General features: G+C 38.8%; 2 protein-coding genes and 1 long non-coding RNA gene across 11 annotated transcripts; 2 read left to right on the forward strand and 1 right to left on the reverse strand.

Moving 5' to 3' along the window:
• Nucleotides 1-1,236: 1,236 nt before the first annotated feature.
• On the forward strand, nucleotides 1,237-74,367 carry LOC109562931 (putative COBW domain-containing protein 7). Of its 9 annotated transcripts, none has more exons than XM_070794614.1 (16): nucleotides 22,060-22,342; nucleotides 26,251-26,337; nucleotides 28,354-28,450; nucleotides 29,935-30,026; nucleotides 36,298-36,357; nucleotides 37,521-37,558; nucleotides 43,309-43,355; nucleotides 45,605-45,691; nucleotides 46,918-46,962; nucleotides 55,565-55,621; nucleotides 58,389-58,440; nucleotides 64,208-64,276; nucleotides 64,379-64,444; nucleotides 66,551-66,680; nucleotides 67,807-67,949; nucleotides 73,781-74,367. In XM_070794614.1, the coding sequence occupies exons 1-15, from the start codon at nucleotides 22,180-22,182 to the stop codon at nucleotides 67,911-67,913; spliced, it is 1,197 nt and encodes a 398-aa protein (XP_070650715.1). In that variant the 5' UTR covers nucleotides 22,060-22,179; the 3' UTR covers nucleotides 67,914-67,949; nucleotides 73,781-74,367. The 9 variants fall into 9 exon arrangements, 8 of the variants coding, with proteins under 8 accessions (XP_070650717.1, XP_070650715.1, XP_070650716.1 ...); XM_070794615.1 differs by lacking the exon at nucleotides 73,781-74,367 and adding an exon at nucleotides 72,183-73,731; XM_070794616.1 differs by lacking the exons at nucleotides 22,060-22,342; nucleotides 73,781-74,367 and adding an exon at nucleotides 1,237-1,383 and having other exon boundaries at nucleotides 67,807-68,128.
• Nucleotides 74,368-80,165: 5,798 nt separating this feature from the next.
• Nucleotides 80,166-81,724, reverse strand: LOC139184544 (uncharacterized). The gene is made up of 2 exons (XR_011568050.1): nucleotides 81,593-81,724; nucleotides 80,166-80,869 (listed from the first exon to the last, which is right to left on the reverse strand). It is a non-coding gene; the product is annotated as an uncharacterized lncRNA (long non-coding RNA).
• On the forward strand, nucleotides 80,783-82,553 carry LOC109562685 (forkhead box protein D4-like 1). Its single transcript, XM_019965705.2, has 2 exons — nucleotides 80,783-81,869; nucleotides 81,935-82,553. The coding sequence occupies exons 1-2, from the start codon at nucleotides 80,783-80,785 to the stop codon at nucleotides 82,063-82,065; spliced, it is 1,218 nt and encodes a 405-aa protein (XP_019821264.2). The 3' UTR covers nucleotides 82,066-82,553.
• The last annotated feature ends 20,748 nt before the right edge of the window (nucleotides 82,554-103,301 follow it).

Raw genomic sequence — 103,301 nt, forward strand, 5'->3', positions numbered from 1 at the left:
TCTGAACTAAATGCTACTAAGGGCAAAACCATTAACATACTTGCTCTGTGACTTCCCAGAACTCATGATCTAGCAGCAAGATCCATGTTACCAAGGAAAGAAGAGGCTTGAGTTCCGTGGGACAATCAGGAATGTTTTGCTGCACAAAACTCTGTGAGAGCGAGGAAGCACAAACAGGAAATGATTTATTCTGGTGGAGAGGGTGTTGGCAGAGAAATCAATGCTGAGGAAGAATGACTTTACTGACCCAGTGACATGGGAACTGGTCTTAAATGACAAGTAAGCATTCACCACGCAGAGAAGAGCGCATTCAGGATATTCCAAGCAGAAGAAACATGGCATGCAAAGGCAGGGAGCCAGGAGACACCACTGCCCACCCTGGGAATTAAAAGTATAATGGAGCCCAGACAGTGCAGACTGAAGAGGCAAGAAATGAAACTTGGAAGGTGGGCAGGACCTGAGTGTGAGGGTCCTGGCAAAGAATTCAGACTTTATCCCAAAGCCCATGAAACCAGCTACCATGTGACTGCCATTTCTATAAATGCCATTGTCTCTTAGGGGATACCTCGTGCCTCCTGGCAATCCATGGTAAGGACTATCCAGTAGAACATAGACAAAAGGTGGTAAGGATTCCAGCTCCCAGGTCTGGCACTGCCATCCCCATCTTCCTCAACCTGAGCAAAAGCACACTGGACACTAAGGAAGAAATAAATATTTCTTTACAGCAAGTTTTAGGCAATTTTCCCAAAGTCATCTTACCTGGAGAGAGGAAGGATTTATGGGGGAGGGAGATTAAATAAGATGAAGCACATAAACAACAGAACATACTGCTGGTTGTTCAGTACATGCTCTCAGAACATGTGGATGGTAATTTTATTATTATTTGACATTTGTGCTGCTTTGGAGCCATATAAATTGGGCTTTTCCACCAGTTTTATTGTAAGAAAACTGACATACAGTACTGTATACTTTTAAGGTATACAACATAATGATTTGACTTATATCATAAAATGCTTATCAGAATAGGTTTAGTGGATATTCCTCATCTCATATAAATACAACATTAAAACTGTTTTTTACTTACTATTATTTCTTCAAGTAGATTCCCAAAAGTGGAAATTATTAGGTCAAAAGTCAGAAACTCATGCCAAAAGAGCCTGCGTGTAATCATGAGGAACCAGTAGACACACTTACGTTGAAGGACATTCTACTAAACAACTGCCAATCTTTTTTCAGAAATGTCAGTGCCACAAAAGACAAAAGCGGAGGAACTGGTACAGCTTACAAGAGACTAAACAGACAGAGCAATTCAAAGCAGTGAGGGACACGGAAGTGGATCACGGATGAAGAAAAGGATACATAAAGAAAACTACTCAGCAACTGGTAAGATCTGCCAACTGACTCTGTATTTGGTAATATTGTATCAAAATTACATTTTCTAAATTTGATACTTACACCATGGTTGTATAAGAGAATAAAGAAAATATTCTTATTCTTAGGAGATATATACTGAAGTATTTATGGTAAAGGGGCAGAATGGTGTGACATCTGGAACTTATTCTTAGATGGTCATCAATAATGATAATGATAATGTTTATAATACCAAAATAAAACTGAAAATAACAAAATAAATAGTCAATCTAGATGCAGAGTAGAAGTTTCTGCTTTGTAAATCTAAAAAGTTTTCAAAATAAACAGTTAAAAATACAAATAAAAATTACAGCCATAATTTTGGCTTTAAGTTTATGCCAAATTATCAGCAATGTGTGAGACTCTTTAAATATACCTTCACTAATACTGGTATTCACTTTTAATTTTCACAAGTTTACTCAACTAAAAATAAATTTTAAAATACTTTATGTGTTTATTAAGTGAGCTGCATATTTTCCCATATTATTTCATTATATAGTTGTATTTTTCTTGTGTGTCTATTTGTATTTTGTCCCACTTGCCTATGAAAAACCCTTAGAGTTTTTCTTGCTGATTTGTATCCCCATGGAAAAGAAATGCAAAAAAGCAAAATGACTGTCTGGGGAGGCCTTACAAATAGCTGTAAAAAGAAGAGAAGCGAAAAGCAAAGGAGAAAAGAAAAGATATAAGCATCTGAATGCAGAGTTCCAAAGAGTAGCAAGAAGAGATAAGAAAACCTTCTCAGAATGGGAAAGACTAGAGATCTCTTCAAGAAAATCAGAGATACCAAAGGAACATTTCATGCAAAGATGGGCTGGATAAAGGACAGAAATGGTATGGACCTAACAGAAGCAGAAGATATTAAGAAGAGATGGCAAGAATACACAGAAGAACTGTACAAAAAAGATCTTCACGACCCAGATAATCATGATGGTGTGATCACTGACCTAGAGCCATACATCCTGGAATGTGAAGTCAAGTGGGCCTTGGAAAGCATCACTACGAACAAAGCTAGTGGAGGTGATGGAATTCCAGTTGAGCTCTTTCAAATCCTGAAAGATGATGCTGTGAAAGTGGTGCACTCAATATGCCAGCAAATTTGGAAAACTCAGCAGTGGCCACAGGACTGGAAAAGGTCAGTTTTCATCCCAATCCCAAAGAAAGGCAATGCCAAAGAATGCTCAAACTACCGCACAATTGAACTCATCTCACATGCTAGTAAAGTAATGCTTAAAATTCTCCAAGCCAGGCTTCAGCAATATGTGAACTGTGAACTTCCAGATGTTCAAGCTGGTTTTAGAAAAGGCAGAGGTACCAGAGATCAAATTGCCAACATCCACTGGATCAGGGAAAAAGCAAGAGAGTTCCAGAAAAACATCTATTTCTGCTTTATTGACTATGCCAAAGCCTTTGACTGTGTGGATCACAATAAACTGTGGAAAATTCTTCAAGAGATGGGAATACCAGACCACCTGATCTGCCTCTTGAGAAATTTGTATGCAGGTCAGGAAGCAACAGTTAGAACTGGACATGGAACAACAGACTGGTTCAAAATAGGAAAAGGAGTACGTCAAGGCTGTATATTGTCAACCTGCTTATTTAACTTATATGCAGAGTACATCATGAGAAACGCTGGACTGGAAGAAACACAAGCTGGAATCAAGATTGCCGGGAGAACTATCAATAACCTCAGATATGCAGATGACACCATCCTTATGGCAGAAAGTGAAGACGAACTAAAAAGCCTCTTGATGAAAGTGACAGAGGAGAGAGAAAAAATTGGCTTAAAGCTCCACATTCAGAAAATGAAGATCATGGCATCTGGTCCCATCACTTCATCGGAAATAGATGGGGAAATAGTGGAAACAGTGTCAGACTTTATTTTTCTGGGCCCCCAAATCACTGCAGATGGTGACTGCAGCCATGAAATTAAAAGACGCTTACTCCTTGAAAGGAAAGTTATGACCAACCTAGATAGCATATTCAAAAGCAGAGACATTACTTTGCCAACTAAGGTTCGTCTAGTCAAGGCTATGGTTTTTCCAGTGGTCATGTATGGATGTGAGAGTTGGACTGTGAAGAAGGCTGAGCACCGAAGAATTGATGCTTTTGAACTGTGGTGTTGGAGAAGACTCTTAAGAGTCCCTTGGACTGCAAGGAGATCCAACCAGTCCATTCTGAAGGAGATCAGTCCTGGGTGTTCATTGGAAGGAATGATGCTAAAGCTGAAACTCCAATACTTTGGCCATCTCATGCGAAGAGTTGACTCATTGGAAAAGACTCTGATGCTGGGAGGGATTGGGGGCAGGAGGAGAAGGAGATGACAGAGGATGAGATGGCTGGATGGCATCAGTGACTCGATGAACATAAGTCTGAGTGAACTCCGAGAGTTGGTGATAGACAGGGAGGCCTGGTGTGCTGCGATTCATGGGGTCGCAAAGAGTCGGACATGACTGAGTGACTGATCTTATCTGATCTGATCTACCCTTTTGAGTAATCTCTACCCTTTTGGAAGGTATCTCCAATAGGAGGGTATCTCTCTTTAAGTAACTGTGATCTCCCTAAACACCTTGAGTCATTTGGAGAAAAACAGAAACCACACAAGTTTATAGATTTTCAGAAAATTTGTTGCCCATTGATGCCTGTCAGCACCAGACCAAAGTTTGTATGCACTTTTGAAATACTTGTTTCCCATTTCAGTGTTTAGAATCCTGACATGGTTCTCTTTCCAGGACCAGATCATTGTTCAGCAATAAACTTTTAAAAAACTCAGTGCTTTAAAAAAAATCATGAAATCACTGTGTTGTATACTAATGCTGCTAAGTCACTTCAGTCGTGTCCGACTCTGTGTGATCCCATAGATGGCAGCCCACCAGACTCCCCCGTCCCTGGGATTCTCCAGGCAAGAACACTGGAGTGGGTTGCCATTTCCTTCTCCAATGCATGAAAGTGAAAAGTGAAAGGAAAGTCGCTCAGTTGTGTCCAACTCTTCGTGACCCCATGGACTGCAGCCCACCAGGCTCCTCCGTCCATGGGATTTTCCAGGCAAGAGTACTGGAGTGGGGTGCCATTGCCTTCTCCACTATGTTGTATACTTGACATTTATATGATAGTGTACATCAACTATACATCAATAACAAAATAAAGAAAAATAAATCCTGAGTATACAAATGTAAATGTCCTAGTAACCCATTTAGTGAATGTATGACTGGTAAATGGAATCAAAACACATCTCTATTATGGTTCCCCACTGCCTCTCAAAGTGCATTCAGTGAGGATAATTCTTGCCAATCACATATGGGAACATGGGTAGGTTCCATGACTTTTCCTCTTAGGTCAATGTTCTTAGGTGCAAACATAGTTTCAGTCTGAAGCCAAAATGTCTAGCCCAAGATTCTGATCAAAATTCCACCTTTTCTTTAATGGCAAATATTCCCCCAGCTGGGCAGGGCTTGAGCCTAGCAGCCTGCAGCAGCAAAGGTGGGGAAGGATGCATGGCTAGTTTCTTCTCTCCACTTTAATACCCTTTTTCTTTTCTTCTCCTACTCCAGCTGGCTCGCCAGTTTCTGACCTCTTGGGGTTGGAGGAATGATAAATAAGAAAATTTTTAGTATTCAAAGCTGACTCTTTTCTGGGGACTTTCTTAGGTCCTTTGGAAAATTGCTTTCCTGGAGGCCTCTCTTCTATAGGTCATGTTACCTGTTTTGCACATTTCTATGCCTGTTGTTCACTTGTGACTCCTTTGCAGCTCCCCTCCAATATCCTGCTAGGGTTCTTCACTCTCTAAGTGATCCTACTTGACAGCACCCCAAATGACTCTTGGTTGGATCTTTTCCATGTGGCCCACATCTGATCCATTGAAACTGCTTTCATCCACTGAAATGACTTACCTGGTGGTCCAATGGTTAAGAATCTGCTTTCCAGTGCAGGACGTGAGTTCCATCCCTGGTCAGGGAACTAAGGCCCTGCATGCTGCGGGGCACATAGAGAAAGCCTCTCTGCCACAGTGAAAGGCCATGTACCACAACAAAGACCCAGTGCAGCTCCCCATGCCCCGCCAACACACCAACAATGTGAAAAGATAACCCACAGAATGGGAGGAAATTAAATGTTTTTTAAAGAAATAAAAGAAGCTGCTTATAAACTCTTGGTTTGACTATCCTGGATGATCCCAACACAACCTCTATCTTTGTTCCCCAGGCCACTTTAATGTCCTTGGGCAGGAATCAGGCAGTGTTACTTGTGTCTCCCAGCCACAATAAAATTGTCATTTCAAGCTCTGAAATGTGTCTTGGAAGCCCTGGAAGGGAGTGGCAGTCCTTCATTTATGTCTCCTGTCCCCACAGGCAGAAATAGGAACTCTCTTTGGCAAAATAGTCTCAAATTTAAAAAAAAAAAAAAATCCTGTGGGATCCAAGAATTACTGAAATGGTTCTCAGAATTTCCTTGGTAAATTCTGCATGTGGTGTTCTGGCTGTGGAATATCTTATTTGTTGTATTTGTTTATCCCAGTAGAACTTGTATTTCAACATCGTGTTTTAGATATTCTGCCACATTTAGGAAGGCCATAGGTCAGGGCGCTCTCTCCCCTAGATTATAAGCTCTTGGATACTGGGGTAGGTTATTGAAAAATGCCACAGTTGATGCTTTATTTTACCGGTAATTATCTCAATGTATAATAGACCGTTTATTCTCATTATTGTGTGGCAATGCTATGAATATATCTGGGAAATTAGTATCTGGTCAATGACACTAGTCATGTCACCTGGAAAGATGACTACTGCCACTGTTCTCAGGAGCCTATAGTTTAGTGTAGTTGAGAGATAAGTAAATAAATAATTTCTAGAAAGGGTTCTCACTGGTTTAATAAGGCAAGCAGGATTCTATATATGTTACAAGAGCACACAAAAGACACCAAATTGATCCTTGGAAAGTCATAGAATCTTCTCCAAGGAAGTGATGTGTAAGGTGGATAAGAAGGGTGGAAAGGCTGAAGCAACTGGATGCCATTCACTCCCATACAGCATATAGTATGGGAATGCATCAGAAATGGAGAAGAGAACATCATTAAATGACCCAGGGACATGTAAATGAACATTCAAGAAGTCCAGAAATAAATCATCATCAAGATAGTATAGTGGGGTGAAAGGGGGTCAGGACACAGGCTGACTCAGATTTAAACCCTGGCTTTACCACTTAATAGGTATGTGAAGCTGAACAAACCCTTTAACTTTTCAGAGCCTCAATTTTCCACTGTGCAAAATGGGAACAGTAATGTGGGCATTGTAAGGTTGCAGGGAGGATTAAATGGGATAATGCATGTAAAAGTGCCTAGCTCAGGGCCTAGCACATACTGAGCACTCAAAATTCAGAGGCTGTGTTATTTTGGAAGAAAATCAGGGATTGGGGGAGGATCATTACTCCCAACCAAAGCCAGGAAGATAGAAAGTTTTTTCAGATTCCTTTGGTTAGAATTAAAGCTAGTAGAATTAGTTTCCTTTTCAGTTGACAAATGAACCAAAAATGTGAATAAACTTGTGGTTGCTCAGATAAAAGCATGACTCAGAGCTCTAATTTCTGTTCCATGGACACGTTTGTCAACCAAGTGGATGTGGGGATGGCCAGTAGCAAAATTTAAAGCAGACCTGTTTGTCTTCAAACACTCCTGAGCCAGCTTTTAATTCCCTTGTGAAAATGTAAAACTGACTTCTAATTTGGGGTAATCAATGAAATATACACATTTACTTTGGCTTTTTCTTGAAACCCAGTAAAATGACAGCAAAGGAATTGCTTTTTAAGGCAGAAACCTACAATGATAATGAGATTAGGAGGCACAACAGGAACAATGAGATTTGGGATTTAGAAGCCATAAAAACAAGAGGTATCCAGTTTAAGAGACCCAAGAAAGATGACCCCTTAACTTGCCTCGGAAAGAGCTAGAAAGTACCTGATTACATCAAAGAGCTCCCAAAAGACTGGGAATACCTGGTACTTCCATAAATGTGGATAAAGTTGGGATTAAAAACAGGAGGATTGGTTTGTAAATGAGTTTAAGATGTGGTTAGATCCGTAGATCCTCTGTTCAGCTAGATAACTGTCCCTCTCCAGCCAGGCAGGGGCTGGATAAGATAAAATAGGATTACTTTTTAGGGAAGACGTGGCACATTTGGGGATGAGATTCAATACCATAAACAGAAACATTTATTAAACATTTATAGCCCAGTAAAGCCCCAAGTATTTTACCTCTGTTCTAATTTCAGAGCACCACGGTAATTTCTCTGGGTCATCTGACCACCTTGAGAGAAAGACATCAAGTCTTATGGCCCAGCCAGAGAACTTGAAGCTGAAGCTGACAGTCTACAAGGCTCACCCATGGGGTCAGAACTCCTAAGAAGCCTTTTTAGTACCTCACTCCTAAATGTGAATAGACCACCACCGATTGTCAGACATCCAAGGAAAACCAACTTGAAAGGTAGAGACCAAAACAAACAAACAAAAAGCAATGTGGAAGAAACCAAGCCTGTGAACAGGTCAAAAAACTTATAAATATCCATAGAGGGATAAGAGGTGATACTGACCCCATGAAACAAGAGCATTATATTATTTTTTAAAGGAACATTAAGGGAATAAAAAAGGGGACCCAAGGACTAGCAGAATAAAAAATTCAAAAAAACCTTTGAATAATTAAGTTGAGCAAATCTCAATATAGATAGTAGAGCAAAAAGACAGAATTAGAAAATGAGTGTAAAAAAATAAAAAGAAAGAAAGAAAGTTATAGGACCATAAGATCAACAGCTGTATGAGAGGAATCCCACAAAGAGAGACAGGGAAAAATATAGGGAAGGAAATCAACAATAAAATAATCCTAGAAAATTCAAGGAAAGGACATGAGTTTGCAGATTGTAGGAACCACTGAGTGCCCAGATAATAAATGGAATTAGACCCACTTGAAAGCATATTATCATGCAGTTTTAAAACACTGATGTATTCATTTGCCAGGTCTGTCATAACAAGATACCACAAACTGAGTAGCTTAGATAAAAGAATTTTATTCTCACACTTCTAGAGGTTGGAAGTCCAAGAACAAAGTGTCACAAGACCCAGAATAGTTTTTGTGAAAATATGAAGGTAAAGGAATACCTGATTCTTTTGAAGATATCAAAAGACTATTTAGACAAGTGTTTAAGAGTTGAGATAAAACAGTGATAGGTACACAATAGTAAGCAAACAAAACTATAAGAACAACAACCAAAAAAAGTATTAATTTCAGGGAAAATGAAAAGTTGAAAGAAAGAAAAGCATATTCATAGGATTCCCTGAGAGTTTTCTGTAAATATCATGTATACAGTCATAATAATATTTAAATAAATATTAATCTAGCCAATGTTGGAAAAGACCCTGATGTTGGCAAAGATTGAAGGCAAAAGAAGAGAGTGTCAGAGGATGAGATTGTTGGGTAGCATCACTGACTTAACAGACAACAAACTCCGGGAGACAGCGAAGGACAGGGAAGTCTGGTGTGCTGCAGTCCATGGAGTTGCAAGGAGTCGGACACGACTTAGCAACTGAACAACAGTCAACATAAACACATTGAAAGAGTGGGGAGATAGAAATAGTGTCTGTATAAGGTGTAGGTGAAGGAAGAAAAAAAGTTAAAATTTCCTATATAAAAATCTGTGGTTATGTGAAAAAAATCAATCTGTACACTCAAGATTAGTGAGCTTTATTCTGTTAGTTCTGGCTCAACTAAAAAAAAATCCAACAATCTTGTTCAAATTTCAATTTAGGAGAGCAAACTTAAATGCCCAATGGGGCTGGGCAAGGAGCTTAAATGAGAGAAGCAGTCTTGGTAAGTTTGAGTAAGAAATTGGTGGGATGTGCCAGACTGAAGTGCCTTGCTCTCACAGGGCTCTGTTCCTCAAGTGGACTGCCACTACTTAGCTCTAGCTATGGAAACGTGAGCCTTGTATCACAAGATTTAAGGATTTTTCAAGAAAAGCCAGATACGTAAATTTTACAAATGGAAACGTCCAGGTTTTTAAAACATTACTTAACACAGAACACATGGGCTTCTCTTGTGGCTGAGTGGTAAAGAATTCCCTGCCAAGCAGGAGAGACGGGTTTGATCCCAGGGTCGAGAAGATCCTCTGGAGAAGGAAATGGCAACTCACTCTAGTATTCTTGTCCAGGAAATCTCATGGACAGAGCCTAGCAGGCTATAGTCTATGGGGTCACAAAGAGTTAGACATGACTGAGGGATTAAACAGCAACAACACAAAAAACATAACTGTGAGCTATATCTGGTCTATATACTGCCAGCTGGCATCTCAAAACGGATGGAGCTTTTTCATACTCACTTGGAGGGTGTGTGAAAGACATAACAACCCTGAAATTATATTGCACTGAGTTAATTAAGTTGGCTCTGATGAAAACACTTTTAAACAGTAAACCAAGGAAGGAAGACCTATAACACCAACAAAACCTCTGGACCTTAACATTTTTCCAAGTCATGTTGATGTGATAGGATCAAAATTCCTGAACACTTGTAAGATACCAAATATTGTACCTTTGACTTATTCAGAGAGGAATTTAATTGGGAAGAATTTTATGAATTAATAGAAGATCTAAGGCATCTAGATCTTTTAACTCCTACTAAAACACAAAGTTTCCAAAGGCTATTTTTGATTTGGTGTCAATGAATGACTCATCATTTCTCTTGATTCTCAGGCTGATCAGTGGTCCTGTGTCAAATACCAAATAATGTGTTAGACTTAAGATTTCTCCTTCCTCAACTGCCCTTGTGCAGACAAGGATTCAAGCAAATAAATGATGAGAAAATGATTAGTATATTATATAAACAAAGATAGAAAACAGATCAATGGCTATTTGAAGCACAAGGTGGAGAGAAGATTGATTATAGACAGACACAAAGGAATTTTGGGGGATGATGGAAGTGTTCTAAAACTAGATTTTGGTGATTGTTGTACAACTGGAAAAATGCATCAAAACTATTGAATTGTACACTTAAAATGAGTGAATTTTATGCTAGGTAAATTATACCCTAATAAAGCTGTAATTTAAAAAGAGAATAATGGATGATAAAATTGGTGGTAAAGTACAAGTATGATGAAAAGCATGGTCTTTTACATAGTCTCAAAGTATCACCCTCTAGGTACTTATCAACCACAACGGGGAAAATAGTAACTTTATGGTGGAGAAATCTGGCAGACACTACTTTTAATAAATGATCAGAGTTAATTAACATCACCAGTAAAGGGACAAGTGGATATCACGTGCCTTCTGAAGTGATACACAGAAAAGGATACAACATGGGGTGTTGCCAAACCAAAACGCATAACCTGAATTTAATCCTGACAGGGTATATGACAAACCCAAGTTGCTGCTGCTGCTAAGTCACTTCATTCGTGTCCAACTCTGTGCGACCTCATAGACGGCAGCCCACCAGGCTCCTCTGTCCCTGGGATTCTCCAGGCAAGAACACTGGAGTGGGTTGCCATTTCCTTCTCCAATGCACGCATGTATGCTAAGTCACTTCAGTCGTGTCCGACTCTGTGCGACCCTATGGACAGCAGCCCACCAGGCTCCTCCATCCACAGGGTTCTCTAGGCAAGAATACTGGAGTGGGTTGCCATTTCCTTCTCCAATCCAAGTTGAGGGTCATTCTTAAAAAAACTGACAAGCACTCTTCCAGAGTTTCAAGTTCATAAACGACAGACTAAGCAATACCCCTGATTACAGTAGGAGATGTGACAGCAAAGTGCTATGTGAGAGCCTGTGCTGGATCCTGGTCAGCAAACAGATGTTAGTGGGACAGCTAGTAATATTTGAATAAGGTCTGTAGATTAGTTAATAGCATTGTGTCAGTGTTAATTTCCTGCTTTTGATAATTGCAATGGGATTGTGTGAGATATTAAAATTAGGGAAAATAGGATGAAGGGTGTATGTGTAAATCTCTGTACTATTTTTGTAACTTTTAAAGTTATTTTGAAGTAGTTTCAAAATCAAAAGTTTAAAGGTTTGGTTCAGTTCAGTTCAGTCGCTCAGTCGTGTCCAACTCTTTGTGACCCCATGAATTGCAGCACTCCAGGCCTCCCTGTTCATCACCAACTCCATGAGTTCACTCAAACTCACGTCCATAGAGTCGGTGATGCCATCTAGCCATCTCATCCTCCATCGTCCCTTTCTCCTCCTGCCCCCAATCCCTCCCAGCATCAGAGTCTTTTCCAATGAGTCAACTCTTCGCATGAGGTGGCCAAAGTACTGGAGTTTCAGCTTTAGCATCATTCCTTCCAAAGAACACCCCGGACTGATCTCCTTTAGAATGGACTGGTTGGATCTCCTTGCAGTCCAAGGGACTCTCAAGAGTCTTCTCCAACACCACAGTTCAAAAGCATCAATTCTTCGGCACTCAGCCTTCTTCACAGAAGGTTAAAATGATATTTTTACCTTTCAGCTGGGAAAATGGCAATGGGTTGATGAGAAATTCATGGTGAAGTAGTGACGAAAGTTTTACCCATTGCTCAGAAAGTGCTAAGGATGAAAACAAGTTGATGTAGAGATGTTTTTAAATGAAGAACTACAACTGAATATTATTATATTAACCGTTTTCTTTCCTGATCCTTCATTCCTAGTGAAACAATGCTAATTCTGTACTTTTCTTTTTCTACTTAAGAATATATCTTTTTAGTGACTCCTGTGTTAGTGAAATAAAACATTTTAAAACCTAAAAACTTGATTCTTCTTTGCTTACTATTAAAAGAGAAATTATGGGTCACAATGATATTTGAAGCGAAACTTGGAAAGGCAGAATCTTATTGACCCAAGAGTTTTTAGAACTCAGAGTACTCTTCTGGTTACTATTCTGTTCAGTTAAGAAAATAAAGAGAATGCTTTACATTCTGCTGACCATGGAAGCACAATGAACAAGCAGTTAGTGCCAGGTAAGGCAAAGGTCTATGTGGGCACTGTAGCTGTTATGATATATCATTATGTATGTTCCATTTCTGCTACATGCATTATAAAATTACATATACATGTATGTGTGTGTTTGTGATTAAGAGTATGGTCTTTATTTTTAATTTTAAATTTTATTTAATTTTTTGTTGAAGTATAGTTAATTTATACTTTGTGTTAGTTTCAAGTGTACACCAAAGTGATTCAGTTATATATATTCTTTTTCAGACTCTTTTCCTCTATAGGTTATTACAAAATATTGAGTATAGTTCTTTGTGCTATACAATAGGTCCTTGTCGGTTATCTACTTTATATATGAAAGTGAAAGGAAGAAAGAAAGTGAAAGTCGCTTAGTCGTGTCTGACTCTTTGCGACTCCATGGACTATACAGTCCATGGAATTCTCCGGGCCACAATACTGGAGTGGATAGCCTTATATATATATAGTAGTGTGTATATGTTAATCCCTGTTATATTAAATAACTTCTCTTCAATGTTCACTTAAAAAGAGCAAGTAGCTCTCCAGGTGAATCAATTGTTAACTTCAATGCTTTTATCTCCCAGGAATGTTACCTTCAACTTTAAAGCATGCAAAGACCATAAAGTTATAAACATGTTTGTTAAAGAAAATCATAATTGGTTATTTAATCTATAGAATATAAGTGTTATGGGAGATTGTTGTTGTTTAGTCACTACGTGTCTGATTCTCTGCTACTCCAGGGACTGCAGCATGCCAGGCTCCTCTGTCCTCCACTATCTCCTGGAATTTGCTCAAATTCATGTTCATTCATTCAGTGATCTAATCCTCTGTCATCCCCTTCTCCTCCTGCCTTCAATCATTCCCAGACTTAGGGTCTTTTCCAATGAACTGGCTCTTCAAATCAGGTGGCCAAAGTCTTGGAGTTTCAGCTTCAGCATCAGTCCTTCCAATGAATATTCAGGGTCGATTTCCTATAGGATTGACTGGTTTGATCTTCTTTCTGGCTCCAGGACTCTCAAGAGTCTTCTCCAGCATCACAGTTTGAAAGCATCAGTTCTTTGGTGCTCAGTCTTCTTTATGGACCAACTCTCACATCCATACATGACCACTAGAAAAACCATGGTTTTGAATACATGGACCTTTGTTGGCAAAGAGATGCCTCTGCTTTTTAATGCTGTATAGGATTATCATAACTTTCCTTCCAAGGAGCAGGTGTCTTTTAATTTCATGGTTGCAGTTGCCATCTGCTATGATTTTGGAGCCCAAGAAAATAAAATGTCACTGTTTCCACTTTGTCCCCATCTACTTGACATGATGTGATGGGACCAGATACCATGATCTAAGTTTTTTGAATGCTGAGTTTCAAGCCAGCTTTTTCACTCTCCTCTTTCAGTTTCATCAAGAGGCTCTTTATTTCCTCTTAACTTGTTCCCAACTTTATTTCCTCTTAACTTTAGAGTGGTATCACCTGCACATCTGAAGTTCTTGGTTCTCCCAGCAAACTTGATTCCAGCTTGATTCCAAACTTGATTCATCCAGCCCAGAATTTTGCATGATGTATTTTGCATATAAATTAAATCAGCAGGGTGACAATATCCAGCCTTGTCATACTCCTTTCTCAATTTTGAATCAGTCTGTCCCATGTCTGGTTCTAACTGTTGCTTCTTGACCCGCATACAGGTTTCTCGGGTCATAAGTAAGGTGGTCTGGTACTCCCATCTCTTTAAGAATTTTTCAGTTTGTTGTGATCCTGAGAGTCAAAGGCTTTGGTGTAGTCAATGAAGCAGTAGTAGATGTTTTTTCTAGAATTCCCTTGCTTCCTCTAAGATACAATGAATGTTGGCAATTTGATCTCTGGTTTCTCTGCCTCTTCAAAACCCAGCTTGTACATCTGGAATTTCTTGGTTCACATATTGCTGGAGCCTAGGTTGAAGGATTTTGTGCACAACCTTGCTAGCATGTGAACTGAGTACACTTGTATGGTAGTTTGAACATTCTTTGGCATTGCCCATATGAGAGATTAAATTTGTTCAATTCAGCTATACATGAATTTACTACACTTATGATCAGAAATCCATCATTTATAGAATAGATTCTCCTGTTAATCAGAATGCTTCATTCGGACTTTTTTTTCTCTTGGGGGCTTTTCAAAATAAAGGTGATTCTAACAGTTTCATACATAAATATGGTGCAAAACGTTATAGTATTCCAATGTATGAATGACCCAAATTTGTTTAGCTACTTCCTTACTGGTGGATAGTTAGGATTTTTCCAACATTTTACCTACAACACACTTGCCATAAATGTCATAAATGTCTGTATATATGTAGGACAAATTTCTATCCATAGAATTTCTAGGTCAAAAAGCATATAAAATTAATATTTTGATAGATATTTTACATTTTGCCTGTCATAAAAACACTGTTGATATTTATCTTATTTAAAAATGTCTAGTTTCTGTGTTAAAAATTATAGATGCTTTTTGTCTTTTGTAACCAGCAATATGATACAAAGATGTATTTACAAATAAAATGTAACCATTTATCTCTTTCCCCATTGGCCTGTTACCTGTCCCATGCTCTTACAGTGATATGTATTCTTCCAAACATATTGCATAGACGTCAGCATACACATACATATATACATAAGTACAGTCTCATATATACATGCACTATCTGAATTTTTTCTAATTAGAATACATTCACATGTTATTTATATTACTTTAAAGACAATTAAACAAAACTCTCTATTGGTTAGAATTTGTTTCAGTGGCGGGAAGAGAAATTTAAACACCACATAAGTTCATTTTCCTCTCCTGCAGCTCCACACCAGGGCGTGGATGCTTCAAGGTCCCTGCTCCTGCACATCTCTGGGGTGTGGCTCCCATTCTCTGTAACCAAGAAGCACTCCAGTCACCCCTGCTGTCTCCCAAACAGCAAGAGAAAGAAGAAATGAAAGACACAAAGTTTCACAAAACTGCCACACACCACTTCTCATCCAGTCCATGAGCCAGAACTTCATCACAGGATTATAATTAGCCACAAGGTAGGCCAGGAAGGGTAGTCTTTATCCTAGGAGATTATGTACCTAGCTTAAAAGTCAGGCATTCTGATATTATTACAGAAGAAGAGGAGTCATACAGTAATAATTCAGAAAATTTCAAATTATTATACACATAAGTTTGGAAGGACCACTGAAATAAAGGTAGCCTGCAGAAGGAGTAAGTGTGCTGAAGAATGCTGATGTGAAGGAGGTTCCTAAAGAAAGATGATGTGACTGAGACAGAAATATGGAAGTGGCTGGGTGGCTTGAAAATATTTGCTGCTACATATTTGGAGCAGCCTACAGTCTCCTTGGAAGGAAAGTTATGGCCAAACTAGATAGCATATTCAAAAGCAGAGACATTACTTTGCCAACAAAGGTCCGTCTAGTTAAGGCTATGGTTTTTCCAGTGGTCATGTATGGATGTGAGAGTTGGACTGTGAAGAAAGCTGAGCACCGAAGAATTGATGCTTTTGAACTGTGGTGTTGGAGAAGACTCTTGAGAGTCCCTTGGACTGCAACAAGATCCAAACAGTCCATTCTAAAGAGATCAGCCCTGGGTGTTTATTGGAAGGACTAATGCTAAAGCTGAAACTCCAATACTTTGGCCACCTCATACGAAGAGTTGACTCATTGGAAAAGACTCTGATGCTGGGAGGGATTGGGGGCAGGAGGAGAAGGGGACAATGGAGGATGAGATGGCTGGATGGCATCACCGACTCGATGGACATGAGTTTGAGTGAACTCCGGGAGCTGGTGATGGACAGGGAGGCCTGGTGTGCTGCGATTCATGGGGTCGCAAAGAGTTGGACACGACTGAGCGACTGAACTGAACTGAACAGTGAGATTCAAGGGAAGAGCAAAAACATTAAAATAACAAGAGGAAAGTGAGTAAGTCAGTCTAAAGAAAGTTCATGAATCTTCCTCCACAAATGAAATCGTAGTGCCTAACTGAGAGAAAGAACTGTGGGACTCAAAATACATTGATCCTGAAACCAGGAAGCCCTGGCTTTGCTGAGAGCACAGTATTTCAGTTAAGAGCAAGTAAACACTCTTTGAGGAAATTTGGAGAAGTAAGAGAGGAAGAATGGGAATCTTCCACTTTTGTTTCTGTGTCTTTTATTTACATTTAAGCAGTCATGAGCAGGTGCCTGTGGCTTTTGGCATATACTTTTTTAAAACCATAAAAGTTAGAAAGTGAAACTTAAAGCCACAACTGTCACTTTTAAATTTCTATTGAGAAGAGATGAGGATATTATTTAAACTGTCTCCTAAACCATTACAATATAAATCACTGTTCATTTTTTAAAGTATTTCTCAATGCCCACTCCTTACCTGATAGTATATTTTGGAAAGAACTGTGCACCAATCAAGTTGGGCAACTTGTAGGCTTTGAATAGTGTTTTTTTCTTTTTTTAAATTTTGTGGGAACCTAATTTACAAGTGACTGGACTATAAATAGACTATAAACTAAGCCTTAAAAGTAGCCTAGTTTAACAGACTAAGCTAACGAATTCAAATAATATTACTGACAGCCTTTGAAATGAAAATCACACTCCCTTAAAACACAGAAATTATCCTGTATCACCTGCCAGTCACCTTCAATATTTTGTGGAAGGAATATTATTTCATGTCCTTAAAGTGGTTTTATGTCATAACAGGACTACATGATACTTGAATATTGTTATTCTGTCCTAACTCGGGCAGTCACAAGAATAAAAACCACAGGTGTCTGGCCTTTCAGAGATATTCCCAAGTTGCTAATGAAAAATAGCAAATAAATCAATACATATAAGAATTTAAGAAATATTTTGTTTATTTATTTACTAACCACAACTAGATAAGAGGAACTGGGCTAATTTTGAAATTCTCCTCAGTTTCCTTTTCTCTGAGCTGCTCACTGCTGTGTTCTTTCCTTTGCAGGAAGTTGCAAAATTGAGAGGGAAAAAAAATACCAAGTTGGCATTATTTTTAGCTGTCCTCTGATTTGGACGTAGCTACAGTCCTTACTTTTTTCGTGGCAACTGTCATAACTATTCAAAAGAAGAAAAATAAGGTAAAACGGAGAAGTATGGAATTATGACAAAAGACACATGGTACAAAACTGAGCTGCTGCAATCCAGACAGTGTGAGAGCTTGTCTACTTGCTGTGTGCCAACAGAGGGCTCCTACCACAATGCAGAGACTCAGGTGCTGCCTGCATTGGGTCTCCTGAAGGCCAGGTATTGGCGCCCCTAGAGAAACAGTTTAAGCTTCTCGACTTCAGACCTTTCTCTGAATATAAGTATGGTACTATACTATGGTGGGCTTCCCTGGTGGCTCAGACAGTAATCAATCTGCCTGCAATGCAGGAGACTAGGGTTTGACCCCTGGATCAGGAAGATCCCCAGGAAAAGGGAATGGTGATCCACTCCAGTATTCTTGCCTGAAGAACCCCATAAACAAAGGAGTCTGGTGGGCTACAGTCCATGGGGTTGCAAAGAGTCAGACACGACTGAGCAACTAAGGACACACACACACACACACTCACTATACAATGGTACCTAACCCTTTGGGGACAGGGGTGGTTGCAATGGGGAATGATTTACAAGTTGAGTTTAAAATAGCAGGGGTGATCTGTTTTTGCAAAATTTCATTTAATTCAGCTTAACAAGGCAGTGCATATTAAATTGTTTTTGTTGCTATTGTTTAGTCACCCAGTCGTGTCAGACACTTTGCATATTAGATTAGCAGTTGGCAAACTATGGCTTGCTGCCGCTTTTTGTGCAGACTGCAAGCTCAGAGTGATTTTTATATTTTTTGTAGATTGAAAAATTAAAGGAATGCTATTTCATGACATGAAAATTATATGAGTTTCAGATTTTAAAATTCGTGGACATTTGTTTTCTCTCTTATACGTATCTGTATAACATGCTTGAATTCCTCCGTTGACTGTAAAGCCTTAAATACTTACTGCCTGGCCCTTTATAGAAAAAGTTTGCAGATCCCTGGTTTAGAAGAGCACAGAACTTAGTGTCAGGAAGGTCTGACTGTGCAGTAGGACTGCCATTTACTGAAGGTAGACTGAGCAAGATATCTAACTTTTCTAAGCCTCAGTTTCCTTGCTTATAAGGGTATAGAAATTATATTTAACTTGCTGAGTTAAATGAGATAATACATTTGATATATTTAACATAATGCCTACCACTCAGTAAGGGATCCACACATTATCATTGCTGTTGTTTTACCATAACAACTGTGATTAAATAAAATTGCAAAAATGAGGAATTTTAAAGTTAACATTAGAATAGACTGTAATAGATTGCAGAATAGAAGAGATTGTATTGAAGATTCTACAATATTATACTTAGGACATTTTAAAAGCTTACTTTAAAAGGTATTTTGAATTAAATAACAACATCTCACTCAAAATAGAATGGATAAAATTGGTAGGTCCTGTTAAAATAGAAGGAAATGCCAACCCACTTCAGTATTCTTGCCTGGGAAATCCCATAGGCAGAGGAGCCCATAGTGTCCCTAAATAGTCGGACACGGCTTAGCAACTGAAAAACAACAAATAGCAGTCAAACTCAGATACGCAAGAAGAGCTGAAATCAAAAGCCTTATAACTAAGTCAAAACCCTTACCTCTTCAGGCACACGCTTCCTAACATCTGGCCAGGTACTAGAGTCAGAAAAGAAAGTGGTAGAACTCCATAGAATTCTTGAAGAGACATCTTGCTGAAGAGTGTTATGGAGAAAGACTAAAGGAAAACTTTCCAGCTCTGATCTTTATACTCATACCAAAGTATGTCTCAATTGTGAAATCACAACAAATGATAACTCTACTCAGAAGGCCAGGACTGAAACTGCTGGAGGCAAGACTGCAGGCAGTGCTTCTACACAAACACACACTTGCCCCACCACATTTTGATACATGTAGGAGTCTTTCAATTCATTTAAAAAATATTTTTATTTATTTATCATAGCTCTATGACCAGGGATTGAATCTAGACCCACCTGCATTGGAAGTTCAGAGTCCTAACCACAGGACAGCCAGGGAATTCCCAGAAGCCTTTTTAAAACAGCAGCTCTACTAGGGTAAAATCCATATACAGAACAAAGCATCTATTTAATGGGTACAACCCAGTGGTTTATAGTGTATTCAGAGAATTGTGCTACCATGTCCAACAAGCAATTTTAGATCATTTTCATCACCTCCAAAATGTGCCCATTAGCAGTCACAGCCTTCAGTCCCCTGGTGTCTGGTAACAACTAATTAATTTTGTTTCTATAGGTGTGCCTATCTGGACATTTCAAGTACAGGGAGTGAAACAATGTGTGGTGTTTTGTGAATGCCTTCTTTCACTCAGCATAATGCTTCTGAGGTTCATTCATCTTGCAGCAGGGTGTGCATGCTAAGTCCCTTCAGTCATGTCCGACTCTTTTTAACCCTATGGACTGTAGCCCACCAGGCTCCTCTCTCTGTGGGATTCTCCAGGCAAGAATACTGGAGTGGGTTGCCATGCCCTCCTCCAGGGGATCTTCCCAACCCAGGGATCAAACTTGTGTCTCTTATGTCTTCTGCCTTGGCAGGCAGGTTCTTTACCACTAGAGCCAATTGGGAAGTCCCTTGTAGCAGGTATCAGTACTTTATTTCTGTTCATTGTGAGATAATTTTCTATTATATGGGTATATCATTTTGTTTATTCATTCATCAGCTGATGGACATTTTGAGCTGTATAAAACTCTTTTTGCTATGACTGAAGCTACAGACTGTTACATCATACTTGTCCATCATCTTACTGAGTTGCTATAGGGCACAGGTTCCTCCTGGTGAGAGATAAGAGATGTTAGTGTAACATTCAGCCAGAGTCATAGAAGGGAATCTGCAAGAACTTGCCTGAGGAGTACTTAAGAGAAGATGATCAGGGTTGTAACAGTTTTTTTCTGTTCAGGAAGCAATGCTGAAGGGTCACTCAATGCAGTTCATAAGGGCAAAACCTGAAAATGACTGATAGGAAATGCATAAATAAATTGCTGACGAGTCATGTAACAATATAATACAACAGTGGAGTTGAAAAATCAGCTAACCCTAGAATATCATATGAAATTCAAAGACAAGAAAAAATTAAACAACATATTGTTTAAGTACATATTTATATAAGTGATAGAACCAAAAAGAAAAGAGGAAAAAAGTCAGCCATGATCAATTCATAGTAGTGATTACTATCTCAGAGGAGAAGCAGAGCATTAGACTAGGAGACAGTCACATGAATAGATGTCCTTCTTGGTACTGTTCTGGGGTTAGAAGTGATGTCAAAGGCGTTCATTGCAAATATACATAAATATATATGTAAATATAAAGGAGGGCTGTTGCAGACTTTAAAAGATGCACAACCTAAAAGTAGAGAATTATGTTTTATTCATGAGGACTTAAGCTTGGGAGCACCAGGAAGATCCCCTGGAGTAGGAAATGGCAGCCCACTACAGTATTCTTGCCTGGAGAATCCCATGGACAGAGGAGCCTGGCAAGTTGAGGTCCATAGGGTCTCAAAGAGTTGGACACAACTGAAGCAACTTAGCATACAAAAAAATTTAGTGATTTTTCTTTGTGTGTGAAGTTGCAAGAGTCTGGGCTTAATTAAATTGTTCCTTTGATATATACCTTAACTAACTAGGGCCAGTATCCTGTTTTCCTCCTTGAATCCCCTTAGGGTGCACTGCTGGGGTAGGTACAGAGGTTAATGACTTGATGTCTGCAAAAACCTTTGTTTACTGATAGGGCAGGTGGCATTCTTCATCCAGACTATCTATGCATTATTGATGACAGTGCCAGGCACTGAAGAATGTATGAATAAATGAATTCAGGGTGTGTTAGTTGCTCAGTCCTGTCTGGCTCTTTTGAACTCCACAGACTACAGCCCGCCAGATTTGTCTGTCCATGGAATTCTCCAGGCAAGAATACTGGAATGGGTAGCCATTCCCTTCTCCAGGGTATCTTCCTGACCCAGGGATTGAACTCAAGTCTCCTGCATTGCAGGCAGATTTTTTATGGTCTGAGACACCAAGGAAGCTTGAACTCAGGGTAATTGAGACCAAATTTTAAAAAATGAGATGATAAATAAAAGTAATGCACGTACACAGTAAAAAATTGGATAAAGATAAAACCTGCAATTATAAAATAGAAAAAAGTTTCACTGGTTCAGGTAGAAAAATTGCAATTACCTTTGTGCTGTTATAGCTTCCCATTCTCCTAACACATGTATACCTGTGGCGGATTCATTTTGATATTTGGCAAAACTAATACAATTATGTAAAGTTTAAAAAAAAAAAAGAATCCAACAACAACAACAACAACAACAAATTTTTTAATGATACTAAGAAATGTCAAGTTGATGTAGCCTATTCCCTGTGGGAGCTGTTTAGGACGGGCTACTCTTCAGATTCCAACTGCCCTGGTCTCAAGGCCTCAGCCCTGCCACTGACCGTCCATTAGCTATGAAGGCTGCAGTCTCACACAGACACGATGTCAGGTACGGCCCTGACAATTCCGCCCACGTTCATAGAACACGCCCGAGGGGCGTGCCCAGTGCCCGTAGGGGCGTGTCTAAAAGGCGTGGCGGTCCTGAGCCCGAGCCCAGGTAACTGGGGGCGGTTTCGGGAGGCGCCACGCGTCGCGAAGTGATGACGTCAAACGCGCGCCTCGCGTTTTGCGTGCGCAGCTGCGGGTTGTGGGGGTCTTGATCCCAGGTCCTGTGTGTGGTGGGGAGAGGTGAGCTGTGGTGTTTGCAACATGTCTCGTGCTGTTGACTCGGCGGATGAGGAAGAGGAGCAGGCGGAAGAGGATTGTCCTGAATTGGTCCCCATTGAGGCGAAGCAAAGAGAGGTGAAGGAGGAGGAGGAAAAGTCTGGCCCCGGCGCTAAGATCCCAGTCACAATTATCACCGGGTATTTAGGTAACTAACCATCCCGGTCAGAAAGTTCAGTGAGCGCTATTCTGGGATTTGGGGGCTGATGGCGCCTCTTCTCCTTAGGCATCCGGGCCTTCTGGCCGAAGGCCAGTGTCTCTGAGGTAGGGGCTGGGTCAGTTGCTCCCCGTACGGGATTCTTCTCACCTGAAGGGTTAATGATGCTCAGACCCCTCCGCGTTAGGGTCACATTTATCAACTGAGGTTGAAAATTAGCCTCGCATTTTTAAAACTAGTTCTAGCTTAGCAGTGTGAAGCACGGACCCGCCCCTCATTATGCATGTGACCCCTAACAAGTTGCATTTCTGAAGTTCACTGCCTCACTTGAAAATGGAAATACCAGTCACCTGTCTCAGTTTGCTTTTCTCTTATGCTTAGTGGGGCAAGAAACACATGTTTTGTAAGTAGGTTCCCATTAAAGATGTCCTTTCTGAAAACGCCCAAGGGCCCTTCCTCAGTATATTCCCTTCTCCACCAGCCAGTTTCTTCTTGCCTTTCGTGTAAAATACTCTTTATCGCAGCCTTTTTTTTTTTTTTTTTTTTGTCTGTTTGTAACGTACTGTCGGAGAAAGGGTAAGAATAAAATTACTGTGCCCTCCGAGACTATATTTCTCAAACTTAAGGGCTTTTCAGGAGTTCATGGGGTCACTTAATTCATAACTTTGTAAATAGAGTAGTTTCCTGAAGGACGGGATATGTGCTTACACTAGGAGTACTTTATTGGAAAAGTTTGAGAAGTATCATTTTAAAACTACAGTTAAATAGAAGGGCTAGAATAAATACCATATTAAAAGTGTAGGGAAAGGAAGTGAAATGAAATATTTAAAGTGAAATGATCTGGGGAAAAGAGTATCATTTCTAGATGCTACTGCTGCTGCTAAGTCGCTTCAGTCGTGTCCGACTCTGTGTGACCCCATAGACCGCAGCCCACCAGGCGTCCCCGGGATTCTCCAGGCAAGAACACTGGAGTGGGTTGCCATTTCCTTTTCCAATGCATGAAAGTGAAAAGTGAAAGTGAAGTCGCTCAGTCGTGTCCGACTCTTAGCGACCCCAAGAGACAAGTATAAACTTGGTGCACCTGAGGGCCTTTTACATAAAAACGGGAATTAAATCACTGGCATGACTCGGTCTCTCTCTTTTGCTTTGCAGACTTAAGTTTATTTTCATTTTTACTCAGGGTTAATTTTATAAAGGAGTTTATTTATTAGTAAAGGAATTTCCCCAGTGTTATTCAGATGCAGCTTCACTGTGAAGTTGAGCAGATTTTTGTTCTGAAACAATATAGTTTAGACTTGTTTTCCCCACCTTCCCCATTTTGCTCACTGGTAGATCAGAAGAGCATTGCAGATAATCGTCTGAAGCTTAGTTGTGAGGCCTCACGCCACCAACTTCGTTGCTGAATCTAGTAGATGGTTTCCCTGCTTATTGTTGAGCATTTTTGTTCCCTTGGTTTCTACCACATTTTACTTCTGATTTTCCCTCTACTTTTCTGGCTTCCCCTTAAAAATTTTTTTAATCCCTCCTCTGTCCTCTCTATTAACTTCATACCCAGGTGATTTCTATTTTGATGTTTCATAGACATGTCAAACTCTGCATGTCCAAAACTTCATGTTAGCATCCCGTCATGAATGATGGTTGCTTCTGTGATCCTAACCATTTGGAATATTATAAAAGCTTCCTAACTAGTGTTAAGTCACATTGCCTTTTAATATGTTCTCTGTATTTTACCCTTAATGATCTTTATATATGTCAATCTGATTTTGTCAGACCCTTCAGCAGTTTATATTTGGGTTAAAGTTCAAATTCCTTGACATGAGTTTATAATCTTGCTCTTGACAACCTCTTTAGCCTGAGAAACTGTGGCCCAGAACTACTTTTACTTCTAAAAAGAGCAAGTGTTTTGGCCCCAGGAAGACATTCTTCTTACTGTTAGTTCTCTGGCTAGATGTCCCTCTTAGGTGCTCCATGACATCTTGTACATCTATTGACTATATGATCCTGTGGCATGGTTGCCTCTTTACTGATCTGAATTCCCCCTCTTTCTCCCACTTCCCTTAATGTTTCTAAACTTCATGAAGATACAGACAGTTTGTTATGTCTTGTGCATGTTTCACTAAGGCTCAGTATAAAATCTGGTCCATAGCGGACTTGAGTGCTTGAACTGTGTCTTAGTATCTTTTGCTTCCTGATAAGATGGCTCAGCAGTAAAGAACCCTCAATGAAGGAGATGCAGGTTCGATCCCTGGGTCAGGAATATCCCCTGGAGTAGGAAATGGCAACCCACTCCAGTATTCTTGCCTGGAAAAGTCCATGAACAGAGTTGGATGTGACTGAGCACAAACACATAGTTATTTATAAAGCACTAGTAATTCTACAGGGAGAAGGCAATGGCACCCCACTCCAGTACTCTTGCCTGGAAACTCCCATGGACGGAGGTGCCTGGTGGGCTGCAGTCCATGGGGTCGCTAAGAGTCAGATATAACTGAGCGACCTTACTTTCACTTTTCACTTTCATGCATTGGAGAAGGAAATGGCAACCCACTCCAGTGTTCTTGCCTGAAGAATCCCAGGGGCGGGGAAGTCTGGTGGGCTGCCGTCTATGGGGTCGCACAGAGTTGGACACGACTGAAGTGACTTGGCAGCAGCAGCAGTAATTCTACAAAGCCCTCCATGGCCACCCCATCCTTTCCATTTTCCCTGCCACTGCTTAGTGCAGTGCTCATGCTCAGGGCCCTTGTCTCACATTTGGATTGGTTTTAAGAATATCCTTATTGCTCTGTGTCCTTAAGATCTGTTCCTTCCATTATGAATATTAACCTTTAGTGATATTGAGCTTCCTAAATCCCTCTGAACACAAGCCTTCCATCCCTTCAACAGCTTTTATACAAATATGGCCCCCAAAGGTTGAAGATATTAATATCCTACTACTCAGTAAATCCCTCCCAATTATACCCTAGAAATCTTGTAAAGTTACTGCAGAAGATGTGTACAACCTGTATGCATGTATACAAGTTCTTTTTAGCAACACTGTAATAGCAAAACACTAGAAACAACCCATATGCCCACCAACAGAAAAATATGTAAATAAATTACATGTTTATATAATTGACTACACTACTATCTATATGCAGTTAGGGTTGGTTATTTATCTTTTTTTTTTTTACCCTTCTATGGACGTTCACAAGACCAATGTTTTTTCCTTCTGCTTGAGCTGAATGTACTTAGGTGTATTATGCCACCTACTGGATAGAGTTAGTGTAGCTATATGAACTTTTCTAATACTGATTATTGTGTCTTTCGTTAATATTTCCTAGGTCCATTTGCCATTGTGTGTGTGTAAAATTAATTTTATAGATTGCTTTAAGCATACTAAAGACAGCCATCTAGACATTCTGAATTTATGTGTGGTTAATATAAAAGGTAGGTCTTTATGTGTACATTTTGGGGAAGTAAACTATCTATTCTTGGCTAAGAAACACTGTCATCCTGTAAAGGGATTTAAATACTTTATGTTTTATAAACTACATGACTATTTTATTCCCCAGGAACCATTATTTCAATAATTCCTTATTTAATAGAAAATTTAGATAACCTTACATTAATTGTTTAAGTTATATAGAAGACTTCTTTTTTTTGTTGTATGAGGTCAAAGAAAGATATGTAAGCCACCTTATTGGAGTGTTTATAAATATTTGTAAAATTTTATAAGACATAAAGCATTTTTAATAGTTTTCAAAGCGTACTTTAATCTTTCCCTCTAGAATCTTATATTACCATCGTTAAATAATATTTGAATAACATGCAAATTTTAAAGAGCGTTAGGACTCTTTAAACTTTTTTGTCCATTTAAAATCAGTCTTTTGACTTTTGTTATTTAAAACAAACGTGTTTTATAGGTGCTGGGAAGACAACACTTCTTAACTATATTTTGACAGAGCAACATAGTAAAAGAATAGCAGTGATTTTAAATGAATTTGGGGAAGGTAAGTAAAGTTCAGTAAATGCTGTGCTATAAGAATGTATTGAACAGTTAATTCAGCTGGTGAATTGATACTCCATATGCAGAAATGAAAATGCAAGGTATTATCACTTGAACACATTGCTATGGATAGTTTTGGAAAAATTAGGTTCATTTATGTCAAGTTTTGACTTCCCTGGTTGCTCAGATGGTAAAGCGTCTGTCTACAATGCGGGAGACCTGGGTTCAATCCCTGGGTCGGGAAGATCTCCTGGAGAAGGAAATGGCAATCCACTCCAGTACTTTTGCCTGGAAAATCCCATGGACAGAGGAGCCTGGTAGGCTACAGTCCATTGGGTCTCAAAGAGTCGGACACGACTGAGCGACTTCACTTCATGTCAAGTTTTATTTTGTATGGAGTTGAGATACTGAAATCAGATTGTTTCTATAAAATTTTATTTTGTATGACTTTAGAATTCATACCAGAATTAATTAAATTTTTACATAAATACTCCAGAAGTAAAAATCTAAGGAGATGAAAGAAAATCATTCAGGAAGATTTTTGTACCAATTAGGAAGACCCTTTTGTGCTGACTGTATTGTTTAATTGCAGGTTTTGAAAATATTTGAAAATACGTCTGTCTTATTGAATGTTTATTATTCTGCAAAGCAGTTAAAATAGAAGGCTTAGAAAATAAATATGTGGTCTCCATCCTCAAGCAACTTCACTTATCTGTGAAAATATGTGTATTTAATTTCCAGTTTTTTGTCTTCACTGAACTGTGTTTTAAGAAATTTATACAGCAGTGTTAGACATACTTCTCTGATTACTTTTATAAGTTTTTCTTCTCAGGTCTGAATTTCAATAAAAGTTCACATTTAGCTAAAAAAATATAACTTCATTTGAATTTTTCTTAAATTTTATTTTTTTCAGTTGCAAATTAGTAAAGGAACTAAGTTTATGAAAAGGATGAAGGCTGTTAGTTGAACTTGATTTCTGGTTTTAATAAACTGAAGAGGATTTCAATAAACTAAAGAGTCCTGCCAGACAAAAATAAAAATCATAGTTTTTATTCTAACTTCTTATGAATTGATCTTCTGTTGGACACTGATTACATTTATTATCATTTGTTACTATTTTTCTTCAGTCTTTCTGGATCTTTTTTTTTTTTTTTTTAACAGCTTTGTCCTTTACAGCATTTACAATACTTTCCTTTTCATTTTGTAAATGTTCTCTACACCCTGAGTTCTATAGCAACCCCTTGCCTAACTAAAACATAAACATAAAATATATATCAGTAAAAAATTATTTAGTTTTTTTTCCTTATCATTTGCTTTAATGGATATTTAGAACTTTCCTGGCTTGGGCATGTTTCTTTGTTGGAGGAAAAGTACGATTTTTTAAATCATTCTTATTTGATAACAAACATCTCAGACTGTCATATATACTTTATTTTTTTCTCAAGTAAGCATTGCTAAGAAACATGTGTGTATTTGATTAAAATTTAATTTGTAATTGAGCACATTGGTACCCTGGCCAAGCAAACTTCCTTAAAATGAACTAAGGGTATTTCTCATACAGGGAATGCTGAACAGTCTGTCTAGTAGACACTGAAACAATTTAGAGAAAGAATGAAAAGAAAAAATACGCAAGAGACTGAAAGGCATATGTTAAAAACCAATATATAAACATACTGGTCTATCTAGAGAATTGGCCATGGACAAGAAAGAATGCCTTTAAAATAGCTTTTTTATTTTATTAGGAAATGGGAGCAGTCTAGTAAGAGGCCTAGAGAGGAAGTAGGTAACTTTCATTAATTTTGCAGTTGTCTCTTTAGGGGCTTAAATCTTCTTAAAGAAATAAAAAATAAAATAATCTAGAGTAGTATAGTTTAAAATATTGAGATAGCCTGAACAGAATGAAAGAATACAAATTATGAAATACATTTTTCTGCTTCGAAATCTGCTGTACTATTGAGTATCCTCATCTTTGTTTTTGGTTGACGAGTGGACATAATCTAAAGAGTGCTTCCTTTACCAGGAAGTGCAGTGGAGAAATCCTTAGCTGTCAGCCAAGATGGAGAACTCTACGAAGAATGGCTGGAACTTAGAAACGGTTGCCTCTGCTGTTCTGTAAAGTGAGAAATGGATATACTCTGTGCTTGTTGGCTTCTATAAATGTTTATTGCTTATATTCCAGCTTTGATTTTCTTACATAAATTAACAGAATCTTCATAATCTTCTTCATTGTATTTTCAAATAGAAGATACACCTATTAGGATGCATTTTCTTTTTCTAACAGATGGAAATTGATTAATTTTAATGCTGTTTGGTACATTATGGCAGTGTGGTCACTGTGGACTTCTCATGAAGTCCTTTCTAAATTTCTCAATTATTCACATTAATTCAGTTATAAGAGAGAAATAGCAGGCTTTTGTTTTTCGTTTTTAAAATGATCTTATTCCTTAAATGTTAAGGATTAAGGAGAAATGTTGTCTCAATTTTAGGTACTTGGAGATTTGTTAGTTGTTTTTGATAATCTTGTTAATTCACAATATAGATCTTCCAGGTGGATATTATTTTGCCTGCTGAACATATAAGGGAATTAAGACTAAAAGACATTATAAGTCTGCATATCTAGTTATTTGAACCAAGGTTAGGATACATTTTCTTAAAGTGTTTCTCATTGTCTTAGCTCTAATACTGTGGTCATTTTATTGAATTTTATTTTTGTTGTTGTTTTTGACATCAAGTTTTAATTAATGATCCCTGTGGTGCACAAAAGTCTCATTTCATGTTTTAAAAATGATTGTTCTGAATTTAGTAAGTTATTGGTCTTATTTCCAAGATTTCAATCTCTAAAAACAATATAAATGACCACAAAAAAGAAAAAACCTCACTTCATGTTCCACCAGTGATAGTTGTTTCAAGGACAGTGAATGTTTTATTCACCAATATAACCACTCTTAGAAAAGGAATGACACATAGTAGTCACTCAAAAGTTTGTTGAGCAAATTATGAAAATTAATACCTGTATTGTTGATTTTGTATAGTCCAGTGAATTAAATTTCTTCTAAATCATTTACTATCTTAGATGTTTTGACTGAGTCAAGTGTATATGAAGGCTAAAGCACAACAGGTTTTCTTAGCCACTTAAAATTAAATGTTTTCTTGTGTTTTTAATATTATTAAGAAAAAAGGGAAATTAAAGCCTACCACCCTTATTCAGAACAGAAATAAAAGGTATTTAATTGTAGATATCCCTTTAGCTGTTCTATTAAGCTACTGTAATTCATACATTTTGTCATTGTCTGTATTGATCTTTTTCTTTCATAATGCTATAAAAATAACAGGTTCTGACTTATTTTAGTCCAGTAAATTAAAATTCCCTCTGCTTTTATCTAATATATTAATACTTGTCAGCATATGTGCATCCATTCCTCTCTGCTCCCCCAAACTGGTGAAACTGGATAGACATGTTAGAAGCTTAGGAGTGAAGTAAATTTTTGCATGCCTAAAGATATGTTTATTCCTGGTTGCTAAATATATTTTTAAATGTTTGTGATGATCACTTTAAAATATTCAGGCAATCAACTGTATGTCATGTTTTGCTATTCCCCAGGGACAATGGCCTTAGAGCTATTGAGAATTTGATGAAGAAGAAAGGGAAATTTGATTACATACTGTTAGAGACCACTGGATTAGCAGATCCTGGTAAGAAATGTCATTATTAAAAACCAAAACATAGTTCTTAAACATTTTAAAATAAATAAATATACTAGAGAAATATATAAAATGAATATTAAAGCTTTACTCTAGATTAATTTTTTTTTTTTATTTAAAGGAGAAAAAATACTGAGTCATGTTTCTTTGGCAGATGAATGACAATCAAAGTATCTGATAATTTTAACATGTTAATAGCATTTCAATTTCTATCAGTTGATTTAGGATTATTGGTAGGAAGAAGAGTTGTTAAAACTTTCAGAAAAATCTAATAAAACATAGAAAAAAAGGAGACATTCTACTTCAGGTATATGTTTAAGGACTTTTGGAGTTAAATCCCAGAAATACTTATTCTCTTAAATTAATTGTTAGCATTTGGTTTTCTACTACTAAGCTTGAAATCATTTTAATTGTAAATATTATTATAAGGTATGGAGTTAAATCAAGCCTGAAAGTGAAAATTGCTCAGTCATGTCCGGCTCTTTGCGACCCCATGGACTATACAGTCCATGGAATTCTCTAGGCCAGAGTACTGGAGTGGGTAGCCTTTCCCTTCTCCAGGGGATCTTCCCAACCCAGGGATCGAACCCAGGTCTTGCACATTGTAGGCAGATTCTTTACCAGCTGAGCCACAAGGGAAGCCCAAGAATACTGGAGTGGGTAGCCTATCCCTTCTCCAGCAGATCTTTGCGATCCAGGAAGGGAACTGGGGTTTCCTGCATTGCAGGCAGATTCTTGACCAACTGAACTATCAGGGAAACCCTACTGGGCCTTTTTTCTAGTGTGGAATTAGTAATGATTATCTATGAAGTTTTAACTATGAATGGAATTACATCTAAACTTCCCCGTTGAAAGCTACACAAAGTCTACCTGTTCCTAACCATGGGTTTCTGTTGCTTCTTACCCAAATAACATTTAGGTAACATTTTATTCCTAGTTTGCAGAACATTTAGTTTTGTAAGTCTGACCCATTTCTTTTTTCATCTAAGTCTATGACACTGCACCATAAAATCATATTAAAGAACTAAGGGGTCATAATTGTTTAAAAGGAATACTGGAGTGCACTGAAGGTTCACCATAATCAATTGTTAATTTATTTTGAACTATTACATAATACTATTGTACCTGTGTTTTCAAATTAGGATTGAGTTGGGCTCTTTGGGTCCTTATATTGATACTAGGCATGGATTTTTCATACATTTTCATACATTTCCAAGAGGTCTGACTGATGATAGGACTTGAACCATTACATTGATGTTAAAAATTAATTTAAGTCTGGTAAGATAGGGAAATATACTGTGTGCCTTTTTTTGAAATATCAATGTCTTTTGTTATAGCCACTGTATAGAGAAAAGTTCTTGTGATTTTGAGAGTAGGTGAATTTACTAAAACACAGTTTGGCTTTTCAGAGGAAGTAAAAGTTAAATAAAAATCTCAGAGAAAGCTTTTGCACAGATTGTAGGTATAAACAGATGAATGTTTCTTCTTTCTTTAGAGTAATGACTTTTATTGTTTGGTTAAAAATGAAACATTGATTATTAAAAAAAAATGCAGTAGTACCTAAGAAAATACAAAGAAGAAAGTTAAAAAGAAAAATGTTGCCCTGTGTCTCATTACTGTAAAATACAAACAGGGAAATTTTATTCCAGGATTTCTCTGTGCCAGGGCTACTTGCTGTGGTATGTTGAATGACAGCATCAGCCTTAGCTGAGAGCTTTGGAAAAATACAGATTCTTGGGTTTCATCTCAGCTCTGTGGAATCAGAATCTCTGAGGGCAGGACCCAGAAATCTGTTTCAATAGGCCCCCTATGTGATTCTCACACATGCGTAAGTTTGGGAGAGCCTGCTCTCTGAGTAAATATGCTGAGGTAATTTTATAAAATAGGATCACATTCTGGGTGCTATTCTTAATAATTATTAATTCACTTTCACTTGAACTTAGAACTTGAAAGAAGTGAAAGAATTGTTGAATGTCAGATAAATACTTCTTCACTGCTAGAGATGTGAGTTAAAAAAATAAAAGATTATAAAGGACATAAATTGGACAAGTTATTTTTTTTAACTACACATTTAAAGTTTCAGGTTAGTATCTATTGACTGTCTGGCATAAAGGATGAGAGAATGAACACATTCCAGGTTCTCCTATCTGGTTTTGGTTCATTGTTTCCTTTGCTATGTTGTCAAGTTTCTAACATTTATATTCTGTTATACTTTGTTTAGTTCTGTGTTTAAACTATTTCAGTTGTCATTACCAGCACAGTAACTTCTGAGTTCCTGAGTTGATCAGTCTCTTGATTGACTGAACTTCATGATCATGGCTTCCCAGGTGGCACTAGTAGTAAAGAACCCGCCTGCCAATGCAGGTAACATAAGAAACTGCAGTTCGATCCCTGGGTTGAGAAGATCCCCTGGGGAAGGGCATGACAACCCACTCCAGTATTCATGCCTGGAAAATCCGACGCACAGAGGATCCTGGCAGAGATCCTGGCACAGAGGATCCATAGAGTCACAAAGAGTCAGACACGACTGAATCAACTTAGCACACATGTGTGCATACACACATGGTCTGGTAATCTTTTCAAGCTTTCAGTCTTGTATTCCTGGAGATCTTGCATACTTCATTGCTTGAAAATGGTTTTCTTTCTTTCTTTTTTTTTTTTTTTAATATTTGAGGGATGACTTGGCTAGGTATAAAATTTTTCTATCACAATTTATTTCCCTCAGAACTTTGAAAATGTTGTTCTATGATTTCTTAATATTTTGATTGGCTGAGTTTCCTCATCTAATATTTTCATTTCACCTGGAAGGATTTGTGAGTGCTGTGTTTGTTGAGTTTCAGTGTTGTTTTCTTTTATGTTTGAGAGTCTGCCTGTTGTTTTCATTCTTGAACCACAAGCTAGCAGGAGATAATATCATTAGAGAACACTTTTCTTCGAACTTTGTGGTCATTATTTTATTATATTGGAGCAATGAATTTTACTGTAGAAAAGTCTGATAATTTTTTTAACTGCCTCCCTGAAAGTGACTTGTTTTTTCATTTAAAATGCCTGAAAAAATTTTAATTTGTTTTTTAAATGCAGTAATATAGCCAAGATACATCTCAGGGTCATTCATAATCATATTTTCCTGGAATTACAATATACTCTTTTGTCTGTAGGTTTAGTGCTTCATTTAGGTACTTTTTCCTTTATTACCATGAAGAACTTTTCTGTCAAATTATTGAGTTCTCTTCTTTATGACACCAGTTTTTCTTACATTGAATTTTCATTTGTTCTCCATATTTATTATCTTCTAATTGTCTTGGTTTGCCTTTTGCCTCTGCATTTACTGTAATCATCTCAAATCTTCCTTTTTGTCAGTAATTCTGTTCCCATCAATGTCTGTTGATGTTTTAAATGAATTAATTCATTAAATAATGGTATATTGGCCTTAAGTTTATTTCTTTAGCATTCCAAACTACTTTTTCATATTATTCTGCTTTTTGCTTTAGAGCTTGTTTTTTTTTTTTTTTTTTTTTTTACCTCTTGCCTTTAAAAAAAAAAAATTAGTTGTTTCTTTTTGCCCTTTTAAAAAAATTTTTATTGGCCATGCCATGCAGCTTGGGGGATCTCAGTTCCCTCACCAGGATTGAACCTAGGTTATGGCTAGCAGTGAAAGTGCTAAGTCTTAACCACTGGGCTGCCAGGTAATTCCCTAGCACTTGTTTTTAATTAAGATTATATTGTTTTTATCTTCCTTATTATAAAAAAAACTCTTGGAAATTTTCTTTTGTTTCTTCAATTATGTTTCCATTCAGAACAGGTTCTTTGCCATTGGTATTCCTCGTTTATTTGTTCATTTTTTCCCGTTCCTCCTTTTATCTTCTTTTTGCTTCTCCTAAGCTGTAATACATACGCATAATTTTTTCACTGTGTTTATGCTTCATGTGGGAGACTCAGAGAACTTCCCTCTACTTAGATGTGGTGTTCATGAATTTTTTAAATACCCTACTCATGTTACCTAAACTTGCTGGTCTCTTGGGCCTCAGTTTGAAAGCTGAGTATTGCTGAGGGATGGGGAAGCAGAGAGAAAAGAAGTGGTTGAGAGAGACAGATGGGCAGCGTGATATTTTAGGCTCTGCTCTCTCACAATACCAAGTGTTCTGCTCTTGTATTAGCTCAAACTACTTGTGGATAGATTTCCCATACCTTTTGTAGGGGCATCCTTGAGCTTCAGACCTCTCTCTCCATTTCGCTTTGAGCCCTGGAAAATGACCTTCTCCCCTGAAAATGTGGAGGCAGAAAATTTTACTCTTGAATTTCTTTGTTTACCTTTTCCTGTATTGCTTATTTCTCCCTTGGTTCTACTTCTCATGATTTTGGAATAAAATGATAAATATAGGATTTTGTAAACTATTTCTGTATAACTCTTGTTGAGGTTTGGGGTAGGTATAAGAACTATCATAAATCACATAGAACTTTCTATTTCTTATTTTTACTATCATCCAAAAATTATGGCAGGGGATTGTTTATTTGGTTGCTGCTGATAAAAATTGACTTTCAAATTTTTATTTAGTTTATGTTTTATGAGATTTTGAAGAATGGAGATTCTGTAATTTAGCTCAGAGTTTCTTAACTTGGTATAAATGACATTTTGGGTTGGATAATTCTTTATTAGAGGGGACTATCTTGTGCACTGTATGATGTTTACTAGAGTCCCTGGCATCTACCTACTACATGCCAGCAGCATTCCCATGGTTGAGATGACCAAAAATTTGCCCAGGCATTGCCAAATAATTCCTAAGGAGAAAAATCACCCTGGATTTAGAATCACTGATTAACTGCATTCCCTCATCTTTATTTCTCCTGTTAAACACCTGCATCCAAATTTTAAGTAGTTCTTTCATGTGTAGTCTGGTAAGTATTAAACCAAAGATACACATTAGGTTTCGAATAAAAGCTCTAATAGTCTTACAGCTCAAATTAATACTATGCAAATGTGAACTATTGGACTTATAAGCTATCTGAATAGAAATCAGTGAATTAAAAAATATTTGTGTACAATGTTAGGAATTTTACTGAGTGGAAAAATGAATACTTTTAAAAATAATTCACAGTAGATTTACTTTTTCTCCTTCATTAATTAAAATCATGTTGTTAGTCAAGTAAGTGAAGAAAATTTTTATTGGCAATTCAGTTGTTTCCTGTTGAAAAGACTGACACCCTCCGGTTCTAAGCTAAATAATTGTCATGGTAAAGTAATTTCCTTGAAAGGACAGGCATTGATTCAGCCCCTGTTACTCACAAATCCTATTTCAGTCAAATTGGAAAACTATTAAGTTTTTAGGAAAAAATCAATAGGTATCAGGAAACCATTAGATCTTGTGGCCCTTGCTATATCCTGCATGAGTAATCACTGTAAACAGTTGACAGGTATTTCATTGTTGACACAGAGTGATGCTTGGGAGACCACATCTCATCAGGGTAGGTGGACAGCTTTAGACATTGGAATGAGTTCAGTTATCCTTGTTTTTCCCCATACTCATTCTTTTCGACAGCTCTGTCACTAATAGGGCTCTGATGCTTTGAAAAATCAAATTCTTTCTTTCCTGTCAGTTTTCTTTTTTGTGTGTTGTGGCATACTAATCAGGGTGTGTGGTTTGGTGCTGAACCAGTTTCTATCAAAAACAAGTTTTAATTTCTTATTTAGAAATTATTTTTCCTCAAAACATTCTCTAAATTTTATATACCATACTAATAAATAGTGTAAGGATTTATTAGTAAGACCTTAATTAATTTTGTCATACTTTTATTCTGTAAAACTTAAATTTTTGAAAATTTACAAAAAAATTTGAACAACTGATTTTGGATTTATCTGTATTTGCTTTGTTTTCCTTTAGGGAGATAATTATTTGTGAACTGTATGATTATTTTATTCAGGAGAGAGAAAATAAAAATTAGACCTATGTACATACAGCCATTCTGCTCAAATTATTTGATAATATTTATTGGTAAATTATTATGGCATTGGTAAAAGCTTGATATTGTATTTGTCTGTAATAATACCTGTTCTTTTTTAAATTGAAGTAAAAGAGAGGGCAAGAAATGGATATAAAATAATAAATGGTTCTATATTCCCTTAAGAAGATTGAAAACCCATATTTTATTCATATATGTATTTGCCTGCTATCCATTGGGGCAGATTAAATAATTATGGATAGAATTTTGTTTCCTAGTTTGAAGAAATGTTTTTTATTTGATGAGTATTATTATATATTTTCAGGTGCTGTAGCTTCTATGTTTTGGGTTGATGCTGAATTAGGGGTTGATATTTATCTTGATGGTAAGTTTAGAAATGAATTTTTCTTTAAATTTTCAAGTAAAATGTAATGTTAAGATTGTTTTTGTTTATTCATATTATACTTCTAATTCCTTGTATTGATACTCTTTTTAAGCTTGTTCAGTGATGATGATGTCTTTGAACAGATTCTAAAGTCCCAAACAGTATTAGAACTAGATGTCCATTGTAATCTCATCTCCCAGTTTAGTGTTTCCATTAAGGTTTTCCTTTAAAAATACTATGTAGCTTTACTATATTCCCTGATGTTTAATTTATGCAGTTAGTATATAACTTTTTATTTTAAAAAACATATATAGTATGAGGATCAAATTTCTACTTTCCTTTTCTCTTGAAGGTAACAGTTAAACAAAGTTCCCTATCCATTACCCACTAACACTTTTGGGCAGTCTTGTTCATAGGCTTCATTTAAGGCATATTAGAAACTTTCTGAATTAGGCACATATGTCCCCTGAAACATCCCCCACCTTTCTAGAAACCATATTTTCCTAGACTAAGGGGTGAACTTTAAGAATTACTGAAACTGGGCCTCATCATTTGGCCCTAATGTATATGAAATGTAGCTGATTAAATTCCTTAGGCATCATCAAACTCATTCTGTTGTTATCCTTCCAAAGATTATTTAGTATATAAATTCAGAGATTGCCCAACTAATTGATCATTTGGAAATTTAGGTACATATTAGATAAAAGAACTGTGTGAGTTAGATTGGTAAGAGATGTTAGGAATAAGATATTCTAAGATGCCTCAGATTTGTTAAGCAATATTTTAAATAAGAAAAGTTTCAATTTTGATTATGTGAAAGTTAACTGAAGATAAGCTATCTTGTGTGATTTATCACTTTCCGCTTTACATTATGAAATTCATCTCATCATATTTTGGATTGTAAGCTTTTTAAAGGCCAGAGAAATCTTATTTTCTTTTTTATTTAATTTTAAACATTTATTTTTATTATATCCTATCTTGTGCCTTAGAATAGTGCTAAGGACATGTTTGAAATGCATCTACTTACTAATGGAATGGAGTTAAATTGCAATGCTGGCAAGAGAAAAAAAAACAATGTTTTATTGAGTGACATTTGTGAATGGAAATGCATTAAATTTTCATTCTTAAGAGCAAAAATGATTAAAAGATTTATTCCTTTGTAGGTATCATAACTGTTGTAGATTCAAAATATGGATTAAAAGTAAGTTGAAAAATTTCTGTGAGTTACTCATTATTTGTTAAGAGCTAGGTATATGAGGATTGATTATATTGTTTTTTCTATGTTTGTGTCTGTTTGAAATATCCTTAACAAAAATAATTTTCCACTGTAAATATGAAAGATATTGCTTTTTAAAATGGCAGTAATATTATCAGAGAACTGTATATTAAGCCAGTGATTTACATTTTTAATTTAATAGATCATGTTTTGGAAACTTAGCATGAAGAGGAATAAAACAAATATGGTAAAAAAAAAAAATAGTTTTTTTTACGTATCTTGAACAATAGATGAAATTTGTGTTTCATTTAATTATTATTTTGTATTTTTAAGTTAACTGTTTATTTTCTCCTTCTCTGACTTGATGTGATTTAAGTTGAAAGTGTAATATTTATAATAAGAAAAATTTATAGGATCCCTAGAGAAGGAGATTGTACACCACTTCAGTATTCTTGCTTGGAAAATCCTGTGGCCAGAGGAGCCTGGAGGACTTACGGTTGCAAAGAGTCGGACACGACTGAGCGACTTCTCTCTTTCTTTCTTTACAGCACAAAGTTTGGGTGTGTGTAACCCCTCCCTAGGACTCAGCCCCAATATTGATAAGTCTTTCTGTTTGATAGAGGAAATTGAGCTTGATACGAGCATATGAGAGCTTATTTTTCTTGTTAAACTGTTGTCAGACACAAGCTGGAGATGATTGAGTTTTTAAAAAATATAGTGCTTTGCCGTATTTTGAAGAAATCAGGATTTATGCTTAAATCAACTTCAGTTTACAAAATGAAAAATAGTCAGATTTTAAAATGCATATTGCTGTATAAAGTAGTGTTTCTCAACTTTCCAAGTGAGTTATTACTAAAGGCAGAAGAGAATGAAATTATCCTCCATCTCTTGATCTGGTCTGGGAATATGGATAATGCTCAGAGTAATCATTTCTTAGAAGTTTAAATGTAATGTTTTAAAATTCACATCCATTTTGTGTTCTATCCCACATTATAACTGAATTTCTTAATTTGAACAAGTTTGTTTTTCTTCCAAACCTTCAATAACATTATGATGGCAGGCTTGTTAAATGGGTTACCAGTACCCCTTCATCGGCCCTTCAGTTCCCTCAGGAATGGAGAGACCCTAATTTGTGAAGTTTGGGAAATAATTCCTTTTTAGATGTTAAGTCAAATTTTACTAATAGTCTTAAGAACCAAAGAAAGATCCCAAATATTATAGTTTTACTCTGAAATATTCCAGCTATCCTGAAATCATATTTCTAGTAAAATGTTTACAGAAGAAGCAAAACAAAATGAAAAAAGTCAAAATTCTTCACTGAATGTTTATTAAAGAGCATGTTTGAATCCATCCCCTATATGTTTATTACCAAATTTGGAATATTTACAGGATGGATAGTAGGATTTTTGTTTGTTTGTTTGTTTTGATGGACTTAAAAGTGCTTTGCGCCAAATCAAACTTTTTATGTATTTATGTATATTTGGGTCTGGAAAAGAGTTAAATAGAATCTATTATGAGTGTGATAGAAGCCAAAAAAAGCAAAGCAACATTCTGAATAATGCAAACACAATAAACGTTTAACCCCCTGCCACCTTGATAAAACCTCTTAAATTATTAAATCAATATACCTACACAAAACTGACATACTGTCAGGATAATGGAAACTTCAGATTTTCTAAGTCAGGTGCCAAATAAATAACTTTTCCTTTATATAAAGAATTTGCCAACTTGTCCAATTCCTTTGGTTGCAAAGCTTGACCTTAGGAGCTGCTTGTGATTCTGAGAATTCTGAGGCAGTACAAGGAATGACACTTGGATAATGGGCAGCAATTTAAGGGTGTCATGCTTCACAGAGCCAGCCCATCACAAGTAAACCTGAGAAATGGTACCCTGTGGCCAGCCAGCCAAATTGAAACTGAAGTGGTAATTGATATCATGGGCTATCACTCTAATGGGATTGTCACCCATTGATTTGAAATATTCATTTTTTAATCATGGGCAAAGAATTGGACAACTTCAAATGACAGGTCTCTATTCTTAGGACTTGACACCCAGGCTAGTGACATTGTCCTTTTCAGTTCTACGAATGTGACAGCATTTAATGCAATAGAATCAAAGAATGAAGTTACACAGAAAAGGTCAAGTCAGAGGTTTCTTTTTGGTTCTTCTGTTATATTGCTCAAGCTGTTGAAACAATTCAGTCAGTAAACAGTGGCTTAGAAAAGACCAGAAAAATAAATAGACTGACATTATGCAATAATCTTTTTTTAAAAGCTAAAATAGTGTTAGCTATAACCAATCCATTGGAAAGAAATGCTGCTGCTTTTTTTTTTTTTATAGTGTCATCTGACATCTTTGACACTAGATTTCTTTCTACTTTGGTCAAAACAGTGTTTTTTACTTTCTTTCTTTCCTACCAGCCTGTTTCTATTTCTGTAGAAAAGGACACCCTCTAAACCCTTCCTGAAGTTGTATCATACAGTGGTGTTATTTCAAAGGATTTATTTTTATGCTATGCTAAGTTAGAGGGTGGAACCTTAACCTTTGTGATATGTTGGATTACTGCTGCTGCTACTGCTAAGTTGCTTCAGTCGTGTCCGGCTCTGTGCGACCCCATAGACGGCAGCCCAGCAGGCTCCCCTGTCCCTGGGATTCTCCAGGCAAGAACACTGGAGTGGGTTGCCATTTCCTTCTCCAATGCATGAAAGTGAAAAGTGAAAGGGAAGTCGCTCAGTTGTGTCCGACTCTTAGCAACTCCATGGACTACAGCCCACCAGGCTCCTGCATTCATGGGATTTTTCCAGGCAAAAGTACTGGAGTGGGTTGCCATTGCCTTCTCTGTATGTTGGATTAAGTACTGCCAAATATTTTTTAATCTTTTCTGATATGTAAGCAAAAGCCAGTCTCTAAGCAGCAATGAGGCATCTGTTGGGGATATACACACATAAAATATTTTGAAAAAAACATTGCAAAAATGTTTTCTTCCTTACCTGTACAGGTAGAGTAGAATGTCACAGTCTCTGTTTTTTAACTTTGTGAATGGGAGTCATCGGACTTAATGACTAATGGTGTAAGTCACTGGAAAATGTCCTTTTGAATTGCAGACACTGGTTTTAGTCTTTTTGCAGTTTGACTTTCGAAGACAAGAAGTTGCATAAAGGACATGTTGAGCTGATAGCCAGAGAAAATAAATGTTAATGTGCATTTATTATTTGTTTATGTTTGTATAGCCTTCATATTTACATAGAATAGGGACATTTATCTCTTCTGCTTTTTTATATGTTTATTACATATCATTATTAATAGAATTGTACTTATTGGTAGGTTTTTATTTGGGGCAATTTTAATATGTTTGTGCATTTGATGCTTCTTGACTTCCTAGAGATCATAAAACGTTAGTCCAGTCCATGTTAGCTTTGAGTGAAAATTTCTAATCTTTTGAAGATAGATTAGATGCCCCATTAACTTCGAGTGAAAATTTCTGATTTTCTAGAGACTGGATGTATTAAAAACCTGAGTTACTTTGTGAAAATACTATATTATTAGTTATGTTTAGGCACAGAAATTAAAAAAACTCTGATTTTCTTGCTATATCTTTTTCACACTCCTCCGGCTCACAGCTGAAAAGCCCCAAATTCATATGTAAATAAATCTTCCAAAAGATCAAAATATAATATTTTGAAACTATTTCAAAATTTTAAAAGAATTCAATATTATAGGATCATTCAGAGACAGATGCATTGGTAAAAATGCATCTTTATTAAATAGATTTCCTGCTGACTAGAAAGGGGTTTGTTGCTGCATGTTATGTAGTATTCTTCAGATAACAACATCCACTTATCTATTCAGCATGCATGCTCAGTTTCTTCAGTCATGTCTGACTCTTTGCAACCCTATGGACTGTAGCCTGCCAGTTGAATTTATAGGATTGTACCTAAAGTGGTATCATTTTGCACCTAAAGTGGAATCAGTGCATAATTACTCTAGTTTTAGTTTATACTGGTTTCCCTAAAAATAGAATTTGGCAAACTTTTAGGAGAAAAAAAGTTTTTCTCTATAGATTTTACCAAGACTAGTAAATAAAATGATTACCAGTTTGCTCTTAGGTTCCAAACTATCCAAATACCTTAATGCTCTACCTCTTCATGAATTGTAAAACTGACTTGATGAAATAATGTTGAATGTAATTTTAGGTGATCATTATGCATATAATTTTATGCAGTTATTAATGACACTGAGTCGGACACGACTGAGCGACTTCGCTTTCACTTTTCACTTTCATGCATTGGAGAAACAAATGGCATCCCACTCCAGTATTCTTGCCTGGAGAATCCCGGGGATGGAGGAGCCTGGTGGGCTGCCGTCTGTGGGGTCGCAAAGAGTCGGATACGACTGAAGCAACTTAGCAGCAGCATACAAGAATGATTTTATATGACATAAAAAGCTTTCACAAAGGTTTTTAAATTATGTTCATTTTACTTCTATTGAGCCCTCTTGCAATTTTTGAAAAATCACCCTATGAAAAGGTATCCTGTGACGGTGACAGTGTTAGATTTAGTTTTCTCTTTTATGAAATAAGAATAGTCATTCCCCATAATTGTTATTAGGGATAAATGAGACCATGTTTATAAAAGGACTTAATAATTTGTGGGGTTCAATTCAAATACAAAAAATGTTATATAATCAAATTGCCTCTGACATTAGTAGGCAACTTTTTCTTGTGACAGAGAACATCTATTGAAGGTTAAGGTAATGAAGGTGAAACATTTTTTAGAAAACTTTATGACACTGATGACTTTAGGAATATAAATAGGATTTTGGAAAAATAATATGTACTCCCAGAGAGATCAAAACTATCCTGTGGACTTCTCTGTCAAAGTATTTTTTGGTGCTAGCTTGACTTTGGCAAGGTGCAAAATAAAGTTAACTGGAGAGGCCAGATCATTCAAGTGTAGGTTTCAAAATGTTAACCAACTTTTTGCTAAATATAAGACTGTCCTTCTCACAGATCATTTGTTTCTAGGGAATTGGAAGGGCCCAGTACAAGTTCATAATGTGCCTGGTTCTGGGGTAGGGCTAGGAATGGAGGGAAGTTTACTAAAGTAAAATTTTGGTGGTTATCTCTTTTAAAAAAAATAAGTAATAATGAATATTTAGAACAAGGACAGTTTTGTAAAAAGGAAAATGCCTAATTTCTGAACTATAATGTTGTGTGTTTTTATGACATTATTTAAATCTGGAGGGTTTTCCATTTAAGAAAAAGAAGAGGTCAGAGGACAAAATTTAAGCCCTTATACCTCACTTTACCCTCAAAAAACCCCATAAGTTCACTGTAGGAAAAAATTTACAGGTGAGGAAGAAAGTGGTTTCAGATAGAAAAGTTAATCCTGAATTTGGATATTCAGTAATAGAACTTAATGGACCTTCCTGGTAGCTCAGTTGGTAAAGAATCCACCTGCAGTACAAGAGACTTGTGTTTGATCCCTGGATTGGGAAGATCCCTTGGAGAAGGAAATGGCAACCCACTCCAGTATTCTTGCCTGGGAAATTCTGTGGACAGAGGAGCCTGGTGGGCTACAGTCCATGAGGTCGAAAGAGTCGGACCCAACTTGGCGACTAAACCACCAATAGAATTTGAAGTTTTTATTAGAGGTAAGAAGTAAAAATCCTTTGTGTTGACTTTAGGTTGTGTGTTACACCACAGTAACTTTTGTTCAAATTTTGTTTTTGTTTAGCATTTAGCAGAAGAAAAACCTGATGGACTTATCAATGAAGCTTCTAGGTATTCATTTGTTTAAAGTATTTACTGATTACTGGCTAAATGGAAAAAGGAAATTATTGGTAGGAAAAACAAAACAAACAGAAACAAAAACATAATCAAGGAAAATCTTTTTCCTGTGTTTGAATTATTGCTATTTATAATGATCTGATAACTAAAATTTTATTTAAAACTATATTACAGCATAAACTGAGTGCTGAGCCCAGTTGTACTTTGTGAGGAACTTTTAATATGTGAACATTTAAAAATATTTTGTTGTTCTCATATGATTTCTTTGGGATTGAAAATGATTGTTAAACAGAGTTGATTCACTTCCTGCCTTCTTTCACAGTAATTCATTTGACTCAAATGTTCATTGTTATTCAACACAACAGAGGAACAATACAGAAACAGTTGCAGTTTGACGTTTAGAACATTTTTTGTTTAAATACCTTTATGCTTCTAATTGGGTTCTCTTTAGTCTTAGTCTACAGTGCTTGCTCAGTTGTGTCCTACTCTTTCTGACCCCACGGACTGCAGCCTGCCAGGCTCCTCTGTCCATGAGATTGTCCTGGCGAGAATACTAGAGTGGGTTGCCGTTTCCTCCTCCAGCTGATCTTCCTGACCCAGGAATGGAACCCATGTCTCCTGTGTGTCCTGCATTGGCAGGCTGGTTCTTTACCACTAGCGCCACCTGAGAAGCATTCTCTTTAGACTTATGAATATTTAAATTATTTTGCTGACCCTAAGCATATTCTTGTTAATGGGGAAAGAGTTTGGGAATAGGAATAGTCCCAGGGAAGATCCCCTGGAGAAGGGAAAGGCTACCCACTTGAGTATTCTGGCCTAGAGAATTCCATGAACTATACAGTCCATGGGGTTGCAAAGAGTTGGACATGACTGAGCAACTTTCACTTTCACTTTCAATAGTCCCTGAATATGCTATTGGATTTAAAAGGGAGGTCTCCCTTCCCCAAACCAAGATTTGCTGCAGATGATGCAAGCAGGTGGTTGATTGCCTGTCATTTTGGAATATGGTACTCTGTTGTTTTATAATCCTGGCTAAACACTTCATTTGGTATTTAGCTATGATTCACATTAGACTAAACTTAAATATTTTTGTGGCTTTTTCCTTGTTAAAATGCATTTGTTATAGACAATATAAGTAAACCAAATAGAAAGTAGCAAAATGGGAATGGCAACCCACTCCAGTATCCTTGCCTGGAGAATTCATGGACAGAGGAGCCTGGCAGGCTACACAGTCTGTTGGGTCTCAAAGAGTTGGACATGACTGAGCAACTAACACACACATAGAAACCAAAATAAAGTTAAATACAGAAGCCCTTCAATTTGAAGTTCCGGTTGTCTGTATTTTGACATGTGCACATTCAGTCTTTATTCATATGAAATTTACTTAAATAAAAATGGGATTGTGATGTACCTACTGTTGAAACCTGCTTTTCAGTGAATTAAAGTTGATTTATTTTTGAGAATCTGGTTGTTCTTTAAAAATAATCAGCTATACCATTAGGTAGTGTAAAACCAGTACTGGAAACAGCCTAGTGATTAAACTTTCCTGAAGAATTGAGGAAATTTTAAAGAATCATAGAAAATAGAATTTCTAATCATAGTAAGCTATTTTGTTATCCAGCATCCTGTCAACTGGATTCTTTAACTTAATTTCTGTAGTGTGTCTATCTTATAGAGAAAATACATATTTGTAATGGTGAAGGTAATTATTCAAGATCCTTATATATCTTCTTTAGTGTAGATTTTTTAAAAATGTTAATTAAGAGTCAGACATGACTGAGCAACTGAACTGAATGTTAAGTGAACTTGTTCTTTGTAATTTCTTTGAAAATTATGGTAACTATTACATGGAATACTTTAATAAGTAGACTGTCCTTGTTCCTACCATATTGGATATCAGAATTATGCATTTCTTTACAGAGAAAATCATGAGTTGAAAATCATCCTAATTGTAAACCATCCTTGATTGTAAACTTTTTGAGGCTTATCTTTGTAGTTTTAGAGTAGCCAGTAAGAACACTTAATAAATATTTTTTGAATGAATAATGTGAAATCTTAATTTATATAGTGATGAATGCAATTCATCCTTATTATTTGAAGAATGATAAATAGTTTAGGGGTAAATCAAATTATTACATAGAGTACTGTATACTTTTAAATTGCTAATTGATCTGGAGGAGGTGTTTTCTATTTTTCATTTCTTAGCTTTTCTCTTGACATCTGTTCTTTGTTTGCTAATTTAGGCAAGTTGCTTTGGCAGATATCATCATCATCAATAAAACAGACTTGGTTTCAGAAGAGGATTTAAACAAGTTAAGAACAACTGTTAGGTACAAAATTAGAAATGTGTATTAAGTACCTGCATATTAAAAATGTACTGTACAGAATATTTTTACTGTAACTGTTGTATAAATTTAAGATTCAAGATTGACTTGCTTCAGTTGTCACTGAATCACATATTCAGGGAATCACATATTTTGTTGTTGCGTAATAGACTGTTATGTAAATAGTAATAAGTAAAATTGTTTCCCATTGCTTGTAGAATATGCAGTTGAACGTTGTTGCCAGCCTGTACTGTATAGCAATACGAGAAAAGACTTTGACAAAACACTTTGATAAATTATACACTCTTTGGGTTTCTTACCCTCCATTGAACCTCAGACTTGTGACTGACTCAGAATTAGACTTGAACAGTTGGAAGAAAGTAAACATATTTGAGAGGTAATAGCCATCAGATTATAGTAAACATATTTGAGAGGTAATAGCCATCAGATTATAGAGTATATTCAAAAGAGAAGATTAAGACTTTTGTGAATTAGTAGAGTCTTGCCTCACTATCATTGTTTGGGAATTTTTACCCACGAGAACAATAGCAAATGTTGTCAGCAAATAACCCTAAAGGTAATGAAATTGATTGTTTAAATAGATATTATACAGTATACTGAAAAGGATTTAACAAGTATTTTTGGCACCATACAAAGGGAAACATATTTCATTATCTTTGTACCAGAAAGGGAAGGGCTGGCAGAGTAGATAGAGATCTTAGCTAGGGAATAACTGAAGAGGTTATTCTATTTAAAAAAACAGATGTGTGACTGAAACTGAGGACAGGCTGGGGTCAAAGCCACTTGTAACTAGGTTTTTATTTCTAGCGTGTGTACAGCCATTTCCACCAATGTGTGTTGAGGAAAATTAGGTGTCAGTTTAAAAGTTTGATGTATTTACTCATTTCAAGAACTTTAGAATTACTGGCTATTTATGAATCATTTTTTCTAAAGTGAAGGGTCTTTATATAAATACAGAGTAGTCCCTAGTCTGTCAGTTGTGCGGTAGAGTTTTACATACCATCATTGATTGTATAAGTGGAATATACCTGATTTATGATTAGAAGGAAAAAACTAAACTATAAAAAAGGAAGTTTTCTTATTGTTTATTTTTCTCTAGCTGTATGATATACTTATATATGCTCACTTCATGTTTCATAAATAATGTGAAGTGGTTTTTTAAAAAGTTAACATTTACTTTTTTACCCTCCTCATTTTTATATTTATTTCAGATCAATAAATGGACTGGGAAAAATTTTAGAAACACAGAGATCAAGGTACTTTTAAAAGCTATTACTAATATTAACAATAAATAATTTTAGTTAAGTAATTGATAACTATGTTTGATTCTAATATAAGAAAGACATGTACATTTAAAAAAAAATGAGACCCAAAATTTTGTTTTAAATGTTCTTTATATATTACTTCAGCATATTTAGTTAATGTGTTCACTTCTCGTTATAACTAACACCTCAGAGCCATGATTATAGTTTGTAACTGTGCCTTTGCTTTAACGAGGAAGAAAGCGTAGGATTTTGAACCACTCAGGGAAGTAATTAGTACAGAAATCTGAAAAAGTATACTATTAGGAATCTTACCTTAATTTGAGATGTTTAGATGACTTTTTAATATTTTAAAAACTTTCTTAGTGTTTCATAGTTGCAAAGTAAAACTGTCATGTAAAAATATGAGGAAGCTTTAAGTTCCTGATGCATTCTTTGTAAATATTTTGATTTTGATTTCCTATAGGTTCTTCTTTTTAATTCTTTTCATGCAGATGTGCCTTACTTTATAAAATAGATGTGTTCTTAAAACATCTGTGAAATGGATTTCTGTAGATTGAACTCTTATTTTGCATTGAGTGCTATCATGATTTCAGAAAATTTCTGTGCAGGAGTATTTTTGTTAAGCTTATTTTTTTTTAGCAAGAATATCTCAGCAGCTGTTAGACCAGCAACATGCAGCCAGCAGCTCTGAGGCTCAGAGCTGGCAGTCTAGTGCCACCTGGTTCTTAATTCAGAGATTCTGTCTTTGGAAGTACTGCAGCAACCTTAGTTGAGTGGCTTGTCTGCTGTGGTAGAGATTAGAGGTGCTGACAGACTACCATAAGTGTTAGGCAGTAACAGCAGCAGCTGCTTCTATGCATATGAACAGCTGGGGAATTAATTTGGTATGCATTCTCAGAAGCCGCTCATCTGTTGGCAGAAGTAGCAGAAGAATGCCCTTAGTGTTAAGTCCTCTACAAGCATATACCACATGTGCTCCCTGCATTTCAGATTACAGTGCAGAATGTCTCTGATAACCTAACTCACACCATAAGCCATTCCTTAGTATCTGTCTTCTTCCTGTTGCATTTTACCATTTTCTTTCTTCTTAAATTTTCTCCTTCCTATAAATAGATGTGATTATGTTGTAATAGATTTATTTGGTTTGTTTTTACAAATGTTGTAAACCAATTTTTTTTAAAGGCCCCTGGATTTATCTAGCTTAATTTTTCTTTTTATTGACTTTAATTTTCAACCTTTATGTCCTGCATAAACATTTCATCTTGAATGGTTTATTTTTTAACAGTTTTGTTGTTTATATAATATTCCTAACATTTGCTCTCTCATTTTTTCAATAAACATGCAGTGATTAAATTTTATTTCAAATGTTTGAATGAACAAGTGAATAACATCTCCTTTTTTCTTCTGTTTCTTCAGTTGGTGTTTGCCAGTGCATCTGAGATATCAGGGGCTTTCTGAAATAGTACTTAAAATTTTTTTAATCCCTTAAGCATTTTGTGGTTGGCAAATGCTTATAATAGTAAAAATAGTAAAACTTTTAATAGTATAGCAATTGTAAAACTTATAAACATGTATAGAAAAGGCTTACCTTGAATATTTAGTTAAGGAGTAAGAATGGTATAGTATGTTTTATTGTTGAGACTTAAATTGATTTTGAGGCAAATGAAAATTCTAATGGACTTCAGAAGTATGCGTGGAAGATTACAAGAAGTACCATTCTTTAACAGACTTTTTTTTAATCTTGGAAATTTAAGTGGACTGAACAGAGGAAAACCAAAGTTTAATTGATCGATAATAAGTTAATCACTTCAACGATTTATTGAGCCTTCCACTAGTTGCTATACATTTCGTGGCATATTGACAATTTGAACAGTGTATATGTAAGGTAAAAACTCTGCCTTTAAGAAGATCAGAATATATTAAAAACAAATATATTAAATACTATTTTACAACAGGAATATTAAATACACAGGATTCTATAAGAGTAGGAAGATAGAGGAACAACTTTTCAACTTTCCTTGGTGAAGAGTCAGAAACTTTTGACTCAGCAGGTGATCATTGATCTCAATCTTGAAGAACGAATAGGAGTTTTCCAGATGGACCAGAGTTGTTGTTGTTCAGTCACTCAGTCATGTCTGACTCCTTGTGACTCCATGGACTGTGCCAGGCTTCCCTGTTCTTTACCATCTCCCAGAGCCTGTTCACACCCAAGTCCATTGATTGAGTCGGTGACACCGTCCAACCATCTTGTCCTTTGTCATCCCCTTCTCCTCCTGCCTTCAATCTTTCCCAGCATCACGGTCTTTTCCAGCGAGTCAGCTCTTCGCATCGGGTTGCCAAAGTACTGAAGCTTCAGCTTCAGCATCAGTCCTTCCAATGAATATTCAGGGTTGATTTGTGTAGGATTGACTGGTTTGATCTCCTTGCAATCCAGTGGACTCTCAAGAGTCTTCTCCAGCACTACAGTTCAAAAACATCAATTCTTCCGTGCTCAGTCTTCTTTATGGTCCAATTCTCACATTCAAGTATGACTACGGGAAAAACAATAGCTTTGACTATACGGACCTTTGTTGGCAAAGAGATGTCTCTGCTTCTTAATGTCATAGATTTGTTATAGCTTTCCTTCCAAAGAGCAAGTGCCTTTTAATTTCATGGCTGCAATCACCATCTGCAGTCATTTTGGAGCCCAAGAAAATAAAATCTGTCACTGTTTCCATTGTTTCCCCATCTATTTGCCATGAAGTGATGGGACTGGATGCCATGATCTTGATTTTTTGGATGTTGAGTTTTAAGCCAGCTTTTTCACTTTCCTCTTTCACTCTCATCAAGAGGCTCTTTTGTTCCTCTTCACGTTCTGCCATAAGAGTAGTAACATATGCATATCTGAGGGTATTGATATTTCTCCTGGAAATCTTGATTCCAGCTTGTGCCTCATCCAGCCTGGCATTTTGCATGATGTACTCTGCATATAAGGTAAATTAGCCGGGTGACAATATACAGCCTTGATGTACTTCTTTTCCCAATTTTGAACCAGTCCATTGTTCCATGTCCAGTTCTAACTGTTGCTTCTTGACTTGCATTCGTATTTCTTGGAATAAAGGTAAGGTGGTCTGGTATTCCCATCTCTTGAAGAATTTTCCACAGTTTGTTGTGATCTTCACAGTTAAATGCTTTAGCATAGTTAATGAAGCAGAAGTAGATGTTTTTTTGAAATTCTGTTGCTTTTCCTATGACCCAACAGATATTGGCAATTTAATCTCTGGTTCCTCTACCTTTTATAAATCCAGCTTGTACATCTGGAAGTTCTCAGTTCATGTACTGTTGAAGCCTAGCTTGGAGGATTTTGATCATGATCTCGCTAGCATGTGAAATGAGTGCAATTTTGTGGTAGTTTGAACGTTCTTTGGCATTGCCTTTCTTTGGGATTGGAATGAAAACTGACCTTTTCCAGTCCTGTGGCCACTGCTGAATTTTCCAAATTTGCTGGCATATTGAGTGCAGCACTTTCACAGTCTCATCTTCTAGGATTTAAAATAGCTCAGATGGAATTCCATCACCTCCACTAGCTTTGTTTGTAGTGATGTTTCCTAAGGCCAACTTGACTTCGCATTCCAGAATGTCTGGCTCTATCTGGGTCATTGAGATCTTTTTTACATAGTTCTTCTGTGTATTCTTGCCACCTCTTCTTAATATCTTCTGCTTCTGTTGCTGCTGCTAAGTCGCTTCAGTCGTGTCTGACTCTGTGTGACCCCATAGACGGCAGCCCACCAGGCTCCCCCGTCCCTGGGATTCTCCAGGCAAGAACACTGAAGTGGGTTGCCATTGCCTTCTCCTTCTGCTTCTGTTAGGTCTATACAATTTCTGTCCTTTATTGTGCCCATCTTTGCATGAAATATTCCCTTGGTATCTCTGATTTTCTTAAAGAGATCTCTAGTCTTTCCCATTCTATTGTTTTCCTCTGTTTATTTGCATTGTTCACTTAGAAAGTCTTTCTTATCTCTCCTTGCTATTCTTTGGAATTCTGCTTTAAATGGGTATATCTTTCCTTTTATCCTTTGCCTTTTGCTTCTCTTATTTCCTCAGCTATTTGTAAGGCCTCTTAAATCATTTTGCTTTTATACATTTCTTTTTGGGGGGCATGGTTTTGGTCACTGCCTCCTGTACAATGTTACGAACCTCTGTCCATAGTTCTTCAGGCACTCTGTATATCAGATATAATCCCTTGAATCTACTTGTCACTTCTACTGCATAACTGTAAGAGATTTGATTTAGGTCATACCTGAATGGCGTAGTGGTTTTCCTTACTTTCTTCAATTTAAGTCTGAATTTGGCAAAAAGGAGTTCATGATTTGAGCCACAGTCAGCTCCCCATCTTGTTTTACTGACTGTATAGAGCTTCTCCATCTTCGACTGCAAAGAATATAATCAGTCTGATTTCGGTATTGACCATCTGGTGATGTCCATGTTTAGAGTCATCTATTGTGTTGTTGGAAGAGGGTGTTTGCCAAGAGTGAGTTCTCTTGGCAAAACTCTGTTCGTGGTCCACTGGAGAAGGGAATGGCAAACCACTTTAGCATTCTTGCCTTGAGAATCCCATGAACACTTTGAAATGGACCAGAGTAGTAGTGTCTTTCTCGGCATAAGAAAGATTTTGTATTCCAGGAAGCTGTGAATATTTTAGAATGGACAAAACACATTGTGTTAATATTATGTTGCAGGAGGAAAAGACATATGACTATGGAGATGAAGAAATTACCTCAAAGAGTATTGAATGCCATGACTCATGGTTTGGATTTTCTACTGTAGGCAGCAAGTTATTCATGAAGGATTTTAAAGGCAGTATGACTCTTGTGATATGGTGCTATTCTTGAATATGGTGCTATTCTCCAAGTTAGGAGATTCAGGAAGGAGGAGCAACTTTGGAGTGGGGTTTCCCAGGTGGTTCTAGTGGTAAAGAATCTACCTGCCAGTGCAGGAGACACAAGAGACGTGGGTTTGATTCCTGGGTCAGAAAGATCCCCTAGAGGAGGGCATGGCATCCCAACTTGCCTGGAGAATCTAATGGATAAAAGAGCCTGGCAGGCTACAGTCCATGCAGTGGTAAAGAGTCGGACAGAACGGAAGCAACTTAGGACACACAGCACAGTGAGAGCACTGGGTTTGGTAAAGGGGATTAGTTCCATTCTGTAAACACTGAGTTTGAGATGCCACTTGGGAAGGCATTTGGAAATTTAGCTCTAGAAGTTAAGACTTACTATTAGATGTTATCAACTACTCGTAGATCTGGGATGGTCTGGTGGCTCGTGTGTCTGACTACTCACTGGACTTTGAAAAGACGATGATACTTCTGCAGTAGGAGCGGAATTCCCCTCCCCTGAGAGAGCCAGAGCCCTCTTCCTTTTCCATTCTCTTGCTGCTAGTCTTAGGCTACATAAAGCAGTCTATAGACATAGGGATAATTGAAAGCTCCTCATAGGGAAAAGATTAGGTACTTCTGGCATGATAGCTCAAGAAATTAGGAGAAATTATGAGCTTTGAAACTTTTTTCTTCTTTGTTTGCTTCATTCTGCCATTCAGTTTTTACATGGCAGTAATAGTCTTTTTATTTTTTATTTATTTTTTCTATATTAATGTTTTGGAAAACATCTGCTGTTTTTATCTCTGAAGGGAGAAATTAAATAAAATTTGATGCCATGAAAATTAGTTTTCTAGTTACATGCCTTGGATGAGTGAAGAAATTTGTTTTTTGATGGTGGTACTAAATTTGGGGAAAGTCCATGATAACTTTCATCTGGAACCTCAGGCTTTTCTCTTTTCCTCTCCTTTGAGAATCTGGTGAGATACAGTGAAGGACTTTGGTACTTTTTGTTCTCTGTACAATTTATCCTGTCTAGATCTTTTATTGATACCATCTTGTTTGGAAATATCAAAAGAATCTGGGTATAAAGCAGAATTATATATGTATTCTCAAAAACACTGTTGTGGTGAAAACTATAGATTGTTTAGAAGCTTGTGTTTAGTTTGCCTGAATTTTTATATTCACACAGTTAGCATGTGTAAACTTTTAAAACTTTAAGCTATTTCCTAAGTTAAAGATGACAAACTTGGTGAAAAACTTCATTCACTTGTCACCTGTCAGTATAAATATTTGCTTAACTGTGATGGTATGAAAGGAAATATGTTTAATATTAGGCTTTGGTCTCTTATGTAAATTGATATTCAGAAATTTTTTCATGGAACATTTACTTCTTTGCTTGATTATTTTCCTAATTCTGCTCATCTAGAATGTCAAGAATTTGAAATATTACAGTCTGTTAACATAGAACTCTGGAGTATCCTTCTTTTAATAAGATGGGAATTTGTCTGCCTTGTTTCAGGATAAGGTTCATAATTTAACAGACGCTTGTTGCTACAAGTATGAATATATGACACAATATTGAGAATGAACAAAGCAGACACAGCTCTAAGTTAAAGGAGATGGTTTTTACATGTTTTTATATTTGAAAAAATTTTGACAAAATTTTTCTCAAATGAAGTTTTATTTTCCTTGTCAGAAAATTTAATAAATGTTCAGCATATCCCTGGAGTCTAATTTTGAAACCTGATCTTACTGTTGTCATTTTTCTTCAAACATGTCTTCCTTGTAGCTTTGATTGTGGAGAAATCACTGTCCTTTACTGTTTCATGTTGTTGTTTAGTTGCTCACTCGTGTCCGACTCTTTTGTGACCCCCTGGACTGTGGCCCTCCAGGCTCCTCTGTCCGCTTTTCAGGCAAGAATACTGGAAAGGGTTGCCATTCCCTTCTCCAGAGGATCTTCCCAACCCAGAGATGGAGCTCCCGTCTCTTGCACTGCAGGCAGATTCCTTACTGCTGGGCCACCAGGGAAGCCCTTACTGTTTCATAGGCTGGTATAAAAATTAGAACTCAATCACTATTCTTTATAAATAGGAAAAGGAGTACGTCAAGGCTGTATATTGTCACCATGCTTATTTAACTTATATGCAGAGTACATCATGAGAAACACTAGGCTGGATGAAGCACAAGCTGGAATCAAGATTGCCGGGAGAAATATCAATAACCTCAGATATGCACATGACACCACCCTTATGGCAGAAAGTGAAAAGGAACTAAAGAGCCTCTTGATGAAAGTGAAAGAGGAGAGTGAAAAAGTTGGCTTAAAGCTCAACATTCAGAAAAAAAATATCATGGCATCTGGACCCATCACTTCATGGCAAATAGATGGAGAAACAGTGGAAACAGTGGCAGACTTTATTTTGGGGGGCTCCAAATCACTGCAGATGGTGACTGCAACCTTGAAATAAAAAGACGCTTACTCCTTGGAAGAAAAGTTATGACCAACCTGGACAGCATATTAAAAATCAGAGATGTTACTTTGCCAACAGAGGTCCGTCTAGTCAAGGCTATGGTTTTTCCAGTGGTCAGGTATGGTTGTGAGAGTTGGACTGTGAAGAAAGCTGAGCAACAAAGAATTGATGCTTTTGAACTGTGGTGTGGGAGAAGACTCTTGAGAGTCCCTTGGACTGCAAGGAGATCCAACCAGTCCATCCTAAAGGATCAGTCCTGAATATTCATTGAAAGGGCTGATGTTGAAGCTGAAACTGCAATACTTTGGCCACCTGATACGAAGAGCTGACTCATTTGAAAAGACCCTGATGCTGGGAAAGATTGAAAGTGAGAGGAGAAGGGGATGACAGAGAATGAGATGGTTGGATGGCATCACCGACTCAATGGACATGAGTTTGCGATGGACAGGGAGGCCTGGCATGCTGCAGTCCATGGGATCGCAAAGAGTCAGACACGACTGAGTGACTTAACTGAACTGAATGCTGATTGTGATATGATAACCTCTTCTGACTTCAATCTCTGCTTTCCTAACAAGGCTTAATTACCACTAAATAATTTTAACAGAAATAATGTTTAGGCAAATAGAGCACTAACAGGAAGTTTCAGTCTATATGCAACCCCGTCTGAAGGAAATAAAATCAAACCACTTCTTTGGATGTAGATAAGGGTCCTAGAATAAATATTTATGTCTTGATTATTTGACTGCTTATATTCTTACGCTACTACTCGTTGTATCATGAAAGATGGAGTAAAAGAAATACAGTAATTCCAAAGATAATGTTCCTATACTACTTTGTTCTTTACATTTGTTCAGTTTTGCTCATTTCATCTTTTGAGTAGTAAACTGCTACTTTTGAAAAGTTTAAGCTTTTTACCAGTTTTTTTTTTGCTATAAAAATCTAGTTTGAAAAGCTCAAGTTTTTAGAACTGAAAAGACAATTTAAGTAAAAACAAACTAAAAAACCCACAACAGTTTATTGAAGCAATAATCAAAGTAATTTTCTGCCTTGGTCTAAAACCATTGATTCTGTTTTTAAATTTTTATGCATAAATCCCATGGAAATTTTTTACAAAAGCTTTTTTGTTCCTTGCCTGTCATATTATGTGTTTCCCAAAATAGTATATATTAATTTTTATGTCTACATTTCTGGCAAAATAGAGATTGCTTTTCTTTATTAATTATATTTTACAGAATTTAACACTTCACGTTGGTGTTCTTACTTTTAGAGTTGACCTTGCAAAAGTATTAGATCTTCATGCCTTTGACAGTCTCTCTGGAATAAGGTATGTTTCCTGTCCCGTTTTGGTCACTTTTACTTTAATGTATTTTTTTTCCCCTACAGTTATAGGTGTTAAAAGAATGATTTATACATATGCACATTTGATTTATGCTTCCTGTCACATCTTTGATGTTCTAGATCATTCCTAATGATTATGTTCTTGAAAGTTTTGCTAACTGGATGTTTGGAAATCACATGTATTTTCCTACAGAAGTTACAGTGTAAGTGGTACTTAACTTTAGAGATTTGATGTTAATATTTCTTTCCCAACCACTGTGTGTAATTCTCCCTATGAGAAAACACATGAAATACATAGAAAGCTTTAGTTTGGGGTATTCCCTCAAGCACTCCTTTTCCTGTAGCAATGGATCAGTTTCCTATCTCTTTCCCCAGGGAATCATTTTGCTAAGGGAAAGAACAAATAGTTCTTCCCTGGTCATTGATATCTTTTTTTTTTTAACCATCTTTAACCAGTTTTAACTGTACAGTTCATTCAGTAGTGTTAAGTATATTCACATTGTTTGCAATGGATCTACTTTTTCATCTTGCAAAACTGAAACCAGTCTGATGACAACTCCTCATTTTCTTCTCCCTGTAGCCCCTGGTAACTACCACTCTGTCATCTGTTTCTAAGAATTTGATAACTTCAGATACCTCAAATAAGTGAAATCATACAGTATATGTCTTATTGTGATTAACTTATTTCACTTAGTTTTCAAGGTTCATCTGTTTTGTAGCATGTGACAATAGTGTCTTCCTTTTTAAGACTAAATAATATTCCATTGTATATGTCATTTTTTATTTATCCATTTATTCATTGATAATGACATTTAGGTTGCTTTCACCTCTATTGGCTATTGTGAATAATTCTGCAGTGATCATGGGTTGGGTGTGCAAATACCTTTTCAAGACCCTGCCTTAAATTCTTTGGATATATGCCCAGAACTGAGATTGCTGGATCATATGGTAATTCTATTTTTAATATTTTGAGGAACTATCATATTGTTTTCCATAGCAGCTGCACCATTTTACATTCCCACAAACAGTGCATAAGTGTTCTGATTTTTCCACATCTTTGCCAACACTTGCTATTTTCTGTTGGTTTTGGTAGTAGCTGTCCCAGTGGGCATGAGATACGTTGTGGTTTTGATTTGCATTCTATAACAATTAGATATTGAGCATCTTTTCATTTACTTGTTGGCCATTTGTATATTATCTTTGGAGAAATGTCTGTTCAGATACTTTGCCCATTTTTTATTTGGATTATTATTTTTTGTGTGTGTGTGTGGTTGTGTGTGGCTGAAATGTAGGTGTTCTTAAATAATTTAGGTATTAACCCCTTATCAGATGCATGGTTTGCAAATATTTTCTCCCATTTCCTCTGAAGTAGATGAGTCATAGTGAGAGGTATGACTTATGTGAGCGGTAACCTCTCTATACCCAAAGGAAAGGAGCATCCTTATCTCTGAAGATGGAGGGAATCGCAAGGCACAGACCTTGTTGAGTTTCCCATAGTTTACCTCACTTGGCTCATCCTCTGTCCTGTCATATCTCCATGGCTTTCCACTCTTCATCAAACCTAGCACAGAAACACCCAGGTTTACCCTTTCTTCAGGTCTTCATTTCACTGTGAAGTTTCCTTTGTCAACCAAAACCCTTATTAAATGAATGTATATGCTTTTCTCTTCTTAATCTTTGTCTAATTTTCAGACCCACCCAGGGACTTGTAGAGGAAAACTTTTTCTTGCCTGTGGAAGTTGTAGGCAGTCATTGTCCAATATTAAATATTAAACACAGGGAAAGAACATAGAATTTTTTCAAAGTTTCCAAGGTAATTTCATTCTACACTTACTGCGTTAGTGATGCTTAAAAGAAATAACTACTTAACATGAAGGCCCTGCTCTAGATAAGGTCTTTGCATAACTTTTCTTTGTGCTTAGATGCTTAACAAGAGAATCCTTTCCTGAGCAACCAGCTGGGAAGGATTTAATTTGACACTGTCCCTACTGAGACCCCCCAAGGAGACTCATTCCCTTCAACAGTTCCTACAAGCCTTTTCTCTTTCCTAAACTTGGTGTTACTAATTTACCCCTCACTGTTCTCCAAGGCAAAACATCTGCAAGGTTTTAAGTCCTTTTCCTCCTTCCAACCTACCCCCATCAGTCTCTGAAGGTATGCTGCAGTTGTTAGGGTTGTAATTTGTTATAGCATATTGATCTTTAGCTCCTTTTATATCAGAACAATGTATTTTTAGGAGTCTTTTAGTATTCTCTCAGCCACTGGTAACTGACTGAATAGAAGGCTTACATTTATGGATACTGTTAATTTTTTTAAAGTAGATACATTCAAGGGAAAACATTGATATGGAAAAAACTTATTCTTCTAATTTTCTTTAGGTTCAAGCATTATTTTCAAGGGGAGAGTAGATGAAATGTTCAGCAGTTGTAAAATGTTTAGATATATTTTCCTAGGCCTATATTAGGTCTTTTGGAAATAAGAAACCTATTTAACCACACAAAATAGTTAAGATTAGTTTTTCTCTATATTGTGTGTATATGTATGTATGTCAATGAATGTACATTTTTATGAGAGGTTTGTAAGCAGTCTACTAGCATTTGTCTATTAGAATATGTAAACAGCATGTAAAATTGGAACTATGTAACAGATTTAGCTGTGGAAGTTCTCTCTTATTTTGCTTTGTGTCTCTAAGTAATATATAAGGTAAAATGAGAAATATGTTTAGCTCTGAATTTATAATCAGTTATTCTTAGTTTGCAGAAAAAACTTCAACATGTGCCAACAACACAACCTCATCTTGATCAGGTAAAAAAAAAAAAATTTTTTTAAATCATCTTTAACTACCTTGTTCTGTTTAGAATTATTAGAACTTTTTTTAAAAAGCATTTTTAAACTGTTTTGATAGTTTTCATAATTTAAATGTTCTTGAGGTCATCTATATCTAGCTTCTTAATAAGTAATAAGAATTCATCAAACCAGAGTTATTTAAAATCTTAAAATCATGCTTTCTGGCTTCTCCATTCTACATGTCAGTCAACATATTTTGATTAGTTCTTTTGATGAGAATTACTATATAAAAGTGGCCTAGAAGTTCTTTATGCAGCCTATTTTCAAGTATATTTAACTAACTGATTAAGGAAAAGTCTGGAATAGACATCCATGGCTTATTTAAATAAAAACTGACTTTGGAAAGGCAGGAAAGATGCTAGAAACAAAATGTATTTTCACTGTACCCACCTTTTTTGAAAGCAACTTGTGTGTGGTGGAGCTAGGATAACTTCTTTCTTCCATTTAAACACCGTGAGAAGGGGGCCTGTGAGTGAGTAGTGCGTCTTGCATTCTCTCCTTTTGCTTGAGATTGTCACTAATTTTTTGAATCAATTTTAATAGGGCCATGATAACAGCATACTTACCTGTCTCCACTTTGGCTCATATTTATGGGGAGCTATACTACCACATTTGTGTCATTTTTCTCTGAGAAACTTTTCTTAATAGAATATTCATGACTCACTTATTTTACAACTGAAAGAAAGTTCTTATCTTTTAGTCCTCTTCACCTGTTTTGCCTATCCCCCGACCCTTCCCTTTGGCAACCACCAGTCTGTTCTCCGGAGAAGGCAGTGGCACCCCACTGCAGTACTCTTGCCTGGAAAATCCCATGGATGGAGGAGCCTGGTAGGCTGCAGTCCATGGGGTCGCTAAGAGTCGGACATGACTAAGTAACTTCCCTTTCAGTTTTCACTTTCATGCATTGGAGAAGGAAATGGCAGCCCACTCCAGTGTTCTTCCCTGGAGAATCCCAGGGACGGGGGAGCCTGGTGGCTGCCCCGTGGGCTGCCGTCTCTGGGGTCGCACAGAGTCGGACATGACTGAAGTGACTTAGCAGTAGCAGTCTGTTCTCTGTTATCTATGAGTCTGCTTCTGTTTTGTTATGCATGTTTGTTTGTTTTGCTTTTTGGGTTTCTACATATAAGTGAATTCATGGTATTTATCTTTTTCTGTGTGATTTATTTTACTTAACGTAATACTTGTAGGCCCATCCGTACTGTCACAAATGGCAACATTTCAGTCTTTTTATAGTTTTGTAGTATTCTGTTGTGTGTATACACATACATATGTGCATGTGTACACGCATACACACCCACACACACCACATCTTTATGCATTCATTTCTTGGTGAACACTTCTGTTTCCATATCTTAGCTATTGTAAATATATAATATTTCAATGAACATTAGGGGGCATATATCTTTTTGAATTACTGTTTTCATTTTCTTAGAAGTGGAAGTGTTGGACATGACTGGGCTACTGAACAGCAACAAATGGTAGTCCTATTTTTTTGAAGAAGCTTCATTACTGTTTTCCCTAGTGGCTGTGCTAATTTTCATTTCTGCCAATAGTGTGCATGAGAGTTCTGTTTTCCCCACATCTTCACTAACACTTATTATTTGTTGTCCTTTTGAGAATAGCCATTCTGAAAGATGTGAGGTCATATCTTATTGTGATTGATTTGCTTTTCCCTGATGCTTAGTAATGTTGAGTATCTTTTCACATGTCTGTTGGCCATCTGTGTTGTGTGTCTTCCTTGCAAAAATGTGTGTTCAGGTCTTCTGCTCATTTTTGAATCAGATTGTTTGGGTTTTTTGTGATACTGAGTTGTATGATTCTTTATGTATTTTGGATATTAATCATGTATTAGACAAATCAATTGCAAATTGCCTTTTCATTTTATTGAAGGTTTCTTTTGCTGTGCAAAAATGTTTTAGTTCGATGTAGTTCCATTCTTTATTTTTGTTTTGGTTGCTTTTGTCTAAGGAAATAGATCCAAAAAAATATTGCCAAGACTTATGTCAAAGAGTATAGTGACTCTGTTTTCCTTTAGGAGTTTTTTGGTTTCAGCTCTTAAATTTAATCTTCTATCCATTTCAAGTTTGTGTTATAAGAAAGTGGGCTAGTTTTATTCTTTTGCCTGTAGCTGCTCTGTTTTTCCATTGCCATTTACTGAAGAGACTATCTTTTCCATGTTGTATATTCTTGCCTCCTTTGTTGTAAATTGATTGGCCGTATGAGTGTGAATTTATTTCTGGGCTCTCTGTTCTATTCCCTTGATCTGTGTGTCTCTTTTTGTACCAGTTCCGTAGAGCTTACTGTAGCTTTGTAGTATAGTTTATAATCAAGAAATGGGATAGCCCAATCTTTGTCCTTCTTTCTTTTTTTAAAAAGCTCTACAGAAGATTCTGATGTACTTTCCTACTTTAGGTATATCAACATAGGGCAAAGTATAATATAATATTGCAGACCAAGGACTGTGAGATTCAGTAACATGAACAGTCTCATTTGATTTAATGGATCTGAGGCTTCATGAAAGACAGATCTTTGTTTGTTTTTTTTTAACGTATAGTAAAGCACACATGTTTTTAGTTTGCAAGTCAGTGCATCTTTATTTGTATTTGTGCATGTGTATTTGTATGTACACACGAACAGATATCTCTGTAATTCTTACTGAGATCAAGATAAAGATTTCCAAAAGTGTTAAGAGAATTTCTTTCTGCCCCTTCCCAGTCGTTAACCCTTCTTCTTCCAGAGTTATAACTGCTATTCTGATTTATACGCCAACAAGAAACCTTAAACTAGGAGGCTTTTTGGTTTTTGTGTGGTTTTGTTTTTTTTTTTTTTCCTTTTGGACTGGAAGATATAAGGAAAAGAGCAGTCCAGATCTTTAAAGGTGGGAAAGTAACAGTGCTCCAGAAGAGCAGAAGTCCTGATGAATGCTTGGTATTAGAATTTGAGCTAAGGTATTAATTAGGCTTTGATTTGCTAGGCAAAGAGAATTCATTCTGTACTATTGGACAGTGTCCAGTAAGCTAGATTGGAGTGTGGAGTCAGGAGACCAAGCAGGAAGATACTGCAGAAGTCCAAATACCCTGTGATGAGGGCCTGATCTCTGTTATTTACAGGGAGAACAGAAATGGTAGACAGTGAGTACTGTGAAACAGGTTGGCTTGCTTGGATAGCCTTACTAACCGATGGTGAGCAGTACAGAAAGACAGTAGTGATGGGAAACAAGCCTAAATGGACAAAAGGGACCTATTACTAATAATAGAAATAGGGAAATCTAGAAGGCAGATGGATTTGGATCAAAACACCAAATGTTTAGCTGTGTGGCTGGTGGCAGGATATCACAGCAGAGGAGTCACAGGAAAGAAGCTAGAGGAGTAGAAAGTGGAGAGAGAGGTTTTGCATTTTAGCACATTAGGGGGCTTAGTTTTCCAGATAAAAAAGATACGGAAGTTACCGCATGTTCAGTCAGTTCAGTCAGTTCAGTCGCTCAGTCGTGTCCGACTCTTTGCGACCCCATGAATCGCAGCACACCAGGCCTCCCTGTCCATCACCATCTCCCGGAGTTCACTCAAGCTCACGTCCATCGAGTCAGTGATGCCATCCAGCCATCTCATCCTCTGTTGTTCCCTTCTCCTCCTGCCCCCGATCCCTCCCAGCATCAGGGTCTTTTCCAATGAGTCAACTCTTCGCATGAGGTGGCCAAAGTACTAGAGTTTCAGCGTGTTACTACATGTTAGATATTGTTTGCAAAAGAGTGGGAAACTGAGGGAGATAACCCAGTAGGTTAAAGAACAAACAGACCAAAATCCTAATATTTAAGAGTTATTCCTATTTTTTATTTTAGGGACAGTACCTTATTTTGCTTTAGTCTTCTGAATTACTGCTTCAGTTTTCTCCTTCTTTCTGTGTACAGGAAAAGGAGAGTTAATTTTAGATTCAAAATAAACTGGAAAAAGTCTGAAATGGGTAATACCTAGAACATATTATGTATGTCATTAAAGTTTTATCCCTGAATGATGTTTAATGCATTCGTTTTTCATGGATTTCTTGTTCATTCTGATAAAGAGGAACTGGGTTTGAACAGGGAAAGGTAGATGAGAAAACCCAGGTGTCAATCTATGTATACTTATTAATAGAGCCAGGGGTGAACTCTTGAGTTGTGACCCTCATCTTCTGCACTGCACATTTATGGGTTTCATCTTCTTTATTGTTGTTTAATTGCTATGTCTATCTGACTCTTTTGCGACCCATGAACTGTAGCCCACCAGGCTCCTCTGTCCAGTATTCTTTCCAGGCAAGAATACTGGAGTGAATTGCTGTTTGCTTCTCCAGGGAATCTTCATGAGCCAGGGATTGAACCTGTATTGGCAGGTGGATTCTTTACCACTGAGCCACCTCATCTTCTTAGGATTTGTCTAATATGAGAAGAGTTTATTGGTACAGAAAAACATCTGGTTCTAAAATGTCTCTCTCCCTCAAGTCCCATGATGCATTGTCATAGTTTTTAAAACCTTTTTTAGAAATTTCACATTGGAGTTAATTGTATTCTTTAGAAATACCATCATGTCTCTAACTTGCCAAAAGCAAAAATCATTCCTGATACAGTATTGAGTCCTATATTGAGACATTCCCAACATTAAAAGCCAAGTTATCCAACTTGAATAAGATGCATATTAAGCATTTTTAAAGGTTAAATTACTGCTGTCTTTTGAAATTAACAAATTATGTTTCATTTGGCAATCTTTTGCTGTGTATTTTGATATGCTTTATGATTTGCTGTACATTTCTGTATGGATTTTTAGGTGTGATTTGTAATGTTAAGATATGTGTTTCTAGGCAGTTATGCAGTGCTGTATATTGGTGTATTCTTTCTGTCTGTTTTAAAGCTTGGCTTGAGCATCTTATTCTCCAAGATGGGGTTTGTGCTTTTGTTGTGTTATGCTTAGCTCTTGTGTATTTTTATCATTAATTTTAGAATTTTGGGTTACTGTGGCAAATGGAGGTTTGGATTTTAATTATGTGCTCAGTTAGAGGAAATCTTAAGCTTCTGATTGCTTAGAGTGGTCAGTGAGAGATTTATCAAGATCAGGAGAAAAAATAAATCTCAAAGTTAACATTCTATAAATGTTAATGTCAACCTTCTAAAACTCATTCTCATCTCTTGGAACTCTTCTTCTTTTGGAACATGTTCAGTCAGAGATAAACTGAATCTTTCAATTTGTGTTTATATTTCCCAGAGAACCTTTGCATTTGAGTTTTATTCCTGGCTCTGGGTAGTTTATTTTTTCTGAGCCTCATCCTTCCCAATTTATAAAATGGAAATCATTCTCTTTAATCCACAGTTTGTTGTCATGAGTAAATGATGAGATGAAATAAAATGACTCAGACAAACGTGCCTTATTTAGTGCATAGCTGATACACTCTTTATATTAACCTTCCCTGTAGTGCTGAGAATCTTGTAAAGAATGCATTAAACAATGAGTATCTTTTCATAAGAGTTTCTCTGTGTAAATACTAAACCATTGACTAGCTACAGAATATAGAATGTGGAGTTGCTGATATCAGAAATCAACAATTATGGTGAAAAAGTTATACCTAATACAATTGTTAAGGCAACACATATGTCCATGAATGTTTCCTTACTTTTCATCTTGAAACTTGTGATTTAAAAAAAAAAATAGATTGACATTATTATTTTAAAAATCATTATTGACTGTCTCTTGATTTACAGAGTATTATTACAGTCACATTTGAAGTACCAGGAAATGCAGAGGAAGAAAGTCTAAATGTTTATATTCAGGTGAATGCACTTTTAACTTATTAATGATTTATCAATTGTTTTGCCATGTAGCTGTTCTTCTGAGCAGTGGTTGATCTTATTAAAATATGTCACTTGATACAGAATCTTCTGTGGGAAAAGAATGTGAGGAACAGGGATGACGCCTGCATGGAGGTCATACGACTGAAGGTGTGGTACACAGTTTACGGTTTCATACTTTCGGGTAAAGTCACTGTCTTGGCTGCTACAAAAGAGCCCCATAGTTAGTCAAAAACATAAGCGCTAGGTTTAGTTCAAATAACCTTTGTGTGTTTTCATTTTTCCTTATTTCCATTTCTGAAAAGAAGCCTTGAAAGTCATTGCATAGTTGCGTAAGAGCATGGTTTATTTGCACAGCTTCACCGGGTGCTGAGCTAAACAGGCTGCATGCCTTGGAACATCCCCCCTTGCTCTCTACTCCAGGCGCTCTGAGCAGTTATCTGGCTAATGAGCTTGACTTGTTGAAATTTCCCTCCCTTTGGCATACAACTTGTGGTCAGTCAGAGAAAATGGAATGTTTTCTTGTGTTACTGTTTCTGAGAGAGCTTCATTAACAGAGGAAAGCTTGCCACAGCCGAACCTTATGCTTCGTGGTGCATTTAGCAGACACTAAACATCTGATATACTGTGCAACAAAGTTATGAAGGACTAAAAGAATTCTTGCTCTATGTTTGGAAATCCATTCATGTTTATCTGACTTTATTATGTCACACAGGTGTTTTTTCCAGGGAGCTGTGTGTTCTAGGCTGTGTGCTTAACCAATGAGCAGTCTTCTGTTTTCAGAAATGTGCTTAGGGTTTTATTAATGCTATTTATTATCATTACTGTTAGTAACTAGATTCTCTGGTTAGCAGCCAACTTCCTGGGGTCACTAGAGTGACAGGGAAAGTATTTAGATTTCTTTACCTCCTGTGCAGGCTCTACCTGGGTTTGGCACTGCAAAGGAACACAGGTGAATCCCAGTGTACTCCCAGATCATTCCCACGCAGAGGAACTAAGCCAGGTCTGCTGCTTCTCCGTGATTCTGTCCCAATCTGCATTCTATGATCCTAATTGAAAGATCATATTTCATTCTGTAACTGCTTTTATCCCTAGTGAGTATAGGGTGGTTACCTAGAATTAAGCAGTCATGTATACCACTCTGTAGAGAGTTCAGTGGCTCATTCTGCACCATCCCAGTTTAGATCTTGTTCTTAGATATGTGACATTTTCTCTAGTTCTTCCTTTCTTTGGTTCTCCTTTTGGCCTTCCTCTCATCACAGCAACACTGGGGCATCTGAGACAACACAGCCTTTCTCTTCATAGAGTTCCTTCTCTTTGCTCTTACAAAGTATTAGTCTTGTAATAATCAGTATGTTTAAAATGTGAACTCTAGTAACAGCTGATACTTCAAAGACTTTATATAAGATTAATGCTTAGGTAATTATTTTCAAAATGTTTATTCTTACGTATTGAAACTCAACTTTAAAAAGTAGAAAACGAAAAAAAAATAATAATAAAAATAAAAAGTAGAAAACGAAACGGCACAAGTAAAGGAAACTGGAAGAACATACACCTAAAATACATGAATATTACCAAAAATACACAGGAATTGTGAGGTGGTAATGACAGTGGTTTGTCTCTTATTATTTTTCAGTATTGTATTATTTTATAATAAATATGTATAACTAATAAATATTATTTCAGAGAAATTGTATCATTCCCATAGGAGCCAGTTTATTAGATAATTTGCTCTTTATTTCTACAAATCAATATAAAGTGGATTTTATTCAGATAAGTAACAATAGTTTTTCTTTTCCTTTATTTCATCATTATCTACTTCATTTAATGCAACTCATTCAAAAACATATTATCATCAAAATCCTTTAATGTCTCAAATTTTCCTACTAAAATGGAAATAAGTATAAAGTCCTTAAAAGTAGAATAATAGGTAGAATTTGATACCTAACATGTTTTATCATTTAGTTGTTTCAGTTTTTCATTGTGATAACACTGAATACACATCTTAATACATATATTAACTTTATCAGTAGAAATAGGGGTTTTTAAAAAAAATTATGTGGAAACATGTTTTAAAAATTGGAGGCCTTAGGAAACTTTAATGCACAAATAACTGGAATTAAGGAATTTTAACAATATGTTCTTTATGATTATGTATTTTAAAAAGAAATAGGGATAATTAATGCATTAACATTGGTGCTCAATTTCTGCTTTTAAATTCAAACTGTGGCTGATTGGCTGTTCTCCTCTGAGCAGGGGCTAGTGTCAATCAAAGACAAACCGCAACAAGTGATTGTCCAGGGTGTCCATGAGCTATATGATCTGGAGGAGACACCAGTGAACTGGGAAGACGACAGTGAGAGAACAAACCGATTGGTCCTTATTGGTAAGTAACAGTTAACTTTTTTTAATTGAAATATAGTTGATTTACAATGTTGTGTTATTTTTAGGCATACGACAAAGTAATTCAGCAAAGTAATGTGTGTGTGTATATATATATATATATATATATGTACATACATATCTTTTTTTTTTTCAAATAGTTTTCCCTTATAGACAGTTAAATTTCTAAAGCAAAAAAAAAAAAAAATTAGGGACTTCCCTGGTGGTCCAGTGGTTAAGACTCTGCACTCTCAAACCGTGATCAGAAAACTAGATCCCATGTGCCACAGCTAAGAGTTCCTGCACGCCACAACTAAGACCTAGTACAGCCAAATAAATGAACAAATAAATATTTTTTTAAAAAATGGAGAGAGGGATATAATGCGCTACCTAAGCAGTGTTAGCCAATCTTAACTTCTTTTGTAAATTCAGATAAGCTTGTGGTTAACGTATTTGTGCTAATTATGTGATATCATCATAAGAACTTATTAATTCCTTTGCTTTTTTTTTTAGTAGAAAGCAGAGCTGATTTACTTATTTATTTTTGATTGCACTGAGTCTTTGTTGCTGCATGTGGTCTTTCTCTAGTTGTGGCAAGTAGGGGCTGCTCTGTAGTTGCGGTGAGTGGACTTCTCACTGTGGTGGCTTTTCTTGTTTTGGAATATGGGCTCTAGACGAGTGGGCTTCAGTCACTGTGGCTCACAGACTGTAGAGCACTGGCTCAGTAGTTGTGACTTGTAGGCTTAGTTGCTTTGCAGCATGTGGGATCTTGTGAAGGAGGATTGAATCTGTGTGCCCTGCATTGGCAGGCGGATTCTTAACCAGTGGATCATCAGAGAAGTCCTGCCCTTTACTCTTCAGGATCGAACCCAGGTCTACCTGCATTGCAGGCAAACACTTTACCCTCTGAGCCACCAGGGAAGCTCAAATATTTTTAGAAAAGTGATTAATCCAAATGTCAGCTTGGTTTTCAGGGACTTAATTAGAAAGTTAAGGAAGGACTCACTAATTACTATTGTTTTCATAAATTTCTCAAGATTATCAAGCATTTAATGGTCTAGACTTGATATGTGAACTGTGTCATTTTAATAAGCATAATATAATCATACCATATTTTGTTCTGTTTACAGGCAGGAATTTAGATAAGGATATTCTTAAACAACTATTTATAGCTACTGTGACTGAAACAGAAAAGCGATGGACAACACATTTCCAAGAAGATCAAGTTTGTCCATAACACTAGAAGTATCGCCAAAAGGACTGGATGATAAAAGTGAGAATAAGTTTCTTGTTGGATGTACTTCAAGCATCTATTTTTTGCATTACTTTTCTTATGAATTACAGTGTATCCTTTAAAATAGTATTTATTTTATAGAGTCACATAAATACAGTAAATCAGTAATATAAAACCCTTGGCATTCATTCAATAAAATGTAATTTCCTATGACTGTTTTTTTGTAGACAGATGATTTGCAAACTTATTTTGGAGTTTACATATGCTGAAATTCTCATCCATGAAAATTTTAATAATAATAGTGGTATCATGTTGATATATGCCAGCAACCAACACAATACTGTAATGCAATCATCCTCCAATTAAAAATAATTTTTTTAATGGTAAAACTTATTTCAACATTATCATTTTCCCTTAGAACTTCAGCTGATTGCTTGGATGTAATTTTATTGATAATAGCAAAAATTTTTAAAAACAAATATGTCACTGTTTTATTAAGGGAAATAAGAGCTTTATTATGGTAGAGACTTGTAAGAAATTACTTGTAATTTCTGAGTCAAAGAAATTATTTGAGACTCTCTCTTATTCTTAGAGTCAGATTCTAAGCCTTACTGGTAGTCACTGTAATGGAAATTCAGCCATTCACTTTGAAATATATTTCAAAGATTTCAATTATAGAACTTTTAATTTTAGAGTTGATTTTACTGCTGGTATTAAATCCATCTTGGGTTTTTTGAACTTCTTTATTTTTCAATGTAAACTAAAAAGTGACAGGGTACTTTAAATATAATTACAGAAAACTTCTGATAATTTAACAGTCTTTATATAAATAGTAGGTGTGTAAGTAAGTATATATTGGATTACTTTTCTCCTATTCCTTCTGAAGGCCAGGTCAGCATAACTATATTCAGATAGTAAGAGAAAGGCATGAGATGAGATTTAAAGAAGAGTTAATGGTTGTTAAATATTAGAAGACTGTCAAAATGACTGAGCATATGCATACCTGTTTCAGAACTTTTTGATAATCTTAGGATCACAAAGATCTTTCCTATGTTTTCTTTTAGGAACTTAATAATTTTAGCTCTTCACATTTAGTACCACAATCCATCTCAAGTTAATTATTCTATTGTTATGTCTTGAAAACTCTTTTCCCCTTTGAATAAGCTTTTTGCACCTTTGCTAAAAATCACCTGTGTGTACGTGTGTGTGTGTGTTTCCGTGGACATTATTTTGATTCATTGTCTTTTTTTTCCCCATTGCACCAAAGGGATATAGAATTTATTTAAGTTAATACTTGAGTTCAAACATGTTATGAATTAACAAATTCATTGAGAGGAGGAACAAAGAGAAACATTTTAGGAAACATTCAAAGGAGAAAGAAGATGAAACTGAGTTATTCCATAACTACTACCATATATGACATGAAGGTTCAGGAAACGTACAATGAAGTTCTCAAAATGTAAAGCAATTATGTTCTAATTAAAAATAAATTTTAAAAATCACAATGAGACTTCCATGGTGCTCCAGTGGTTAGGAATCTGCCTGCCCATGCAGGGAACCTGGGTTCAGTTCCTGGTCTAGGAAGATTCTACATGCCATGGGCAGCTGGGCCCATGCACCATAGCTACTGAGCCCATGTGCCACTGCTGAAGCCTGTGGGCTCTAAGAGCCTGTGCTCCGCAACAAGAGAAGCCACCACAATAAGCCACCCCAACTCACTGCAACTAGAGAAAGCCTGCATACATCAATGAAGACCCAGCATAGCCAAAAATAAATAAATAAAAAAATTTTTTAAATCAGAATGATGTTCTGAAATGCTGAAGAATAAAAATTAAAAAAATTATTAAGCTTGTTAGAAAATATGAGAAAAAGAAGGTATGTTATTTTATTGAGAATATATTTCAAACAGCTTGAATCATTGTCTTTTTTTTTTTTTTTATGGTACACTGTCCTGGTAACTTTAGCCTTAGAGTAAGTCTATTTCTGCTTTATTGACTATGCCAAAGCCTTTCACTCTGTGCATCACAATAAACTGTGGAAAATTCTAAAAGAGATGGGAATACCAGACTACCTGACCTGCCTCTTGAGAAACCTGTATGCAGGTCAAGAAGCAACAGTTAGAACTGGACATAGAACAACAGACTGGTTCCAAATAGGAAAAGGAGCACATCAAGGCTGTATATTGTCACCCTGCTTATTGTCAACCCACTCCAGTACTCTTGCCTGGCAAATCCCATGGACGGAGGAGCCTGGTAGGCTGCAGTCCATGGGGTCGCTAGGAGTCGGACACGACTGGGCGACTTCACTTCCACTTTTCACTTTCATACATTGGAGAAGGAAATGGCAACCCACTCCAGTGTTCTTGCCTGGAGAATCCCAGGGACAGGGGAGCCTGGTGGGCTGCCGTCTATGGGGTCGCACAGAGTCGGACACGACTGAAGCGACTTAGCAGCAGCAGCAGCAGCAGCAGCAGCAGAAGAGTACATCATGAGAAATGCTGGGCTGGAAGAAGCACAAGCTGGAATCAAGATTGCCAGGAGAAATATGAATAACCTCAGATATGCAGATGACACCACCCTTATGGCAGAAAGTGAAGAGGAACTAAAAAACTTCTTGATGAAGGTGAAAGAGGAGAGTGAAAAAAATGGCTTAAAGCTCAACATTCAGAAAACGAAGATCATGGCATCTGGTCCCATCACTTCATGGGAAGTAGATGGGGAAACAGTGTCAGACTTTATTTTTTGGGGCTCCAAAATTACTGTAGATGGTGATTGCAGCCATGAAATTAAAAGATGCTTACTCCTTGGAAGGAAAGTTATGACCAACCTAGATAGCATATTCAAAAGCAGAGATATTACTTTGCCAACAAAGGTCCATCTAGTCAAGGTATGGTTTTTCCAGTAGTCATGTATGGATGTGAGAGTTGGACTTTGAAGAAAGCTGAGCACCGAAGAATTGATGCTTTTGAATTGTGGTGTTGGAGAAGACTCTTGAGAGTCCCTTGGACTGCAAGGAGGTCCAACCAGTCCATCCTAAAGGAGATCAGTCCTGGGTGTTCATTGGAAGGACTAATGCTGAAGCTGAAACTCCAGTACTTAGGCCACCTCATGCGAAGAATTGACTCATTGGAAAAGACCTTGATGCTGGGAGGGATTGGGGGCAGGAGTAGAAGGGGAGGACAGAGGATGATATAGCTGGATGGCATCACCGACTCGATGGACATCAGTTTGGGTAAACTCCGGGAGTTGGACAGGGAGGCCTGGTGGTGCTGTGATTCATGGGGTTGCAAAGAGTCAGACACGACTGAGCAACTGAACTGAAATTGTGAAATTAGGTAGTGTAAATAATCTAAGCTTGTTCTTTTTTTTTCTTTTTTCAGAGTTGTTATAGCTATTTTAGATATTTTTGTTTTCAATATAAATTTTGTCATTAACTTGTCAGTTTCTTCAAAAAGCCTGGTAGGATTTTAACTGGGATTGCGTTTCTATAGTATAATTCGGGAGAATTGTCATATTTTTAAAAAAAATTATTTCTTAAATTGAGGTGAAATTCGCCTTTCACATTGTATTAGGTTCGTGCATACATTGTATTTTCACTTCTGTATACACTGCAGTGTGCTCACCACCAGAAATTTGATTTCCATCTTTCCCCATACAGCTGATCCCCTTCGCCTCTGGTACCATTGCTCTGCTGTTTGCATCCATGTGTTCATTTTGTTTGGTTTGTTTCGCTCGTTTATTTATTATGTCTGTTTTTTATATTCCACATATGAGTGAAATCCTACAGTGTTTGTCTTTCTGTAACTTATTTCACTTAGCATAGTACCCTCAAGATTCATCCAGGTTGCCAGAGGTGGCTTTTAAGTTGAGAATAGAGTTAAAAGGAGTCATTCATGCAAAGTCAGGGAGCAGTTTCTACACAGAGGGAGCAAGTAGTAGAGACAGCCTTTATGTGGGAACCAGTGTAGCATGCTGGAAAACCATGAAGAAGTTGAGGGTGGTGAAAGGTTAGAAAGCCAGGTATGAGATAGGTATGGGATGGGATTGGAGTTGTAAGCCAGGGCCAGGCCTTTTGCTTCTGCGAAAAAGATTTGGTGTAAAGAGGAAAACATTTGGATTATTCTGAAAGCCCTGGGAAGTGGCTGATGGGTTTTGAGCTGGACAAGTGATGTGGTTGATTGCTGTGGTAAATGAACTAATTGTTTCCTGTTTTTGACATTGAAAACAGTGCCGCAGTGAACATTATGTGTGCCTCTTTGTTTTTATGTGACAGTGTTTCTCCAGAAGAGATGCGTAAGAGTGGAATCACTGGCTTCCAGGATATGCACATTTAAAGTTCTTAATAGATACTGATAGATAAATTGCCTTCCCAACTGGCTATACCTTTCTGCTGTGATACAGGTGTATATGAAAGTACCCATTTTTCCAAACCTACCTAACACATTTTAACCTTTGCCTTTCTGGATGGACTGACATCTGTTTTAATTTAATTTTTTTTTACTGTATTTTTATGTTATTTATATGTTATTTTAAATACATTGTTCTGTTCTTTGTTCTTATTTTTCCCAAAGTGAAATTTTTCATTCATCAGAGACATTACCAGTTTAACCTGTGCTTCAGAGGGCTTTGGAGCCGTCAGTCTATATCTTCAAGAGGTTTTATTTTTATAATGGAAATCTAACTAACAAATTAATAACATGGGCCGCTATTCTGCTACCCATAGAAAATGTTCAGGGTATTATGATTTCAGGGTAATGATAATCATGATTTAGGCATAGCTCATTTGTAACTTTATAGTTTACTGAGTAATATAGGATAAATTACCAAATCTCTCAGAGCCCTTGCTCCCTTATTCATAAAATGAAGATAAAATGCAAATCTCTCTGAATTGTTCCAGGGATTATATTTAAAGCACTCTGAATATAGAGTTTCAGTAAATGTGAATTCTCCTTTTCCAGCAAGATTTGATAAATATTCAAGGTTCTGCACAACTTCTTAAAACAAATGGTTCTTTCCTAGGCCTTTTCCAGCTTTTAGTGAAAGGGCAAGAACATGGGTACTGAATTTAAGATAGCTGGAGGAAGAGTCATTCCAGAGGTGAGGGAAGACCAGGGATTGAAAGGGTCTCTAATTCCTAGATTATGAAGTTTGAAGGGAATTACCAGCAAAATAAAGCTAAAAGGCTTTTAAACATCTGTGGGCTTGGTTGCTGGCTACAAATTGAATAAATATCTCCTTTGGATTAGTAGTATAGGTGGAAACCTGTACTTTTAGATTGCTTTGAAAGGCCTTTCCCAGTTCTAGGAATGCCATACAATGTGGAGGTGATGTTGAAAGAAGTGAATTCTGTCTTTGAATGTCTAGCAGCTTGGCCTACTGTGATGAGAAAGGAGAACAAGATTTGTTTTTTCTCAGAATGTCCTAATATTAGAATCAACCGTAACTTTCAATAACCAAATTGCCTTTAATTTTCATAGTGAAATAGAGAGAAATTAGATATCTGTCTTTTCTGTATTGTAGTTTAGAAAGGTTGGTTTTTCAAAGTAGGATGGATGGTGTTTGTGAAGCCCTGATAGATTTGTTCAGGAAAAAAGCCTATTCAGTGTTAAGAAAAAAGCCTATTCAGTGTTAGGAAAGAAGTAATCTGCCACTATGCAATGGGTCCCGTGTTAAATGTTGCAGTGTTTCATGAGCACAAAGTGAGGCAACACTAAAGAATCGGATGGGACAAAGAGTCACCTCGCCCATGTTTTTTTTTTCCCTTCAAGAATTACTTGCCATAATAAACTTGATTTCTGTTTCCAAAGAACTCAGTTATTTTCCTTTCATTGATACAGCTCTTTATTTTTTACATTGATGTATTTTGTATAGGCTTCCTAGGTGGTTCAGTGGTAAAGAATCCACCTGTGGAGGAGACATGGAGGTGATATTGAAAGAAGTGAATCCGCAATGCAGGAGACATGGGTTCAGTCTCTGGGTTAAGAAGATCCCCGAAGGAGGAAATGGCTTCCCCACTCTAGTGGGATTGCCTGAGAAATCCCGTGGACAGAGGAATCTGGCGGGCTACAATCCACTGGGTCACAAAGAGCCACTGACACAACTGAACAACTAAACAACATTATTTTGTACATCAATTTTATTTAGATATAATTCACAGAAAACTTACCCTTTGAAGTATACAATTCTTGGCTTTAGTATATCCCCAGGTAAAGGAGAAACCATTACAACTATCTAGTTCCAGAACATTTTCATAGCTCTCAGACTCTGTATCTGTTACCAGTTACTCTCCATTTCCCCTGCCCCTATTTCCCAGCAACCACTCATCTACTTTCTGTCCCAATAGGTTTGCCCATTCAGACTCCTTTCACTTACCATAATGTTTTCAAGGTTCATCCATGTTGTAGCATGGATCAACATTTTGTTTCTTTTTATTGCTGAATAAAATTCTATAGACCACATTTTGTTCTACTCATCAGTTGATGGACATTTGAGTTTCTGTTTTTTTGGCTGCTAGTCCTCTTTCCTCGTGTTTACTTTTTTAATAAACTATAATTTTCTGAACAACTTTAGATTTACAGAAAAATTGAGCAGAGCAAAGAGTAGAAGGGAATGCCCATATCTACCCCCCACCCCTTATACTCACACAATTAACAGCTGGCAGTAGTATGGTACATTTCTTACAATTAGTGAACCAATATTGTTACATTATTATTAACCAAAGTCCAAAAAAAAAAAAATGACAGAATGATCTCTGTTCGTTTCCAAGGCTAACCATTCAATATCGCAGTAATCCGTCTATGCTCCAACCAGTAATGCTGAAGAAGCTGAATTTGAACAGTTCTGTGAAGACCTACAAGACCTTCTAAAACTAACACCCAAAAAAGATGTCCTTTTCATTATAGGGGACTGGAATGCAAAAGTAGGAAGTCCAGAGATACCTGGAGTAACAGGCAAATTTGGCCTTGGAGTACAAAATGAAGCAGGGCAAAGGTTAACAGAGTTTTGCCAAGAGAACACACTGGTCATAGCAAACTCTCAGCAACACAAGAGAAGACTCTACACATGGACATCACCAGATGGTCAATACCGAAATCAGATTAATTCTATTCTTTGCAGCCACAGACGGAGAGGCTCTATACAGTCAGCAAAAATAAGACCAGATGCTGACTGTGGCTCAGATCATGAACTCCTTATTGCCAAGTTCAAACTTAAATTGAAGAAAGTAGGGAAAACCACTAGACCATTTAGGTATGACCTAAATCAAGTCCTTTATGTCTATACAGTGGAAGTGACAGACTCAAGGGATTAGATCTGATAGAGTGCCTGAAGAACTATGGACAGAGGTTCGTGACATTGTACAGGAAGCAATGATCAAGACCATCACCACGAAAAATGCAAAAAGGAAAAATGATTGTCTGAAGAAGCCTTAGAAATAGCTGAGAAAAGAAGAGAAGCTAAAGGCAAAGGAGAAAAGGAAAGACCCATTTGAATGCAGAGTTCCAAAGAATGGCAAGGAGAGATAAGAAAGCCTTCCTCAGTGATCAAGGCAAAGAAATTGAGGAAAATAATAGAATGGGAAAGACTAGAGATCTCTTCAAGAAGATTAGAGATACCAAGGGAACATTTCATGCAAAGATGGGCACACTAAAGGACAGAAATTGTATGGACCTAACAGAAGCAGAAGATATTAAGAAGAGGTGGCAAAAATACATAGAAGAACTATACAAAAAAATCTTCATGACCCAGATAACCAGGATGGTGTGATCACTCACCTAGAGCCAGACATCCTGGAATGTGAAATCAAGTGGGCCTTAGGAAGCATCACTATGAACAAAGATAGTGGAGGTAATGGAATTCCAGATGACCTATTTCAAATTCTAAAAGGTGATGCTGTGAAAGTGGTGCACTCGATATGCCAGCAAATTTGGAAAACTCAGCAGTGGCCACAGGACTGGAAAAGGTCAGTTTTCATTCCAATCCCAAAGAAAGGCAATGCCAAAGAATGTTCAGACTACCACACAATTACATTCATCTCACATGCTAGCAAAGTAATGCTCACAATTCTCCAAGCCAGACTTCAACAGTATGTGAGCTGTGAACTTCCAGATGTACAAGCTGGATTTAGAAAAGGCAGAGGAATCAGAGATCAGATTGCCAACATCTGTTGGCACATAGAAAAAGCAAGAGAATTCCAGAAAAAGCATCTACTTCTGCTTTATTGATTATACCAAAGCCTTTGTGTAGATCACAAGAAACTGTGGAAATTTCTTAAAGAGAAGGGAATACCAGACCACCTTACCTGCCTCCTGATAAATCTGTATGTAGGGCAACAGGCAACAGTTAGAACTGGACATGGAACAACAGATTGGTTCCAAATTGGGAAAGGAGTAGGTCAAGGCTGTATATTGTCACCCCTGCTTATTTAACTTATATGCAGAGTACATCCTGCGAAATTCCAGGCTGGATGAAGCAGAAGCTGTAATCAAGATTGCTGGAAGAAATATCAATAACCTCGGATATGCAGATGACACCACCCCATGTCAGAAAGTGAAGAGGAACTAAAGAGCCTCTGGATGAAAGTGAAAGAGGAGAGTGAAAAAGTTGGCTTAAAATTCAACATGCAAAAAACTAAGATCATGGCAAATAGATGGGGGAACAGTGGAAACAGAGACTTTATTTTGGGGGGCTCCAAAATCACTGCAGATGGTGACTGCAGCCATGAAATTAAAAGACGCTCCTTGGAAGAAAAGCTATGACTAACCTAGACAGCATATTAAAAAGCAGAGACATTACTTTACCAGCAAAAGTTGGTCTAGTCAAACTCATTTTTTTTTCCAGTAGTCATGTATGGATGTGAGAGTTGGACTATAAAGAAAGCTGAGCAACAAAGAATTGATGCTTTTGAACTGTAGTGCTGGGGAAGATTCTTAAGAGTCCCTTGGATTGCAAGGAGATCCAACCAGTCCATCCTAAAAGAAATCAGTCCTGAATGTTCATTGGAAGGACTGATGCTGAAGCTGACACTCCAATACTTTGGTCACTTGATGTGAAGAACTGACTCATTGGAAAAGATCCTGATGCTGGGAAATTTGAAGGCAGGAGGAGAAGAGAATGACAGAGGATGAGATGGTTGGATGGTATCACTTACTTGATAGCCATGAGTTTGAGCAAGCTCCAGGAGTTGGTGATGGATAGGGAAGCCTGGCATGCTGCAGTCATGGGATCGCAGAGTCAGGCACACCCGAGAGACTGAACTGAAGTGATAGTTTATTTGGATATCCTTAGTTTGTACTTAGGAGCTTCCTTGTGTGGCCTTGTGGGTGTGGTGTGCCTGCCTTTCAGGAACACACCATATACAATAGCCAGGATATGGAAGGAACCTAGATATCTGTTGACAGAATAATGGATAAAAAGTTGTGGTACAAGATATACAAGCTAGATTTAGAAAAGGCAGAGGAACCAGAGATCAAATTGCCAACATACACTGGATCCTAGAAAAAGCAAGAGAATTCCAAAAAAAAAACTGCTTCTGCTAAAGCCTTTGCCTGTTGGGCATGGCGCAGCGGACTAGTTCAAAATTGGGAATGGAGTACGTTAATGCTGTATATTGTCACCCTGCATATTTAACTTACATGCAGAGTAAATCATGCAAAATGCCAGGCTGGGTAAATCACAAGCTGGAATCAAGATTGCCAGGAGAAATATCAACAACCTCAGATATACAGATGATAGCAGTTTAATGGCAGAAAGTGAAGAGGAACTAAAGAGCCTCTTGATGAAGGTGAAAGAGGAGAGTGAAAAAGCTGGCTTAAAACTCAACTTTCAAAAATGAATATCATGGCTTCAGGTCGCACCACTTCATGGCAAATAGATGGGGGAAATGTGGAAACTGACAAATTTCATTTTCTTGGTCTCCAAAATCAATGCAGATGGTGACTGCAGCCACAAAATTATAAGATTCACGCTCCTTGGAAGTATAACTATGACAAACCTAGATAGTGTATTCGGAGAAGGCAATGGCAACCCACTCCAGTGTTCTTGCCTGGAGAATCCCAGGGACGGGGGAGCCTGATGGGCTGCCATCTGTGGGGTCGCACAGAGTCGGACACGCCTGAAGTGACTTAGCAGCAGTTTGTACTTAATGTCCTTTTTCTGTTCCAGGATCTTACTCAGGATACCACATTACAGTTACTGTTACCTGATATCAAGGGTACATACTATCAGTGTGATTTGTGATTGTTGATGTTGACATTTTTACCTAACACCTGGGTGAAACCTCTGTTAGGTTTCTCCAAGGTAACTTATTCTCTCCCCACCCCACCCCCACTTCATGAGGTTCTGTTTGACAGGAAGTCATTGTGCACTGCCTACAGTAAAAGATTGGGGGGGGGGGGTGGTTATGCCCCATCTCCTAAAGGGTGGAATATCTACATAGTTTATCTGGAATTTTTTCTGCAAGGGAGATTTGCGTTTTTACTCACATGTACTAGATAAAGAATTTGCCTGCAATGCAGGAGACACCAGAGACATAGGTTCAGTCCCTGGGTTAAGAAGATCCCCTGGAGGAGGAAATGGCAACCTACTCTAGTACTCTTGCCTGGAAAATCCCATGGACAGAGGAGCCTGGCAGACTACAGTCCATAGGGTCACAAAGAATCAGACACAATTGAACATGCACACATTCTTTCTTCCTTCTGCCCATGTATTACTTTACTCAATCTATTTTTTATACTTTGGTTAACAAGCTTGTGCTACTTTATTTTGTTGCTCAGATTGTCCTGGTTCTGGCCATTGGGAGCTCTTTCTCCTTTCCCAGTGCCCCCTTTAACATACTTTCATCAGTGGGGATAGTTTTTTTTTTTTTTTTTTTAAGGGTGTCCTTATTTTTCTCCTTTCATTTTTAAATAACCCCAATCCCCATAGAAGTTGACTCTAGGAAAACTAACAATGCTCCCTTTCCCAGGTAATCGGATTCCTGTGCTGATGGAGAAAAGTGCCTTACCTGCAGGGGGCTGAGGGGGAGGCATCAGGGAATCAAAGGTTGAATAAGACACCTGTCCCAGCCCTCCTGAAGCTTAGCTGAGTAGGTCACACACGTAGTAATTGGTTAATTTGGGATTCAAGCACAAATCTGTTAGCTTGAAAACTTCTGTTATTTGTTCTAGTTTAGACTGCATACAACTGAGAAGACTTAGAGGATAAAACTTTAAAAAGACTAGTAAGAAAGCTGTTTTCAAAATTTTATCCTAAAGAAACTAACTCCTTTAAGCTATTTTTGGTTATATTAGCCGACTTCTGATTTCTCGCTGAAAATCGTCATTTTTCAAATTCTAATAGAAGATTTACTATCTATCAGTAACAGTGGCATAGCACAATATTTTCATTCTGCATTTTTATTAGATGCCACCTCAAATTTTTGAAGGTGAGGGGGGTATTAAATTATGAATATATACTATTGCTTGGTATTTTACCATAATGCACATTAAATTTAGTTGCACTGAGCACTGCTACTTTATTCTCTGGGATGATTTAAATGATGCCAATCTAAAAATCATGTTACTCCCAGGGATGGCAAGTGACTGAAACAGAGCATCTCTGTCATCTCGTTTCTCCAGTGTGAGTAGGGAATGATGACCTGGTGATTTAGTTAAAGACACCAAAACTGCTGCCCTCTTTTGCCTCATTTAAGTTTCAAGATTATCATTTATTATTACAGTAAAAAGTGCTTAATGTTGGTTCTTGTTTTAAAGAAGAGAAAGACTGAGTCTCAGACTGGGTGTATCCTTTGAAATTGTCAAGCCATTTTGGTAAAAGATATTTCCAACTGGGTTTGTACTAGTTAGTTGGTACAATTTAGTTGGTCATGGCCATTAAAAACAAATCAATGATCACCTGTTTTATGAAACTTATCACAGTTGTATAAGTCTGTATGCAAGATCATGGTATAAAATATATTTCATACTGAGGTTAAATGTTCAAAGAAGTTGAGAATCACTGCTGGAAGGGGACTTCTCTCTAGCCCTTCTGCTTTCTCTCCACCGATAACTTCCACAGCTTCATGGCAGGATATTTCAGTCTTCTGAAAACTGGAGTCATGGAGAACATTTTGGGAAGCTGAGATAGGAGGTAGTAGGGACAAGGCAACACTCTCACACTTCACTCTTGAGCTGGGGAGTGTGGTTAGAACATTAAAAATATTTCAACTCCTTATTTCAGCTCTTATGGAGGACAGAACCCACCAATGAAAATGGGTGACTAACCATGAAGCAAAAACATTTATTGTTACACATTCTTTTACAGTTAAACACCGTATACATTTCAGTGTCTTCTCCCGCTTATTTTTAATCCTTCAAGGGACAGGTTTGAATATGGATGTGGCCTTAGATTGTTGGGTACATATTTTCCTACACCCCCCGCCCCTGCTTTTTCATTTGAGAGGTTTTCAAAGCGCGTTAACAGAGTCTATGCAACTCCCGGCCCGATTGGCCGGTTGATCTTGAGTGAAGCACCTTCCATGTTGGCGGGTGGGTGCAAGGAGGAGGAGGCTGAAGGCTCTTGTGTCGGGTAATGCTCAAAGGACCCTCATCACTGCACTGCGTTGGGAGGAGGGAAGGGCGCTCTGAAGTAGGGTGAGAAAGGCTCTGAAGAGGGGCGGCAGAGTCCATCACACAAGGACCCAGAAACTTCAATAAAAGGCAAAGTGCATCTTTGCCGGACGGTGTGGGAAAGGACAAATCGGCAGAAGTAAAAGACCACTATCTACAAGGGGGACCTCGAGCGCCTCCGCTTCTTGGAACACTCAACACAGGCTTCCAGCCCGGAGCCAGGTGGAGCGGCCGCTGCCTCCCCAGCATCTGCAGAACCTGCTCCTCCATGAACTTGCCTAGAGCTGAGCGCCTTCGCCCCACACCTCCGCGCCGTCTCCGGGGCTCCGATGGGGAAGACGGTGAGATCGATATCCTGGGAGAAGGGGAAGATGAAGAGGAGGAGGAAGATGAGGAACCCGAGGGAAGTCAGCGGTTCCCAGAGCCTCTGCACGAGCCGCAGCCGCAGGAGGCGCGGAGGGGCGCTGGCGCGCTTCCCGGAGAGGGCACCGAGAGCAGCGGCAGCCCAAGCAACTCTTCCGAATTCTGCCCCAAGTTCGGGGTTTCGACGGGGTCTGCAGCAGCCTCTCGAGACGCCCCGCAGCCGGCGAAGCCCCCCTACTCTTACATCGCGCTCATCACCATGGCCATTCTGCAGAGCCCGCACAAGCGCCTCACGCTCAGCGGCATCTGTGCCTTCATCAGTGGCCGCTTCCCTTATTACCGCCGCAAGTTCCCCGCCTGGCAGAATAGCATCCGCCACAACCTCTCCCTCAATGACTGCTTCGTCAAGATCCCCCGCGAGCCAGGACACCCCGGCAAGGGCAACTACTGGAGCCTGGACCCCGCCTCCCAGGACATGTTCGACAACGGCAGCTTCCTTCGGCGCAGGAAGCGCTTCAAGCGCCATCACCCACCTCCCGGAGACCACCTGCACCACCCTTTCCCCCCGCCCGCTGCGCCCGCTGCCCTGCACGGCCCCTACCCGGGCATGCTGCTCGGGCCCGCGGCCCCGCCACAGCCTGTCACTGGGGCCTATCCCGCCTCCACCCCCGGGAGCCGCCCGTGCGCGCTGCTTCATCCTCACCCCCTCCACTACCTGCTGCTCTCCGCCCCGGCCTACGCTGAGGTTCCCAGGAAAGAGCAAGGCGCGGATCTGGGGACCCCTGGCGCCCTTCCGGCGCTGCAGCCCACGTTAGACTCCCAGCCTTGGGAAGAGAGCAAGGGGCCGGCGTCGCGGCCAGCTGGCGGATGCACCTCCTTCAGCATCGAGAGTATCATGCAAGGGGTCTCGGGAGCGGGTGCAGGCGCCGCGCAGAGTCTGCCCTCGACCCCGTGGGGTTACTGCCACCTGCTGCAGCGTTCGTCGTGCCTGTTGCATCCTCAGGCCGCTGCCCCCTTGCTCCACGTATCCGCTGCCGCCGCCGCTGCATCCGCTGCCCGGACAATTTTGAAGCAGCAGCATCAGGATTGTACCAGCGGCTGCGCTCCCAGCAAGGGCGCTCTGCTGGGCCGTCACCTGTCCGCCACCGCGGCGCTGCTGGGGTGTCAGTCCGGAGCAGAGGGCTCTAGGCTGACGTCGCTGGTCGCCCTTTCGGGCGGAGAGGGGACCTCGCCGGCCTTTCGAATAGTACCTACACCTGTCCCGGAGCTGACTCAGTGAGGCGGACTGGGAGCCAACCCGGAGGGCGGAGCCATCCGAGGTCGTCCTGTCCTCGCCATGGCGCACTTCACTTTGCACAGCCGGGAGTAGGCTTGTGTGTATCAGAATCCTGCAGCCAGGCAACCACAAATTTCGGTTCGCATGGCGTCAGCGTCACCTCGCCATTTCTTTTGCAGCCTCCAGTCCTGATTTCCAAGGCTTTTCCGATTTGCACATTTCCAGAGGAACTATGAACGTGAGTGGGGCGTTTTGTTCTGGTGTTAAAAGCAGAAAGTAAATCGTCCAATGCACTACATGTTTCCCCCGTCTTCACTCCCTAGGAACTGCAATTATTATTCCCAAGTCCAGTGCAGAATGCTTGTGCCCTTTATGTCTTCCTGAAATTGATGTGTAATGAGTAGAATTTTAATTTCAGAGGATTTATTTCCTATCAGTGTGTCTGATGTGCCATCTTCCGTGGAACAGTGTTAAAATTAAACCTAACTGTACAGACTAAATAAAGTGCTGAATCACTACACGACATAGTTTATTTTATGTTATTTCGCCTTCCAAGTGGAATTTAGAACTTTTTAAAAAACTTAGTTCTTTCCTCTCAATGAAACAATTTAGTTTTATAATCCATATTCATTATGGACATAAGAAACAAATCTATTTTCAAAATGGTTTGTAAAACTTGCGAATATTTGAAGTTGAAAAAATCCTGGCTTTTAAAATGTGGAATTTAGTATTTATGAAATCTATAAATAAAAAATAATTGGAGTCATCTAATTATATATTCTCCATTTATTTTCCATCTTTCTAAAGCATTGATTTTTCTCCCAAATAAACTGAAGGATGATATGAGGTGAATCTTAAATATAGTGGTCAAAGTTTATTCAGGAAAAATAAGAGGCAATTTAAAAATAGAAATTTAAAAACTAGAGCCCAGAGAAAAGGTAAATATCAAACGAAGCATTCGGATCCTGGATATTTGCAGTTTTGAAAACTCTCTGTACAAACTTCTAACTCGTCTACAAACTTCTATTCCCTTTCTTTAGAATAGAAAGAAGTTAAAAAAAAAAAATCTGAAAGGACTTTGCTACCAGGAAGGTTTCACTGTGTTCGGTTTCAGGGAGGGAGGCAAACAAAACGAAGATGTCCATCAAGAAATACTCCCGCCAGAAAAAGCGAATTTCTAGAGACCCTGCAGCTCTTGCGGTCCTGCGCAGGGCTCAGGTTTCAAAAGAATCGTGTTCCTTGCGGGTTTGGAAGAATTTCCTCCGTGAATGTAAGCTGGTTCCCCCTCGTCTACTACCGTGCCCCAAGTATGAATTTCTCTTTCCAGGAGGAAGAGAACACACAGAGAGACGTTTTTAGAGCCGTGTAATTGACAGTTTTTACCCCAGCTTCTCATTTCCGTCCCATCACTGTACCTAAGATCTTCACTTCCTCCCGGTTTGCAACAGTTTGTTCCGAGGGTGTTCTGGAAAGTTCCCACGCTCAACCTTGATAGCCGCCAAACGCGTTTCTGCTTCCGATTTCGCCCTCCCCTCAACACCTGCAGCCTCCGCCCGCAAGGCAGACACCACCAGTTGACTGTGTCTGCTCCTGTTTTTGGCCTTCAGGCGATCCTCCAAACCCCTACTCCCCCTTCTCCCTCCGTAGACTTTGCCAAATCCTGAACTCAGTTTGCCTCGCCCTCATCACCTCAGCTTTAAGATCCTTTTCGCAAATTTTGCGGGTCCGGGGTCACCTAAGTGCTTGGAAACAAGCGAGAATATAAAGGGAACCTATTTCATGCTAACTACTCACCCGTTCACATTCCAATTTCCCTCTGCCCCTTGTGCGAAAACTCTCCAGGCCTACATTCGTTCATTTGTACGAGCAACAAACGTCCGAGCGCGGGGCACAGCCGCGAAAGAAGCCGACCGGAGTCTCTCCCGCGCGCCCCGCAGGAGATGAGAGCTTACGTCCTTCCCGCGGCCCCAGGCCAGAACAGCGGAGCCCGGAGCCCGGCCCAAGCCGGCCCCTCATTGCCTAATTACTACGACGAATCTTCGATTCTGTGGAAGAGTAAGTTAAACGTTCTTCTCCTATCGAACGTGGTGCTTGGGTCACCTGCAGGAAGAGCCGCGATCGCGCGGAGGGATCCGGCCTTCTTGGGCTCGCCGACCGGACCGGCGCCTGTGCGGCTGCTAGAGAGGGCCCACCCACAACCCCGAGCCCTCGGAGCTGGGCGGCCTGGCGCACCCAGGCCGGCCTCATGGCGGCGCAGTTCCTGGGCTGGGGCGGCCTGCGGCGGGAACATGCGGAGGGTGCGCCATGCTCTGCGCGGTGAGCAGACCAGGCCGGGTTCTGGAACGCGCTGAGCGCGAGGCCGCACCTCTGGTTCCAGGTCCGGCTCCGGGGTCTCTGTAGGGGCATCAGGGCTCTTCCCGGGCCTGGGCTTCTGTTCAGCCTGCGGCTGACCTTGGCCCAAGGCTACCCTTCTGAGACAGGACTGACTGGAAGCGTCCAGAGCTGCCGGGGTAGTGGAGCCCCAGGGCTGGAGCTCAGTGAGAAGGAGTTGGGAGTCACAGAGAGACCAGGGCGAGGGCAGAAGAAAAAACAAGGAAAAGTCACTTTCCCCGGGGTGGTGGTGTAACCGCTAAGTCGTGTCGGACTCTGCGACCCTATGGACTGTAGCCCGCCAGGCTCCTCTGTCTGGAGTGGGTTGCCATTTCCTTCTCCAGGGGATCTTCCTGACCCAGGGATCGAACCCGAGTCTCCTGCATTATAGGCAGATTCTTTACTGACTGAGCCACCAGGCAAGCCCTTGGGTCCAGCCCACTAATAATAACACTAATATTATTAGCAATAGTAGCTAATCCTGATCTCCTGCTCTTCGTCTGCGGAGCAATGGATTTCCCTTTAACCTTCCTAGCACCCAATGAAGACGACACAATGAAATCTCCGTCATATAAAGAAGGAATTGGGATTTAGAGAAATTAAGAAACTAGCCCGAGGACCTTAGGCGGTGGTACGGGGCTCTGTCGGGTTTCTCAACTACTAACCGCATGGGCGTCTGTCACCTTATAATATCTGGGCCTCGAGTAGGCCTCAGAGGCTGACGCGACCCGGGTCCTAGAGCCTACATCCAGGCTCCTGGACTCTGGCCCCTTGCCTCAGGAGGCGCCTTTCTTTCCTCAAGAGCCGGATGCCCCCAGGGGCACGCGCCGTGCCATCCCAAGCCCGGCGCCCGGGCTCTGCATTTCCCTAGGAAGCTAGGAAGCGCCTGGGCGGAGCGGAGGGAAGATAAGGCGCGGCCCGGCACTGGCCATGCCCGGCCCACGCCAAACTAGAGGACTTAGTTTAACCCAAGGTCGTCAGTGAGGAGTCAGCCAAGAGTCCTTACAGTGAGTTTTTCCTCTTCAGCAGGATTTTCGCTCTTTCCCCTTGTGATCTCCAAGAAGCCAGGCACCCTCCATGTAGATAACGGGACCCCATCCGTCCGCCTGCAGTCTCGGAGCCGCTGCCTCCTCCCCAGCCGCCCGCCCATCTTGGAGGTGGAGGTACGCCCGGCGCTGCCCAGCCAAGCCCCGGTTCCTCTTCGGAATCTTGACCCTGCGCTTCACCTCGCGCTCCGCGGGGGCCCTGGATCCTGACAGCGCGGAAGGGACCCCGATGTGCCCAGGTTTTTGGGCGCGGCTGGCCTGGCGAGAGGCGATGAGGGGTGGGGACTCCGGGCTGAGGAAGGACTAGCCCTCAGTCACCCCCAGCCGGCTGGAATAGGAGTGCAGGTGGGGCTCCCGCCGAGAAGGAAGGAGGGCGTCTGTGGATTGGGCGGACTGGACCCCGAGGTGGTCGAAGGCTACTAGCCTGGGGGCCTGCTGGTGGCCTGCACGCCCCACGTAGGTGCGACGTGGCACCGTGATAACTTGAGTTTCGCCGGGTTCCTGCGTACAGTGGGTGTGCGGTACTTGCTTATTCAAGGGAACGTAGCTAATGATTCAGGAACCTCTCACTCTCTCTCTTGTCCTAAACCAGGCATCTGCCTAAACCAGACACTCCCTTCTCATTCATTTTGACTTGGATGAAATAACGGTATGTAGAATATCTAGAGGTACAGCGGACGCTACGGTAATTAGAATCAAACGACAGTAAGAATTAACAAAGGCTGGGGGAGGGAGAGGGAGAAGGCAATGGCACCCCACTCCAGTACTGTTGCCCGGAAAATCCCATGGATGGAGGAGCCTGGTAGGCTGCAGTCCATGGGGTCGCTAAGAGTCAGACACGACTGAGCGACTTTACTTTCACTTTCCACTTTCATGCATTGGAGAAGGAAATAGCAACCCACTCCGGTGTTCTCGCCTGGAGAATCCCATGGACGGAGAAGCCTGGTAGGCTGCAGTCCATGGGGTCGCAAAGAGTCCGACACGACTGAAGCGACTTAGCAGCAGCAGCAGGGGGAGGAAGATAGAGCAAATTTCGTTTTCTAATAATTTGCACCCTGCTTCACATTTTACTAGAAGTGTGAAGAACTTCTAGTTCTCATCCCCGCAACTCCCAGCATTTAGGAAGAATGTTCAGAAATGTCTTCCCACGTTAATATATGATTCCAGTTTGAATGGTAAAATTACTGTAATTGCTAATGTTACCTTGTAATTTCTACAAAAATAGGTTAGTCTTAACGGTCATGTTTTCATATCAGCACTGATATTATTTAAGTGGGTTTAAAATTCATATACACCACTAGGTGTAAAGAACTTAAATAAGTGATAGCTATTAATACCAAAATTTGGCCTCCCCTCAAAAAAAAAAAAAAAAAAACCCACAAGAAAATTAGGTGTAGGAAAAGGAAAACGATTTGAAGACCCAGTCTGAAGTTCAGTAACACCGGCTTCCTGCTGCTCAGCTGTCTTAACATAATTAAGGTTTATATGTTAAAATGAATGCTTATAAAAGAAGTACTTAGTTATAAACTTCCTTTTCTTGCTTGTTCTTAGAATGGGGGTATGCTTATTAAAATCAGTAATTAAGTCTATTTGGGGATAGTTATGATTTATTCTAACAGTGAAGCAGTTTCTGTTCAGGCAAAGAGAACAATGAGATTGAATTAAGCATGATTAAAATTAATTCTATTTCTTTAGATACTGTCATTTTGCTACCAGTAGCTATGTCTATATTCAAAGCCATGCTTATGACCAATAGTTCTTAAAATTAAGGTGACTGTATTATTGTTATTCATGGTATCTGTTGTGTAAGAGACATTGTACCATATTTCAAGCTGTATTTATTTTTTCATTTATTAAAATTTTTCTATAATGGAAGCTTCCAAACATATAAAGAGATTAACATAATTAATCTCTATATATCTCTTTGTTAGGCCAGTTTTCTTTCATATTTACCCTCTGACAGTCCTCTCCCACTGGATTATTTTGAATCAAACCCCAGATCTCTTATCATTCCATCTACAAATATTTTTGAAAATTTCTCTAAAAGATAAAAATTACATCGTTGTTACCACAGTGTCATTATCACCACACATCTAAATAATTCATTAATAGTGTCAATTTATCCAGGCTATACTTAAATATCCTCTATTCTCAAAACAATTTTTGATTAGTTGGCTGGTCTGAATTTCGATGCAAATAAGGGCTACACATTATATTTGTTTGATATAGTCTCTTCTGTCTCTTTTAGGTTTCATCAATTCCTTTTCTTTAAATTGCATTTTTGTGGAAGAATCTGGACTATCTCCAAGAATTTGAAATTTGTGAACTTGTGGTTATAAGCAAGTTTTTATAATATTTAGAGATATTTCCAGGGATAAGATTATTTGGACTATTGAATATTAGCAAATATTGATGATAATACTGTTTGCAGAGGGGCAGAGCTTAGTTAAGATACCTTTAAGAGCAGAGCTAACTGTTGAGAAAGTATTATTAGGGTAAGCATGAGTCTGGGAAATGTAATTTTTTTCCTAAATGTAAATATAACATTTTCTTACAACTTTAAAAATGAAATTATTTCCCATGTATTTATAGAAATATGAAATTACCAATCAAATACTTCATCTAAAAATTTAAATCTAGTCTTATTTTGGCATGAATGAAGCTCTTTACACCTTTAAAATTTTAGTTGAAGTTCTAAAGACATTTTATGTTTCAAAATTTTATGTTTTGGGGACTTCCCTGGCAGTCCCGCAGTTAAGACTCTGAGCTCCCAATGCAGGGGGCATGGGTTTGATCCCTGGTCTGGGAACTAAGACCCAACATGTTGCAGGCCCCATCCCACAAATTGTTTTATATTGTTTTGTATTTTAGAATGAAAAGTGGTGACATTTAGTGAGATCAGGGATAGGGTAATTGCATAAATTCTGTGCTCATTAGAAGAAAATTCATTTTAGGATAAGTCTAAATTGAACAGACTTATGAAAGAAATTAGACTAAACGGAAAATATTCACTTTAAGAAATATATTTACTAAAAATGATATGCCTACTAAATTCAATTTCCATTCTTCTGTTGTTAATTGGGCTTTTATTATCTTTTGTCTCATTCTGCAGTTCTTTGTAGAAGTTTTGGTGTTCCCAGTCTCTGGAATCCCTATGTAGATAGAGACCAAGTTTTAGTCATCTTAGTAGCTCATGAAATTAATTTGATTCTGTTGTATCTGTAATACTGATGTTTGTAAAAATGTGTTACATATTTTGGGCTCTGATTTGTTTAGATGGATCTAAATATTATTCAAATTATTGTTGTTCAAAAAGTATTATTCACCCAGAACAAGTAGAGATTTTAGGTAAAACTAGATTTGGGTATTCTAATACCTTAATTAATAGATCACTTTGTTAATACCTGTTAAGTAAGCAGGTGGTGTTTTATATAATGTTGGGTATTTTTTGTCTGAATTTCCTAATTCACTGCATTTAGCACTTAATCAGTATAATATTACATACCATATCACATGGTATATACAAATATATGTATATATTTTATGTTCAATAGCTTTTAAACTTTAATCCTGGAATAGATTTCCAATGTTTTCTAAAACCATTTAAATACCAGCTATAGGGAACAGCTTCTGTTTGTTAAAATAAAACGTAGACTCCAGTTTTCTCAGGACTAACCTAGTTTCCAAGAATAGACGGTAGTGAGGAATTGGGTCTCTGGATGAAAAGTGTGTTGGTTTGCATTCCATTTCTGTCTCTTACTAGCTCTGCTGTCTTGGACAAACAGCCTCTCAATTTCCCCATCTATACAATGGTGACAATTATAGATTTCGTTGTAAAGATCACCTGATATAATGCATGTGAATGGTTAGTCTGGCAGGTTAAATACTCTAAACATCAGCTGTTATTTAGTGATGACAATAACCGTGATGTGTCCTTAAGTATTGGTGGCATTTCCCTGATACCTTCTTTCTTGTGTCCTGCTCAGTCTTCACGTGGCGGACATTCTTTAGTTCCTGCCCTATATGGTTGATGTATAGGGCATGTCGTTTCTTTCCTGCCAGACAGTTCCCAGTGCAGATCTCCTGCTAACTTAGCTTAGCCTTCTGGTGTGAGGGACAAAGATGTGCACCATCACTTCCCGAGAACCGGTGTAGTGAAGTACACACCCTTTGGGCGAACTCTTCCTGTTTTCAAATAGAATTGCTTTTGCCTGTCACCAAAGCCTCGCAAAATAACATGAAGTCACCACAACACCTCTAAAATTAGAATTCGCACTTGTAGAATAAAGGAGCATCCTTTCTTTGAATGAACCACCTGCTTCATTTCTGCTCAGCTTGATTTTCACTTGATATGTTGGTTTATCTTTCATTCATTCATCTAGAAAGTATTCCTTGAGCAATTACTCTGTTAAGTACTGTGCTAGAAGCAAAGGATAATACAATGATGAAGATGATAGATGGAGTCCCTACCACCAGGGCTCAGAGTCCAGCAGAGGACACAGATAAGGAAGCAGGCAACTATAGGATTGTGTGATGGAGCCAATGCAAGGTAAACCCACAGTGTTGTAAGAACATGTAGAGGATGGCACATGTGTGCAGCTCAGTGGCAGAGGGCATCAGCTTCTTCAGGTCATGCTTATCAATGATATTGAAGGTGGGGAGAAAGACATGGACTCTAGTTTGTTTTAATGGGTTCCATTTGGCTCTGGTGGGTTTCCATCTGTCCTTGCTTTCCCCAGCATCATGTGTAGCTTCACTGGAGATAGATGCATTGTCTATCTGCAGTGACCTTTGGCCCCCACTAGGCACAAAGGCATCAGTCTCCTGTGGATTCTTCACCAGGTCCTACAGTTACACATCGTCTAATCCTTGTAATAAATCCCATATTGCATATTACTTGTCATGGTTCTGCTTCTTAGACTGAATCCTAATGTATAAATTCCCCATTAGGTTATAAACACCCTGTGAAAATGGACCATGTGATACCCTTTTCCCTTTGAAGTCTAGACCAAGGATCAGCGAAATCTTATATTTTTTGCTCTGTGGGCCACTTATAATCTGTCTCTTTCCCTTTATTTCATCTCTTCCATCTCTTTCTCCTACTATTTTTACTTGTCCTCCTCTTCCTTTTTCTCTTCTTCGCCTCTCTCCTCTTCCTCTTAACAATCTTTAAAAAATGTGAAACTATTTTTTGCTCACAGACCATACAAATGGAGCCCATAGTTTGCTGGCCCTGATCTGTTGTAGCTCAGTGGCTCTCAGAGAAGTGACACCACATTGTAGGGAGGGATTTTTGTGTTTTGTGTGCAGTGATTGGGAGGCATTACTGACATTTTTGGGGGTGAGATTTAGAGTTGATGAACATCCAGAAATATATCATACAGTCCCACCCAAGAAAGAAAACCATTCATGGTATATGAATTTGAATCCCCTTCTACAATGGTCTACATTTGTAGCTGTTGCTGTCATGGTAATCTACATGTTTAAATGTAAGCAGGTAACTAGTTCACAGTCTTATTTAAACATTTGGAAAAATCTTAATCTTTATTTCTATAAGTACTTTTCTGTCCCTTCTCCCCCCAGGGATTCTAAACTCACATAATATGAGGATTTCCCAGGTGGCGCTAGTGGTGAAGAACCTGGCTGCCAATGCAGGAGGACGTAAGAGACACACGTTTGATCCCTGGGTTGGGAAGATGCCCTGGAGGGGGGCATGGCAACCCACTCCAGTATTCTTGCCTGGAGAATCCCATGGACTGAAGAGCCTAGCAGGCTGCAGCCCATAGGGACAGAGTCCGACACAACTGAAGTGACTTAGCAAACACACACAAAGTTGTCCCATAGCCCACTGCTACTCTATTAATTTATTTTAGCCTTTTTTCTCTGTGTTTCATTTGGAGTAATTTGTATTGCTATGTTTTAAAATTTATTTGTCATTTTTTCCTGTGATGTTTAATTGGGTCATTAATCCTCTCTAATGTATTTTTTATCTCACACTTTATAATGTTCACCTCTAGAAGTGTAATTTGAGTCTTTTCCTAGATTTTTCATGTCTCTGGTTAAAATGGCCAGTCTTTTCTATAGCTTCTAGAACATGTGGAATACAGTTGCAATAACTGTTCAAATGTATAATAATTCAGTCACGTCTATCATTTCTTGGATTGATTTTAATTAATCTTTGTGTCATATTTTCTGACCTCTTGACAGCCTTGATAATTTTTGGATGACAGACATTGTGTTTTACATTATTGGATATGTGATAGGTTTGTATTCCTATAATCTTTTTTTTTCCTATAAATATTCTTAAGCTTTAGTTTCTCATGCCATTAAGCTACTTGGAAAAAGTCTGATCTTTTCAGATCTTGCTTTATTAAATGATAAGAACAGCATTTAGTGTAAGACTGCTTTACCCCCTACGGAGACAAAAACCCCTCTGAGTCCTCTACGCCTGCCTCATGAATTGAGGTTTTCCATTTTGACTGATGGCAGCAGGCACTATTTGTTGCCCCGAGTGAGCACCCAGTGCTTTTCCCTAGTGGATAGTTCTTTCTCCAGTTTCAGGTAACTCTCACATCGATTCTCTGGTCGATACTGTGCTGGATACATAGGAGGATGAGTATTTGCTGCAGTTTTGTAGAGCGCTTTTCTCCCCAGTACCTTGCTGTGGAAATTCTAGCCACCTCAGCCTTTCCAGACCCCCAGCTCTGTGCCTGCCCTCAGAGAAACCTCTGAGCTCTGTCTGCATCCCTTTTCCTGTGCTGTGGCCTGGGAGCCCTCACAATGCAGTAAACCAGAAACAAACCCCATTTGTTTCCCCAAACAGGGGAATTCAGACTTTTGTTGCTTGAGTCCAGTGTCTTCAAGACTATTGTTTCATGACTTTTGTCCAGTTTTTTAGTTATTTCTAATTAGAGCATAATTTTGGTCTCTGTTACTGTCTTGGCCAAAAGGATAAGTCATTTCCCCAAGCATTTATACATCAGAATACATATAATTTTATTTTAAGCTACTTTGGTTTTAAATCTTCTTTACCTTCTATTTAGGGCACTACATCAGTTATTTGGAAATTTTATTCAGATTATCATTTTTATTTAAGGAATGGTACACAGGGCATTCCAGAATAGTCATTAGACAAAAGGAATTATTGTGTCAGGGTGAGAATCACGGCTCTAATACCTATGGTGACTTTCTAATCTATTATGCATGTTGGAGCACTATTAAAAGTAACTGAGAGCACTGTTAATAATTATGTCAGGACCATTGCCTAAACTGGACTGTCCTAGGCGACCTAGGATGTGGTTGGCCTTTGCTCGGCCCTGTACTCCTGATTATGTAGTTCTAGAGCCTGTGATACGACTGACCGACTTCACTTTCACTTTTTACTTTCATGCATTGGAGAAGGAAATGGCAACCCACTCCAGTGTTCTTGCCTGGAGAATCCCAGGGATGGGGGAGCCTGGTGGGCTGCTGTCTATGGGGTCGCACAGAGTCGGACATGACTGAAGCGACTTAGCAGCAGCAGCAGCAGCAGAGCCTGTGATGAGCTGCTTTGTGCCACGTGTTGGCGTTACCAGAATCAATAAGGCAAAGTCCTTGCCTGAGGAGCTGACTGAGAGACAGGAGGCAGTTTGTTATGATCCAGTATGATCTGTGCTCTGACAGAGGAACTGATGAGAGTCTGCTGAGGAGCACGTCTGACCCCAGTGGAGGGGAGATGCATTTTGAAGCATGTTCATTAGTTGTTGGGCTGAGAAGGGAGAGGGTAAGGTATTCCAGGCAGTGTGTGTGGAGGCCAGGGGCCAGGGGGAGCACAAAGAATGATGAGAGAGTGATTCTGGTTGCTAGAGAGCAAGGTACATGGGGAGCTGGTAGTAAAGGAGGGAGAATGCAGTTTCCATAGCAACAGCGGTTACTCTTCAGTGCTCACTTCCCATCTGCTGGATACAGTTCCAGCACTTTAAACATATTAGCTCATTTAATCTTTATAACAACCCAGTGAGGTAGTACTGTTATTATCCCCATTTTACAGATGAGAAATCTAATCTGAGGTGCAGAGAGGTTAAGTACCTTGCCCAAGGCCACATAGCAAGCAGCCTTAAAGTGGGATTTGGTAAGGGTTTCCACTAGTCACAGAGATAGTGAGAGCCTGAGCTAGAGCTGCATCAGCAGCAGGTATGGAAAGAAGGGCATGGAGTCCCCAGACTTTCACAGGCAGCATTCTATGGCCTTGATGATGACTGTGAAGGGTGCAGTGGGGCACCACGAAGAGGGCTAGTATTTGACCTGCGCCCCTGAGTGGACATGCTATCTAGAGGAGAAGCAGGTTTGTTTGAGAAGGGAGCTCTAGATGATGACTTCCATCTAAGCCATGTGGTATTTGAGGTGCTTGTATGCGTGCCAGGTGGAAATGGCCAAGAGGCAGTAGGAAATCCAAACTAGAACTCAGGAGAGTAGGTGGGGTGTGTGGGGGCCACACTCGTAGGAGAGGGGCTGTTTGGATGAGATTACATGAGGGAGTGAATAGAATGGACGAGATGAACTCAGGGACACTGCTCTTCAGTGGAGGGGCTGCGTATGTAGGAGGCAGGGAGGGTCTGAGAAGGATGTGGAGGAGAACCAGGGGCCAGCGATGTTACAGCTGCAGAAGAGCAACAGCAGGGAATAAATGAGCAACGTGAGTCTGAAAGGTTGTTGCTGAACCACAAAAGACGCCAGGATTCTTGGCCTCTGGAGGAGAAGAATTCAATCTAGGGCCAGAGACAAGGCTTGATCACTCAGAGCTTTTGTGTAATAGTTTTATTAAAGTATAAAAGGCATAGAGAAAGCCTCTGACATAGATACCAGAAGGGGGCAGAAAGAGTACCCCCTCACTAGTGTTAGCAATGGAGTTATATACTTTTTAATTACTTATTACAGTGAATCAAAAGAATGTCTGGAGGTTGTAAAGACCTTACTAGACCCACTCCATAATTTACATTTTAAAATAACAGGATTAGCCAGAAGGTTTTTTCTAGAGACTGTCCTCAAGCAGGATACATTATTGTTATATAATCCTAAGGAATGTAGAGGAAAAAAAAGTTTGTCCTTTCTTCTTCCTTGAGAATCCCAGCCCCCTCTCTCCTTGGGGATCCCCAGACTTCTTATCAACCTGCCTAGGAATTGACTCTCTCAAGTCCAGGATGTCAAATAAAATAAAGATTGGATTTGGCTCTAGCAGGTCACATGCAGAGTAATCCTGAAGCCAGAAATAAAACTGCTGATTTAAGGGGTGTACTAGTTTCCTAGGGCTGCCATGACAAACTGCCTCAAACTGAGTGGCTTAAAACAACAGAAATTTATTTTCTCACAGTTCTGGAGGCTAGAAGCCTGCAGTCAGATGTCAGAAGGGCCATGCTGTCTCTGAAGGCTCTAAGAAAGGATCTGTTCCAGGCCTTTCTGTTAGCTTCTGATGCTTCCTTCCAGAATACATGGTATTTCTTGGCCTGTGGACACATTACCCAAATCTGTGCCTCCTCTCTCATATAGCCTTCTCCCTGTGTGCTGTCTTTGTCTCTTCTCCTCTTCTCATAAAGACACCAGTCATACTGGAGCCTTAATTGATTAAATCTGTAACAACCCTATTTCCAAATAAGATCACATTCTGAGGTTCCTGGGAAAGACATGAATTTTGTGGGGGACACTGATCCACTCAGTACAGGGGTTAATAAGTAGGAAAAAATATTGGTAGACTTTGCTTTCAGAAGAAGGAACTGTTTCACTGATTTTTAGCATAAACTTAGACAAAGTCCTTTGAGGCTTTTGTATTCCATGGAAATAATGGAATGGTTGTTTGTCCTATAAAAATGATGTAAGATAGCTAGGAACACCATGTCAAAGCATTCTTAATTAACTTTTTTTCTTTTATTTTGAGAATTAAAAATTCTGTCATTTACTATTTTGTTGATAGTTAAATATTTGCTATGATTGCTTCAATATTTCTTTAATAAAATGAATGAAATAAAACAATTTTTAAAAATCTGGAGGACACAGGGATAAAGGAGGATTTTTTTTTCCCAAGGTGGGAGAGGCTTAAGCATGTTGCTCTGTTGAATAAATGAAGTAGCCCTGAGGATGGAAGGTTAGATTCCTGAGTGAGTGCAAAGAATTGATGGTGCAGGCTCCCAAGGGTCTGGAGTCTGGAGCACAGGTGGACGGATCAGTGGTGGGCAGCCTTGTGAGAGGGAGTGGGGTGAGACGGTAGGTGTGTGCAGACTCAGATGTGTTTGAGGCTGGAGGGGGCAGAGAGCTGCGCGGGATGCAGTGTGACAGTGCTGCGGCTCCGAGCGTGCTGGAGGTGTTCAGTAAGCAAGTCAGGAGCAGGTGTCGAGTGAGCAGCTGAAACAACAGCTTGTGAAACTAGCCTTACTTTGTGGGTAGAGAATTAGTTAAGGATTCTGGCCATGGGAACCAAGAAGGGGAGCGTAATCTGTTCATGCTTATTAGAGAGCTTTGGGGGAGCAGTTTCAGCTTGAACCTGGAAAGTGTCCGTGAAGGCCAGAGAGAGAGAAGCCCTGCCATGTAGGGTTCTGGCCCCTGACTTTGAGATGAATCTTCCCCTGGCACTGTGGTTGCCCTCTATGTCATGGCCCTAGACTGTGGCAATGTGGAGAAGTCCTTATGGAAAAGGATGGAGGAGTAAGGATGTAGCCCCAATGCTGAGATATAAAGAGAATTCTCCAAGGTAGTCAGGCAGGGTGGTGTGGTGCAGGTGAGAGCCCTCTGCTGCTTCAATGTCAGATGGAATTCAGTTCATGGAGAGCAGAGCCAATTGCCATTTGAACCCCTGTGTTGGCCGTAATTTATTCTCAGACTTGAGGACTGCTCCTCAATGTGAACTCAAGAAGGGAAACCCAGGAGCACTTTTAAATGACAGACTCACACACCTACTTGGTGACCCGCCCCCCCCACCCCGACTCCATTCTTTTGTTTCAAAATCCCTTTGCCTCTTAGAGTCTGTGAGGAACCAGTAACTTTTAGGAATATTTAGTCCACATAAAATCCCTAGGGTTTATCAAATGAACAGGAAGCTTAAACCAGTGAAAGAATCTCTACCGGGCTTATTTCTATCACATCGGTTCTGGATCCACAAGGAGGAGCCTTTTCTGGATCATTGTGCAGATCCTGGCTGAAAATCAGAGCAGATAAAAACCGTTTGAAGAGAAATTCTAGCCCTTAGTGGTGTAAAACAGAGCCCAGCCTTAGTCTTGTGTTTTTGCACAGACATTTCAGTGAGGTGCCCCTACAGCCATCAGTGCTTCTCAACCAGAGGTGATTTTGTCTTCCCAGGGACATATGGCAACATCTGGAGACATTTTCCCCTCCATTAAAAAAAAAAAAATTGTGGTAAAACATACACATAACATAAAATGTATCATTTTGACCATTTTTTAAGTGTACAGTTTAGTGGCTTAAAGTACATTCACACTGTTGTGCTCCCATCAGCATCATCCAGATCCAGAACTATTTCCATCTTGTGAAACTGGAACTCTGCACCCGTTAAACAGTGACTCCCCGTCCCTTCCCTCTCTCCATCCCCTGGAAACTGCCATCTTACTTTCTGCCTCTGTAAGTCTGACCACTCGAGGTACTCACGTTAAGTGGAATCATACCACCTGGAGACATTATGGATTGTCACAGCTAGGGAAAGGGTGTCAGGGAAGCTGCTCAGCACCCTCCGCAATACAGCTGTATCCAGTGCCGAGTTCAGTTATGCTGAGGTTTCTCAACTATGAATCAATAGACACTAGTTATGCTGGGCTTTCCAGGTGGCACAGTGATAAATAATCCACCTGCCAATGCAGGAGTCACAAAAGACCCAGGTTTGGTCCCTGGGTCAGGAGGATCCCCTGGAGGAAGAAACAGAAATCTGATCTAGTATTCTTGTCTGGAAAATCCCATGGAGAGAGGAGCCTGGTGGGCTATAGTCCATGCGGTCGCAAAAGAGTCAGACACAACTGAGCAGCTGAGCATCACACATATACAATTTATGTCACAATAATAGCCAAACTCCAACTGTCTGTGATTTAATACAAAAATGTTTAATTTTTGCTCTAACACGAGGCATCCTTAGTTAGTGACTGAGGCATGGTGAAGTGTTGTAATGGCTTTGAAAGCTTTCATCGGAAGCACCTGCTCACTTTTATTCACATCTTATTGGCCAGATCAGATCACATGTCCATACCTCCAAAGGAGGTGAGCAAGTATCTTTGTCCTCTGTGCCTGTTAGAAACACAGCTGACACATAGCAATTAAAAGTAACCCCCATGGCGGTAGCATCTGCTTGACACACTGGTATCTGAAGTGGGCCTTCCGGCAGGAGGGCTCAAGCTGCAGGTAAAGAGAAACTGTGGCTGCATGTGGTGTCCACTAGGGTCATCTGGTGACTACCATCTCTGCATCTCATGGTTGCTGTCAGATTGGCTTCTGCTCCACTTCCAGATTTCTTGTTGCTTCTGCTCCATCTCATGTTTGGAGCCTTAGTCTACTTCTTAAACTGCAGACTCACTGCTTCTTTTGGGCTCAGATAATGAGGCAGCTATGCCTGGGGCATCCTGGTACTTCCTAGGATCTAGTCTTCACGACTTTGACCCAAAGGCTCTCGCATCAGACTGTTGGTTTCTTTCTGCTTCCTGTTTTAAAAAATCATTTTTATTTTTAAAGTACATTATTATTTAAATTATTTATTTATTTATTTATTTTTGGCTGTGCTGTGCGAGGGCTTTCTCTGCTTGTGGTGAGTGGGGCTGCTCTCTAATTGAAGTGCAAGGGCTTCTCATTGCGGTGGCTTCTCTTGTTGGCTGAGCAGGGCTCTAGGGCACACAGGCTTCAGTAGTTGTGGTGCACGTGGGCTCATTTGCCCTGAGATACGTGCAATCTTAGTTCCCAGGCCAGGGATCCAATCCATGTCCCCTGCATTGATAAGTGGATTCCCAACTACTGGACTACTAGTGAAGTCCCGTAGACTTTATTTTTTAAGAGCAGTTTTAGGGTCTCAGCAAAATTGAGTGGAAGGTACATATATTCCTCACATATCCTCTCCCCTTACCATGCGTATTCTCCTCCATTATTAACATTATCAACATCCCCACCAGAGTGGTACATTTGTTACAATTGATGAACCTACACTGACATGTCATTATTTTCCAAAGTCTGTAGCTTACATCAGGGATCATTCTTGGTACTGCATATTTTATGGTTTTGGAAAAATGTGTAATGACATGTACCCATGATTATAGTATCATGTGAAGTAGTTTCGCTGCCTAAAAATCCTCTGTGCTCTGCCTGTTCTTCTCTTCCTTCTGGCAACCACTAATCTTTTCCTGTCTCCATAGTTTTGCCTTTTACAGAATATCATATGGTTAGAATCATGCAGTAAGTGGCCTTTTAGATTAGCTTCTCTCACTTAGTAATATGCATTTAAGATACCTCCTTATTTTTTCATGGCTTGATACTTTTTTAGTGCTGAGTAATTTTCCATTGTCTGGATGTACCACAGTCTATTTCTCCATCTGCCTTCTGAAGAACATCTTTCTTGATTGCCTCCAGGTTTTTGGCCACTTTTCACAAAGTGATTTAGCGGCAATTATGCTGAGACTCAGGTAATTTGGGAGATATTTCAAATATTTAAATGAGTCAATTCTTTCCTCCTTCCAACAGATCACTTAAAAAAAAAAAAAAAGCTTGTGGTTGGTAGATTTTCATTCTGGCTGTATTCTAGAGGGCTCTTAAAAATACTCTGATGCTGGGATCCATTTCAAGGAATTCTAAATTAATTGTTTGAATTGTTTTATGTGCAGCCAGGATTGAGAATGATTTATCTTTTCTATTGGAGCACATTTTGCATAGAACTCATGCTTGTTGGTACCATGAATACTTCATTTGCCTTAGAAATCAGATATTCTGCTCTGATTAAGGCAGTTGATTAGTAACTCTTGTTCTTGTAACTTCTTTATCTTTTCTCTGTGCTAACAACCAGAAATGTGAAAGTGAAAGTGAAGTCGCTCAGTCGTGTCCGACTCTTTGCGACCCCATGGACTGTAGCCTACCAGGCTCCTCTGTCCATGGGATTTTCCAGGCAATAGTACTGGAGTGGATTGCCATTTCCTTCTCCAGGGGATCTTCCTGACCCAGGGATCGAACCTGGCTCTCCCGCATTGTAGACAGACGCTTTACTGTCTGAGCCACCAGGGAAGTCAACCAGAATTATGAGGACCTCAAAATTTATTTAAGCATATGAGACAATTATAAGCTATTTTTTTGAGGAAAATCTTGTCCTTAGCAAAGGTATTTTTGATACTCATGTCCATGTGGAAATAAAATAAGCCTTTTCCCTAGTGAGAATAAAAACATTACACATCCCTTACTGAGGGGCTACTATGTAATGAGCATCATACAAAACTCTATGACATATATTATTTAAAATTCTTTTCTTAGAGCTGCAGTCTAAATCTATCATCAATATGAGTGTGAGAATTATTTTGAAGAAAGGGAGGGATTCTATCTTGAGGCAGAATAATGAGTAAGAATCAGTGGCTGAGGTCCCAGTGATCACATCAAAATTTGTACAGAAGGGAGAAGGGTTTAGGATGGTGATTTTGTGTGAAGGGTTGGAGGGTTGGGACTTGCCTTGGAGCAGTACTTGCATAGCAACCACACCATTTTCATTTCCATCGTGTGTTCATTTGGGGTGACCTTGGCAGTGAGTCCCTGGAGTTTATAGGGGTTTAGAGCCCTTTAGGCACCCAAGACACCATCACTGTGAGAAACGGAGTTAGAAGAAAAGTACGTAGTCATTGATTATGACATGGAGACATTTTGGTAGAACAGATAAAAGGGAAGTTGTTTTGATAACAAGTTTCTGATCAAGGTTTTAGTAACTTTTTAGAACATAGAGTTGAAAATGTTTTTCCATAATGTTTGTAAGTCCCCTGATACAGGGCCCATGTAATAAAGTTTTATTTTAGCTCATATTCTTTGGCTGACTAGAATGGCTGTTGTTCATTCATTTTCACTCACGTCCATCGAGTCGGTGATGCCATCCAGCCATCTCATCCTCTGTCGTCCCCTTTTCCTCCTGCCCCCAATCCTTCCCAGCATCAGAGTCTTTTCCAATGAGTCAGCTCTTCGCATGAGGTGGCCAAAGTACTGGAGTTTCAGCTTTAGCATCATTCCTTCCTTTCTGCTGCTGATTCTTCTCCAGTTTTCTCTGTCCTTATGGGTTTGTGTCATTAAAAAACTTTCCTCAGTGGTTTTGGGAGGAGGTTGAGACAAAGAGGTGTGTCAGTCTTCCATGTTTCGCCATATGACTTTAGGGTCCTTCATGGTCCTGCTCTGTATCTAGATCATTTGTGTATTTCTCTCTGTTAGCAGAAATGCCATTGTCATGGACGTGAATGAGGCCAGGATGGATTGTACTGAGCTTGTTACCTGGAATGGCTGAAAGATGATATATTCTGAGAGGTGAATACACGTTGTAAGAAAGAGGAGCATTCAAGTCACCTGAAAAGCAAAAACGCTTCAGGCACAGAAAGAGAGGTCAGGGACAGGTCAGGAATGGATGCCCTAGGAGGGGTCAGGCCAGAGGTTTCAGGGTCCAATAGACCATAACCAAATCAAGGACCTCAACAACTCACTCTGATTGTCCAGAAGATCTAGAGTGATTTAAAAACTCAAAGACTGGCCATTCTGGTTGTCAACCTTCAGTTCAGTTCAGTTGCTCAGTTGTGTCTGACTCTTTGCCACCCCATGAATCGCAGCACGCCAGGCCTCCCTGTCCATCACCAACTCCCACAGTTCACTCAAACTCACGTCCATCGAGTCGGTGATGCCATCCAACCATCTCATCCTCTGTCGTCCCCTTTTCCTCCTGCCCCCAATCCTTCCCAGCATCAGAGTCTTTTCCAATGAGTCAGTTCTTCGCATGAGGTGGCCAAAGTACTGGAGTTTCAGCTTTAGCATCATTCCTTCCAAAGAAATCCCAGGGCTGATCTCCTTCAGAATGGACTGGTTGGATCTCCTTGCAGTCCAAGGGACTCTCAAGAGTCTTCTCCAACACCACAGTTCAAAAGCATCAATTCTTCAGCGCTCAGCTTTCTTCACAGTCCAACCCTCACATCCATACATGACCATTGGAAAAACCATAGCCTTGACTACATGGACCTTTGTTGGCAAAGTAATGTCTCTGCTTTTGAATATGCTATCTAGGTTGGTCATAACTTTCCTTCCAAGGAGTAAGCGTCTTTTAATTTCATGGCTGCAGTCACCATCTGCAGTGATTTTGGAGCCTCCCAAAATAAAGTCTGACACTGTTTCCACTGTTTCCCCATCTATTTCCCATGAAGTGATGGGACCAGATGCCATGATCTTCGTTTTCTGAATGTTGAGCTTTAAGCCAAGGTTGTCAGCCTTAGGCTTGTGTATTTATAAATGGAGTGTTTATAAATCCCTAATGGGAAAGGATTTGGGGGAAACCACAATACTCAGCTTACTCAGAGGATCTACCCTAGCAGCCTTTAGGAGGTTATGAAAAAGTTAGCATTGCCTTAGTTTTTTTTTGGTGAATAATATTTGTTAGAATTAAAGCAAGCACTAACAGTCTTCTGCCTCTGCTTTAGAAGCACCTTGTTAGAGAGCCAGCAGGGCTCACCTGACCCTGAGCAGTGTGATTTGCTGGAGTACAGGACTGGTTGAGTTTGCAGTAATGTATGCCTCCGTGTGGCTAAAGAAAAGGACTTGCTTAGGTGTGAATCATAGGATGTTAAAGCTAAATGGAACCTTATGAGGGAGGGCAGATTGGGTTCGTTGTAAGGATCATCTCTGACCAGTTGGCAGAGGCTGCTAAGAACATAGGGTTAGAAAATACTCCAAGGTCTTGTCTAGACTGAAAAAGAGCCATGGTCCATTAGAGTGTCTGTTGGGCATAGGATGACACATGGATGGGCATGGCCATATCTGCAGCAGGATTTTTCCAGGCCCAGTTCTCATCCAATACTTTAATATGTGTGGAAACTGAGGCTCAGAGATGTAGTGATATTTAGAGGTCATCTCCTTATTGCTTTGTGTCAAAATGTTGAGAACTTAAATCTCCTGCCTTCAAGAGGGTTAGCTGTCTCATTACCTTGTCACATGGCTAGGTTTTCCAGTTCATACATATAATAAATATTTATTGAGGGCCTACTTGGTTTCCAGCCCTGAAAAAGGAGCTGAATATACATCAATGGGTAACACTAAGTCTGTGTCCTTACTAGCCTTACATTTTGAGAAGGAGCTAGATTACTAATTACTAGGAGAAAGCAGGAAATTTTTGCTTTCTGGGATAGGATACTTGAAGATAAGTCATGATGAAAGGAAATCTGGGGACAAATCCCTAGCATAGGTATATTTTAGGATGGCTGGGGCTATGTGGTAAAGGGCATAAACTCTCTGGAACAGTTAAGTGAAGTGAAGTGAAGTGAAAGTCGCTTAGTCGTGTCCAACTCCTTGCGACCACGTGGACTATACAGTCCATGGAATTCTCCAGGCCAGAATACTGGAGTGGGTAGCCTTTCCCTTCTCCGGGGGATCTTCCCAACCCAGGGGTCGAACCCAGGTCTCCGTCATTGCAGGCAGGTTCTTTATCAGCTGAGTCATAAAGGAAGCCCCTTGAGCAGTCAAAGGGTACCAGAAATCTCATCTCTTAAGACTCCAAGCTTCCC

Source organism: Bos indicus, chromosome 8, assembly GCF_029378745.1.
Source record: "Bos indicus isolate NIAB-ARS_2022 breed Sahiwal x Tharparkar chromosome 8, NIAB-ARS_B.indTharparkar_mat_pri_1.0, whole genome shotgun sequence".
Lineage (NCBI taxonomy): Eukaryota > Metazoa > Chordata > Mammalia > Artiodactyla > Bovidae > Bos > Bos indicus.

Coding starts and splice junctions, on each gene's coding strand:
- LOC109562931 (XM_070794614.1), top strand. CDS start 22,180: ATGTCTCGTGCTGTTGACTCGGCGGATGAGGAAGAGGAGCAGGCGGAA. Junction 28,451..29,934: donor TGCCTCTGCTGTTCTGTAAA/GTGAGAAATGGA, acceptor GCTATTCCCCAG/GGACAATGGCCTTAGAGCTA. Junction 64,445..66,550: donor TGGAGGTCATACGACTGAAG/GTGTGGTACACA, acceptor TCCTCTGAGCAG/GGGCTAGTGTCAATCAAAGA.
- LOC109562685 (XM_019965705.2), top strand. CDS start 80,783: ATGAACTTGCCTAGAGCTGAGCGCCTTCGCCCCACACCTCCGCGCCGT. Junction 81,870..81,934: donor GCAGCGTTCGTCGTGCCTGT/TGCATCCTCAGG, acceptor GCATCCGCTGCC/CGGACAATTTTGAAGCAGCA.